The following is a 122,594-nucleotide window of genomic DNA, read 5'->3' as shown; positions in this document are numbered from 1 at the left end:
GTTCGTGGAGGCGTCGGACTAGTCGTCCTGGGAGCACGGCGTCGAAAGCCCCTTTTATATCGAGCGTAAGCATAGAGGTAACCAGGCCTCTTTGCTAGGCGCACTCGATGTCGTGGATGGCCGCTACGATGAGGTCGCTGTAAGAGCGAAGAGGGAGTGCTCCAAACTGTTGATCGTATAGAACACGATGTTTAACTGCGATCTAGGTAAGTCGTCTGGCGATGAGTCTCTCTAAGCCTTTTCCGAGGACGGCCAAGAGCGCAATTGGCCTATAGGAGCGCGGGAGTGTCTTATCTCTTTTTCCCGGTTTTGCTAGGATCACGAGAGTTGCTTCTTTAAAACAAGTAGGATGCCAACCCTTACGTATACACCCGCTATAAAGTGAGAGGACAATATCCTTAATAACTGGCCATGCTATTTTTAAAGTTGTCGTAGTGATTCCGTCGGTCCCAGGAGTCGTGTTTCCCGCGGTGAGAACCGAAGACCGTACCTCGTCCTTCGTAACCTGCGGGAAAGGAAGCGTAGCTTGCCTTTGTAGGACTGGGCTTTCTATTGGTATGTCCTCGGAGATTGCAGTGTTTCTAAGGAGGACGCGGGTAAATAAGTCGCGCTTCTCTTTTGGTTATGAGACAAGCGTGTCTTGGTTGTCTACATCTCGGAGTGGCGGGGTCTGAAAGGATCCTATGGCTTTATACCAACCGACCATTTCAAATATGTCTTTGCTTAAGGAGGCTGAGGAGATCTTATCTTTCCAAAAGGCATCCTTGGAGCGTTTAAACTCGTAGAGGAAGTCCTGTTTTAGAGCTTCGACCTCCTCTTCTTCCCATTGGCAGTTCACTCCGGCTGCGCGGAGTCTTGCTAACATCGCTCGCTTACTCGCATAGGCTCGGTGTTTACGTGTGCAGCTCTCGCTCCAGTATAGTCTCCCTGTACCTTTCCCGAGCGTGCGCTTTGTGGAAGCCGTAAGTGCTTTAATAAGACAGTCCGTAAGCTATTATGCTAGGAGATCTAAAGACTGTAGGTCTTGGATGTTGCTTACAGTGCGGCGTATGGGTTGTAAGTTACGTTTAATGATGCCGAGGAAAAGCTCCTCGTCCATCGTGTCGAGCCGAAACCTTCCCAGGGTCTGGCTGGGTGAATCGATCAGGGCCAAGGGGACCCGGGTAAGCAGAGATTCGTGGTCTAATGTCGTGTGTAGTGACGTTTCTATGCTGGTGGAAGCCCCATGGAGGTTGCTGGACGCCCAGCATAAATCTAGGGTGTTGCCGCCTTTGTGCGTGGGTTCACCTATAGGTGACATTAGGACAAGGCTGGCGGCTTCTGCCCATTCTACTAGGTTTTCAGCGTCCGGGGAACTCGTGGCCTCGGGCTACCACGTCCAATGGTGTAAGTTAAAATCCCCCGCAATCAGTACTCGATCCTCAGGTTTGGGTTGCCAGGCCGCTAGGATGTTCCTGAGAGCCTGGCCAGATCGCAGAGAGCCACGAGGGGCGTTGTATACGTTAATGACTATGAGGACCTCCTTCGTTCCTGAGAGGAGTCGTAAGAAGAGCAGGTCTGTAGATGGATCGGGTAGAGGCCGTATTTATACGCCTCGTACCCCAGTTCCTCTACGGAGGTAGGTAAGTACCCTAGGACGGTCTTCGGTCCAGTTATCTACTAGGGTGAAAGTCTCAAAACCTGGGTAGTATCTTATGAGCCTCCTCTCTTCCGAACGGATAGACGGTTCTTGTATTAGGAGTATATCGATCTGGGCTGCGTAAGCCAGGTTCAGTGCTGTTTCGTGGGCGGATGCCCGCCTGCCCACATTCGCTTGCATAATTTACAGGGTTTTAAAGGGCTATATTCTTCTTTTATATCTCATTCGTCGGGGTACAGTCCATCGCTTATTCTTCTTCACGGGAATATCGATACGACTACTGGGTCACATTTCTCCATAATCTTTCTCCCTCAGCTCGGATGGCCCGTAGCTGAGCCTTATCCCTCCTCTGGACTACCCCCTTCACCACTTTGGGTTGGATAGGGCAAGTCGCATCGAAGGCGGCGTGAGGCCCGTTACACGACGGGCATTTAAAGGGGCAGTCGCAGCCATCGTGACCCTCAGTGCCGCCGCAGGGTGCCCGGTGTTGATCAGTTGTGTGGGAAGGAGAGCTGCACTTGAGGCATCTCTTTCTTCTGGTGCACGTTCGTTCGTTGTGAAAACCGCCGCAGCGGAGACATTGAGGAGACCTCTTCTCCTTCGGGAACTGCAGGTTTACAAAAACGCTGGCCCCCATCAAACGGAGGCGTCTTGGTAGTTGCCTTACGGCTTCCGCCTTGAACCAGGCTGTCACCGTGCCTAGCCTTTCGACTTCGTCCTTCCTAGAGAAGTGTGCTTTTTCAGGCTTGAGTTTCGTCGAGACCTGGATCTCTTCAAGGAGCTCCTCGGTCGTGATTTCCAGCTCAGTGTTGGTTACCAGACAATACCTGGTGTAAGGGACGTTTACGATATAGGCTCGGATCCAGGTATCGCGTTACTCGATCGCTTACGCTTAGAGAAGGGCAGCGATCTGTTCTCTGTTCTCTAGCAGGACTTTTACACCTTCCATTGACGAAGGTAGGAGTGCTAATCCTGTCTTGACATGGTCGATCCCCTTGAGGGCTTCTCGGGCTTAGGGACTTAGCCTTTCCCAAACGAAGATGTATATGTCGTAGGCTTTCTCGTTCCGAAGCGGGCTTTCAGGCGATAGACGCGCGAAGACGCGTAGATCCTTTAAGGCCGCCCGGTTTGTAGCTTGTTTTGCGGCTTGTTTGGCTGGCGTTGGTTCATCCTGTCTTCTGGACAGTGGCTGGCTCGCCGCCGCCGCGTATGAACGGACTGGGGGCGGCTGGTTCTGGGTTGTGTGCGAGGGATGCCCCTGGGAACTCAGGTCAGTCTCGCTAGGCCCTGTGCCAATAGCGTGCATAGACCTTGCTAGACCACGTTGATGCCGGTTTGAACGCTGTTTCTCCTCCTGAAGCTCTCTCTCCAAGGATTCGATCTTCGTCAAACAGTCTTTCAAAAACTGTTCCCTCTCGGCGTCCCGACGCAGGAGGTCCTGGACCAGATTCGAAAGCTTATTGATCTCGTCTTTGAGCTCAGAGTTGTCCTGGTGGTTGACCTGCTCAACCACTCTGACCTTTGCAGTCGGCTTCCGGACTCGTCCCGACCGCCGAGATATACCGGCGTCCCCGTGAACCGTGATCGATGGCCCTACATCTAGGGAGACCGCCATGGTCGTGGTGTTCAGCTCGTATGGGCTGATGTTGAGAGATGATAGTGCAGTGGGCCGTAGCCCTCTATGACCTTAACAATTACTAACAGTGGGTACCTTTCGAGGTATGTGAACACGAACTATGGGAACAAATGCGTCACCCTACGGAACGGAAGAACTATGGAGCAAGTCACGTGATGATAAGATAAGGAAAGCCGTATGCCAAGAATACGGAGTCCGTCCCTTTGAGGTACGGACCCCGTATGTTCAGAATACGGAATCCGTACGGTAAACATACGGATAAAGGATATGTTCAGAATCAAGACTTGTATATAGGATGGACTCGAGCCGGACTCTAGGACAGACTTTCCATAGCTTCTTCAGCAATTAACTTCGTATCAGGATTAACATCCGCTTTCAGCTACTACCTTGACAAAACTACGATTGATCACCGAAGCCTTACCTACCCTTACGATTGACAGACATAGCTTCCCTGAAGCTATCCCCGACTACGATTACTGTTACCAGTTCCGCAGCCTCAACTTCTGCAAACTACCCCTACGACTAGCTGGCCGTAACACTATACTGGCTCGGCATTCACTTTAACCGTAAACTTATATTTAAGAGTTACGTAAGAAACCTCTCTGCAAAAGCATGCCAAGTAGTCAATGGACTACAGGGACTAGGGAACACTATCTGGGGCGCGCCTACGTACTTACTTCGTCGAGCGATCACCTCTTGTGTATTACCCACTCAGTACTATGCATCTGAAGTATGGTGGCCCGGTAAGAGCCGGATAAAGAATGGACGTACTATCTTAAACGGGGTTGGTAGTCTGCTACACCAACTGGACGCGACGCAAACCAAAGCCATCAGAGCGATGGTCCCCGTATACAGAACGACGCCTATACCGATCCTATAGCGCAAGGCGGCTCTACCCCCAGCAGAGGTGATACTGGACGCAAAGCTCCACACAACGTCCACCAGAATCCATCGTCTAGACGAGCGACACCCTCTCCGAACGAGACTCAGGGACAAATCAGGACCAGACTCACGGCTACGACGAATAGCAAGCCTCGTAAGCAAAAATACCGAATACATCGATCCGTTAGAACTCCCCCCTTAGGAGCAACTAGCGGATTAGCAGACAGCCCTCGCCAAGGTCGCCTACGATCCTAACAAGACTGAAGAGGAACAGGCCCTCTCCTTTGCAGGTAGGATAGCAACTTTCTCTAAGCGGGACATTATTATTTGGGAATTGATATACCGGCGTCGCAAATTGATACACCGGCGTCGCTGTTCGACCTTTTGATTGGCTCAAAAAAACAATACCTCCCCATAAAGGCGGTGAGGGTGACTGCACTAACATGGCTATTCCTGCCCTCTTCTCTAACCTAAGCTCTGATTTGAGATTTCTAAAAGTACGTATTATAGCCTACTTATACCCCAGGTTTGTAAATCTCAAATAGGGACTATATAACCCCTCGAAAGGCCTATTACCTAATTACCTTTTGCGACGTGGTTGCAAAGATTCATCGTCATTATAGACCATTTCCCACTGACTCCGTTTCCTCCGAACACTAGGCTACATCGGCCGTCCACTTGCATGATTCCCTGTTGTCCTCCCCTTACCAAGAACACTAGACTGGCTCCTTGTTTGTCGCTAGGATGAGCTTGATATCTGGCTTTGACTTGGCTAACTTGTCTCTTGTGTAAGCCCAGCTAGCGTCGACTTATTCTTACTCCCAGGTGGGCGGCCTCGCTTCTTACTACTTACGCCTTGGCTGCTATAGGTAGTGCGGGCTTGTCTGGCTGACTGGCCCTCTGCAGGTAAGGCTAGTTATGATAGGACAGGCTGCACTATGTTCTTTAGCCTACCGCGGAGGGATGCAGCAATCTTAGGGTCAAGGATCCGGCGGTATGGATCTGAGGAAGACGTCTCTCGAAGACGCCACCGAGGGTGTACCTCCCATTTACTGAAAGTAGCTGAATCTAACTTTTGGGAGTAGATCTTATGGTAGTATAGGATACCTAGCTTAATTGAAATAGTGCAGTCTGGACCATAGTCTCCAAGGGGGGCTGGGAATGGCCTCGTGCCAGACGGCATTACCTTCTTTGCCAGCCGGTAGTTATTGCTTCCCAATTAATGCAAGAAACTTCGAGGAAAGCATCGTTCGAAGTTCGCCTAGGTACTCAAAGCGAGTACCTATATACTCCCGGCCTATAAGCACTTCATCCTCAGCACAAGCTTGCCTGAAGCGTATCTCCTGGTCACCAATCATGTCCTGCATAACATCAACAAGTCGATATAGGTGACTAAGACCATTTAAGAGATAACTCTTAATGTTGTTATTACTTGACTCAGTGCCAGAGGTGACGCGAACACCAAAGTTCTGGTATTTTCGGATAGAGCAGCGGGCCCACTGTGCTCTTAAAGGTAGGTATGTTGTGTGGAGGTACTGGAGGATTGGGCGTTGGTCGTTAAACTCTTTACAGAGCTTGGTCCAGGCTTTCTCAAAAGCGTGCTCAGTCTCAGCAAAAACAATAAGCTTCCACATCATAAGGACCCCACGATACGTATGAGGGGGGGGCTCATCAACAGATGTGTTGATATAGGCCTCATCCTCATCACTTAGCGTGGCCATTGCTTGTATTGGTAGCTGATATCCCTCGTCATCAGACCCACTGCTGTTACTGCTACAGCTGCGGTCCTTAACCCACTTCTGCTTAGCCCTGAGCATAACGTTAGAATTGATGTGGTGGATGTAGAGTTGTTGCTGAACGTCTGGGAACTGCTCATTCAGTGCAGCCTTCATCTGCTTGTCGTAGTCTGTAATAATAACAGTGGGGTAACGGACTGAGTGTTGGTCCATGAGTTGGCGGATCCCTGCTGAGAGAAACTGGAAACCCTCTAGTCTCTCGTTGTCGATAAGGCCAAACGCAGCGTTGTAAACAGATCCAAGGCAGGTCTGCCCAGTAGCTTGGAAGAGAGGGAGCTTAAAGCGATTGGTGTTGTAGGTGTTGTCAAAGCTAATCACCTCAGGGAATCTCTTCCATATTTGGAGATAGTAGGGAAAGGTCCAGACAAGGCCAATAAGGCGGTTTGGCTCGGCTTCTACCTATTTTACCACGTATGGGATGTCTCGCTCATCAAACAGCTTGATTAATGCTGTAGTTGGCGAATATCCCGCTAGTTTCTCTTGGTTTATACGAGCCCTAGCGTTGTAGATATCTCGCTGGGTGAATGAGGACTCTGGGAACTGCTCCTGGATAACAGTACGTACATCGCGAGCCCGAATCCCAACTCGTCGGCTTGTAGTTTCAATGGCATCTTGAAGTGGTTGGGTAAGCCTGCGATGTGAAGGGTGTGTAGTAGCTTCAAGGCTAGGGCCATGATTATGCTGACTGTGCTGGGGGTCTAGGTGATAACGTAAGAGCCACTTGCCCTCCTCTTGAGCCTCGGTAATAACTTGCTATTTATAACCGTATTTACGAGACTTGCGCTATCGAATGCCAGCACCTTGTGTAGGCCTAGGCTCGCCAAACCGATCATATTAGAAGGTGTATCGAATGATTCGGCCTTGAGCTTTATGCCTATTCCGCTTTATAATGCCAAATCCATTAGCTCTTGCAAAGGTATTAACTTGGTCGAAGAGGGCATCATAGGTTTCCTCTGGATCGCCAGGAATCAGTGGGTTTGGGATTTCGGTTATAGGAGGAGAGGAGGATCGGTTGCTTAGAGTGTGGTAGGAGGCTGTAGTTCGGAAAGACGCTTCGCTTTGAGGGGAGGATTGCCGTGGGGGTGAATAGGGTAGTGGGTTGACTTGGGGACCCCATGTTTCTTGCCATTGACGGATATACTCTTGTTGTCGGAGGAGTGCCGTTGTTAGCTGTTGATTAGTCCTAATAACTTGTAGAACAAGCTGAGGAGCACTATTGAACTGCTCTGTTGTAGGATAGGAAGGTTGCTGGGACTGTTTGTTGGGAGGAGAGGGGCTATGCTCTGGAGAAAGTCGTAGGAGAGTAGTCCGCTGGGTTTTTATTATTCCTTTAGGGAAATGACGAGTAAGATATAGTATAGGCTCTATACTAGGGTAATCGTATACAAAAGGTCGCGTATCTTATAGTATATCGGCTAGGAGCTCGGTAATAAGGTCGCGCTACCCTTAAGGATCACCAACTCCATAGAATTGGCTAACGCTAGGGCGGCTGCTTTCTGAGGAGGGAGATGATGGTGGTTGGCCAGATGATAGTGGGAGGCCGTACTCAAACAATGGTCGCTCTCGTATAGGGGGAGGTTTATTAGTAGGGGTATTGCTTTGAGATTGGCCTTGTGGAACATCTCTAACTCCAGTTAGAGAAGCCATTGTAAGAAAATAGCATAAGTCAGACTTAGAGGCTTGATGATGTAACCTTAGAGGAAAGGGAGCAAAGGAACAAAAAGGGTTGAGATACTTTGTGGGTATCTGGCAGAATTTGATTGCACTAACAATATTTTTTTGAGCCAATCAAAAGGTCGAACAGCGACGCCGGTGTAAGGTCGACGCCGGTGTATCAATTTGCGACGCCGGTATATCAATTCCCTATTATTTATATTAACGGGTCCTAGATATCGGACGGTAGTAGCACCTCCGCCGGAGCAGGCTGGGTAGGGTACCAAGGTATGTAGCAGATCTTCCGTCGATCCGAACTGCTTAGCTCCTAAACTAAGGTATATAATGCGGAGGTATATACTGCGTATTACGGCCTAATAGAAGCTACCCAGGCTCTTACGGCTCGTATAGTAGATAACGTCCATATCTACCTTAATAACCTTATAATCGCGGCTGGACTATACTCCTAGAGCATAGGAAGTAGCCAGGCTAGATTTAGGGCCTTTAATAGGCTCTCTTCCTCCTGGACTCGGAGACAAAGAGAGAGCTGGACAACCCCCGGCAGGGTTTATGTTTGGTAGTGCCCTAGGCATACGGGAGTACCAGGAAATAAAGAAGCGGATGCTCTAGCCAAGGAAGCCTGCAAACTAATCCCAAAATCATAACCACAGCCCTTATTAGCATACCTAGAAAGGCAAGCTAAAGCAGCTACCTTCCAAGCCTTTGCCAGAAAATGGCTGTCCTAATGCCCTCGGTAATATGCCGACCTCGAGATAATTCTTTACCCTAAGCCGCCCGAACTCCGCCTCCCTCGGCACTTACTAGGAAGGCTATACGCAGCAAGATCCCATCATGGAGATTTTGCAGCATACTACGAGAGATTCCCTTATCAAGATACGTTACTTAACTGTAGCTATAGGAAACCCAAGATACTAGTCTATTTCTACTTGCGTGGACATAAGGCTATACCGCGCTACCTCCGACAACATATAGCTAAAGTAAGTATTAATTTCTTATTAGGTTCTGCTAAGGGAGCCTCTCTTCTATATGAATGGATAGAGGAGACTAATTTCTTTTCCGAAATTTGCCCGAGTTATTAAATAGGAACGTTAGGTAAAGACGGTAGCCTGTAATATAGTTTAGATTAGTATAGACCATGTCGGCATAGCGCCCGGCACGTCCTTTTGTTACCAGACGTTAAATACATCATCATCATATTTCAGAGCGAGCCTCGTACCTATTGTCTACTTTCAATGGATAACCGTTATCTATCACACATCTCGATGCCCACATTGTGGCCATACGACAGACCGACTTTCCGTAACCAGGTCCAGCTGATATCCAAAGGAGACTTGAGGATTGGCTGTTCCGCCACCGATGGAACCTCTTGTCTTGCAAAACCCACTCACAAGTCCCTTGGACGCGTCCAGGATTGGCGTTCTTGTGACCTTTGAAATCGCCGTACAGACTTTCGAGTAGGGCTCCTTCGATTTGGTCTTCATATCGGAATTGTATTTCCTTTAGGCTCTGAGAGATGTCTTCGAGAGCTAGGCGCGAGTTGTAAATTTCGACAAGCTGAGACTCCATGCTGTCTTGGGATACCTGAAGTTGAACTACCTCAAGGTAGGTCTGGCAACTCAGGTTCAAGTCATTGATGCTTTTTGTGTCGGCCTCCCAGCCATTCCATCCAACCAAGTTCTCCCAAGCACGGGCACGCTGCGGCGATGATAAATGACAGGTAGCGTGGGCGTAGTATCTGATGATCTGATGATGAAATTCAATGAATACGCCGTAAAATCCTTTCTTTTCATGGCTCCGGAATGGATAAACAGAGGTCTCTGAAATGTTCCAAAACACTAACATGCGGTTGGCTCGACATGCCCAACTCGCACCATCTTGGGCCCTGTTATACCCATGAAGCTTTATTCAAGAACTACGTAATGTCGGCGATCGCATTGACAACTTTCTGGCAATTATCTAGTCGAGTCATCCAGATCTGGCAGCTGTATTGACTTGAGGCTCTCAATATTTGAGCCAGAGAACAGGAGACTTAGAGAGCCGAGGTTGTTATCATCAATTGGATTTGTCGATGAGCTAGTGCAGGTTGGTCAGAAAGCTCTCTAAATTATGCCACCTGAGGTCGAAAATGAAAACTGCTGCTACATGGAATCGTTTTTTCTCTTTTAGCTCCGAGCTGTGGTCAAGTTGACGTGAAGTAAGTATGAAGTAGTAGAAGAGGCTATGAACTTTCTGGACCAAGTATCAGAAATAGACAGAGGCTATCGAATGGATGATTTTGCCGCGTAAGCTTCTGACGTCTTGGAGAGATTGAGCAAGCCTTTTTTGGAGAGTAAAGTGAGGTCGATGAGAGAAATATCGATGATTCTCAAAGGGTGATAGATAATTGGCGCAAAGCTTTATAGAGTACTGAAAGTAGTAGTAGGATTATTGAATAGGGACGACAGGGGTGTCATTGAAGCTTGAGTCGAAAAACTTTGATAGTAGGGAACTTGAATCATGCAGTGAATAGGTAAGTACTTAGGTTCCAGACTCTATGAGTGCTAATTAAATCCCATTCTCACCGCTCGATACAAAGACTGCATCTCAAGTCTAAGCAGCTACCAGTTTTAATAGTGCAACTTCTTGTTGACCACATTGATCAGAGGCTTGCCAGCATCTATCCGCTCCAAGTTGGCCTCCAGCACCCCCAGAACTCGCTCCCAGTACCCATCTGTTCTCCAGCTGACATGAGGTGTAATGAAAATGTTTGGCGCCTTCCACAGTGGGTGATCTTTCGGAAGCGGCTCTGGGTCCGTAACATCCAACGCAGCCGCCCGGATTTTACCACCCTCAAGAGCTTCAATGAGGGCGTCTGTCTGGATCAACGGACCTCTGGCGATATTTGAAACGAAAGTTTTGCGTTTTGACAGGATCTCGAATTGCTCTTTGCCGAGGAGTCCTTTACTTTCTTCGGTGAGAGGCAAACCGAGGACCAATAGGTCGAGGTCTTGACTCAAAAAGTTGTTAATGGCGTCTTTGGATGCACCGTGGAACCACTTGGCAGGCACCAGTCCGTCGGGATCTCCAGTGCCGGGAACGCAGTAGCTGTCGTCTTTGCGGGACTCGGGCGTTGCGCGCTCGCTTCTTGTGTATGCGTACACCTCCATTCCCATTGCTTGCGCAACTTTACCGCACTGGCGACCTATCGCCCCGTAACCCAAGACACCCCTGAAGTCGATTCAGTCTGGTTAGCAACAGCTTCCTCCCTTACATACCCACGAGTGTACTAATGTAGGCTGTGACTTACATGCGGAGTCCGACGGAATCCTCAAAGTCTACTTCCATCGGGCCTTCCCAGAACCCTTCCTTCATGTGGTTGTGATAGCGCTGGAAATGATGCTGGTGTGCGAGCCAAGAACCAATGACCCATTCTGCGATCTGCGGCCTACACTCTCTCATATCAATCGTCCGAGTCTTTCACAAGAAATTCGACTAGAGAGCAAGCACTCACGGGTGGCAGCCATTCGTAGTACAAAATGAAACATTAGGGTCCTTGTAGACATCGTGATCGAGCCACCTGTCTGCGCCTGCAGAGGTCAACTGCACAAAGCGCACTTTGGACAAGCGATGAGCTGCCGGTGGATTGAAGGCCATGAAAATCGTTACACCTTCCCAGACGTCATCCGGCAGTTCATCTGGAAGAAGAAAGCCGCCGCCGGGCCTCAAGTTTGACTCCCAGCAGACTTTGAGGCCGGGAAAGCGCTCAGAGATTCTGCTTGTCCATTTCGTGTCCTCCGGCGCTGAGAGGAATACCAAAACCTTGTCTCCTGCCAACGGGCTTTGACGGTTTCCAAGGTCGCCCATCTTGATGACTTTGTCTTTGTTGGGCGTAAAATGCCAAGAATTAGGGACAGGTGTACTGAAGTTATTCTCAAGTTTGGTCCGCGGCAAAGTGCTGCTAGTCTATCTCTTCAATTTAACAGTGAGTGCCCGCGGTAGAGGGTTTCCGATAACGAATTCGCGTGCTCCAATAGGTCGGGATTGGAAAATGACTGGGTATCAATTAGTAAATCCATCGTTTGTCAGACGTGGGTCCTCGGTGCTCCGCAGACGTCCCGAGACCGGGAAGTATCCGCGATACCGGCTGTTTATCAGCAGCGCAAGGAACCCGGGCCGGCATGATGTTGAACCTATTGACCTATCTGAGAGATAACCAGCGTACAGTCCGGCTGGGCTAGACTGATATGAACCGGATACCTTGCTCAGTTCCCGGTACAAATCACTCTTGCTTATAGCATGAACAGGTGCAAAGCTGGCCGCGGGGTAAAACACGAGTCAGGGTAACGCCCCACGAAGTTTGCCGGAGATCACTTCACTCCAACTAGAAGTCCAACTCTTAACATACTCAGGACTCTGCACAATGAATCGGTGAACAAGACACTCATTTACTACCTATGAGATCTAAGATGTAGTGGGTAAGCCCCAAGATAAAGCCACAGGCAGAGTGGTTATTTTCTCCGCACACCCCAGCTTTCTCGACTGTTGCGGGGTTGCGAGTCTAATATGCCTCAACCCCCGCTAGCCTCAACAACTGTGGAGTGAGCTCAGGCTTCTCTAGCGGTTCCGATCGTCTATCATCAACGGTTCCATCCGGCAGAGTTGGTTGGTTCGTTCTTGGAACAATGTTGTCATGAGGCCAATGAGTCGTGGCCAGCCACTTGCCGAACGCCTCCTTCTTCGCTTCAAGAACTTCATTCGTTGCGAAAGATGCGGGCGCATACGACACGTAAGTGATGGTCCGTATGGTGTCGCTCTTTGCCGTAGGCTCGGCCCCGAAGTGGATCAGTCGCGAGTCCCAGATGATCAAATCTCCCGGTTCCGCGACAACCTTGTGCTCACGATAGCCTTGCTTTATGAACCACGCAATCTGCTCAGGCGTGTAGTTGAAGAAGTCCTTCCGCGTCCACTCCGACTTGTCGGTATGCTCTTTGAAGAAAGACTCTGTAATCTTGTGCGTTCCCGGGTATACCGTCAGTCCGCCGTCCTCGGGTCCTGCCTTTGAGAGATTCACTATTCCCTGGACGCACTCTAAGCCCTGTCTGTATGGGCTCTGGTCGACATGCGGCCACTTCTTCCTCGGGGTGTGACCTTGTCGTCTTGGAAGTGTGACGTTGAGGGCATCGAATGAAACAATGAGGTCGCGGGTATTCCACACCCTTGCAAAGACGTCAATGACGCCTGGTTCCTGTCGTATATCCCACATGAACTTCTCGTGCACGACTCCGTAATGGTTTACTGTATTGATTCCGGAAATGAAAGGCAGGTTCTCAGGAGTCCATGTTGTAGGGTCGGCGAGATTTAAGTCTGGATTGTCGAAGGACTTAAGCCAAGCGAAAGCTTTCTGTTGATACTCGACAGCTTTATCGTGAGGTATTACCGAAGGGATGACCGCGAAACCGTTCTCGGTGAAGTGTCTGTACCAGTCTGGTCTCGCCATCTCAATTTTTGGTACTCTCGTAAGCAACGTATAAGTGATCTGAGAGTATTGGTCTCCCTTAGAAGAAGTCTAATTCTTCTTGTGGCAGAGTCTTCGTATATTGGCAGGTCCTTATCAAGGATTGGGTTGATGTCATCAAGCGTGGATCAATCAAAGAGGGGAATGGCTTATCTGCTATGGAAATCACGGAAGCCTTGCGAATAATGAGGTGCTCTCACAGCATCCACTCCCGGTCATTGGGGTTTGCCATGGCCGTATTATACCCGGGTACTACAGCGAAGTCGGCGGCACTCGGGTGACTGTAGAGCGGCCAGTGGGAAGCTCTCGAATTGAACAAGAAATCACCAGAATTACCATGTACATTACATTACCTATTAGGATCGGGGACTTCGGCATACAAAGTTCGCTGTTCCGAGCGGTTGATCTTTTGACTTGATGCACAACTATGGTCCTCTGTCACTCAAAATACGATGGACACAAAGGATTTAGAACTAATGAACTTGTGCTCAAGTCATCAGGTTTGGTTCGTCTGTTAAGCACTTTATCTGGACCGAGTTCATTAAAGCTTGCAGAAGGTGAGGTTTCTCTCTGAAGTCAAACGGAAACATCTTTCCCCAACTCTTCCTCTGAAAGATTTTCTGTTGGCTTCGCATCGATCGCTCGAACAGCGAAATAAGTCGGAATAAGGGCTAGACCCCATAAACCAAAGTTGACACTCGCGGCGGCAATGAGCTTTGACTGGTGTTAGCTTGTCGCTAAAGTATGTTTCCCAGAACAGTCTCATTCGTGACTCCCTTGGGGGACTAGGCGTACGTACTGGAGCATGTGTAGAGCTGATGCCTGACGCCACCGCACCTCCGGCGGCTTCAACGGCTCGAACCGTTGATGTAAATCGGATAATCTCGGCATTATCACGCGCCATGTAGCCGGCAATCCAATACCCGTAGTTATATGCCAATGCGCTACGACTAGTCAGTAATCATGATGAAGGAGTGCAGGTGAGAGGTGAGGTAAGTAGGACTCACAAGTTAACCTGCAAAAGGATATAAAGCGCCCATCCGCGGCCAAAACCACTGTCGACCCAGTCTAGCGCAGGAGCCTTCAACCCGTATTCTCGCTGGATGACGATTGCCCAGACCCACGTTCCCCCAAATAGGACCATGATACCGAAGTAAGCGAGCTTCGCACGCTGGTTGATTGTGAAACGCTTCCAATCCAAGAAGTTGCCGAAAATGAAGTTGGCGGTGATCTGAGCTAGTGCAGAGACTAGAGATGCCAAGGCACGGGAACGAACGGAGAAGTATAGGGAGAGGTAGGATCCCGCATATGACAGCAGAAATGTGACGTAAAAGAAAAAGGGGAAACTTTGCATCGATGCATTGTCAGCGTCTTGTGTCGAGAAAATGATATTGAGAGCCCTGGGCCTCCATCTGATCACTTACACCAGCAAGAAGTCCTTGCGAATCAGGATTTTGGCAACAGCTTTCAGTTCCGAGACTGTGGGAATCCGCTCAGCCTTTGCTACCTTTCTTCCGTCCTGCCGCTGGACCTTCTCGGGGGGAGATAGCAGCATTGCGACGAACGGACCGAGGCATTCTAGAAATAATTAGATACTGGCCACGATGCCGCAAAGAGGTGAGAAACTTACGCAAGGCCACAAAGACGATGTAGGTTCTATAATCTAGCTTTCCTGTCGTCTTCCCAGTAGCATCTAAAAGCGAGTTAACGAAATTGATCTTGGACAAAGAGTTGAGGTTCAACACTGACTGAATGCAAGATTGATGGCACCTCCAACGATAGATCCCCCCTAGGATTGAATTGTCAGCATCGTCGGCTACCTATGGTGCCTTGAATATGTCGAATTTAACAACCCACATTTCTGTACGCCAGCCAATAGGCTAGATATCTTCCTCGTTTCTGGTCTTCCGGATCTGCATGCAATTGTCAGGTACGCCCTAGCAGATCAGGAAGGTTTGGTGACACCTACAACTAATCATGATCGCGCCTTCTGCAGCCCAGAAAACTCCAGCAGTGATACCACAAGCGGCAGAGCCAACGTAGACAAACCACTCATTGCCGTAGCGGTTGTTTGTGTAAAGTGACGCTGAGTAAAGAGCACTACACCAGGTTGGTTTTCGTCTTTTTTGAATGTCAATCTGAAGGCGGGAGTTGACTTACTATCCCGTCGTACCAAAGATCAAGGCATTCTTGAGGCCGATCCTGTTAGCAACCACACTTCCCATGGAACATGTTAAAACCATCATGACCCCCAGGACAGCATTCGCAGACCTATGCAGCTCGGTCAGTCGACATAACAAGTGTTACATGTCTCGGCCAAAGACTTACATGACAAGGTAGGGAGTCTGTTGGCCACCTGCACCCGTTGACTGCATAGCATTGTATAGACCCGGGGCGAAGAATGCACAAAGGCCGATTACTGTGGCCTGGAAAAAGACAGTCCGGTACCATGTTCGTTTGCCGATGCCGTGTTCTCTGAAATCTGCAACCGTACTATCGTCAATTGCCGAGTGGGCTTCTAGTGGTTGGGCTTTTGGATCGGCCATGATGCAGATAATGACTTTGATCGCAGAAACGCATGCCCTTCAATTGAAAACACTCGGTAGATGTCAACTGCGAGACAACGGTTCATAGCTGGCTTCAAACGCTCCTCTGAAATCGACAGGTTTCACGACAATCCAGAATCGACGGGCAGCTTGAAGGCTACGTACTTTGTAAATCATGCAAATCAAGATAAAATATCTTCAACACCCTGGTACTGTTACCCCGATAGCGGTGGTTGATTGTGTCGCGATCCAAGTCATCATGGCGTGCTTGTTATGTCTCCACATTCGCTGAGTGCAGAGACAGGCGACGGATTCTCGGCTGACACAATGAGACTCTGATATCCTTGGCTTAGTTATGTCGCTGAAACTTCGAAAATGACACACAGAGTCCTTCAGACAAAGGAGGAGAAGGATACATAGGGGCTACAACAATATGTTGAAGCCGGCAGATATTTCATCTCCTCATGGTAATTTGGTAGTATTTGCTCACATGTTTTATCACACATCACACTCAACCAATAGTACGACTTAAGGGACCTTAAATAACTGTTCTTGACATGCGCCCCTCAGTCGCGAATTGTACAATACGATCCTGATGAAGTGCCAGGTGAAAGTACAGTTTCCCCAAGGAAAAGCTTCATTCGAAAGCTTGAGCCTCTTGATTTGTATACGTGCAGTTGCTAGCTCAACTTCTACTCCTGATGCAAGGCGGTGTTTGATGACTCCTTGGGCTTGGGGATCAGCATCCAACTGACACCTGTTCCTGCAATCAAAGCAATCAGAACAGGCTGCAGCACGCCGACACCAATGCGAGATGCAATGACGCCCGTAATGACGGGAAACAGGGATCCACCAATCTGCCCAATGACAAACACGAACGAGAGAGCTGTTGGTTGAACCTCTGGTGAGAAGAGTTTTGATCCAACAGATATGCCCTGGAGATTGTCAGACGCCTGGCTCCTGCACAAAGGCTCATGGCACGACTTACTGTTGCGAACAACGGACCAGAGAAGAACCCAAAGAAACTGATGGCGACTGAAGCGGCGATAATGTTGGGCACCCTTGTAGACATGGACATATTAGACCTATTGCAAGCCATAAGATTCATGAATTATTAACTCACAGCCAAAAGACCAACTGGAAGGCTATGCAGAGCACCACATAGAGCAGAATCATTCTCCTCTCTCCAAGGCGATAGGTAGGCTCGGCCAAAAGTAGGCGACCAAGCATAGCCCCTCCGTTGAAGCCTGCCGGGACATAGCCCATCGCGCCGAGATTACCGCCGCGAATCTCAACGAGGTATTCGACAATCCATCCACTTGCTGTGATGGTTGCGCCAAGTAGGAAAAAGAAGAAGATACTGACCATCCACAGAGACTTGGATCGCAAAGCAGTTTTCATTAGTTGAGATGCGCTCTTTTTCTCTTCGCCATCACCCTCTGCTTCTTGCCTAGTCGCATCAGTCTTTGTACGCCCGAATTTGATGGTATCTCGGAAGGCGTAACAAGTCAGGGCGAAGTTGAGAACACCAATGACTAGCGGGAAGATGTAGAACAGATACCATCGGGATGTCTCTCCAGCCGATGCAATTGGTGTCGCGACAAATGGAGCTACTAGACACCCTGCCATGTACAACGCATGGATGAAAGCAAGCCATCGATGGGCGGCCTTGGCACTGGCTACGTAGGCATTTGCACTTGCATCTTGGTACGCTTGTCCGAGGCATACAAGCCAAAATGTGACGGCGAAGAATGGGAACGGGGGTCGCCATGCCCGGAGCGCATGAGCCAGGATTTGGAAGAAGGCGCCAAAAGCGAGTAGTCCGCCGAGGTCAAATCTTTGACGGAGGTAGGTGTTTGTGAGAGCTGCGAGGAACCAGCCGAAGAAGTTTGCTCCGTAGCTTGAAACAGAGGTCAGTGTTAGAACCTGGGACTGAGAGAAGGAGCAAAGCTTCCGCTACGCACACAATGGATACGACTGCTGTAGTGATATTATAGTCGCGGATCATGTAGGGAAGAAGAGGACCGACACTGCCGTCATTGACTCCGGAGATGAAGAAGGCGAAGCCTGCTGCTATGAGCTTCGAGAGGGTACCATTGTCGAGTTTGTCGCTCTGTTCAGCCTCTGGAGAGTCGTCAGACCCTAGCACTTGTTCTCTGCGGGGTTGCTTGGGTGTCTCGGTAAGTTCGTAAGAGTCTGTCAACGAATGTTGCTGCTGAGTGATTGTAGCCATCATTCATGAGTCTTAGAACAAGCGCAAGATGGATCTCCTACAAGTCTTCAAAAGGGCCTTCGGATGAGGCGAGCCCATTCTTTTAAGGAGGACGGGTCGCGAGGCGAGGGACGGCTGATCAACGGCTCCACCCATGCAGTCAGGTTGGTTGTTGTGCCGGAAGAGGACAATGGCTAAACTCCGGAGGATCAAACCGAGACCGTGTCCTGGCACACTGTACGGGCCCCGAAAGGTGCCGGTCGATCTCTCCATAAAATGGCGGGGTGGACCGGAATTTCGGGCGCGCTTCCGCCCAATTATTCCGGACTGGCCCCGGCTCATCACGCAGGGCAATTTGGTGGTATCCTTCATTTCTGGCCGCTTACCATTCTCAACACTTAGGTAGCGCCTGGATCCTGAAAGGGTTGCGAGACTGAATTGCTTCTCCGGTTTCAAAGGCTATCTGCGCACAAACATTAGTTCAGGATACAAGCCGTTTACATACTGTAATTACATGAGTCTTGAGTTCTAAGAAGCATACTACAAATGCCACTGCTATTAACGCAATGATTTTCAGCGAGTATATATGAAAGAGCGCTGTTTTAAATGGCCCATCAAATTCTCTATCTCGAGTAAGCAGGCTTGTTGTCTTTGCAGATCATAAATCCCCGACTTGGCCCGTCTTAGTCTAGGATCACTCTTCTACGCGATTGACTATGACTACCAGCGGTAGATCCTCTGAAACCAACTAGAGACATGTTGAGTTTGTCCATTTTGAGTGTTGGGGACATCACGATGATAAGCTAGCGAAAACATCAATAAATACTATTTCCATAATCGAAACATGAGGGCTTTTCAACCTGAGTTCGACTAATTGGAACCTAAGGCAGTGCCTGAGGGTCTATGACCCTACCCAACGAACCTTGTGAAAGTTCAACCCCTTCTAAGAGCTCAATGTTTGAACGATCGCTTATGAATATTAGCTCTAAACCAACTGACCTTGAAATATCAGCATAGTGAAAGGTCACTTCAAGGTCGTGTTCAATATCCGTTCAAAAAAAAGTATGAGACATCACCGAGTACAGAAGCTGTTGATGGCAAGAACGTTATGTAGTTGCCTAGGTACGAAGTGAGTAGGCGTTGAAGCATCGCTGGGTGCCAAACGCCAGAAGTATGCTGTCCACCCTCTCGGCCCCGAACCTTTGATGATATATCCCGGCTTCTTCGGAAACTGTGCAAGGCAAGGCACATGGAGAAATGATTTGTATTTCGCAGAGTAAACCTTACGGCACCGGCAGTACCAGCCTAATGGGTAGCCCACCACTTCCAATGCACTGAGATAGCTAGAGCGAGTGTGACACCCACTCCGAACACACTCATCATTATGACCTGCATGATTGAGTCTACCACTGCTTGCTCAAGACTCTACTCGCAGTGTTTTAAATGAGCTAGGGCATCTTATTTTAAGAGAAAATGGCCCGCAAACACTAATACGGCGACAACCTTGAGAAAAATGCTACATGTGGTCTGATCAACTTTTACATGCCTTTTGCGGCGCTGTAGAACTGAGACCTGTTCCCAAGGCATTTTCATGGTGTAAGGTATTCATGCCGAAACCTTCGTTCGACGGCAAGTTGTTACTCCTACCTTGGGGAGCTGTCGTTCATGTACGATGCGACACAGTAACGGCGGTTGACACTCGGTCGTTCGTGAGATCAAGTAAAGGGGGAGGCGTTTCGCGGATTTCCCGATACAGGAAACGTCAAGTCATATGCAAAGAAGACAACCTTCGGCGCAGGAACGGTGCGTGTGCTGCCTTAGCGGGGTTGTTCCTGTTGTTCCTGAAATAGTACGGTTTCATGCGTCCTTGATCAGACGAGAAAGTCTAAACCTTTACCCTTCAAATCAGATGTAGAGGGATCCCCCACGTTGGAAATGCGCAATTGTACAACGGCCGAGATCTTGTTGTTGTGTTTAACGTTTTTTTTTATTGAATATAATCTCAACCAACGCGAGAGGAGCTCACACAATGGAACACCAAATAATCAATTCTTGCCTTCCGCACGTACACGAATTTGTGAATCTTCTGTCCCAGACAGCGACTGGAGGTTTTGAATGTATAGAAACGAGTGAAATAGTAGAATGGAAAAATTGTAGGCGGAATGTCGCCCAGTAGTACCCGTGAGTGAAAGTACAACAGGCAAGCGGCACAAGAGTTTGATCATAGATCACCAGCCGAAGTTGGCCATGGGGTTTCGCCGCTTAACGAAACTCGCTCGCCGGCGTCTGTCAAATGCCGCTCCAGCCGATTTCCCTGCGGCTGCTGCTCCCTCTCCCCCAGCAGCCGCCTCCTTTGCCTTCTTAGCCTCGGGATCGTCATCCTTTCCTTTGCCTTTGCCTTCAGGTCCCCCGGCGGCTTCCTCAGCAGGACCAGCGGCACCCTCGAGGCCGTTGTCCTTGGCCTTTTTCTTCGCCTCGGGGTCATCGTCTTTGCCCTTGCCCTTAGCCTTACCATCTGGACCTGCCGGCGCGGTTCCGTTGACGGCCGCCCCTGGAAGAAGTGCCGCCTTGCCCTTTGCCTTCTTATCCTTCTTGGCCTTTCCATCCGGTCCAACGGCTTCGGTGCCGTTGCCTGCGGCTCCAGGGATTGCTCCATTCAACTTCTTCGCATCCTTGCCCTTGTCCTTCTTTCCCTTCTTGCCGGGGGGTGCAGGTACTGTTCCATTGGCAACAGCCTGACCGGGCCCAGCAGCACCTGCTAGCTGTCCTTCAGCCTTCTTCTTGGCGTCATCCTTTGCCTTCTTAGCATCGTCCCTTGCTTTCTTTGCGGCGTCATTCTTGCCCTTGCCCTTCTTATCCTTCTTCTTCTTCTTGCCGGCAGGATCAGTTCCATTTGCTGCGGGAGGAGGAGGTGGAGCTTGAGCTGCGGGCACAGCAGGTTGAGCAGGAGGTGGCGGGGGAGGAGCGTTCGGGTCAGGAGCCGGTCCATCTTCGGGAGGAGGGGGAGGTGCCTCGCCATCCGGTGGCGGAGGAGGAGCATTGGGATCGGGAGCAGGACCTCCATCAGGAGGCGGCGGAGGAGGAGCGTTTGGGTCAGGAGCCGGTCCTCCATCAGGAGGAGGTGGTGGCGGCTCCGCATTCGGATCAGGTGGCGGCGGGGCTCCATCAGGAGGAGGCGGTGGAGGCGCGTTCGGATCCGGAGGAGCAGCATTTGGGTCAGGAGGTGGTGGTGGTGCCCCGTCAGGTGGTGGCGGCGGGGGAGCACCGTTCGCTGGAGGCGGCGGTGGAGGAGCAGCGTTCGGGTCAGGGGAAGGCGGAGGAGCGGCATTTGGATCGGGAGGCGGCGGTGGTGCACCATTCACGGGAGGAGGCGGTGGTGCTGCTCCATTTGCCGGGGGAGGGGGTGGAGGAGCTTGTCCCGCGGCTGGTGGTGGTGGTGCTGCCGGTTGAGCTTGAGGAGCTACATCCGGAGTTCCATCGCCTAGGAAGTAGAATCAGCTTCTGGTTCCCTTATGGTAAAAAGTCGATCGTGAAGACGAACCTTGTGCCTTGTTGTTACTGCCGAGGGCAGACAATACACTGTCAACATCCAACTTTTGTATGAAGTTTCTGAGATTTAGGCCTCGTGCCTTTACGGAGGCAACATTCAAAGCCCGCTTTGTATCTTCCGAGACTTCATTATTTCGCCGAGTATCGTAATTGGCCGTTACCGCCGCGTTGAACAGCAACGCTGCCACGGCGGCTTGGCGCCATGAGAGAGTGAAAGTCATCGAGACTTGATGTACTAAACGAACATAGAGACTAGGTAGTTGTCGTAAAGTGAGAACATCTGTGGCGTCAAGCCTAGCAGAAAAGGAGAAGGAAAGGAAAGGAAGTCCACGCAGTAGACTATAAAAAGAAAAAGAACGAGATGAAGAGAAACGATGAGGCGAACGAGGAGGTTGGGGGCAGAAGATCCGGACCGAGAGAGAAGAGATGAAATTCTCGGCCTAGATATAAAGTCGTTCGCCGAAGAGGTGTGGTTGCGTGATGCTCCACTAGGCTTAGTCGGCTGAATTTCCTCTTCTCCGGACAGCCGCCACGGTGATGGTTATCCGACCCAGACACGACCAGACACAACTAAGTCAAGTGCAGGGGCCTGTTTGAGGAGCGCGCTGAACAAAAGGATCGTGAGTTCCAGGATGACTGACCCCAGTGGGACCGAGTGTAAGATCTAGGCTCAGGGGGCAAGCTCGAGGGGGCAAGTGAAGGAGAGCAGCTCGCCACAGAACAGTTCGAAGCCACGCTCGAAAGTCTCTGACTTGAGGACAAGTGATAGAAACGGCGCTGTGACAGGCTTCGACAAGTCGGCAGGTCCAAAATTAGACCCAGAGTCGAGACGATCCGGACTCATGGATGGACTGCACAGTAGGTGCTCACAGACGATCTTCAACGCAGTATTACCCTTGAGAAAACACACGGACAACGCGAACAAGGCTCATAGACAAGCTTATTCATGTCAACGTTGCGGCGGCCCGCGGGCATGTGCGCTTGGGTCCCAGGAAGTCTTAGTGAAGTGCCTCAGAGCACTAGAAAAGTGCCACTTTCTCAAATCAGTCGTGCGGGGAGTTTGTCACTTGTGATGTCGACACACGAGAGATGTTAAGCAGGTGTAGGGGAGAAAAGTGTCCGCCGCCGTGGAGGGCAGGGCTATCCCGTGCGCAGCGGGTCAAGCAAGGCATGAGAACCACACCATTGCAAGGATGATCAATAATACCTCGTCTTGCTGGAAAGAAGAAGATGGATTGTCATGATTGACCGTGCAGTAGCAGCACTAGTGACAGATTCGGAATGGTGGGGGAGAGTTGCTCGAGGAAGAACCGTTTCAGCTACGGGGCCATCTCTACCCGGAATGCCTTCTTCGCTGAGAGCAAACTGTGGCCCTCGCGAGTGTCTGAGCGTGCTGTCACACCAAGTCGCAGATGTGTGCCAAGAGGGGTTGACATTGCACAGCAGTGAACCTGGGAGGAAAACTCAAATGCTATCAGATGACTATTTAAAAGTCGGCAAACCCGTTTCAGCATGTTTCCCTGGGAGCCTTTAGCGCCCTCACAGATCTAGGCATAACTTTGGAGGCTTTATCTTAAGACACTATCATAGCCGCCTAGCACACAGGTCGTCTCAGACTTGGAGGCCACGGGGCCACATGCCTGGAAAAGGAACTCTGTACAGCCGGAATACTCTGGAGTCAGGTTCGTGGGAGAGATGGACTGATTCATCCGCTTCGGTCATCTGAAAGATCAGTCTGTCAACGTAAAAATGCATGCAACCTCCAGCCTCCATTTTCCACTCCAAGGTTTTTGAATGACGAACGATAGACAGATGACGACTGCCACTTACCTCAGTGTCAATTGAGGCCCAGCCAACTGGTTACTTCCATCGACCTGCACACATGGAACATCCACGACCAAGCCGATGCTTGACATCTGCGAACGTGTTCTCGTCATCTCCAATTCCCAAGACTGAGCGACTCAGCGCGGATGCAAAGTGCCATTGACAAGGAAGCACAATCAGTCCCTACCACAAGCCCGTGCAACACCTCGCCTACAATCAAGTGATTCAATGTACTTATAAAGCCATGTGTCATTCTCGACTGCCCCTCAGCATTTTCTGTGACACTGTGATACAGTAACAACAGTATTGCTTCCCCGTAGCAACAATAGCACTTGGACCAAGCGGCAGATCGCCGTTAGATGTTTGCGATGCGCAGGGAGATTCACGCTATCCATGTCTGCGAGGTGCTCGTAGCCATAACCCTGGCTGTTTTTCAGACGCACGCTGTCGAGAGTTGCCACAGCCACATTTCATTTGATGACAAAAGTCCGCAACCCTCATATCTTCCATGTACTGTTCGGCGCAGTATTATGATTATACCAGCGTAGACAAAGTCATCTTCAGCACGGCAAAGCATGATAGTAAGGTCGTATCGAATGGAGACATCAGATGTGCACGAACAGCCGTTGACTAGATACCACCCTATTGAGGCCAGTAGCCAAGAAACGTCCAACATCAGGCGCCAAGAAGCGCACAGATGAGAGAATTTAACCATAGAGAGATGTAACCCGGCCCCATATCCATCGCATAATTAGTTTCAACTTGGATGGGTCGAATGTCCTTTCAACCCTCGGCCAATATGGCTTCTACCTCACATAGGTAGCTCGCGGCGAAACATGCCGACAGTAGCGACGCCCAACTATCAGCCATAGCGTGGTGTAAAAAGGCGCGTCACATTTTCATTCAGATCTTGATGCTTATACCTGACTTAACTACTGTGTGGCGGAGATCAGTCGATTAAGCATTCAGCCCAAGTAGCGGCCAGCCAACAAGACTCGGGCTCAGTTGAACATGATTTCTTTTTGTTCGGTGTAGTCAATTTGCTACTTTAGTCATGCATAATCGCCTGGATACTTTTTAAGAGTAAAACTACACATTTAAGTCACATTCGCTCGTCAAGCTTTCTCTCGTCTTTTTGTTTGTCTCGGAGAAATCATGTTTTTGAGTTGTGGCCGGCTCGCAGCACACTCGCAAAAGGCTGCCGATTGTATACTAGACAATACTATGTTGGGGGAGACAAGAAGGGCTCGCGACCTAATGTGGACGACAATTTAGAGAATAGAGATTGGTCCCGGATCTCTTCTGATCGGAACAAAGCCTAACGTGGCAACTAAAACCCAGTCGTTGGCAGAGGGCCATGTGAGGATGCCCTCTGCCAATTTTCATTCAGGCGCTTTTACGACCAAACCATATAGAAATTGAATCATGTTAATTACTCTCCGGTACGATACATTAGCCTGACAACCCGGAGCAACCTTCGTGTGCGACTCGGTGCTCAATAGATAAAGCACTTGGTTATCTTGTTACCGAGAAAACACGACGGTATCGGGAAACTCTTACTCGCAAGAGTCACAGCCTCAACAAATCGGCTGGTGTTGTCCTAAGACCAAAGGTGTTGCAGCAGAAGACGGAAGACGGTCTTGTTCTCCAGCTCATTGCAGCGTTAACCGTGCACTTGTCGCCAGTGTTAGTACTTGCAACGCCCTAGTCACTCCCACACGCGATACTCTATCGGGCTTGTGATGCCGGTATTGGTGAAACGTGCGAAACTCCAATTCTCTGTCTGTTGCCTCCACGAGGATCCGCCCTCGTAGCAGACCTCGTTCTCGCTATCCGAAGCATTACCTGAATGGAATGATGGAAATTATCCACTTTATGAAATTCTCTCTGTTACAATTTACAATGCCTTTTTTCCCGTTTGGAAATGCCCCGACGCTTGCAAAAATGACCAAGTTCTGTTGAATGAGAAAATTTGCTACCGCTCCAGTTTCTTGCAGATTCATCGCAATAGAGTTCCATTCTGCCCGATCACTCGCGGCCCTGAAGCTTAAAATAAATGCGGGCGAACACCATATGCTTGATTTTTGGTTTCACCTCTGCAGTGACACTGACAGGCTCACAGACGTCCGAACATCTGAAGTCAACTTACACGTAAACATCCTTGAGGCTCAATTCATGGGCATACCTGGCACAACTCCCGCCTCAAGCTGAAGGGGCAAAAAATCTCGCCATCATCCGCGGGAGGCCATTTGGGGTATGCCCTGCAAGAAACGGTCTGGCATAATCCGACACGTAACGTAAGGTGCCTTTTGACGTTGATGAAAAACCCTCCGTCCTCCGACTTTTCTCTCTGGAAGTCTCTTGCGAATCATGGTGTTGCCATTATGTCTGGCCCTTGTCCAAATCAAGGAACAAAAATCTGCAAAGTGTTTCCAGCCTCTTCCTCCTGTTTAAATGCATCTAACCCTTTTGATCGACACCATTGGCGCTAGTGTCGACTGATGTTGGGGACAGGCCCTGCGCCAAGAGAAAGGTCATCTTGTAGCTACAGATCGGCCCATTCCACAACACTAGCTTGTTGATAACCCTTCTCGTGTTCAAAACAACTCTTACATGGCGTGTGATGACTAACATCGACTAATTACTTGCCGGGGTCCCCCGCAATCTGCTGCTCCCCCGGATCCAGGGTGGCCCCGTAAGCCCGGTTCCCCGCAATCCGGATGGCCGCCAAATTAAGTCCAAGGCTGCTTCTGCATCGTCCAACCATCTTCGTCCCATTGTAACCTTCATCGTAATATTGCAAAGGACGCCTCGTGAGCCGCATCTGCAGCCGCAGTGGCAGCAAGAAACCATGGCAACACAACAGATAAGCTCGGGGACACCCATCCCTGTGGCCGATGATGCTGCATCTCGTCGCGCGAAGAAGAGGGAACTGGACCGACGTGCGCAGCAGGCTGCCCGGGAACGGAACAAGAATCGCATCGCTTACCTAGAAGCGACGATTCAGGCCATGAGCGAGCAGGAACAGAACGGAAAGATCGCCAGCTTGATGAACCAGCTGTCTGACATGACGAGACAAAGAGACACCCTGTCGAAAACACTATCCTCACTTGAGACAACAATACAAGTCCACCGTGAAGGCGAACGTGCCGATACTTTACAGGACCGAGCATTACAACCTGGGGTAAAGGGTTCCAATTGTCAGCCTTGGTCCAGCGCTTATGAGCGTTCAACCGCGTTCGACATTGACGTGGAAGATATGCCCTTGGATGTCTTCACCCCCAGCATTTCCGCCATGACTTGGGGAGTCCCGGTATTTGACGCAACCGGTCATACTCTTGCAACAGAGAAGGAACTGTCCAACAGAGTCCCCGCTCCATCTACCCTCACCCTGGCAGGGAACCCTAATCTGGAATGTCTATCCGACTCCCCTCCGCCTCGACGTCAAGGCGATGGTGTGATCGTACCGGAGCCAGACAGCGCCTGTGAGTGTTTGGGATCAAGGCAGGATCCTCAAAGTCCCGGACCATCTACGACAAGTCTATGGAGATCCGCAAACGAAGCTCTTGGCGCCAGCGAAATGCTGTCGAGGAGTGTACTGAATATGGAAGACGAGATGAGCGATGACATTCCGGTCCGCGTAATACTAGAGGGATGGGATGCCGTCGAAAGATCAGGGAAACTACCGCCTCTGTGGAGAAGGCTGCGCCATACCGATACCCTCCAGTTCAAGAACTGTCCGGATACCGAACGGCTGGCTATCCTGAGACTCATGCACCGCCTCCTCCGGTACCAAGCCGAGCCCACAGTCGAACAATGCGCCAAGTTACCAGCATGGTATCTGTCGTACAAAAACGAATCCGTAATTGCCGGCCAGCAATTACGCCTTATTTACCACAGTATCTCAGCAGGTAATCAACTGGATTCGGTCGGTAGCTATTGTGGGATTTGCACTGACAAATATCCAAAGACCGTCCCAATCACTACCTCATTCCTCCGCGATAGACTTCTTCGTCTGGTGAGTCTAGTCTTTCCCCAATGACAAGATTTCCATGTGAAGAAGACTTGTTTACCTTTGCCCCGCTTTATAAAATAGGCCAGGCGTTCGAGAGCGCTTTGTGTTTTCACAGCATCAGTACTGTTCAAACTTGTTCTGGGAGGTATTCGCAAGCAGCTTCCGAATCATGTGGCCTTTTGAGTTCCGCGATTGCTACCGGCGAAACATCGAGACAAGGCGATACTGCGTGGCCCCAGAGTTCGAGGACAGAATTCGCGATATCAACTCCTGGACCATGTCGTCAGACTTCTTCAACCACTTCCCAGAGATGTATGCCGACATCCCAAAGAGGTCTCCTTAATATCTCCGCTACGGCGGTTTTCGCAACAAACGAACGTGCACCAGAAGGAAGAGATACCTCAAGTACAGCTCTCCTTCCCACACAACTGATCAACACCGGGCACCCTACGGCGGCACTGAGGGTCACGATGGCTGCGACTGCCCCTTTAAATGCCCGTTGTGTAACGGGCCTCACGCCGCCTTCGATACGACTTGCCCTATCTAACCCAAAGTGGTGAAGGGGGTAGTCTAGAGGAGGGATAAGGCTCAGCTACGGGCCATCCGAGCTGAGGGAGAAAGATTATAGAGAAATACGACCCAGCAGTCGCATCGATATTCCCATAAAGAAGAATAAGCAATAAACTATACCCCGGCGAATAAAATACAAAAAAAGAATACAGCCCTCTAAAACCTTATAAATCATATAAGCGAATATAAGCAAGCGGGCATCCGCCCACGAAACAGCACTAAACCTAGCTTACGCAGCCCAGATCGATATACTCCTAATACAAGAACCGTCTATCCGTTCGGAGGAGAGGAGGCTTATAAGACACCACCCAGGTTTTAAGACTTTCACCCCAGTAGATAACTAGACCAAAGACCGTCCCAGGGTACTTACTTACCTCCGCAGAGGAACTAGGGTACAAGGCGTATAAACACGGCCTCTACCCGATCCATCCACAGACCTGCTCTTCTTACGACTCCTCTTAAGAACGAAGGAGGTCCTTATAGTTATTAACGTATATAACGCCCCTCGTAGCTCTCTACGATCTGGCCAGGCTCTCAGGAACATCCTAGCGGCCTAGCAACCCAAACCTGAGGATCGAGTACTGATTACGGGGGATTTTAACTTATACTATTGGACGTAGTAGCCCGAGGCCACGAGTTCCCCGGACGCTGAAAACCTAGTAGAATGGGCAGAAGCCGCCAGCCTTGTCCTAATGTCACCTATAGGTGAACCCACGCACAAAGGCGGCAACACCCTAGATTTATGCTGGGCGTCCAGCAACCTCCATGGGGCTTCTACTAGCATAGAAACGTCACTATACACGACATCAAACCACGAATCTCTGCTTACCCGGGTCCCCTTGGCCCTGATCGATTCACCCAGCCAGACCCCGGGAAGGTTTCGGCTCGACACGATGGACGAGGAGCTTTTCCTCAGCATCATCAAACGCAACTTATAACCTATACGCCGCACTACAAACAACATCCAAGACCCATAGTCTTTAGATCTCCTAGCACAACAGCTTACGGACTGTCTTATTAAAGCACTCACGGCTTCCACAAAGCGCACGCTCGGGAAAAGTATAGGGAGACCATACTAGAGCGAAAGCTGTATACGTAAACACCGAGCCTATACGAGTAAGCGAGCGATATTAGTAAGACTCCGCGTAGCCGGAATGAACTACTAATGGGAAGAAGAGGAGGTCGAAGCTCTAAAACAGGATTTCCTCTACGAGTTTAAACGCTCCAAGGATGCCTTTTGGAAAGATAAGATCTCCTTAGCCTCCTTAAGTAAAGATATATTTAAAATGGTCGGTTAGCATAAAGCCATAGGATCCTTTTAGACCACGCTACTCCGAGATGTAGATAACCAAGACACGCTTGTCTTATAACCAAAAGAGAAGCGCGACTTATTTACCCGCGTCCTCCTTAGAAACGCTGCAATCTCCGAGGACATACCAATAGAAAGCCCAGTATTATAAAGGAAAGGTATGCTTCCTTTCCCGCAGGTTACGAAGGACGAGGTACGGTCTTCGGTTCTCACCACGGGAAACACGACTCCTGGGACCGACGGAATCACTACGGCTACTTTAAAAATAGCATAGCTAGTTATCGAGGATATTATCCTCTCACTTTATAGCGGGTATATACGCGAGGGTTAGCATCCTATTTATTTTAAAAAAGTAACTCTCGTGATCCTAGCAAAACCGGGAAAAAGAGATAAGACACTCCCGCGCTCCTATAGGCCAATTACGCTCTTAGCCGTCCTCGGAAAAGGCTTAGAGAGACTTATCGCTAGACGACTTACCTAGATCGTAGTTAAATATTGTGTTCTATACGATCAATAGTTTGGAGCACTCCCTCTTCGCTCTTGCAGCGACCTCATCGCAACGGCCATCTACGATATCGAGTGCGCCTAGCAAAGAGGCCTAGTTACCTCTATACTTACGCTCGATATAAAAGGGGCTTTCGACGCCGTGCTTCTAGGACGACTGGTCCGATGCTTTTACAAATAAGGATGGCCGGAGAACCTCATATGCTAGGTCTTAAGTTTTGTTACCGGAAGGAGAGTAAGAATAAGGCTTGATAGGGAGGTAGGAGACGTCTTCGGTCTCGAATACGGACTACTATAAGGCTTATCCGTATCTCCTATTCTATTTATACTCTATATTAAACCTCTTTTTAAGCTAGGTATAGCTCGCCTAGGAAGGAAGCGATCTTGTTTTGGCTACGCCGATAACGTCGCTATCTTATTAAGCTCAATATCACTAGAGAATAACTATAATATCCTAACTAAGGAATAAAAAGAAACCTTAGGATAGGGCGCGACGGAAGGAATTACTTTTAACCTCGATAAGTCCGAACTAATCCACTTTACTAAGAAACGAAAAGATAAAAACCCATTAATTATAGTAGGTTTGCCGGATAGAAGGTATCATACAGTTCAGGCTATCAAAAAAGGCTCTTCTCTACGCTAGCTCGGCGTTTACTTCGACCGTAAACTCATATTCAAAAATTACGTAAAAAACCTCTCCGTAAAAACATACCAAGTAGTCAATAGTCTACGGGGACTAGGGAACACTATCTAGGGCGCACCTACGTACTTACTTCGTCAAGCGATCACCTCTTATATACTACCTATTTAGTACTATATATCTAAAGTATAGTAGCCCGGCAAGAGCCGGATAAAGAATAGACGTACTATCTCAAACGCGGTTAGTAATCTACTACACTAACTAGACGCAACGCAAACCAAAGCCATCAGAGCGATAGTCCCCATATACAGAACTACGCCTATACCGATCCTATAGTGCGAGGCGGCTCTACCCCCAGCAGAGGTGATACTAGACGCGAAGCTCCACACAACGTCCACTAGAATCCATCGTCTGGACGAGCGACACCCTCTCCAAACGAGACTCAGGGACAAATCAGGACTAAACTCACGGCTACGACGAATAACAAGCCTCATAAGCAAAAATACCGAATACATCGATCCGTTAGAACTCCCCCCTTGGGAGCAACTAGCGGACTGGTAGACAGCCCTCGCCAGGGTCGGCTACGAACCTAATAAAACCAAAGAAGAACAGGCCCTCTCCTTTTCAGGCAGGATAGCAACTTTCTCTAAGCAGGACATTATTATCTATATTAACGAGTCCTAGATATCGGACGGCAGTAGTACCTCCGCCGGAGCAGGCTGGGTAGGGTACCAAGCTATACGGCAGATCTTCCACGGATCCAAACTACTCGGCTCCTAAACTAAGGTATATAATGCGGAGGCATATACTACGTATCACGGCCTAATAGAAGCCACCCGGGCTCCTACGACTCGTATAGCAGATAACGTCCACATCTACCTCGACAACCTCGCAGTCGCGGCTAGACTATACTCTCAGAGCACAGGAAGCATCCAGGCTAGATTTAGGGCCTTCAATAGGCTCTCTTCCTCCTAGACTCGGAGACAAAGAGAGAGCTGGACAACCCCCGGCAGGGTTTATGTTTGGTGGTGCCCTGGGCACACGGGAGTACCAGGAAATGAAGAAGCGGATGCTCTAGCCAAGGAAGCCTGCAAACTAATCCCAAAATCACAACCACAGCCCTCATTAGCGCACCTAGAAATGCAAGATAAAGCAGCTACCTTCCAAGCCTTTGCCAGAAAATAGCTGTCCCAATGCCCTCGGTAATATGCCGACCTCGAGATAATTCTTCACCCCAAGCCGCCTAAACTCCGCCTCCCTCGGCACTTACTAAGAAGGCTATACGCAGCAAGATCCCATCATGGAGACTTTGCAGCATACCACGAGAGATTCGCTCATCAAGATGCGTTGCTCAACTGCAGCTGTGGGAAACCCAAGACACCAGTCCATTTCTACTTCTGCAAGCGTGGACGCAAGGCTACACCGCGCTACCTCCGCCAACGTATGGCTAAAGCAAGTATTGATTTCTTGTTAGGTTCTGCTAAGGGAGCCTCTCTTCTATGCGAATGGATAGAGGAGACCAATTTCTTTTCCGAAATTTGCCCGAGTCATTGAACAGGAACGTTAGGTGAAGACGGTAGCCTGTAACATAGTTTAGATTAGCATAGACCATATCGGCATAGCGCCCGGCACGTCCTTTTGTTACCAGACGTTAAATACATCATCATCATCATCATCATCATAATCCACCTCATGTTTGTGCCAATTGCTGCGTGTTATAACTTGTGGCAGTTACCAACATGACCAAAACCCCCCGAAGGATGGAGTAAACAACGCCCTTTGCTAAGCTAGGCCGTGTGGTTTGGGCACGAAAAACAGCTAAGCTTTCTCAGTTAGATTCATCCCACCGGATGCTGAATGGCGTCAGTGTATGCACAAACTTCCCCAGTTTTCTCCAATTCTACTCTTTCATACGTTTCTTTGATTCGTAGTTAGACCGAAATTCAAGATGGATTAACGTTTGATTCGCTATTACCCCTCAGCAGCGCAATGAGGTACTTACGCCGCTCAGTTCTGTGTGGGATTATCCGATGCTTCTCGTTTCACGTCTACGCTTTTAGCTGTCGTTTAACTCATGCATGCGAATCGCAAACGCGTCCTCGAGAATCCCATCAAGTTGCTATGCGGCTTCTTCATGGCTTGTGCCGGCCGTAAACGATAGAAACTGCCATACTTATTTTGAATCGCCACATCATGGAAACATCTTCTACGCGGCGGAAAGGTGGGATCCATTCCACTCGCTCAGCCTACTTTCAGGTCACGTTCCCAATCATACTCTAACATGCGACAGCATACGATCTTTGTTTTCAAAAGAAGATCAAATGTGACATGCTGAAGCCTGCATGTTCGAACTGTTTGCTGTACGAGTCAGAATGCCGAACGACAATCGTAAAGCGGAGGGCACTACGCTCCAAGGGAAGACCACGGCCACACCAGCAGAGCGAATCTGAAGAGTGAGTCGCGCCCATCATGATCATTTTTGGCAAACTTCCAACGTAAATTCAGTCCAGGAAAGGTCTCCGAATTAGAGAGTCGTCTGGCGAGCATAGAGAGGGTAGACAGCCACTTCAGAAGAAGCCAGCTGTACCAGCTCCGTACTTAGCAAAGCAAAGTGGGCAAAGCATTCATGTCTGAAGTGTCAACATGTCGCACCCGGCAAGTGCCCTGCAATAAAATAGACCTGAAGAAGCTTGTCAAGATTGATCAACCGCCAAGGAACCTTACCTACATTTGCCGGTATGCGTGCCTGATTCCATTGACCCGGCCATCGGGAGCACGCAGGCACTAGTGTCGATTAAATCCGATCAGAGACAAAATGGAGACAATCAAAAGGGCGGCCATATGGTTGGCATCCGGCATCACGGAGTTGTAACACATCGTAGAAATCCCTGTGTTTTCTCCGTGGAACGCCGTGGAGTACGCCGGGCCGGTGCCAAAGCCCGATCTGTGCTGCCTTTGTGGGGCTCCGTCGCCACTATGACACTACCCGGAGAGGCATTCGTCGCTAGCACTGTTCTTCTCGGACTCCAACGGTCCCGGTCGTAATTTGTCGCCCGACACGGCGCTCCGTGGAGTAGACACTTTTCGGCGATGTCTCATGGCGAAGATGTGGCGACCAAAGGCAACAAAGACGAAGCCATCGTCTCAGCATCAAATAATTACAGAATATTTCCAGCTATAAGAATGGGATACTCTCTCGTCGACTTCCATCATGCTTCTAAGAAGTTTGAACACACATAAGCCATCTCATACCAATCAGATCCATATCCTCAGCCCGACACCAACGTTACAAACAGCGAATCGAAATGTCTGCTCGTTACGCAAGTGAAGCTGTCAGCCCGGAGCCACTGGCTCAACCCTTGGCTTTCGCCTTCTCCAATAAGAAAGCCAAAAAATCGTTTCTTGAAGAGTGCAGTGGCTGAGAATCTGGCCACGTGGAGTGGAAGCTCAAGCGACCAATCCAAGAGGGGAGTTCCCACACCGGAACTTGTTGAGGTCTATCGCCGGTAAGTCACACTTTTCCCAGATTCCTTCCACCGCCCAAACTCATTCACAAGGCGGATGTTGTTCTGAGACTAACAAGTTGTACTGCAGTTGGGGTGAAGGTCCAAACAGCTTTGGTGTCATCGTCACTGGCAAGATTGATGTCGAGTTCGACTGCATGAGCAGCATTGGCGACATGATCATTACCCCCGAGTGCAAGCTTGAGGGGGAACGGTTCGAAGGGTTCAAGGCCGTGGCTGCGGCTGGCAAGGCTGATGGTAGTCTCATGCTGGGTCAAATCACCCACGCCGGGAGACAAGTTCAAAACAAGATCCAACCCAACCCGATTTCGGCTTCGGCAATCGGACTTGGTATGTAATATCTCATCCCACCATCGTTCAAATCACGATTAACCTGACAAACTTAAGAACCTAGAATGGGTATGGAATTTGGCAAGCCCCGTGAAGCGTCCAAGGAAGATATCAACCGCGTCATTGAAGGGTTTGCGCATGCAACCGAGTACCTTGAGAAGGCCGGCTTCGATGGAATTCAGCTCCACGCGGCACCACGTCGTCTCATCGCCCAATTTCGATCCCGTACCACGAACCAACGTACGGATGAGTACGGGGTCCAAACACTCGAGAACCGTACCCGTCTCATCGCCGACATTGGCAAGGCCATCCGCAAGCGCACATCTCCTGATTTTATCCTCGCAGCAAAGCTCAACAGCGTCGAATTCCAAGACGGCGGCGTCACCCCTGAAGATGCTCAGGAGCTTTGTGCATCTTTTTCGGACCTAGGCTTCGATTTCCTCGAGATCTCGGGAGGTACGTTCGAGGAGCCAGCCATGTCTTGGAAAAAGGAGTCCACTCGTAAGCGGGAGGGCTTCTTCCTAGAATTTGCCGAGACCGTCGTCGCGGGTCTGGGAGACCGGGACACACGCAAGACCAAGGCGTACATTGTGGGCGGTATGAGAACCGTCGGAGCAATGGTAAAGGCCCTTGATATTGTCGACGGCGTCGCCTTGGCTCGGCCCGCGGCTCAGGAGTTCCGCATCCCTTCTGATATCCTTGAGGGACGCACTACAGGAGTAATTCGTCCGGTCCAGATGGTGGAGGACGATTTCGGGCTTGGGGTCGCCGCAGCAGGTGCGCATATTCGACAAGTTAGCAAGGGACAGGAGCCTTTCGACTCGAGCAACCCTGTGGTGATCGGAACTTTCACCTCAGACATGCAAGCATGGTATCAAGATATGCTTGCCGATGGATACAAGCTTGAACATCACCGTGGGGTAGACTTCTCCGGAAAGGCGGTGCCGTACGGTAGTGATACGGTAGCCTAGACGATGAGTTCCAGCAGGTTGCATCGACTGGGGGCAGATGAATTCAAGGTTTCCTTTACAGTTTTACCCTTTTGTTTGTAATTCTCTACATAAACTTCCATAAAGGTCGGAGTTCATATCGCTACAAGTTTTGTGCATTAGACGTGCAGCACCCCATACAATATACTACGGAGCTACAACAGAAGAGCCTAGACCAGTCCAAATGGTACTTATCTGCATTTAAGCCATCATGATTCGTGAGCCAGACTCCCGGGTCTCTTCTCCCGAGTAAAGGGTTAACGTTAACCAACTCTTGGCTGGCGTTGATCTAGCGGTTGCCAAGGCGTGGTTGATGAGCGGAGGTTGAGCTACTGACACATGGTCGAAGAGTCTGCGACTCTGACTCTAGCGCCCTGACTCAGTGGCGTCATTCTCCCTGCAATCTCATGACAGATTTCCAGCGAATCATCGAATTGCTTATGAGACTTTGCGTCTTGCAAGGCACGTTCTAAGAGTCCGGATTAGGTGCTAGTTGTGCAGGACGAGACTAGGTCCCCTGCACTACCCCGGATTACCCCGCATCCAACCTATCTCTCGGAGTTGCTAGGCGTTGAGCGGAATGGAGGCTTGCTTTGAGGCTTGCTTCAGTCTGAATTAGGCCCATTGGTGTGTGATGGAAACAGATCACTATCGCATACTGATGGATACGTCTGTCTTGGCGATGACTCCTGTTGGAGACCCCTGCGAATACTTAAGAGAATGATCAGCGAGCCTTGCAGAATGGATTTTGGGTTTGATCTGTGGCAGGAGTTCGGTGTCTTGCTTCTTCTCCCTACGTATTAAACTCACGAGGCACAGGTCAACTAAGATGGAACAACGAACGGCTTCTAACGATCTTCCCCAAGGTGATGAGGAACTGGGCACCCGTGTCATTGACGAAAAGACCCACGATTCAACCCACGTAGAAGATGTAAAGGGACAAGATGTTGGGCAGATCTGCGGGCTCACCGAAGCTGAGCAGAATAAAATCATGTACGCCACCATGCCACGTTCATCATGTGCAACGGACAACTCTAACCAAGAAATCAGCCGTCGTATCGATATTCGTCTGCTTCCGATTTTAGGCATAATGTACTCGATCTCCCTCATCGACCGAACGAATCTCGGCCTTGCCTTAGTTGCGGGCATGCAAGAAGATCTAGGTCTGGCTGTGGGCAACAGATACACTGTTATTGTGATGGTGTTTTTTGTTGCATACATGTTCGTGCCTCTATTTTGATTCGATGGAAATTGACTTTGGCTAACGAGTTCAAAAAGTCTCTTCGAAATACCTAGCGTACGGCTTTGCTGTTTCTCCTCGATCTTGAATGCGACATGAGCTGACCGGTGCTGCAGAATCTCATGCTCCCAAAGGCCGGACCCGCCAATTGGCTCTCGTTTCTCGGTGTAGGCTTTGGCGTCGTCCTTATCGGCATGGGCTTTACTAAGAGCTGGGGTGCGATGGCAGTCTGTCGAGCTCTCTTGGGAATCCTGGAGGCAGGTTTTCTACCAGGTAGGGATACCTTCCGCTAGATCTTGATGCCTACATTCGGAGAATCTGACGTGGGAAATCTGACAGGATGCACCTATCTGATTACCTGCTGGTATACGCGCTTTGAAGTGGGCAAGAGGCTTTCCGGCTTCTGGATCCTCTCCGTCCTTGCCAGCGGCTTCTCTGCACTATTTGCATACGTTCTTACCCTTCTTCGCGGAAAGAGTGGATTAAATGGCTGGAGCTGTAAGTTGAGAGCTTGAGATAAGCCTGCTAAAAGCTGGAATCGTGGTGCTCATCAGATATAACAGGGATCTTCATCATCGAAGGCGCCATTACCGTGGTTGTCTGTGCTCTAGGCTGGTTTATCATCATCGACTTCCCAACCCAAGCCGGCAAGTTCCTGAAGCCGGCTGAGCAAGAGTTCATCATTGCCCGCATCAACCAAGATCGTGGTGATGCTGAAGAAGATCACATCAATCTGGCCAAGATTCTGCATCACCTCAAGGACTGGAGACTGTACTTTTGGGCATTCAATCTCATGGCTTCAACGCTTCCCGGATATGCTTACTCCTACTTCCTTCCGATTATTCTTCGCAACGGTATGGGCTTTAGCAGCACCCAGGCGCAACTTCTGTCCGCGCCTCCCTATGTCTTAGCAGCTATTGTGGCCTACATTTCCGGCTATCTCGGAGACAAGTACAAGATTCGAGGGCCAATCATTGCAGTGCATCAAGCTTTGACTGCAGTCGGGATGCTGATCACCGTTTACGGCAAGGCTGATGGTGCTCGCTACTTTGGAGCATTCCTTGGTCAGTTTTTCTGTACAGTTGGGGGCGATTGTGGACCATGACTAACTTCAACAACTCCTAGGCATCGGATTTCTTCAGTTCTGCGTCCCTGGGGTGCTCACCTTTCAAGCGAACAACATCACTTCGCACTCAAAGCGAGCTGTCTCAAGCGCCACATGTCTCATTGGAGGCGGCCTCGGGGGCATCATTGCAAGCACGGCTTTCATGTCGAAAGAGAGTCCCCATTATACCGTAAGTTACGGCTCTTCCAGGACCTGGCTGGTAAACCTTCTTCTCTGATTATGATTATCTAGATCGGCATCTGGACAACATTTGCCATCTCTATGGCTAGTATCACAATGATGATCATCATGGATATCTACTTGTGGCGCTGCAACAAAGCAGCAAAAGCAGGGCAACGCAGGAACGAGGGCATGGAAGGCTGGCTGTATACACTGTAATAGGATCAAGAATTCGCTTAGCCTAACTGTGGGTTCTTGGTAAACTTCTCTTCTGTATGATACAGCCTATTCTTGGGTCGTAGGTAGATCTCAACGCTGCCTGTCTGTTACCTCGGTAATACAAAGTGATTGTGTTCCTCCTTAGTCTTATGGTTCATTTCTCTTTGTTCGTAACTGTTCCCGAGTCATAAGAGTTGTCGCTATCCTTCTAGACTACATTAATCTTTGAACATTGTGTAACTATAGGTTCTTGTTCGTTCCTGTTGAGTCTTTGAGAGCATTTAACTGGCCTGTGCTGACTTACAGAGAGAGCCTGCTTGTCTGTTCAGTGTTTTACCATGCCATTGTGTTCCAGTGCTATTGAACTCAGTCAAAGTACTCAACTTATACCCTTTACATTATGCATATAAACAGGCGGCCCTCGTGGCTTCTTCGTGTCCAAGTCTCAACAGCTTTCCAAAATTCCAAACACTCTTGATTCCATTCACAACAAGCACGGTCTGAGTATCCTTCAGAAACCCGTCATAACTCAACCCACCCACAACTTTACAGCAAAACTTTTCCCCCGACAAAATGTGTCAAGAAACCGAGATCTTGATTGTCTGCTGCACCAAGAACTGCCTTTCTGAGAAGAACGGCATTCGCCTTCCGCTCCTGTGTCTCACACCCACGCCAGAGCCTCTGTATTACCTCTGCGAAAAGGCAAAGGCATTGGGATACCGCACAAACGGCAGTCTCCTCGGCCTTCCCCTCATGACTATGTACCCAGATGAGTGCCCCGATGTCGCCAACGCTGACAAGTTCCAGCTATGCCTTTGCCACGCCGTCTCGCGTGAGACCTCGCAACGCGCCGGCTTTCTCATTCAATGCAAGGAATGCTGTAACGCAGGCCATGCACAGAACCACACCCTTAGCGACCGTCCAGGTAACTTCCCTCAGTTCAATGCACGCCCACTGGCTTTTCCCACCGAGTCTTCCGCCGATTCTTCTACTGAGTTCCCCCCTAAGAATAAGTATTTTACGAGTGATTGGACCTGCTGTGCGGTCGGCGAGTGCAGCGATAATGAGCTGTGTGAATACCGCGTGGCTGCTCTCCTGTGTGGGATGTCGACGCAGTCTCGGGAGGCTGAGCAGGCCATCATTGACACGTGCAATCAAGAGACAGACGAGGGCTACGATGGAGACGTCAGCGATAACTCCACTTAGTGGCGGTTGGGATAGATTCGCTCGATAAAATAACCGAGACCTCGCTGGCTGTTTGGTCGAGAATGACATTGAATATTTTTGGGGAGCAGGCTTTAAAAAATGGGTGGTTTTCTGTTTAGACTAGATATTTCGTTGAGTGTTATGCATTTACAATTTCCACGTCCCACAAGAACCTATCTTTGTGTGCTTCTGAAAACTGAGGCCGTCGACAAAAGTAACGCCAAATTCTGTCTAACCGGGTCGCGAGATTGTTAGGTAGTCTTGATACTAAGGTACGGATTACAAGCACATAATTAGTAGACAACAGAACTTAGAACGAAAAAATAGTCAAAGATAATTACCAATCAATTCAATTCAACCCACTACCCGAAGCCGAAGCCAGCACGGACATGGCGCACGGGGTGGACTTGACGTGACAGCGAACTGACGTTGTAAACAGTGGACGCGCCGAGACTGCCGACGTCGTAATGAAGAGAGTCTTATCGACGTCAGAGCACATAGCGGTGGGTGTTACCCACTTGTCATGGGGGATCAGCAGCAGCGATGGGATGGCTAAGCTTTCAAGTTGGTTGGAGAAACGGCGAAGAAATGAAGTCATCGGTTACGGTCTACATGTGCTGTCCATTGCAGCATGTCTAAGATATTATCATCACGCGGGGCTTCTAGCACAATAAAATTCGGTTGCTGCTCATAATCCATGTCTTCCTCGGCTTCGCATTTTGGACGCATGGTTGTGCTTGTCGATGGTGTTTCCTGCGTCTAAAATAGAAAAGAAAAATTCGTTGGTGTGCAAAATTCATCGTTAAGGAAAAAGGGGCTCTGGGGTGACTCAAACAGCTGGGACCATCCTGTAGCAAAATCCTCCGCCGCATTGGCATCTCATGTTAGGAGGTTCATGCGCTGCCATCTGACAAGTTGAACGCACAGAAATGGCGTTCGTGCTGGCGCAAGGGAGCGGCCCGAAGAACTCATGCACAAAGGCAAAAGGGGCATGGCAAATAGCAAACCTTTGCGAGAGCCTTACTGGGGACAGCGGTCAAGTAAGACTTGGAGGGATTTCTTTCCCATTTGATGTTTCCTCCGCTCTTTCGAGTCCGAGGCTCCGTCGTCGTTCAACATTCCCCCCATTCTTTGCGCCCGGCTAACCCGGCCACGCCGTCGTCTCGCGCCGAAAGCCAGATGACAAGGTTTTGCAGCGCCTCCCGTGCCACCTAGGCACCTTAGAGCGCTGAGCTAGACTATCTTGGCAAACTGCCGGCAGCCCACCGTTGCAGCCATTGACACCGTAGCAAAGGTCCTGCAGGGTGAGATTGCCAGGCCACTTGAAAACCCCTCCAGCGGCTTCAACGTTCTTTGATCACGTTGGTTGCCTTGGGGCTTCACTCGTGACTCGACGAACATGGCCGGTGGTGTGCAGCGCAGGGTGCCAGAGAGCAGAATGCCCATGTTCAGCCAGCAACGAAAGCGCCGGACCACACGGCATGGTCCCATTGCCTGTGGAGTCGAGAACCGGGGCCCTTCGGTCACTTCGCCCTCAATGCGACGGCACCGAGCAGCCCAGCCCGCTGCTTACGGTGCTTAGCGAAGATGGTGCCTGGCATTGACCCTTTAAATTTGGGCTGGTTGTGGTGGATCGCGGCTAGCTGTGCCCGAGGGATGCGTTCATCGCCCTCGTCGGTCTACGGGTCAGTTGCTGATGATTGACAATTGCCTTGGTCTATGTTGGACTATTTGAAGTGGCTGATACCCCACACGCTGTTGCCTAGTCTCTCGCGAGGGCTTTCGCGATGGTGTCGTCTCGTTTACCCAGTTCTCGGCCCTCAAGATGAGGTTTTCAATCGCCAGCATCATCGCCCTAATTACCCCGCTGGCGCTCGCAGCTGACTCTCTCGAGTACAAGGCAACACCAGCAGGACAAGTTATCAAAGATGGTGTCAAACTCAGGATCCTTTCCGTGGGTGATTCCATTACTGTGGGATATCTGAGCAGCGATGGAAATGGCTACAGGCTCAAACTTGACGAGGACCTGTCTGGTATGTTCACTCACCGCACATGAGAAATTCAATCAAGCGCTCTGCCACAAACAGGCAGACAAAAAGGACCCATGTCTAACAACCATAACAGTCAACGAAGTTGTATTCGCCGGTACAGTCTACGGTGGAAATATGAGCGACGGATACTATGTAAGTCAACAGAACAGGTCCCAACCCAACGTTCCTCATTCTGACGAATTGCTTAGGCGGCTTGGTCTGGGAAAACAATTCAGTACATCGCCGACAACGTAGGCCCATCCCTGGTACAAAGACCCAACATCATCCTCCTCCACGCCGGCACCAACGACATGAACCCGAACCCGGCAATCTCCACCGAAGGCAACGACCCGGCAGCCGCCGCCGAGCGACTGGGCTCCCTCATCGACCAGATGATCACCGCGTGCCCCGACGCTACCATCCTAGTCGCCCAAATCGTCGACACCTGCAGCGCCGAACAGGAAACTGCGACGACAGAGTACCAAAAACTCATCCCGTCCATCGTCGAGCAGCGAAGAAACGCCAGCCACCACGTCCTGGCCGTGGACTTTGCGGCTTTGGGTACCGGCATTCTCAGAGATGATTGCATTCACCCGACGGATGATGGTTACCGTACTATGGGCGACTATTGGTACGACTTTATTGCGCAGATTCCCAAGGATTGGATCACTCAGCCGGTGGGCGATGACCCGGATCGGTCAAAGGATGAGGCTGCGCGGGCGAGTAAGAGTGTATCAAGCAGCAGCGCCGCCAGCTTCTCGTCGCAGAGCTGGATGATGCTTGTTATGATGCAGCTCATCATCACGGTAAATCTAATGTGTTAATGAATTAAAGTAATATGATAGTAATTAACGAGCGATTTGATTCAACCAATTCATGTACAAACCGAATCTTCGAAATAGGCTGTACTGCCATCTTCCTCGTATCAAAGATTAGTTTGCTGCATGTACACCAGCCTGTAGTACTTGATATGACTAGGCTCTAAAGAACGTGATGTATGTCACCTGCCCAAGTAGCACGATTTGCGTAAGAACTTGAACTTGATCATGCAAGAGGATCATCAAGAAAAGCCTGTGCGGGGCGGAACAGTCGAGAAATGTCACCTTCTGGCCACGTGCAGTGTCATGTATCTCAATATTTACAGTAACTATCGAACTAACACTGTTGATCTATATGAATTATCAATAAAAAGAAATAAAAAGAGAAATTTTCAGCCCAAGTGTCTTGATTCGTCTCTAATATTCTCACATCAGCCGCATTTGTGTATAGTCTTATTCCCAAATCCTACCATTCGCATGATGCATCCTCTCGGGGCGCTATGCCCTCGCGTGGCGACAAATGGTATCAGGGAATTTTCCATATACCCGAGTGAAAGGTCAAGCTCGGGAGGCTTATCCATGGTTCTAGAGATCACCACCGACAGACCCGATCATCTAGTTGCTCTCTGACCCTTCCTTGTCTCCGCAACTGCATTTAGCTTTGAAGAATATTAGGTGCATGTGCTTACGATTGGTTAGTGAATCTATCCAGCCTGGCATGGACCTTCATGGTGAGCCTGACCCCGCGATTTCACGGCTGTAGATGGCAATCCCGATGTCTAGTCATCCTTGCTTGATTGCCTCGGAGTGGACGAAACATCGCGATGAATGCGGGGTTGCTCACCGTGCCCTCACTGATGGTGGTGTACATGCTTCGCACGAGGAACCATAGACCCCTCACTTCGACAGCTTCATGATGTCCAACCATAATGGCCCCGCTGAATGTTATAAAACGAGGAAGAACCCCTGTGGTCTGCAAGCTGCCAATGCGCCTAGCTGTTGATTGAGACTTCTTATCGAAACTCCTGATCAAGAAATTCCATCTTATTGATACTACACACCGCTAGATGTCGAACAGAAAAGATCACGGGCTGAAGGATCACGGTCTGTCGGATGACGCCGTGGAAGCCGGCCATGACTTCATACACGATGCAGAGGTAGAGGAGGAGAGGGTAAGCCTCCCATTCGGGTTGGCAGGAAAGCTCTTTGGCTGAATGATCTTTAGAGACACAGCGGAGACCCAAACACGATGCCGTCGATGGCTTCGCAGCAGAAGAAAGGCGTAAATCTGGAAGGGATGCAGCCGAGCAACCCGATAGGACAGGACAAAGCTGGTAAAAAGGCGTGATCGCAATTGCTTCTCTGTTGAAATGTGCTCGTAAGGCAAGGAATTGCAGAAGACGTTTCCGTACAAACAAATTGTCGTTAGTACCATTTTAGGGTAACTAATGATACTTCTTTTAATAAAAAATACTGAGTGTTCATTAAGACAAATTCGAGTCCACGCATCTCACAGGAGCAACCCATGTGTCCAGAATCAGCGTAAATATGTCATCCCTCCGCCTTCGCAACACAGCATTGAACTGATTTTAGGTAGTTGAGCCTGAGAAGTGAGCTTTCAAGGACGTCCAATATCACTTCCGTCGATTCAGTGCTGTATTTCTCTGAGTTTGCACTGTTGCAACTTGACGCTTTTCAGGATCGGGCGGAGTGCTGCGTGGCTAAGACATGCTATCTCACAATCGGCGCCGTTGCGCCGCGTCTTGGGCCGACTTCGGACATTTATCATCAATCAGCCGTCAAGCCCACCGGCCCGGACCGGAGCTGCTCCAACAACTACCTCCAGATTCCGATCGAATCAGGCAGCATTAGTCTCACCTTCACCACGCACTCATCAACTTTCCACCAAATGGCGACTTCAGCGCAACACTTTGTCGTCCTCGGCGGCGGCGTCATCGGCCTCACCACGGCTCTGACCCTCAGGGCCGAGTTCCCGTCCGCAAAGATCACGATTCTGGCAAAGTACTTCCCCGGCGACTACAGCATCGACTACTGCTCGCCGTGGGCCGGGGGTAATTGGTGCTCCTCAGCCAACGACAATGGCCTCCTCGAGTCTTTCGACCGCGTCGCTTTTGAGCGTTTCAAGAAGATTGCAAGTAGTGCACCGGAAGCGGGGGTCAAGAGTTCGCCACTGCGGATGGTTTTCGACCAAAAGATCGAGGATGCAGGAATCCTTAGCGTAGGAACTGGCAAGCTGTGGTACGATGATTTGGTCGGGGGCACTGTGCCACTTAGCAAGGACGAGTTGCCTGATAAGGCTGTGTTTGGACTTGATGTGCCCAGCACGTTTGTGATCAACACTCAAATATACTTGCAGTGGTAAGTGACTCATCCACTCCTGCGTATCTCATGGCGCGCAAACTATCTGACTGTACTAGGCTTCTTGAACAATGCAGACAGAGCAAAGTCATTCTGAATCGTCGAGAAATTGGCCACATCAATCAGGCTCGCATCTCTTCAGATGTCACAACTGTCTTCAACTGCACCGGCTTAGGATCCTACTTCCTTGGTGGTGTGGAAGACAAGTCCATATATCCAACTCGTGGACAGATCATCTTAGTCGAGCAACCGATTCAGCCCCTCAAGAGGATGTACTTCCGTTCACCTCGAAGGGTAGACAACGACACCACCTATATCTTCCAGAGGCCTCTAGCTGGCGGCATTGTACTCGGCGGGTGTCGCCAAGACGGAAATTGGGACAAGGAGGTCGATCCCGAGTTGACAAAGACCATCCTCCAGCGTTGTTGCGCGCTGGCGCCTGAGCTCGGCAGGCCAGAAGACCTCAAGATCATCAAGCACGGTGTTGGACTGAGACCGAATCGCAAGGGCGGGCCGAGAATCGAGGCTGAGAAGACAGAAGAAGGGCTCGTTGTGCATAACTACGGAGCATCTGGGGCAGGCTACCAGGCATCTTGGTGAGTTGATACATAGATCTAGTCTGCAAGAACATCGCGTTGCTAACGTGGGCGTAGGGGGATGGCAGCACATGCGGTGAAACTCGCAAAATCGCAGCTAACAAGCGAGACGCCCTCATCGAAGCTCTAGGTCAAAGGAACACATTCTGAATCGTTGCGAATATGGCATTACCAAAGGATCCAGTTCATAACAGGAGTTCCCATTATTTATCATGGCATTAGATACTAATAGCTACTACTTCTAACTTGAAACCTCAAGGATTTTAAACACTGGGCCACTTGTAGTTCAACCATTTCTCGAGTGTGCCGTTCCATGAGCCGCTTCCCAGCTGCACATGGACCCAAGCATCAACGAAATGCTTCCATACAATATCCCTCGGGACCGCATATCCCAGCTCCTCAAAGTTGAACGGCACGTCAGGGTTGGCGATGCAAAGCTCGCCCTCGTGCAGCTTGACCTGTAACTCGACCTCGATCAGATCAGAGATCATGGCATCGGCAGTGCCGTCCAGAACAGCCTGGTAAACTGCATTATTATCCTCCACCATGACAATCTTCGCAGACTTGAGATTCGCCCTGTCGAATGCCTCGTTGGTTCCGCCTGGGTTGACAGCGACCTTTACGCCGGCCTGGTCAAGCGATGCGAGGTCGGTGTACTTGTCCGCGTCGGCGCAGCGGATGCAGTTCGTCTTACCGACTCTCTGGATCGCGGTAGAGAAGAAGGCAGTTCTAGCTCTGGCGAGAGTCAGACTGACACCGCCCATGGCAATGTCGAATTTGCCGGCGGACAAGTCGCTCGTGATGTTGGCCCATTTCGTCGCGACTAGGCGGGGAGGCTTGGGCAGGCCGAGGGCGTTGGACAGGGACTGTGCGACATCGATGTCGGCGCCGATGTATGTCGTGTTGATTGCCGTTGTGTTCGGCAGGGTCGTTTGGTTCGTGACAAGGTACGTGAACGGTTTGTAGTCCCCAGTTGTGCCGACGTTGATGTACCCGCGAGCAAGAATGGTGTCGAGGAGAGACGTGACATTCGCATATGACAGAAGTGGTGTTGTTTCGCCGAGTTGAGCTTGAGCGTACGCGCTCAACGTGGAAGCGCCGAGAAGGGCGGATGTCCAAATGTTCACCATTGCGACTGAAGATCAAACGGGCAGACAGATTCAATGCCGGGCGTGAGTGAACATGAGACGCAACAGCGAATAGCCACAAGTTTTATTGTCATCGTCCAGGGCCGATCCCGGGGCTCCGCAAGCTCATTTCAAATCCTTATCATCGGCTTTGAATGTAAATTGCGATAGTTAGCGATAGCGAGTAATTTACTAACTATTGGTCAATTGGACCTGTCAACTCACGCCAAGTCCTAGCTAGTCGAGTAGCTTGCGCAATTTGATTATGCTTGAGTAAGGTAAAGACTCGTGTAATATTCTGCCCTGCCTTTTAGACTCTTTACAGAGGAAGTAGTTCTGATGTCAAGCGGGGTTGGCATCGTGGGCCTGGGCTGGTCTTGATTGCGTCAACCCATCGGCATGTGGCAGATCCACCTGTCAACCAGGGCTTCCCACGTTGTCGGGTTTCCTCAATGTTACAAGTAGATTCCTTAGACGCGACCGCCTGCTGTCAGGATACCCGATATCCTAAGTTGAATTCCGTGAACTCTCACTCACTACAACCTCAGAACCTTTTTCAGACGAAGTTCAAAATGCCGACAGTACAGCCTCAAGAATTTCGTCTCTTCCCGCAGCTCCCTTTAGAGCTTCGCCGAGCCATCTGGGATGAGTGTCTACCTCGCGTCCGCGTTGTCGAGATAAACAAACCTCACAGAGCAGGGTATATTCACAGTAGATATATGCCGACAAATGATGGAAACGAGGAGTGCAGTCATCAGATGACGTACAGGCTCAACTCCATCCCTCCGGTCATTGCGGCCGTCTGTCGTGAATCCAGACAGGCTGCGGGGTTTTCAGTACCGCGAGATGATGAGTGGCGGACGAAGAATGATGCAATTACCAACGAAAAACCAGCAGTCTTGTGGTTTGATCGTGCTCCGAGCAGGAATATCATATTCCTTGACTGGGATCCAAGTTGTGGTCATTACTGGTCAGCTCGTTCTCCCTTGGGTCCATTCAGATACCTGTCTCCCGTTGCGGCTCACGCCCAAACGGTGTGCGTCACGGGAGAGGTTCTGCATACACTCTTCCCACCCTTAAGTGATCGGGAGAATTTCCGCACTCTTTGGGGTATCAAGTCTTTCTTGGTATGTCAGAAAATAGTCGCCATCCACGCGAAGATCGATGCTGCAACACAATCTGGACTCTGGGGGTTCAATGGTGAGGAGCGCATCGGTAAGACCGCCCCGACTCAGTTGGCTCTGTTTGTTGAAACTAACTCCGACAGTCTTGGTTCATGTGGAAAACCTAGAAAGAATAGAAGAGTATGCCTGTTTCAACAAGACCTTTGGCTCCGAAGAAGATGGCGAAACCAAAGGCTTCTTTCAAGGGCTTGTTGGGGACTCGACGCAGTGGTCAATGCAGCAAGAATTGCTTAATACCTGGAAAGCGCGGTTTCTGCTTGGACGATGGCATGATCAACAAGCCGAACTCGGCTTGCAAAAGGCAGAAGACTGGAGTGTGACGCCAGCTCCTGGGTTGTTCGGTGTTCTTGATAGCGGATTGGAGAACTGGAAGCTGAAAGAAGACAGTTCATGGGCAAAGGCGACGCTCCCAGCGGTACCACAAGTTCAGTGGGTGTACATGTTTCGCCTGTGCGTAGATGATTGCCACGTCAAGACGAAGTAGATACGTGTAGCATACCCTTTACTCTCTAGCTATCTTTCCTCTAATTTCTCCGGGTGCCTCATCATAACAACACGCTACGAGGTAATCGTCTTACCGTGTGCTCATTGGGTAAGGGATTTAAAGTATCAAGTGGCAGGATTTGAGGACTTCATGAGAGTAGAATGGCGGTTGCATCTTGGATGAACTGCTAGCGAAATGCAATGACGAGCTTAACGGCCAAGTGTTTGACATCTCTCGGGCCCTAAGCTGTTGCATTGAACGAAGCTTCGATGTGAAGCCTGACTTTTAAGTCTACGAGAACCTAGCGACTAAAGCAGAGAACGGGTTGGGTTCTGCTCGAGTCCTTGCATGAACACTGCAAAACTTGAACGAGTATGTCCGCGGAATGTAGTTGTCGTAGTCATGACAGCTCGGCAACTTGTCAAGTCACAACCAGGATGGACATTCCAGAGCCCTGCAGCTTAGTCAATACGACTTGTATGTTTGATTTGAATAGAGCTGGGATAGAACCTTTGCAATGTGTTTTCTGGTTTTTGAGACCCGTCTGACTAACGCTACAGGCGTCCTGCCTCGGTTGGAACCAACAGAGCCTAACCCCTGTCATCTCATGCACTTACTGGGACTGATTCTCTGTTGGTTTGTCTCTGAACGCGAAAGCTAGCCATTACCTTCCCAAAACTGCTTAAGTCCTGCATTTCGGGTGACCGCAAGCATGAATTTTATTCGTTCGCGGAGACGGAGGCGCTCGCCGAGAACATTGAGTGGATAGCCTTGAAGGAAGAATCGATGGAGCACCCAAACAGCTCACTTGAAGTGTCACTTGAAGTGAGGGGCAACTCTGTGCTCCACGTGGTCTTTATCTCTTTCTTTCTGCCTCAAACATCATCCAGATTCATGTTCACCATTTTATCCACAACATATCACATACCCCGGCCCGCACAATTGACAGAACTCATACGGAATGCAGGCTCCAAACGTCGCGGCCGTGGCAGACGCCACTCCTGCAAATGAGATTGCAGCAACTGTAGATGCTGATAACCATGTGAGTTGTATCGAGGCGTGCCTACTTGCGACAGTGATCCAAGATCCAGACGAGGACGATTGCAGGTATCAGCGTTCGCAGGAAGGACAAGCGTACTGACAGGAAATGCAGGACGAAGGCATTGACGCCGATGGAGACGAAAGCTCGCAGGCAGATACAGAGAGGTGATTTCCATTCCGGCGTTACACCTAGAATCTCGCATCCGATACTGAAGACTGACTGTACCAAATTTGATACAGTATCCGAACTACGTCTACGACATCCGTGAGCGAAAGCATCACTGACTATCGTCGCATCCATGGCCGGACTTTCTCCCAAAAGACGGACTACTGGGGTCCCAACGACGAGAAGCAGAATGAAGCGCTGGACCTTGCGTAAGCACAAACATTGCCTGCCAACTGCTCCCTCAGGGCAAATGCAAGAATTGAAATCATCATAACTGACGACGACAATGACTTTACTAAAAGTCACAATTGGGAGCTGCAATTCTTCGACGACAAACTGTTCTTGGCACCTCTTGGTGACAGTCCCCAAGTAAGTAAGCTCACTATGGTCAAACAAACAGGTCTTTGGTGTCTAAAAAGTCACATAGAAAGTGCTTGATCTTGGAACTGGAACTGGTATCTGGGCTATGTGAGTCTCCAGATTTCGATCCAGAGATGTAATGACTTTCTAATGCCCAGAACCTACATATAGTGATTTTGCCGACGAATTTCCGTCTGCACAAGTTACTGGTGTCGATATCTCGCCCATTCAGCCCGGCTGGGTCCCTCCGAACTGCAAGTTCCAAGTCGACGACATCGAGCAGCCGTGGACTTGGTCTGAGGACTTCGATTTCATCCATGTTAGCCATCTTGAGGCTAGTATCGCGGATTGGCCGGCCTTGTATAAACAAGCTTTCAACCATCTGATTCCCGGAGGCTATATCGAAATCAAAGAATTCGATATTACAACTCGGTCGCAACTCTACGGTGACGATATCCCTAAAGACCATGTTTTTAGCCGATGGGCACCGATCTTCTTTGAAGCAGCTGATAAACTCGGCAAGACGCTGACCCAGACCCATAACCGCGGCATTGCCAGAGCTCTCGAAGCAGAGGGATATGTCGATATCGTGGAGAAGAGATACTCCATCCCCATTGGTTCTTGGCCTAAGGATCCAAAACTGAAGGAGGTTGGCGAGTACAATTTGATGTACAACGATGAGTCTCTTGAGGGATTCGCACTATTCCTGCTCAAGGAAATCATGGGGTGGGAGTATGCCGAGATCATCGTCTTTGTTGCGGAGATGCGTAAGGCCCTCAAAGACCCAAAGCTTCAAGCGTACATTTACCTGTAAGTCAATTTCATCACCCTAATCTATATCTCCTATAGCTCAAATCAGACTAACCACGAGTTTCAGCCATGTTGTTTACGCACGCAAACCCGAGGAGCAGGAGGGAACTCAGGCTGAAAGTTGAAAGCCAAAAAGGACGGAGGATCACAAGTAGACAATCGACCCTGAATACAGTTGGAAAGTGCCGGCTCTTGTAGATCCTGACGGGTCAAGCTTTGGCCAGCATGGTGCGACAGAGAAGAATTGAAGTCGGGAAATAGAGCGCATAACAGCACACAACATGCAGAGAGAGATAGGTTATTCCAAAGCATTTTCAATGGAATAACATATACTGCGAAGTACTGAAAGTGTGATTGAAAAAGAACGGCGCATGCTTCGCAGCCGAATCAGGCTGGCAGCCTGTCAGTATGAGGGCTTCGCGGCGATTACGTCCCCATCACAAGCTCTAACTTGACTGTACTAGAAATCACTCGAGCGACCTCGGCAGTTGCACGGCTCATGAATCATCTACAGACTGATTTCGTACTGGAATCTATTCCCTGCTTATTGCTGACTTCCTCGATTCCGAAAGTGGCTAAACGGAGATCGGTGCCTCTTACATGCCCTAGTTGTAAATTAACTTGTAATACGACCCGGCGTGTCAAATATTGCCAATTTTCCCCAAGCAAAGAGAGAATGGTAACAGTCTTCCAAGCTTAAAACTTTGAATCAAATTCTAAACTGATTGAGTCTAACTAATCGCTCATGAGTTGATGCGGGTGACGTGGAAAATCTCAGCCCACGGGCGTTGTGCAGCACGAGTTGAGCAACCCAAACTCACGATACCCTCACATACGACCATAGCCATTGGAAAATTCGGGATCCCGTCCGCTCTCCCATAGACAAGCCAGTGAGGGGAGTCTTACCTATGGAGAGTCGTATTTCTGACTAAGCGCCGGTGAGACGGAGATGGCCCCACATTTCCTTCCCGTGTTGCCCGTACCGTTAGAGCGACATCTCCGTTTCTGGCCTCCGGCCCGGTCGCTATTACGCGCCGCAAAGGCAGAGCCCGGGTGTGGCCATAGACGACGGCGGTTATTGCGGTCAAAATTTAAATCTGGGATTCAAATTCCCTATCATCCCTCCCTCCCTCACTCGCACTCCTCCGTCCCTCACACTCATTCCCGGCGTTCCCTTCGTCCTCCCACTCGCTATTTCGCAGACTTCTTGTTCCTACCACGATGGATTTTCACTCAATCCCCGGCCGACCAGTCCCTGGCGACTTACGTTCACAACAAGAAAGAGCTGCGAGGGATTTCGCTCTTTTCTCTGAGGAAGCTTTGCCCGACCGCGCTAGCGTTGCATCTAAAACAGCAGATCAACGTGAAAGAGTGTGGGCAAAATGGGAACTGTGAGAAAGCTTCACCCTATAATCAACACGGGTTTACTAACGCCATTTCCGTACGCACAGGTGGGCAAAGAACGTTGTGAACATCGACCCCAACCAGACTTGGCTTGACTTTTGCCTCCATTGCAACACAGCCACTACCTACATACGCATGTTTCTGAAAGCCTACGTCGAGAACTCGTATGAACTCCGCGTTTGTCTGGGCCCAGAAGAGAACGAATGGGTGCGCATGGTCAGTACGGGAGTTGCGCTCATGGATGTATGGAAGAGTCTTGTGGGGTCCGCCGATATGAAAGTGCTTCAGAAAAAAAGGCAGGAGGAGCCACACAACCAAGCGCAGTGGAAGTTAGTCTTCCACGAAGGTAGAGGACAAACCAGCAATCCGGCCTACAAGGTATCCCTGGTCAGTACATGCCCACTTCATGAATGCCGGCTATCTCTGATCTAGCGTTACAGTGGTTGAGAGAAAAGCTTGTTGACATCATGCATCTCAAGCGGGAGCAAACATTCGAGAAGGTGCCTGCCACTGCCGAAGACATAACACTTTACCTAGATGTCCTGTGGAGGCGTGGAATGGACGTCAGATGTTCTCCGAAGACGAGGATCGCTTTTCATGCCGTTTTGCTTCTCTCTAGCATCGGAGGCTTTCGGCCCGGCACACTCATGCAGATGCCTTTTAGCCAGGTCCAGCTAGCCGTCGTCCGTGACCCGCTAGACAAAAGCAGAACTCAACTATTTGCAACATTCACCATCTATCAGAATAAGCAAGCGAGCAAGAAAATCAGACGAAAGCAAGATGACGTGTAAGTATCCATCACCTGATTCATCATGCTCGGTTCCCCGGCTAATTCTCGTTTTAGAGTGAAGATATCGATCACGGTAATTCCATGGCCTCTCTTGTGTATCGTCAGTCAAGTCATCGTAGTGGCTCTTGAGAAAAACGCCTTGGAGACACCTTTCAGCTCGATGGACGAGATTCTCTGTCGCCCTATACTGGAAGATGTGGACTATATCCCTTTGCGTTGGAAAAAGGATATGGAAAACCAGACGCTATTTGAAATAACGTACCCGGCCTTTTATGATTTGTGGTACCAGGTACTCCTTGTAGCTGGAGTTCGCGAACCTCCACGGCCATATTCGATGAGAGTAGGTGCAGGTGGCAGGCTACATAGTAAGTTCGCTCTACTACATCAACCAACCGTCTCTCACAGATTCACAGAGTGCCTTGAGCCTCACTTGAGCAACTTCATCCTTTCGCATACCTCGGCCGTGTTTCAAGGAAGCTATCAACCGGTCCATGTAGCCGAGAATCTTCCTCGGGTAGCCTTTGCAAGGGTCCTCCACCTCGAACATCACGAAAGATTGTACGCTCTTCTGGCAAATTCGAGCCTTCATCGAGACGAAAACGCCCCAATTTACCCTAAAAAGGAAGACATCAAATCATGGGAACAGCGAAGTGATCTTCGAAAACTGAGGATCGAGTACGAGACTCTACGAAGAAGAACTGCCGCCGACCGTCCAGAAACCAAACGTGTAGCAGCCCAGATCCAGTCCATGCGCGACAAACTGGAGGAGCTCACCATTGATCGAGACAGAAAGGCTTATTTTGAAAGAGTCGACACACTGCGAGCCTCCGGAATGCCGATACCGGGAGAACTAAGTCAGAGTTCTGAATCACATCGACGGCGCTTCCATGAGGCAAGCTCGCAAGGAGCTGCTGCGATCGGCAAGTTCCTGTGCCAGAAAACTCCTCACAAGGGGAGAACTGCTGACTTCGTTCGAATGGGACTTGCATATCTTAGCAAGCTTCCTGCGTCAGCTCAGACAATAGCTGACAGGTGTCTTACTGCAAGCCCCGAGGCTCGATTGAACGTGCGGTCTCCGCCAGTCCCAGTCGAACGGCCTCTTAGCGATGCAGGAGAAAATGAGCAGACGCACAGCTGCATGTTTGGATGTGGCACATACAAGAGCCGTCCAAACTTGACCAGGCACACGCTGAATGTCCACATAGCAAAGGGACAGTTCGAACAGCCTTTTGAATGTCCCGAATGTGCTCGCTCTGGTCGATCGTCTGAACCCATTAATACACCCTCGGCATGGAGTCATCACATCGCGAAGGATCACGGAGTCTCGAATGCGCCATACCTGCCTACTTACCTTTCACCTATTAGACGGCATACTCCAAAGCGACGAGAAAAGGCTGAGAGGTTGGCATGTTTGCTTTGCGGCTTGGCCGTATGCGTTGGTAACAGCTACTCACGGCACACGAATCGAGCCCACAAACACGCTGGGCTTTTCAATAAGACTTTCTCATGCATTATTTGTCAACAGAATGAAGGCAGGCAATTCACTGTTGATGGTTTTGAGTCTTGGACAAAGCATGCTTGGGATTGTCACGGACGAGACAGCCAGACAGGGTTGAAGCGGCCATACTAGCGGGCAGCAGAACCGTCGGTTGACCAGAGCGAGAAGATAGAATGGATACATTAGGCTCTGAATAGAAGATGCTTTCCAAGACCAAACCTTCCCAGTTAGCTCGTGAATTCCCTAAGGCGGCGACCTTATTCAAGCTCTTTCTTTTTACGTACCTCAAGAATAGCATCAAAACAAGTTATTATTAGTGATAATTTGATTTAGTGCACAGGGGCTGATAGCTCACCACTAGCGGCTTCGACACGAATGAACAGGATGATCAATACTACATGGCCACGCTGGACTCGACATATCTCAAGAACTGCCTTCGACGGAGTCTTCTGATTTAAAGCGCTCAGAACACAGAAAGCTCCGAGAAACGGCGAATTCCGATGACCGAGGAACTACGCTTAAACTTTGTGATTGAAACTATAACGTGACCAGCTGTTTACATACTCATTCCTCGAGATCTCCTGCGGTGTAGCGCTCATCGTCGCCTTGGGTCCACATATTGGCCATTCGTCTCTCTCTTCATGTTGCTTGTCGGAAATGGGCAGTTCCGCGCGGATCCCCACAGGAAGCTCCGAAGGCAGCTCTACTGCTTGGGGCAGCTCAATGGCTTCAGGCAGCTCAATGGCTTCAGGCAGCTCAATGGCTTCAGGCAGCTCTGTCATTACAGGTAAATCTGCGTAATGTCAGGACTAAGCAGGCATACATCTCAACGTGGCATAACATACTTGAGGTAGCGGACTTCAGTTTTGATCTTCTTCTCATGCGCATTGTGAGAAAAGTAATCCCAGCGATCGCGGGGAGTCCAATCCCGACGATCAATCCTATCCACCGAAGCGAAAATTCTTCGCCATCATCTCCCATACTCGAAGTGCCAGCGGTGGCCAGAGGTACCGCAGGGGTTAGGGTCGTTGTTGTTGCTGTAGTTAGATCAGGTAAAAAAAAGGTCGTCGAACTAATAATGAGCGACGTCGTTATAGTACTCGACAATAGAGTAGTTGGGTTCGTTGATGATGATGTACTGATGTCTGGACAACTGGGTAGCGCACAAGGATCGGCCGAGCAACACCCGCGGAAATTATTGTGGCTGCAGACATAGAAGGCAGATCCATCAGCACAGCTTGTCTGGCGACGCAAAGCATACATGATGAATCGCAAGCAGGATGAGGGTCGACAGGCAAGATTTTCGCGAAGGCGAGCGGTTGAGCTTAATATACCGGATCTCGTTGTACCTAAGTAAGAGATAGCTTGCGGGTTAAATTGGGTCACTGTCCCTGTTTCTCGTGTGCTATCTTGGCGAGCGGCTACAATGAAGCTAGATCGGATACGGACTGTTCAGCGACTTGCCGGGCGCTTCGGGCCTGTATCAACGGGGGTGGCCGAAAAAGCGGCGCCTCCGACGCTAGAAGAAGCATTCGGCATACCTTAAGCGCTTTCGAAAACTCCGTGTCATTGACCCACTAAATCGGAACCGTAGTAGAAGGAAGTGGGGCCGCTCTTCGCCGCTCAGCCTGGGCAAGTAACAGGGGGTAAGCAAAGCGTCGACCACCCACTGTTTGTTTGTCTGCCTGGCCAGGTCTTTCATTTTCCTTAGCCACTCTGCTGGCACTCACCAACCGCCTTTCTCAGCTATGACCGTAAATGTTTATTTCGCTTCACTAGGAGGGGACCGACTTCAAAGAACAGCTGGCCTCTTACCTAAATGCCCAAGGCCTTTACTCATACAGCCGCAATACCCCCCAGGCTCACAAGACCTCATAGCCCTAGAGCGCAAGGAGGATGCAGCTAAAGCCTTCCAAGCCTGGCTCAAGACCGTACCAGACAACCATACAATCGTCTACTCGGACGGCTCTAAAGCCGCTGATGGGGCCACTGGGTTCGGCTTTGTCATCTACCGCAAGAACAGACGTATAGCCCAGGGCTGCGGCCGCCTCGGCTTAGCAGAGGTGTTTGACGATGAGGCGGAAGGGGCGAGGTCAGGGCTCCGGCGGGCCCTCCATACCTCTCAGGGCCAGCCGATACACATCTGCATCGATAATACCAGTGTCATCCAGGGAATCCGTGGCAAGGTCCCAGACTCCTCACAAGCTGCCTTCTTAGAGATCCAGGAGGCAGCTAGGATATACGGTATACGAACCCATTGGTCTCCGGGGCACCAAGATATAAAAGGAAATGAAGAAGCAGACAGCCTAGCTAAGGAGGGAACAACTCTGCCAGGCCCTAGGGGCCAACTAGCTACTCTGTCAGGTATCAAGTGGCTTGCTAAAGAGCGGCCAAGACGCCAATATAGACGATGGTGGAAACAAGAGGCAACCCCCCGCTATACCCAACTAGGGCTCAAGGCCACCCTTGCTTGCCCTCCTGAACTTGGCCTCCCTAGGGCTGCCCTTCATCACCTCCTTGCGGCGCGGTCAGGCCACGGGGACTTTGAACAGTATCACCAACGCTTTAACCACACAGAAGCACTGCTCACCTGCTCCTGTGGAGAGGTTAAGGAGGCAGACCATCTAGTCTACTGCCGAAAGACCCTACTGAGGAGGCAACAGTGGCCCACCCTCTACCCCTACAGCCGCCAGGAGCCCGTAGGACCTATAGGGTCCCTCGATCGCTACTTCAAGGGGCTAATCACTGACTCTGAAGGCTTTCAGGCCTTCCTCTGCGTGACAGACTTCTTCCAGAAGATCTGCCCGCGGTACTAGGAGATAGGCCATAACCTATCCTCCAAACGACAAACTACCTCTATTAGGAAACCAGATGGTTATAACGGAACTAGGGCACCAGTGGGAACTAGGGATGGATAGAACACATAGTAGCTCACGAGCAAGACTTGGAGGACGTCAGGATACGGCATGTACTATATAGTATATAGCTGGAGCCTGCGACCCTCCACGCCACATACCCTTCGGGAGGTCTGCCGCAAGGGCGGCTGCGCCCTTGCCGCCATGGCGTTAAATATAAAACAAAGAAACAAACAATGTAGACAGATGTGTTGCGCTTCTTCTGAAGCGTTTCGACGAGTTCACCGAAAGCGGACAGACGTTCGATCTGAAGAAGCGGATGTAGTATTATGCCTTCGATGTGATAGCGAGATCACGGTTAGATTGGCTTTGGCTTACTTGCCCGATTACGTCAATTTTGTGATTTTCGTAATAGTCAGGCAGACGAGTTGGCTTCTTGGAATCTGGCGGATTAGATATCGACGGTATCGTGCGAGGTCTGCAAGACACCAATACCTTATCAACACTTTCAGGCGTCAGCGCCGCCTTTCTACCAATACTTTTTATCCTCTACGGTAACCCTTCTCGTGGTATTGTAAGCCTTGCGCGAAGACTTCAGTCAAAAAGCCATAAAATTAGTATCAAGGAAAAAGATGGCGGAGAGACCATCTAAGCAAAAACGTAAATGTCTTTGGCACGAACGCCACGGACTTCGTACCGAAGCGGCTGGGTTATTGACACACCTCCTTGGAGAGGTTGACGGCCATGGAGCAGTATTACTTGCTCTTTGGGGCGGACGCGAGGACCTGCCTAGGGAAGCATACATCAAGCCTGGAGATAATGAAATTGATGCCGGAGCTGGTCAGAGAATATTAATTCAAATTTGTCAGTGGGGAATTGAAAACCGTCAATAGGTGGTTTGTCAACCCCCAGAAAGTGCTCTTCCGTGCCAGACGGAGAGGAAATAGGGCCTAGCTTTGAACAGCATGTCAATTGTGTCCTGCACAATGTGTAAAGGGAAGTTGAAGAAGTCTTCGTCATGACGAGCGGTAGGTTGCTAAACAATAGGACCTAGTTTCAAACAGCTAGGCGTGGCGTTCAACCACTTCAACGTTGTGACTCTTTGTGACTGAAAAATGATGCTCAATGAATGAGGATCTCACGAAACCTGTAACTTGATAGCTTTGAAGGAAATCCTTTATAATTCAAGCTAACTGCTTGGCCGATATGCAACACTAAGCTACGTCGAATCGTGAATGACAACGGGCCAAGGCTCATTGTGTGGGACTGTGGATACCTGAGGCAGTGGCTGGTGCCCCAGGCACCAGCTGCCCGATCCACCTCCTGGTTGATCCAGCCCACCGCAGCCACCTTTCACCCTCTTGACCACATCACCAACCAACCAACAATACCAGTTGTATTGCCTGATTGCTTGCCTTGTTGATCCAGATGAGCAGTGTGTACTGCCCACAAAGTCTGTCCTTGAGCCCGGCTCAAGTCTATCCTATATATAAGTCCTAATCCTGAACATATCCTTTGTCCGTATGTTTTCCTAACGGGTTCCGTATCCTGAAAGGACGGGCTCCGTATCCTTGGCGTATGGGTTTCTTTATTTTATTATTACGTAACTTGTTCTATAGTTCTTTTATTCCGTGGGGTGACGTATGTGTTCCCGTGACTTGTGCATATGGTGTGCCGTAGCTGCCGCAAGCCTGCGGGGCAGGCACTGGTCTTGGTCATGCATGTTGGGTCGTAACATTAACTCCCTAGGATGTGCTGATTATCCCCGTAACATCAGGGCGGATCTATATTCTGAAGGAGTGTAATGCACAAGGTAAATTGTTTTTGCTCCGACCATAACAGTGGTTTTGTTAACTGTGAAACATTAATAACTCCCATTTCGCTTGACGTATTTTCGACATTATCCCAAACTTTGAAATAAATCAACCCCAACCCCCTCAGCGATCGAAAGATTGGACCCATAGTTGGCGGTTGGCTTCTATTATGACGGAGATAATCATGGAACATTCCGCATCTGAGTTATTGACATCACAAATGCCTGTCCTGTTCCGACCTTCAAAAGATTGTGAACGAAGTCGATAAGGGGTGAATAATGACTTCTCCAAAGGTTTGAGACGCTCCAACCTGTGAATACTCCCTTGTGTCAACGATGGTAACAATATTCAAGGAGCGTAGAGGAGAAAATCTCGATTAATCTATGCTCATTGGTAATGTCAAAAAGGGAGGAATCGGTGTTCTAGAACAGAGTGAGGTTACTATTCCCCTTGAATATCTGCCTAACTTTCAAGTTAGTATGATGAGGTTCGCGAGTCTCCTACTTTGCTTGATGGAGGAGCTGAATACACAATCACCTTACTGAGAGGGAAGATGAAAACAGCAAGGTAAGGTTTGAATCTGTTGGAATAGGCCTACATTAGGCAGCAGGAGGTTGCTGCCGCGGTCCGTTCCAGCCACGGTGGTCCGTGTGGCTTAGCCACACGAGGGTATACCCCAGACTTCCTGCCGCCGCTCGCACCTGGTTAGACTTCCACTCAACAACAAGAACAACAAGCAATATCACCACTACAGTCGGTGATCGTTGCTACCCACGATACTCGAGTATTTCCTTTTCCACCTGTGAATCCAACAATAAGGATGCGATACTCATCTTAGCCATCATGGAATGGCGGCTCTTCCCTTAAGACAACCATGTTCTCGCGCATCATCCCCGTCTCCAGCCGTTGCTCCGCCCTCAAATGCCGTCTATTTGCCTTAACACGATAATCTTCATACGCTTCCCGCCCCATGGTGGCGAACAAGTACCGAGGATGCACGCCAATTGCCTGCGCGCTCTTCTGCCCAACGCCAAAAGACATGATTGCAAAGGCAGCAATTTTGTCGGTCTGCACGTTACGGTTTGGTATCGTTACGAAGTTGATATCACGTGGCCCATGATGTACATTGTCGGCGTCGGTGTTGCCCGGGATGAGGCCGCTTCCGAGAATCTGGATACAACTGTTAAGCATCCAGGATAATGCTGGGCCTTTGGGGTGGCCTAGCAAATGCTTCTGGAATACGCCACACAGAACATTACCCGCCGTTCGGTCCAAATCTTGGAGCTGGCGCTGAAAAATGTCAATCTCGTTGCGATCATCCGCCTTCGATGATGTGCCGTGGAATGATACCACAGCGATGTCATCCACATCCAGGCCCCAGACAGCTAATGAGCCATGGATCGGGGCAATAGAAGTCGAATCATGCCAGAAACCGTTGCCAAGACTGAAACGGGCGTCGGCCTCCATGCGTAAGAAGTAGTGTTCGATGACGGCCGCATCGACTCGGTTTCCCGCCGCTTCCGTATCGGCAAGCCCCTTGTTACGAGACGCCGCAATCTGAGCAAGTCGATGATTCAGCAGATTTTTCCGCACAGAGAGCGAAAGAGAAGCTGCAGACCGCCCAGTAGGCAACAGATGCACCTCGTGAGCGTTGCTGAGGACACCTTTGCCGGGCGTCGCGACTGGCCGCGTAGCTTTGTCGCTCGTCATGCCGGTGAATGCGACGATGGCGTAGATTGGGACGCCTATCTCAATGGCCAATCTAGCGGACATAACAACCTGTATGCCGGCGCCCTGCGACTCGACAAAACCTTTACTCGTCGATGCCGTCGGCCTCGTCATATCCTTAGGTGTCGGAAGCCGTGCGGCGTCTGCCCTGGAGTCGTTGATCGCTTCAATGTTGGCAAGCTTGTAGACTTCGTCCTCTTCCATGTTATCTGATGCCCCGACTAGACAGACTTTTGCTTTTCTCGTCACGATGAGGTCAAAAGCTGTGTCTAATGACTCTAAGCCGGTCGCAAATGCGCTGACGGGCGTTCTTGTAGGGCCCGCAGACGATATGAGCAGCATGTTCACCCATGTCGCGACGGTGTCGGCGAAGGTCTGCAGCACATCTCGTTGTACCGAATCATCTTTGAATATGCTTTTGTGCACCTTGTTGAGATAAGTCGCGCCGCTGATACCTGTGCCGGTGCAATTGCCGACTTGAGACACGTGCAAATATTGGTACAGCTCATATGGATCGGTTATGCCCGACGAGAGAAATGCTTCAGCGGTGCAGACCAGGGCAAACAGCGTGATGCGGTCGACCTGCGAGACAACTTCCTCCGATAGTCCGTAACGCCGCGGATTCCAACCCGTTGGAAGCTGTCCCGTGACGTTGGTTCCGAAGTTGAGAGCCTTTGGGATCATCAGCAGTGCCCCCTTTCTCAATCGGACTTCAAAGTGACCATTTTCGAGCGGCTTGACGTCGACCTTATCGCCGTGCTGCTGTTTGAACTCAACGGCGTCATCCTTGGAAACCTCAAACGGCGATAAGTCCTCTTCGATGATAACTTCTTGCAACATCTGCTCCGCTTTCGGACTGTGCCCGTTCCAGAGGGCCGGCTTGACGACGCGTATACCGCTGTGTTCGAGGATGTGCTTTTCGTAACGAGACTTGACCTCGCTATCCCACACGGGTTGACCAGAAGCCACGTCGATCCAACCGCAATGCCCTTGGGTGGTAGCACTAGGAGATGCATCGGATTCAGTAGGAGAGCCGGCAGAGACTGTGTTGGAGTGCTTGATAAGGCCCATGATCCAGGCCATCTCGATGCATCCCTCAAGGGAAAACTGCCCATATGCTTCCATCTCCCAACGCGTGCGGCAGTTTCCGTGAGGGCCCAGCTCTCCGAAACCAGTTATGACGACCACGCGATCGGGGTCGATCATGCCGTGCAGTTTGCTGTCTACGTCGCGGACGGTGTCCTCGTAGTCCGTGAGCTTTGGAAACCCGACTTTCAGCAATGCTCGCATGCTTTCGGGTTGTGGTAAGTCTGCCAGCGGAAGCGTGCCCGTATCGAAAGCCTCCAACTCGTCCTCGATCCGGACTGCTCGCACAATGTCGCTCTTTTCTCGTATTGTTGCCTGAGCCTGATCGACAAAGGCCTTGAGGCCGTCAACGCAGCCTAGGTGCCCATTAAAGTCGGCGAAGACTGGCTCATCCTCGTACAAACAAGCCACATTTGGATTCAATAGCAGAATGATATTGAAAGCCATCTCCCGGGTTGAGAATGTGCGCACACCGAGATCCGCCTCGACGCTCTCAGTGACTGTGTTGTCACCTCCCATTAGCGAGGTCAACCTCACCCAGCCGACAGAGCAGCCACAAATCGACAAGGCCTCTGACCAGTTCTCAGAGTACCATTTGTCGAGCAGGCTTTCGAGACCTAGTTTCGACTCGGCGTAGAGACCGTCGCCGCCAAAGATGCCGTGGTTGGGTGAGAGTGGTAGAACGACTTGGACAGGGCGGCCGCATCCGCCTGTACCGGTGATGTTGTGTTTGTATCGTTTGATGGTACCGAGGAGATGTATGGTGTTCTTCAGTATGCGCCTGTGATCTAGTCCGCTTCTAGAGTCGATGCCGTCAATTTTGCGGCCTTCCTCGCCGATGCCGGCAAAGGGGAGGACGCAATCAAGATCCCAACCCAGACCACCGGATTCCGATGACAGATATATCCACGCGATGAGCGATTCGATGTCGCGTATGCTTGCTAGGTTACAGGCGACTAGGGTCAGGCTTGAACCACGGCTTCCGTACTCGGCGTAAAGCCCCTGGAGGTAGCTCGTGGTCTCAGCTGAGCAGCTCTCTGTCGTGACGGCAACCTTGGCCCCTGCAGATAAGAGAGCGCAAAGTACCTCGGAACCGATGGATTCGCGCCTAATTCCGGTGAGAAGAACGTGTTTGTCTTCAAGGGAGATCCCACCCGAGATCGCTTCGCGTGCCTCATCGAAGAACATTTTTGTCAGGCCGCTGTCGTAAATCCACTCTCTTTTGCAACGAGACTTGAGGTGGAGCCAGGGTGTAGGTGTTCCAGCCGTGCGCTGCGGTCGGGACATCTCGTCGAGATACGTCGACGGAGAAACCGAACCCTCACGAGGGATGTCTTGGACTCGAACGATGCCATCTATGTCAATGACTGTGGAAGGTCTCGTCGGTGCGAAATCCGGCTGAAATCGGGGAGGGACCTTCCAGGCCGCGAGACAAGTTTCCAACAACTCTTCAAGAAATGTCACAGCAAGTAGGTTGGAGTTTGTATTTCTTCGCTCTCTCTCGAGGAGGAAGTTGAAGACTTCAACTGAACCAGGCCTAGACTTGTTCGCGATACTCATCGTGATGCGGGCAAGCTCTGCAGCGTCTTGTGACCCGAGGACCCCGGTCCGGATGTTGTAATACGTCTGGAGAAGATCGACAAGAGCCCAGTTCCATGCGGAGTCGTACGTCCAAGTCTTTTCCCTTGTGAATATAGGCTCAATCCCAGAGACATATGCCACACCATGCTCTGCGATCCAACCGTCGACTTGGGACTGAAGTCGACCTACGTAGCTCTGTAGCTTGCTGGCCTTATCCTCTTCCGAGTCCAGTTGGAGCGTCCGGGCACAGAGTTCCAAGAGGTTGCGGTAAAATATCTTTTGCTCTGCCGGAAAATTTAAGCCCGCATGTTCGTTTGTGTTAGGTTGTTGCCGGGTTGACACGGGCGATACTGCAATATTCGAGTCGCGGTCTTTGGTGTACTTTTCAAAAACGCCATCCAGGAATCGCTTCGCCGAGATCTCGTCATCGATGGGGGCTTTCGGTGCCTCTAGAACAGCCCAAAGCAGAAGAGCATCCTGGTGACCCTGGCGCAAACCCCATTGCCGTTCTAAATATCCCCTTGTATTTTCAGATGAGAATCCAGCAGGCATCTTCGCCGCCATGACCTCGGAAATAACAGCACTGGAAACATTACCGAAATATCCTGGGAAGCCCGCTGCTTGTATGTCCGCTGCCAGCTGTTCCAGCGGCATCTCTTCTGCGCGATCGGGTATCATGTTGAATTCGGAAGATAAGTCGTCCAAAATCTCACTCTGTAGCGTAGATTGCCCTAGTGGAATATCAAATGAGTTCTGGCCGATGTTTTGAGTTTGAGAATGAAGGGGTCTTGCACGTTGCATCTTTTGGAATGGGGATAAACCCACCTTTGACCATCTCCGTAATTGTGTTTGATCCAGGCAGATTGAAGGCTGGCTTGTTAAGCCTGTGAAGTATCAGGAACTCCAAAACCTGGCGAGCTGTGATCACGGGATCGCCTGTCGTCTCTGAAGCAGGTTGGCATGCAACGATGATGGGAGGCACTGTTACTGGTGCCCTATCCGTCTCCGACGCAGCCAACTTTGCCAAGCCCTTTCCCGGCATCCCTGCTGAATTGTTGAACGCAGCTTCTACGTGGTGATATATCTCGCAGCTATCCGACTTGCAGGACAAGATCTTTCTGTTGATGGACATGGCTGCATCATAGTCCTTGTAGCGGTTGGAGGCCAAAGTCTGATTCGCCATTGTAGTGAGTGTGTTTGACGGCCCAATCTCGATCAGCCTCTCCACAACATGATCATCGAATAAGGTGGCATGCGTGTCGGTCCTAAGAAATTTTGTGCCTCAGTCAGGATCATAATTCGTGGTGTGATTAACAGGGTTGCTGCGGTCTAGTCTGTCGTGACCTACCATTTCACGGGAGATGCAAACTGATGGCTATAGCAAAGGCTCACTTAGCGACATTTCAGTTGTCTGTGAACGAAACATTTTAATTAGCCGTTGAAACGAAAATACTCACGCTAGAAGTTCAACTACCATGTGGTAGCTGATGTCATGTTCGTCCATTGGCTCAGTTATGAATCGAAGCTGTCCAGACTTTGGGGACAGCTAGTGGAATAGAATGGGTTAAGATCAGCAATGACAAGTCCTAAAGGAGTGGAAATTCAGCCTGTAGCTGCAGAGCAGAGAAATAAGCCAGATCTTGTGCATGCGGGGTGGAGGCGAGGTAGATGGGTTCGGTGGACGTGTGAGAGAACAGAGAGGAAACCACGGGGAATAAATAAGAGAAATTTCGATGGAAGAATCGCATCACCGCCCTACTAGATAACGGTTTTCACCACAGGCTCGCCCGATTTGATTGTACACCGGCAGCTCTAAAGAGTTGAAGAGAGGCGTCCGGAGTGACTGGAAAAGGACTGGGATGCAGCATGTCGCTTGCAAGCCCAGTCGGCTTGGTCAGCTCTATCGAGCTTCTGCGATGTGAACCACCACATCCGATTCCAAGGGAACCAGGTCACAGAAACCCATGCGACGCAAGAGAATCTATTGGTCTAATCGCCTGGCCACATGGTATTTCTGGTTTAGCGCAAGCCTGCATAGCATGATTTTTCACGGTTTACCTACAGTCAGCCGCTGCCCCGTGCAGACAAAGACATCCGATTGTTTACGTGGTTTGGCCGTTGTATGCAACATTGGTTTCAACAGTACTTTGGCCGAGCGGGTGGGCACACAGAGGAGGAAAAGCCAAACATCACGAGATGCCGCACATAAGCCTCAACTTATGGACGCTACGTTCGTTTCAACAAATGCTGTAGCGAAAGAGACTCAGAGAGCAGGTTTTATCCTTGTATTGTTGAGGAGAATTGGTCATCATTCGGACAATAGACCCCGTGGATACATGTCCACAAGTACGAGCGGACCAGACATAGCTTCGTTATCTCCATTTGCTCGCACTCTCCAATTCGAAAAGTTGGACTAAGGTACCTTGGGCAAAATCAGATGTTGAATTCAGCTATAAGAGCGAGGTAGTATTACAAGCTACGACGGGACAAAAAACTTTTAAATAGCGACACGCCTCTCTCAAAAAGCTATGCCACCATTTCATGATCTAAGTCTTTTGCCCCATTATCAAAAATCCATCAAGTCACTTTGAAGCAGCTACATGGAGGAAACATCAAGATGGTGGCCTTGCAAAATGCATCATCCGCGTTCGCGCCCTCTGGGTTGGGTTTGATGGAATCTCATGTCAACAACATCATTGTAGCCACAGATCTACCCCCAAATATCGACCAAGAAGCGATGGAAACAGCCCTCCTCTAGCGGCTGCAACATCCACCTCTCCATCCATCACCAAAATGCGCAACATCACACCTTCCCGGGCAGTCTACCCCTCCCCAACACCCTTCTCCGGTCACCTCATCCCTGATACCTCGTTCCCGCCGCCGCTGGTGTACATAGATACGGCATTGGGCTCCGTCGTAGCGCTGTACGTCGTCGGGCCCCAGCTAGCGGGCCACCCTAACATCTTGCACGGCGGTGCGTCAGCCGCCCTTGTGGACGAGATCATGGGTTGTACAGCCGTCGAACGTTTGCCCGCTCGCAAGGTCGCTGTGACGGCTACGCTGGAGCTCACGTACAAAGCCCCTGTCTTCTTGGGATCCGATGGAGGCTGGGGCTTGGTGGCTGTCTGCGCGCGCGTGCAGAGCGCTGCGGGACGGATGGCTCAAGTGGTTGGATCTGTCGAGAATATCAAGACGGGACAGAAGCTAACGTACCTGCATAGCGAGCGACGCATCATAGCGAGCGACGCACTCTCTCAAACCTTTCTACCTTATGTATAAGTTAACTTAGCCACAACGTACGAAATCAATTAAAACTATATATCACCCTCTTCCTCATTACTATCCCAAACCACTTCACAGGTTCGTGCGTTATGTCCAGGCTTCCCGCAATTACCACATCGTCGCGCGCGTGGTTCAGCACCTTCCGTACGACCCTCCTTCTGAGGGTTATTCTCTCCTCCAGCATTAACACCACCCTTCTCTACTTGTAGTGCCTCTGCTTCAGCACTATTAAGTGACCCTCCAAGACGTAGCCGGGTCTTTTTTGCCCTCCGGCGCTTACTTAGTACCTCTATCCCCGTACGAAGCTTACGGTTCTCAGCCTCAATAATAGCAAGCCTATGGGCTAACTTGCTAATACCTCTGGCCTGGAAGTCAATTACTTCGTACATTGCTGTTGGTGAGCTACCTTGATGTGCTTGGATCTTCCTTTTAAGGGAGGTAGCACTTCGTACGCCCTCTAGTGCTGTAATTGGTGTCCTTGGGTCCCAGGAGCCTTGGCTGCTTGGCCGTGAGTTTGATGGTGTTGGCGTCTTTGGCTTGAAATCCAAGCGAGAAATAACCACTTCAGGGTTAAAAGGTACAAGGCCTGCCTGCCTAAAACCAGCTCGTACGTTATTTTCGCCCATGGAAGTAAAGAATGCTGCTTTAAAGGCAGGAAAGAAGTCATCCTTTGTACTATGGGAAATCTGTATCCGCATCATCTTCTCGATTTCCTTGCCGTACGAGTACTTTAACGGGCTAAAGCACCCAACATCAAGAGGCTGAAGCTCGTGTGATGAATGGGGAGGCATACAAAGAGCAATAATGTTTTGTTCCTTGCAGTATTCGTCAAAGTCAGTCGATTTATGGCTATTATGGCCATCAAGGATCAAGAGGCGATAAGAGCCCTTCGTACGAGTCCTTGTACACTGATTAAAGTGCTTTAGCCAATCTAGGCCAATATCATTTGTCGTCCATCCATTTTCGCTTGGATGGATACGCCATGTGGCTGGAAATTGGCCATTACTATACCACGAGAGGAGGTGATATTTGCCCTTTACGATGACGTACGGAGGCAGCGCCCAGCCATCCGCACATACACCCTGAATGACAGAAACCCATTCTCGATTGCCAGGCTGTTTCGTACGAGGCCTTCCCTTACGGTCAGAAGTCGTAACAACCTTTGCGTGCGATAGCATTCCCATCAGGAAACCAGTCTCGTCAAAATTATAGATATCGTTATCCTGTATCCCATACTTTGCAATTGTGTTTCGCACAAGTGCAAACCAGCCTTGTATAATCGTAGGATCCTCAGCTAAGGCCCTCTGATAGTCGATTCGACGTTGAAACCGCATTTTCAATTCAGGGACGCGTCGTACGAAGTTCTCTGCCCATCGCGGTCCAGTACGCGTCCCATCGCGTGCGTTTAGGAGTTGGTCGGCCATTTCTCGTACGTCTTCTTGTCGCGGAGGGAACCCTCGATCGATTAGGTCAATAACTCGTTCAAGAATCACCTCCTCTTCTGTTATAGTCATCTTCATCGAATTTGGTCGTGTTTCACCTCGTGCGACGCGTCCAGCGCGTCGGTGGCGGAGGGTTGATTCAGGGACCTCATAGATAGAGGCAGCTCTTCGTATAGACATTTTCGGGTCTTTTTCAATAGCTTGGAGGGCAAGGGTAATTCGACTTTCAATTGAGGAGGATTGCATGTTCGTACGTGGAGAAAAGGTGACCTAAAGATGAAGAGGGTAGAATTGGGAGGACGTGCGTCGCTCGCTATGATGCGTCGCTCGCTATGCAGGTACGTTAGTAGAAGCACGCGGAACTTTTGTAGAGCCCATGGGGACATGGAAATGCGGACTCATCTGATGTTAAGTGTCGGGCAGCGTGGATTGGGGCACTGCCCGAGGTAGAATCACTAGTCATCACACACTTACAACATACTGTAAAGACTTAACAAATGCTCACAACGAACAACACTCAGTAAAATCACATAACGTTCAGCGCAGTGCCGCGTCAGTAGTCAAATGCGAAGTTCGGTGGTACGACAAAGCTGTGTGATGCATTCAACTTGTCAATATCTGTTGGTATCCCTATCACAGGGAAGTTGGTTCGAACCACTAGGCTCTGTGGGTGACGAAGGGTCAATTGATGTATATTGACTGATTCTGCGTAATGTGTAAAAGGGAGATTCCAACTGTAGGTTGGGTGGGCAGTCGAGGTCTACTAGAGGGCCGAGGGGGGCCCTTGTTTTGCCCCTGACTCGCAGTCGAATTGGACTTCCAATCCGACAATATCCAAGGCCTCACCTCACATCGCTAAAGCCAGCTAGATAACGATCATGGAAGTTTATCTACAGAGAAGCTCGTAGTGCCAATTGCTTCAGGGCTTGCCCCGCGTTTCTTTTCTATCGGCAATAGACACTCGATCTTGAATAGTATTCCCATGGTTCGCGCGCTAGCTGCTTGGTGTACCTACGTAAACCAAAGTACTTTGATGTTACGTATGCATACGATCAAATAACTGCGAAAATCAGAGCTCAAAGTGTAACTTGAAAGCCAACCTACGAGATATGACCAGGTAATCTACAGACAACTTCTTTGCTAAACTGAACCAAAAAACAACAGGAATCTCATAGATACATGACTGTGGCCGAAATTGCAACCCATGTTAAACTACCGTTAGAGGCCTTAGGAACAGCGCCCACCCCAAGGCAAGTAAAGTTGCCAAGTTCAATCAATCAATCAATCAATTATGAAGCCATCGCCAGTCAATCAAGTCAATTATGAGCCTCAAACTTGATTGATTGCCTTGGGGTGGGCGCTGCTTGGGAAACTGAGCGATCTTGAATAAAAAGTCTCCAAACCACCAACCCCTTTCTTGAAAAAACCGCCCCTATCGAGATGGCCAAAGTACTACGCACATCTTCTTGTTTCTTTCCATTTGATATTGGCGATTTCTAGTTGTGGAACGATTCGTAGAGAGTTCGGAACAAAGAAGCCCGACCAAGAAGCTCCGCGGGGCAACCTTCCTCGACGATGACTCCCTTGTCTAGGATCACGATCTTGTCAAAGTCAAGAACGGTATCGAGGCGGTGAGATACCGAGATGATGGTTGCATCCGCAAATCGTTCCCGGATGACATTCATCATTTGCTTCTCAGTGTCGACGTCAACACTAACATGGAGGGTCAGCCACAAGTCTTCCTAGAACTAAACAATCACTGTGCACGTATTGGCCTCAGTGGACAAGCCAGACATACCTGCTAGTAGCTTCATCCATGACCACAATCTTTGACGGGCGGAGGATACCTCTCGCCAAGCAGAACACCTGTTTCTGTCCGTGCGAGAATAAGTCATCGGTGAAGTCTGCATCGAGTCCACCCTTCTCCTCAATCAAACCCCAGAGGCCAACGGCGCGGAGGGCCTCGGTGATGGTCTCATCTAAGGTTGTGCCTTCGGGGTCGCAGTTAAGGCGTATACTACCGCTGAAAAAGGGAGGCTCTTGAGGAAGCGCGTTCAATCGTTGACGCAGAACTTCGCGTGGCATTGTCGCGATGTCAACGCCGTCAATGATGATCTGACCCTCGCTGCAGTCGATGAGGTGGAGGAGAGTAAGGAGCAGAGAACTCTTGCCGCTGCAAAGAGGGTGATCAGCCAAGTGTCACCAAGATGCCACGAATGTGATCGATGAAAACAAACATACCTTCCGCTTCGTCCACAAATGCCAACTTTCTGACCAGGCAGAACTGTGAGAGAAACCTTTGAGAGAACGTTGTCCATTCCCTCGCCATACGAAGCAGTCACATTGTGGAGGCTAATCGCTCCACTCCCGGGCCAAGACTCCGGTGGCGTCTGCGGCTCCTCGGCCTGGCTCTCACCGGGCGTCTGCTCAGCGAAAGTCTTCACACGCGCGACGGCACCGATTGAAGTCTCGAGAAGGGTCCATGTGGTGATGGCCGCTTTCATGGCGCTACTAAGACCCATGATGTTGTACAAGGCGACACCAGCAAATCCTGCGCCCACACGACCGCGCAGAGCGACTGCGACAGAGATGAGAACGATGGCGAGAGCGGCAACAGTGAGGTCAAGAACGAGGGTGAGCCAGCGCTGGATGCCGTAGAGGAGATACATTGGTCTCTGCGAGATGTCCAGGCGGTCTCGCATAAGGGTCGTCAGGTCCTTTTGCCAGCCAAATGCACGGATTGTAGAGAGTCCGCTCAGAGTCTCAAGGAATTGGGAGCTGACGTACGTTATTACGCGATCCTTCTAAATGACGATCTCCTTGGCTTGGAATGGCACTTACTACATGGGGGCCTTAGCGTCTAGCTCTAGGAAACGGAGCTGACGTGATGTCCGCAGGTAGAATCTTTGGATTATCCAGAGGACACCGCCAAGGAACGGGAAAACTGCAATGAGCTGGTAAGATGCAGGAATGATCATGAGAGCCTGTGCGATGCAAATGAGTCCGTCTGGATGAAAGTTAGTATCGACTTTCAACCATGTTTGTCAAGTCATAAAAGGACTCACTGGCAGCAACATTAAGAAGAGCAATCGGCAACTCAGCGTCGATCAACTGAATGTCCTGGCTGAATCTGAACAGGGGGTCAGTCTCGAAAGTCCACCAAAAGTCATGTACATGCCTACCTGTTGACGATGGAGCCAGTATTTGTTGTGGCGAAGAAGGACAAAGGTGCACTTGGCTTTGTTAGCAACAGTAGGTGGTACTACAAGAGTCAATGATGACTTGCCGGAGGGCCTTCTCGAGAAGAATCCAATGAAGTGTGATACCAGAAGTAACGGCCATACCAAGTACCACGTGCCTTAAGCAAATATGTTAGTAACAGATTTCGAGGCGAAAACAATAGTAAGTAGAACCTACCGGCAGACCGCCGCCAGCGCCACCAGTGAGAGAACTTGAAGCACGGTATAGACTCCCATGTACTTGCCGGTCTCATGATTGGGATGTAGGTCATTTGCTTCACCCCACCATGAAAGCCAAATTTCTACCAATCACTTGGTCAGTAAAGCTCGCGTTTGAGGTGGGAACGGGGTTGGTTAAGTAGGAACGCACCAGGGAACTTTGTTAGGAAAGCCCAGATAATCTGCAGGATGAGGAAAACGATGACGCTGCGAAGACCAGTTGCTTGAAAGTAGTACTTGTAAATTGAACGATCACCCAAGCGTTGAGTCTCCTCGTCAACACTACTATCGGTGGCCGTATCTTTCTGCTGAGGCTGGAATGCAGATTTGCCGTTATCCTGTGCTGCATCGCGCTGGATCGCATCTTCCTTGGTAATGAGACCTAACTTGCTGATGTAGCCAGGCTGCTTGTTGAGCTCTTCAAATGTTCCACGAGAAGCGATGGTGCCGGTTTGGTCGAGGGTGACGATGTAGTCTGCTTGAGGAAGAGTGTGTACTACAAGATTATCAGGACAGGGAGAGGAAAGGGGTGGCGAGATGAATTACATACCAGCGTGGGTGACAAACAGCGCGGTGACATTGCGCTGTCTCAAGAGGCCAGATATTCCGAAGAGGTTGTTGAAGACGCGAGTTTGTGTCTCAAAGTCGAGACCACTGAAGACGTCGTCAAAGAGAATACAATCCCGTCGGGAATAGACAGCGCGGGCAATAGCCTAAAGAGCACGTGGATTAGAAAAGGGGTTATCAAAGAAATAACGGCAAAGTGATCAATGCTTACTACGCGCTGCTTCTGGCCACCACTGAGGGTAATGCCCTTGCTACCTACCATGACCTGGTCGCCATCTGGGAACGTCACAATGTCCTCCTCCAAGGCACAAGCTCGGATAACGGTACTGTACCAAGAAGCCTCGAAGTGAGAGAAGCCAGTGACATTGCGACGGAGGGTCTCGTTTGTTAGCCAGGGAATCTGGTCACAGAAGGCGATGCTGTCAGAAGATCGGCCAATGGTCCCCTCTGCAACAAGAGTTTCACCCAAGATAGCCTTGAGGAGGGTTGATTTTCCAGAGGCCACAGGCCCGACGATCATCGTGAGCTTTCCAAGGGGAATATCCAGCGTGAGGTCAGCCAAAGCGGGGTCCGCGTCTGCCTTCCATCCGAATTTGGCATTGCGAATCTCAAAGGCATTTCCGTTGGCTAGAGGATCCAGAATGGAAGTCACTATGGCTGTGGGCTGCTTTTCGGACTCCTGGCAAACCGAGGAGCCGCTCTGAGATTCACTGACGGAGGACGTGCTGTCGAGTTTGCCGGAAGTGCTACGGACTTCTGACTTGGCAGACGTCTCTGGGGACAGAAGAAAGGATTGGATGCGACCGAAGCAGGCGATAGAGGCAAAGATGTTTGGAAGGTGGGCGAACAGCTCGTTCAGCGGCTGAGTGACGAGTGTGAGAAGGGCTAGTGACGTGAAGATTCGGTTCGAGTCTAGGGTGGTATGGTCCTTTTGTGCGATGGCCGTGTATGCGCCGAAGGTTACGACTGGGGAGATAGCGCCAGGCGAGTATGCTGTGATGAGTCAGTGATGCCGGCCTTTCTTTCCTTTTCGCGTCGTCATAAACCTTACATAGTGTGACAATGATGAGCAGCATGGTTCTGAACTTGGCTGCAGACGCAATTTCCTTGAGGCGAAGGTCCTGGATGATCTGGAACATCTTGTCGGTAAATCCGGACAGTTTGACGCCTTTGGTAGATCCCAAAACAGAAGAAGTGACCGCTACAAAACAGGTCAAACATTAGCAAACTCGGATGAGTAGCGAGCTACTACGTAGATCGCATGACCAGAATTTCAGAAGGTGTTGGTCTTACCAACTCTCTTTTGGATAGCCGCCATCCAGGATGCCTGGAAAGCCCCAGCGGAACCCGAAAGGACTCCCGCACCAACTGCACAAACTGGACAAAAAGTCAATAAATGGACCATCCAGTATTGTTGGAATCATCGCTTACGCAAGAATAGTCCAAGCGGGACCATAAACACTACTCCAAGCTGTCTGTACAGCAAGGCGAGAGCTACGGCCATCTGGAGAAGAGTCGACCAACTCTCGTGGATCTTGGACATGCCATTGACAATTCTCTCGACGTCAGTGCTCATCAAGGTGACCGCAGCAGCTTCCTCAGCGCCTGTGATGCTCATGGAGGTTGTTTTCTCGTAGATCAAGAGCACGAGACAGCCACGCATCATGGTCGCATAGCGAAAGACGAGGTGTTGACAACCGGCAGTTACAATCTACAACTCATAATAAGTCAAATCATACCCTACAAAGTTGATGAAAATTTTTCAGAAGTTCCACTCACCGCAATGCAGATGTACACCAAGCCATAGGCCCCGATCAGTCCATATCCAATGTTTCTTTGGCCCTCTGAATGGTCAACTGGGCTCGCGAGATAGGCCATGATGGTGCTGATCATGAATGGTTGTGCCAGCTGGAGTCCAACAAGGATCATGTAAACAGGAACAGGCATCAGAATGGGCCACTTCAGAGCCGAGAAGATGGCTTCAAGTAAGGCATGGTTTCCCTGCTTAGTTGCTGCCAAGTTGAACCAGGTATGTTAGTAGCGGCAAGGATACGGCACGATTACGGAATTCACTCACAGTTCTTCCACTTCTGTCCAAGGCGGTTCCAAAGAGAATCGGAAAGCAGTTGTCTATCAATGGCGGGGAGCTTGGCAATTGATAGCGGAGAAGAGTAGCCCTTGTAAAGCAGACTATTGAGCCAGTGGAAACCAATACGATTGAACAGACCAGCGGTTTCTTCAGAGCTGCACTCGCCCGAATCGTCAATGATCCATCGTCTCTTGCTAGCTTCCTCCTGGACAAGAAGCGCAAACTTCAGAGCAAAAGCTGCGGTTGAGAGTGATACTAGTGGGGTCCCCACCGATTTCACCCAAAGGGTCCGCAGGTGGACAGCATCGAAGATGGTAGACAAGGCCAAAAACGCGCTCAATAACAATGACGGGCTGAGTGATCGTGAGTGCTCTGTATAAGATAGAGCAGCCACGAAGATGCTGTCAAGGGTGGTTAAGGCGGCGGCGGCAATGGCTGCTGTTCTGTTTAACGTGAGATCTGTGTTGCACGCCCAAAGTGCGGTGAGAGCGACAGAGATGGCAGTAAGAGCTAGGATCGGAGCCTGGAGGGTTTTCGCTGTTAGTAAGCTGTAATTGAATAAATTTCAAACAGGCTGTCAATGGAAGCTAGATTTACCAGTTTAAACAGGCGAAAGGCATTGCCTGCAACCTTGTGCTGTTCCGAAAAGCGAGAGAGAATCCTCCAGGCCGCCGAGATGATGAAAATTGAAGATGGGAGAATCGACAAAATCGTGTCCTCAAACAGGAGCGTGAAGTCAAATTTACGAACGCAAGAGTTCACCACCGGGCCAAATGCGAAATCACCAGGGTCGCCTGGCGATGCACAAGTCGCCATGGTGGCCATTGAAGGGAGATCTCTCAAGAAGCAATGTAGGTGTTGAAACGAGGCGACAAAGTTGAGAAATTCTACTTGGTCACGATGACTTCGAGGTCGACCAAGCTGATCTGTCCAAGTGCGGCGGTAAAGGAGATTCAAGACGCAAGTGGAGCACTGTACTGTCTAATAGTTTGTCCTTGGCTTATTGATGTACAAAACCACAACAGCCACTTGGCTCTTCACACGAGCAGAAAGAAATGACGAGAAGGTGCCATTGTTATGAGTAGTGAATACAAACTGGAAGACATCGCTTTGGTAGCTGTTAACGGCACCAATTGGTCTTGCTTGCTTGGTGATAAGGCGACGGAATTGTTTGCACGTTCAGCTATATAGAATGGGTGGTCTCGGCTGCAACATCCCTGTTCCCTGCATGAAATGGCGTGGTTGAGGGACCAAACGAGTTTAGACGCAGGGAGATGTGTTACAAGGGCGGATGCACAGGACAAGCAGGCTAAGCAGCTACCAAAGCTGGACTGGCGTCGAAAAAGGCTTGATGTGACCCTAACCTGCATTCATCCGAACTGGTGTGAGCAGGGGTGTTAGGACTTCTTCACTGAGCTCTGTTGGTTGGACGGCGTGAAATTGGACGAACCAACAAGCCAGACTTGCCTCGTTGTCACCTCACCCCCTGGCCACCATGCTGACCCAGTGACCTTGACTTTCCCCCAGCTTCTCATCTTAAAGGCCAACAGACGAGTCTAGAACTCTGGGTTGTATCGATCAGGGTCCAACAGGCTTCTAAAAGTGCATATGCTGTTAATTCTGCGATGCACTAAAGTAAGGAACTTATGTTGCTGGATAGAAAGCGAACCCCTGCTTATCTTTGCCGATATGCGCCGCAGAATCACGAGTAACAGCAACAAGCTGATTGGTGGTCTATACGGCCGTTGCAAGCCCGAACAGCTTAAATGGTGTGGTAAAGGGTGCGTGTCCGTCCCATTTCGTACAAAAGAATGAGGTCTAGTTCAAACCTCATGAAGTCTCAATTCCGTCCTGCCGAAATGGTGCAAGGCACAATCCAGGCCATGAAAATGTGCCTTCCTCAATGCGTAATTAAGTAAGTAGCAATGCCGGCCCCCAAGCCTACCTGAAGTACATTGGCACGATATCCACATGTACAGAGATCCCGACATTTGGTGTTTTTAGGCCATGATGGTAAGTGACAGCAGGGCTGTGCCGCAGCAAGCCCCCTCTCGTAGAGCTGAATTATGAAGTGGTGTTTGCCCGTTGGTTCTACACATTCTGGAGAGGCCAACGTACTTTGCCATCAGAACTGTCCCAACACCCAAACTGGATTTCTGATCTGTTGGTTCAAGAAGCAGTGGATCCCAAGACGTGAACTCTGAAAACCAATTCTGTTAAGGTGTCAGGATATCCGCATTGACACGCATCTTACCATTCTACACGGCGAAAGTCTCGATTCCTCTCTCAGCTATTGATCCTACAAACTTCCAGCTTGAAAATATGAGCTCTGACCTCCCTCCTCCTCCCTCATACGACGACGCCGTCTCCGCCGTCGCCCGCCAGCCGCCCTTTCCGCGTCCAGACTCCGTTGCGGTCCATCACATCATCGTCGGAACCGGCGCCACCTCTCTCTCCCTCCCGTTTCCCGACCCTGCTGAGGTTTGGAAGAGTCGCGACATCTCCGTCCAGGACTGGGCCGCCTTCGCCTCCAACATTACCGCGGCACTCGACGCCAACACCGTGGACGACAAAAAGCAGGCGACAAACATGGAGGAATACAAGGAAAAGCGCTTGATGGAAATTGTCGAGGGTTGGAATCGTGGTTTCTTTGAGCAGCGCGGCCTCAGAGTTGTCCTCAACGGACAAGATGATGCTGCTCCCACTGCAGACTCCTCTGCTGACGGCTCACGGTTCAGTTTTGGCCCTAAGAAGTTTGGGGTTCAGATTGGAGGGGGTATTTTTGGCGTGGATCTATCTAAGAAGCCTGTTTCGGAGAAGTAGACGGCAATTTTCGCCATCAAGTTCGAAGTAAACCGACTTGATGTGCAGAGAAAAAGGAAAATTGTCGCTTGAAATTTTGAACACAATGGAGCGCAACACTGTTGGAATTGGTATCAAATGTGTTTCGCAGCATTCATGTTCTCTTCTGCCATTCTACTATCGACAAATTTCTGTCACGGACAATGAATTGAAGTTTTCTGAACACGAAGCAACTCAGTAAAGGCCTAGAATGTCGAGGGAAAATCAGAAGAAACTGCGGAAATACCAGACGTTGCGCACTTTCGTCAGGAATATGTAAGCTCGAGGTTTGGCACATTCTCAGCCTATGCTGGCTTTGAAGCTCTCCGCTTTCTCGAGGCAAGGGATCAGAACAGGTTTTGGATCAAATGAGCACTAACATATTTAGATACTTATGAAATCTTCTGGCAGAGTCGGGTAAGAGTCAGTCAGGTAGTACACGTACCTTATGCTTCGCCGGCCGTCTCCCAGATCATTCAATTCTCTAACACCTATACCCGTATCGCTCATCATCAGCTATGAAGAATTAGACACGATAAGGACTAGTAAGGCCTGTTGCACCTTGCACCAAACTGAGCAAGCATCCCGATTTGACTTGGATTACCTTCTAGTAATTGAAAGTATCACCGGTGACACAGGCTCTAGTTAGAGTTGTTCACAGCTATACTAGGCTTTATTTGTTAAATTGCAAAGCTGAAGAAGAAAGACTAAACTAAACTAAAGAGCGCAGGATCTGTCCGTAGACTTATAGGCTATGGGCAGATCTTCTGGAATATTCCGTTGAACAGGTGGAGTTCTGCGAGTAAGATAGAACCCCCCTTCTCGGATGTTGTAGAAACTTCCATAAATGAAGGCATAGCCTTGAAGTGGGGCGTAGCCCGTGACAACCGGGCCCCGAAGTCGGAAACGAGGAAAGCTTCATTAAACATCCGCTATTACACAATATGGCCCGATCCACCACCCATTCCCTCCGTTGTAGGGGAACCGACTTCCATATCCGTAAAACGGAGAAGCTTGCCGTCTCCAACCAAATGAACCATATTAAGTGGTTCTCACAGCTCCCGGCCGCGAACCCCATGTCGCGTCATCAGGCGCAAGGGGCTTTAGCATCCGTCATAGCATCCGCAGTAGCAAACCCCTACGTCAGCCCCACCAAGAGCCCCTCCCCCGAACGCATCCACATCACGCATGATTTGGTTGTAAAGAGGACATGGAGTAGGCCGAGAGTGAGGTTAAATGCCTAATCCTCCAAGTTATTTTGGACCTAGACTGAGATTTCATTCGGGTAACCCAATAGGGACTCAGTGCGAGAAGCGGAAGGATCTCGGCTATTCCACGTAAGCGAGAGAGATCATAACGACCGACGCCCAGTCGTTCAATCGAACCCGGTCTTCATACTACGAACTTTATATCGGATGCCTGCCAAATCCCGCTTTTCATCTGCCTTCAGTTCGTCCAGGCGTCTTGTTAACCTAGCGTCTCTTTAACGCATTCCTTGTACAGAGAGACCGTTCCGGCTTAAGCAATATGCCTCCGGCTCGTGCCAGGCCGAAGGCGTCCACTAGCATCTGTCTCCAACAAACAAGTGCCGCCCGTTCGAAAACTCCGCCGGATGCCAAAACAAGAAAGATTAGCCGAGCCAGTATCCGTTACATCAAATTCTTTCAGCCCCTCTGGCTATGCTAACATGCCGCCTCAGGCATACTTGATATCCTGATGTTATAGCTTCCGCTTTAATGGCGTGTTAGCAAAATCGGCATGACTCGTGCGTTGGCAACTAGAAAGTATCCTCAACTATCAAGTCAAACACGCTCCGGCTCCCTGGCAGAGTCTTTCTTCTGTACCAAAACGACTGTTTCTTTTTAAGGCCATCGTAAACGACCTGATCACCAAGCGCCAAGGGCAGTCTTTCTCCACTGTTGGGATCCACGACATAGCATCCGTTCAATTAGCTGGAAAGCTTCGAGTGGTCCCCATGCCTTGTCAAAAATGTCGATAGTTTCAATGCTCCCTTTTACGAAGAGGACCTTATCTTCGATGAGCAGGTTCCCGCTAGCCTTTTACTCCATCGATCTACCACAGAAAGCTCGCCTAGCCATCATCATGTTCCTCATATGCAGCGTCGACCAGCCGTCCGCTGTATTGGCTCTTCAACCCGGTCTCTATGCCCGTTTGGCTAGCTCTCACCACAGATCGGAGCATCGATCGAATGTGTCGAAGAGCTTCCTGACCCTGGTTTGAACTTGGTCGACACGAAGTCACTTCCACTATACCGGAAGATCGTGTTGAATGTAGCAAGACTGCAGTTTGTGCGTCCGCGTGAGGTCCAAAGTTCCAGTTCGGAGCCTTCAGCAAACCCCACCAGAACATTGCATCAGGCTGCCTGGACATTCCGAACATGGATCTTTTCGTCTAGGATATTGCCGTCAATGATTGAGAAGTCTCAATAATAGCCGCTTAGTTCTCCTTGGTTTGCTGAAAAATTTCCATCCCAAATCGCGTCTCACATCAGTCCACTGGCTAGTTCCATTCACACTCATCAATATCTTCGTCAAATCCCACTTGAACGTTTCACGCAGACAGTCTTACACAAACAAACCTGTAGACTATCATCTTACTACACGTAACCGACAAAATGAACCCCAGCCGTACCCAGATGATCGCCTTTTGGCAGACTTACGTTGCCAGTCTCGAGCCTTGCACCCTCAATCTCGCTGGCGGTTTTCGATCTGTCGACAACCAGCATCGCACCATGGACATTCCTGTCCATGAAGACGGTCTGGCGAAAATCCAGCAGTTCTGCACCGAAATTGACGTGCCCTTGGCCGCTGCTCTGAAGGCAGCCTGGGCTATGGCTCTCCACGCCTACGCCAACACTGACGGCGTGCTCTTTGAAGTCGTTGAAGGCTCTCTGGGAGCTGACGAGGTTTCGGGAGAGCACGCGACCATATGTGCCCCCCGGGAATCTCTTGTCCGTTTCCAATTCGGGAATAATACGACTTGTGCACAAGTCGTCAGCGACATGGACGCTGATCAGTCTAGCAGCGGCGATTTCAAGATGGTGAACATCGCCCAGGCTTGGGGGGCTGCACATGGAATCACTGGCTCCTTATATAACACCAAACTGGCACTGTGGGATCATGGTGATCAGGTGTCATCCAACGTCGTTCTTCCGTCAGAGGTAAACGACAACAATCAGGTACGCTGTCATGTTCATGTCTTTTTGGCGAACGCTCACAGCGCGCATGTGAAATGCCGTGAAAGTCTAATTGGGCGATTTTTCTCACAAATTTGATAGATTGCTTGTACAATCCACTTAGGCATTCGGAGGCACTCTATCAGCCTACATGTAGAGTACGAAACATCCCTTGTGTCCGACTGGGAGGCCGGCCATATCGCTACGACCTTCAACCACATGGTCAATCTCATCACATCGCAATACACAACACCAATCCCATCGTTGGACGTTGTTCCGGCATCTCACCTAGAAGAACTCGAGCGCTGGAACCATGGAAATCCGCAAGCAATTCAAAGCTGTGTACACAAAGTTTTTGAATCCCGCGTCAACTCTCAACCCGACGCTATCGCCGTGGCTACGCGGCAAGGAGACCTCACATTTCGCCAACTTGACGACTTGGCGAATAGCCTGTCACATCGCCTCGTGAATCTTGGCGTCGGCCCAGATATTTTTGTTCCTGTTCTCTTTGAAAAAAGCGTCTGGGCCCTAGTATCTTGGTGGGCTATCTTGAAGGCTGGCGGCGCCTTTGTACCCATGGATGTTGGCCATCCTGACCAGAGACTTCACGACATCATCTCAACATGTCAGGCAAGCCTTGTTTTGACATCATCCTCTAGTTCGAGTCGAGTTTCAACATTGGACATTCAAACTCTTGTTGTCGACCAAGACCTCATGGACACATTGCCTAAGAAGACGTCACCACCAAGGACATTAGTTGCTCCCCACCACGCCGCCCTCGTCATCTTCACCTCTGGAACCACAGGCAAGCCAAAGGGCATCGTCCTCGAGCACAACGCTGTTTGTACGGCATCCGCTGCACAGGCTGTGGCCTTCAACATGGGACCGGGCGATCGTGTGTTGCAATTTGCCTCATATACCTTTGACATTGCCCTCTCCGACATGTGCACGAACCTGATGGCCGGGGGGTGCGTGTGCATCCCGTCAGATCAAGAGCGCATGAGCAACCTTTCCGGATTCATCGCTGACATGGGCGTCAACTATGCCAACTTGACGACGACAGTCGCCGGCCTCTTAGATCCGACGTTAGTGCCTAGCCTGAAAACCCTGGTGCTTGCGGGCGAAGCAATCACAAAGGAAGCTATGACGACCTGGTCCGGCGTTCTCAAATTGTACAACGGCTATGGTCCCGCAGAATGTTCTTTGTGTACTGCTTACGGGCCCATGTGCATGGATGATGAGCCTGCCAACATCGGTCTCGGTCTCGAGACCATCTGCTGGGTTGTCGATCCGAACGACCATAATCGCCTCAAGCCTCTTGGAGCCGTGGGCGAATTGCTCATTGAAACTCCTCTCATGGCGCGAGGTTATCTGAATGATCCGGAGAAGACGCAAGCTGGATTCATCTATGATCCTCATTGGGCCTCCGATCGGTCCGGTCGCCAACGACGTATGTACAAGTCTGGTGATTTAGTCCGGTATAGCGAAGACGGTACCCTGATCTACTTGGGTCGCAAAGATCACCAAGTTAAGATCAATGGTCAACGCGTCGAGTTGTCCGATATCGAATTCCATGTCCTGGCAAATCTGAGCAAGGCCAGTCAAGTCGCTGTTGATTTGGTTCAGTTCGGATCCGATGCTCGCAAGACCCTCGTTGCCTTCGTCTGCGTCGAGCAGGAGAGCCATTCGGCAGAGAGCTCATTCGGCGAAATCTTCCTGCCTATATCAGAAGACCTTCGTCCCAAGCTTCTGGCTCTGGAGGAGAGGCTCTCAAGTCGCTTACCCGGGTACATGATACCATCGATGTACATGCCGGTTTTTAGTCTGCCAATAACGATCGCTGGCAAATTGGACAAGCGGACAATCCGCGCCCATATCGCCCGACTCTCAAGCGCACAAATTGACAGCTATTCTCTCGTTGACTCTATATCTGCTGAGAACAGTGAGTCAATGTCTACGACTCAGTCAATGCTCTCCGGACACTGGTTGAATATTCTTTGTCTGTCACAAGCGAAAGCCATCCGCCCAGAAGACAGCTTCTTCCGGCTTGGTGGCGACTCTTTGACTGCGATGAAGCTTTCAATCTCTTTGAGAAAAGACAAAGTGTCACTCAGTGTTGCTGACATCTTTCGGGGGCCGACTCTGGCTCAGATGGCTGCTCTAATGACTCGTGTCACTGACGCGGAGGACGAGACTACCTTGGCTCTGGCTGAGCCCTTTTCCCTGATTGACAAACACCACCAGACCTCAGTTCTACAGAATGCTGCTGAGCAGTGCTCTGTACCTGTCGAGTCTATCACAGACATCTTCCCTTGCACGCCCCTGCAAGAGGGTTTGATGCTCTTGTCGGACAAGGAACCTGGCTCTTACATGGCTAGGAACGTTTTCCAACTCGGTCCTGAGGTCGACATCCAACGTTTCAAGGATGCATGGGAGGAGGCCGTCCAAACCACACAGATCCTCCGAACCACGATTGTTCACAACGATGAAATAGGATCTTTACAGGTTGTCATTGATGGGACTACCTCCTGGGAGGACAGCGAGCTCAGCCTCGACGTCTACCTTGTCGAGGACAAACCCGCCAACATGACCTATGGAGACTCATTGAGTCGTCACGCAATCGTTGGGAACGGCCGGGAGAGGTACTTCGTTTGGACGGCGCATCACTGTGTCTTTGATGGCTGGTGCATTCCCATGCTCACCGAGAAACTCGCCAACCTCTACGACGGCACGCCAGTTTCTCTATCTATGCCATTCAAATCGTTTATCCGTCACCTCCAGGATCTCGACAAGGGGATCGCAAGCCAATTCTGGAGTCAGCAGTTGGATCAATCGAGACCAGGCTACTTTCCGAAGCCAGTCACACACGAAACTGCCAAGGATTCCATCGTCGAGAGCGTTGCGACTCATGCCATCAGCTTTTCACCGACAGCGTCCGACATCACTCCGTCTACTATTCTCCGGGCGGCATGGGCGCTGGTTGTCGGGAAGAACTCTGATCAAGACGACTTCACCTTTGGCGCGACCGTCACGGGTCGTAACGCGTCCCTCGATGGGATTGACACGATGATGGGACCGACAATCACAACTGTACCAATCAGAGTCCGTATCGACAGGGAGCGAAGCGTGTCCGATTTCCTGGCGGCACTGCAATCTTCCTCGACCGAAATGATCCCTTTTGAGCATTTTGGCTTGCAGAACATCAGTGCCATCAACAGTGACGCCAAGTCCGGCTGTGGCTTTCAAAATGTCCTCGTTATCCAGCCTCAGTCAGAAGAGGCCACAGTTTCGTCCGGCCTCGACATTCAATTTACGAACAAGGGTGGCATGAACGGCCACACCTACCCCCTCCTAGTCGAGTGCACCCTGGGAAGTGACCGCGTTGAGATAATCGCGAGATATAATCCCGCGTGCCTCACGACCGACTACATGGCGCGCGTGCTGCACCAGTTCGAGCATGTGATCGACCAAATTACCACTAACCCGGAACGCAAACTAGGAGACGTTGATTTCTTCAGCCCTTGCGATATACAGCAGCTCTCTAGATGGAACTTTAGAGCACCAACTACTGTGGAAGCCTGTATACACGAACTCGTCAGGCTTCAGGCTATGCAGCAGCCAGACAGGCAGGCAATCTGTTCGTGGGACGACAATCTTACCTACGCAGAACTTGAAGATCGTTCCACTAGACTAAGCCTCTACCTTGTGTCGCTGGGGGTATCGAGTGGAGAGATTGTGCCTCTGTGCTTTGAGAAATCTGCCTGGACCATTGTGTCCATGATTGCCGTTCTCAAAGCTGGAGCAGCTTTCGTCGCCCTGGACCACTCCCACCCCATTGACAGACTTAACGGTATTGTACGAGACACAAACGCGAAAGTCTTGCTAACATCTGGGTCTCTAGAGAATTTACTAGATACTACTGACAAACTTGTAGTTCCAGTAAGCGGGGACTTTGTCGAGACATTGCCTCCGTCGTCCGATAACGCGTTGCCTTTGCCGACGGTCAACCCTTTTGATGCAGCCTACCTCATCTTCACCTCTGGCTCCACCGGCAAACCGAAGGGAACCATCCTCGAGCACAAGGCCTTCTGCTCCAGCTCGCTTGCCCACGGGAAAGCTCAGTTGACAAATTCATCTTCCCGTGTCCTCCAGTTCTCGTCGTACGCCTTCGATGCCTCCCTCGTTGAAATTCTCACCACCCTCATCCACGGCGCTTGCGTCTGCGTGCTAAGCGAGGAAGAGCGCATGGGCGACATCGTCAGCGCAATGAACAGAATAGAGGTCAACTGGGCCGTGCTGACCCCATCCTTCATCAACCAGATTTCACCGCAGCAAGTACCCCAGCTTAGGACCCTCGTCCTGGCCGGCGAGGCCATGTCTCGGAAAGACATCGAGCGATGGGGTGCCGCGGTGGAGTTGGTGAACGGGTACGGGCCCTGCGAGTGTGCCGTCGTCTCCGTGGTCAACTCGCATGTTACGGTGAACACGGATCCGAAAAACATTGGGTTCCCTACTGGCAACCGCTGCTGGGTGGTAGATGCTGCGGACCATACACGACTCGCACCCATCGGTTCGGTTGGCGAGCTTGCTATCGAGGGTCCGACTTTGGCTCGTGGCTACTTGAATGATCCGGGGAAGACGGCACTGGCGTTCGTGGAGCGCCCGCGGTGGCCTATCATCGGCCTGGAGACAGATATTTGCCGCATGTACAAGACGTAAGTTGTTATTATCTCGGAACATTTTCTGAGAGAAAAAGCAATACTGATCATGCAACCGCAGAGGCGATCTTGTTTGCTACAATCCCGATGGATCCCTCAACTTCGTTGGCCGGAAGGACACCCAGATCAAGATCCGCGGCCAGCGAATCGAGCTCGGCGAGATCGAGCAGACCCTGGCCTCCTGCCCCGATCTCCAGCACGTATTTGTGACTGTGCCAAAATCAGGCAAGCTCCAGGATCGCCTCGCAGCCGTCATCACCGCCAGAGCTGGTGACACTTCGGGAGGGCCACTAGAAGGCCCCCCGTCCCTAGCGTCCCAGCTTCCGAGGAACACCATCGCCAAGATCATTTCAGATACCCATCACAGGCTTACTAACGCCCTTCCAATCTTCATGATACCGACAGCCTGGGCTCTTGTCGCAGCAATGCCGATGAACAAGTCCGAGAAGACTGACCGCAAGTGCCTGAACCAGTGGCTGGTTGATCTCGAAGACGAGGTCTACAATACCATTATGGACGCAACCTCCGGTTCAGATGAGGACACTCAAGCGACCACCACAGCCGAGCAGACGATTCAGCGTATCGTCAGTCGTGTCCTGGGCCTTTCCATTGAGAAGACAAAGATGTCCTGGTCGTTTGTAGCAATGGGTGGGGATTCCATCACTGCTATGCAGGTCAAGTCAGCGTCCAGGATAGAAGGCTTGTCTTTCACGGTTCAGGACATCATTCGAAGCAAGTCTCTGATTCAGCTCGCCTTCTGTGCCCGGGAGATCGCGGGCCATGAAGGCAAGCCTCCAACGTACGTCGAGCAGACCGAGAAGATATTTGATCTTTCGCCTATCCAACAGCTGTACTTCGAGCAAGCTTTTGTCGAAGGCTCGTGGTTCAACCAAAGCATGGCTGTCAAGATTTCCAAGCATGTTGATGCCTCGGTGCTATCTGCTGCAGTTGTAGCTTTGGTCCGTCAGCACTCGATGTTACGCGCTCGCTTCTCCCTTGGACATGAAGGCCGCTGGGTGCAGAGGATCACTGAGGATATCGACACTTCGTATGTGATTCGGCACTTCACAGTCGACGAGGAAGCCGCGATGGACGACATCTCGACAAGCAGCCAGCTAGAGATTGACCCTGAACAAGGTCCCTTGCTCATCGTTGACGCGTTCAAGGTTGACGACAACAGGCAATACTTGTTCCTCACCGCAAGTCATCTGGTGGTCGACCTTGTCTCCTGGAGAATCCTCCTCGATCACCTGCAAACTCTGCTCGTCAACAGCGACGCGTCAAAATTTGTCGCGACGCCGTTCCAGCAGTGGTGTGAATTGCAAGCCCAGCATGCACAGGAGAAACTATCGCCATCTTCTATCGGCTGCTTCGCAACAAACAACTCTGAAGCGGAGTTGGAATTCTGGGGCCTCGAGGGAAAATCAAACACCTACGCCGACACCTCGACGGTCAGCTTTGTCCTAGACAGCGCAAAGACCAGCAAAGTTGTCAGCGGGGTTCACCAGTCTCTTCGCACCGACTTCGTCGACCTGGCTGTCGCTGCGCTGATGCAATCTTTCATCCAAGCATTCGGGACGCATAGATCGCCAACAGTCTTCCTCGAAGGACACGGCCGCGAGACGTGGGACGAGGCGGTCGATAACTCGTCTACCGTCGGTTGGTTCACCACAATGTACCCTTTGCAAGCTACCTGTGTTGATGTCATCGACACTGTCATCTCCGTCAAAGATGCGCGCCGCGCTGTGTCCAACAATGGCTGGTCCTATTTCGCAAGCCGATTCTTGAATGACGATGGCATAGAGGCTTTCGGTCAGAGCGGTCCCGTCGATGTGATTTTCAACTATGCCGGACAGTATCAGCAGCTTGAGGAAGATGGCGCCCTGCTGCAACTCGACACTAAAAACTTTGCCAGAGCCACGCTGAACGATATCTCAACCTCTATTCGACGTTTCGCGGTATTCGAGGTCAACGCCGAGGTACACCATGGTGTCGCCAATTTCTCCATTGTTTACAACAAGCATATCAACAATGCTGGCTTGGTTGACAAATGGTGTCATAACTTCCAGAACACTCTTACGGAGACTGCGTCACGATTAGAGGCTATGGATCCGAGGTACACGGCGTCCGACTTCCCTCTGCTCTCGCTATCATCTACAACACTCGATGAGTTGCTCTCTCGGAAGCTACCCAGCTTGGGGCTTGGCCAGCAGGATATTGAAGACATGTATCCCTGCTCTCCAATGCAACAAGGCCTTCTAGTGAGCCAGGCTAAGCAGGCTGGCAGCTACGATGTTCAGTTCTACTGGGAGATTGTCGGTTCAGTCAGCTGCGACCACCTCATTGACTCTTGGCAACTGGTTGTAGATCGACATCCAATTCTTCGAACCATCTTCCTCGAGAGCTCTCGTGATGATGGCTTGTTCGACCAGATCGTCCTCAGGCCTCGCTCTGTTTCTTGCCCGACAAACATCATGGACAGCGGGAAGGACACTACGTCTTCACGATTCTTTGCTGCGGTCATCGATCTGCCCGTAGAAAGCAGCGGCAAACCACGACACTGTTTGTCGATTCTGCAAACCGGGGACTCGACGTTCTGCAGACTTGACATCAGCCACGCCTTAATCGACGGCGGTTCGACAGCGTCTTTGGAGCACGACTACGCTCTTGCATGCAACGGATACCTGGGAACCCTCAACCCCCCGCTTCCCGTGTACAAAGATTTTATTGAGTTGATCTCCACGCGACCGATGGCAGACAGCCTCGCATACTGGACTAACTACCTTCGCGACGCCGAGCCTAGTCTCCTGCCACCCCTTCTCGATAACAACAACGACTCAAGGGAGACACCGGAAGTGCGCTACATCGACGTTGAGCTGAGAGATACCGCACGATTGATCAACGAGTTTTGTGCCAACGAGGGGTTCACTGCCTCTAACTTGTTCCAGGCTGCGTGGGCCATTATGTTGCGGACCTTTGGCGCTTCGGAGACGACTTGCTTTGGGTATCTCGCTTCTGGGCGCGATTTACCGATTTCTGGGATTCAAGATGCCATCGGGCCGTTTATGAACATGCTCATCTGCAAGCTGGTCATCTCTAACGAAGCTACGGTCGACAGCATCTTGGGGGCGGTTCAGGATGATCTTTTGAGTAGCTTGCCTCATCAGATGTGCTCCATGGCGGAAATCCAGCACTCGTTGAATCTGTCCGAGGGGTCACTATTCAACACTGTCATGTCGTTCCAGAGGTTGGACAAGACTGAATCCAGGGACGACGCAGGCAACATTCGCATTGTCAACCGCGGAGGAAAAGATGTTTCCGAGGTATGAGGTCGAATACTTATGAATGCTTGGTTGTCTTGCTTGCTGACCAAACGCTTTTGAACAGTTCGACATCACAGTCAACGTTGGTCACTCCCAGGACGGCTTCGAGGTCTCCTTGGGATACTGGACAAACTTCATGTCAGACGGATTCGCAACCCACGTCGCAGCCACCTTTTCCCACATCTTGGCTGAAATTGTGCGCATTCCTGGCCAGAAAGTCAGCGACATTAACTTGATGAGCCAAAGTAGCCTCAGCACCATCAAGGACTGGAACAACTGGACACCCGACAGCTTCGATGAAACCATACAAGACATTTTCGAAGCCCACGCTGCATCCCACCCTCAGCGACCAGCTCTTTGCAGTATGGATGGAAACCTCACGTACGGCGAGCTCAAGCAGCTTTCGGATACCCTGGCGCATCACCTTATCAGGATAGGTCTTGAGCCGGATACCTTCGTCCCCATTAGTTCAGAAAAGTCCATCTGGGCTATTGTTGGTATGATGGCCATTCTGAAAGCCGGAGCAGCTTTCGTTCCTCTCCCGCCCTCCGATCCACCGGCGAGAAAGGTGCAGATCCTGGGACAGATCAATGCAGCCATCATTCTTCTTTCGGAAGCAGAGACTACGACATGGCTACCAAGAGACGGTCTCAAAGCAGTATCGGTCGGTCTCAACTCCATCGCCCAACTTCCATCACCTCCTGCCAGCCTGGCCGACAACCCTCCCTCGGCCAGCGCCGCCTACGCTCTCTTCACCTCCGGCAGCACCGGCGTACCAAAAGGTGTAGTCATTGAGCACGAATCTCTCGTTGCCAGTTTACACGGCCAAGGCAAGGTATATGGCATGTCCCCTGAGACACGATCCCTCCAGTTCGCATCATACACCTTTGACGCATGCATCATCGAGATCTTCGGCCCTCTCTACCATGGCGGCTGTGTCTGCGTCCCGAGCGACTCGTCTCGTCTAGACGACATCGTCAACTTGGTACAGACCTTGAAGCCGAATTGGACGTTCCTTACGCCTTCGTTCCTGCGGCTGCTCGACCCGAGTCAGGTTCCAAGTCTCACAACTGTCGTGGTCGGAGGCGAGGCGCCCGATCGTCAGGGCTTGCAGATCTGGCAGCCTGTGCTGAAGCAGCACATGAACGGATACGGGCCGACAGAGACATGCATTATCTGCGTTATCAATCGCTTCGACTCCCCGACTACCAACCCGGCTTGTATCGGAAAGGGTGTTACGGCCAGGACCTGGGTCGTTGATCCTGAAGATCACCACCGTCTGATGCCGGTTGGTTCGATCGGAGAACTACTCGTGCAAGGCCCAATTTTGGCTAGGGAGTATCTAGGAGACGCCGCAAAGACATCCGCTGCCTTTGTTGAGTCTTGTGCTTGGCTAGATGCGAAGCCATCTTCCCCCGTCTGGGAGCAACGCTTCTACAAGACTGGCGATCTCGTCCGATACAACCTCGACGGCAGTCTCAACTATCTCGGCCGGAAAGACGCTCAGGTCAAGGTCCGAGGTCAGCGTCTCGAGCTTGGTGAGATCGAATCTCATGCAAAGTCGTTATGGGGCGAAGGTCTGGTCGTCGCAGACGCGGTGAAGCTCGGGGCCAGAGGAGACACTCAGGTCCTAGCATTGTTCATTACCGCCGAATGCTGCTTTGATAAGGGACAGAACATACCGACAAGTCTCGATGAAACCTTCAAGCAAAGGCTCAGAGTTCTCGATGAAGGATTGAGAGGCCGACTGCCTGGCTACATGGTTCCGTCCATCTACATTCCGACCCCGGAGATCCCACTCAGCGTTGCCGGTAAGACGGACAAGCGCAAACTCCGGGCGTGCGCGCACGACATTACGGAGGAGCAGATTCTCTTGTTCACCCTCGCCACCCAGAATAAGCGCAGCCCGGCTACCGCCATGGAACAGACGTTGCAGCAGCTTTGGGCTGAGCTACTTGGATGCCCCCACTCGTCAATTGGCTGTGATGATAGCTTCTTCCGTCTTGGAGGCGATTCCATCTTGGCTATCAAGCTTGTGGCATCGGCTCGGAAGGCCGGCGTGTTCCTCAATTTCCCCATGATATTCAACGCGCCCATACTCTCCGACTTAGCGAAACAGGCTTATGTCTTGAGCGATGGACTGGCTGAGAACGATGTCGAGAAAACTGAAACACACCTGGGTTCAGTGCCTTTCTCGCTCGTCGATCACGATCCCAACGTCGTCCGAAAGGTCATCTCGGAGCTTCTCGGTGTTTCTTTAGAGAGCATTGAAGACGCATATCCAGTCACGGCACTCCAGGAAGGATTGATGCTGCTCACCACCAAAGAGCCTGGCGCGTACGTCAGCAGGCAAGTCTATCAGCTAAGCCAATCCATCGACCTGGACCGCTTCCGCCGGGCCTGGGAGACTTTTGTTCAGTCGACGACCATCCTCCGTACCCGCATCGCCAGTCTTGATCTTCTTGGTACACTTCAGGTTGTGGTCAATGATGGCGCCGGCTGGAAGACCGGCACAGATCTCGACCAGTACTTGGATGCTGACGAACATCTGCCTATGGCGTTTGGCGATCCCCTGTGTCGCCTTGGTCTCGTCCATGATGAGGTTTCGGGAAGCAACTACCTTGTTCTCACTATCCACCACTCATTATACGATGCATGGAGTCTGGAGTTGGTCCTCAAGGCCGTCGAATCCATTTACGCCAGGCAAGTTGCCCCAACAGCGACAACGCCTTTCAAGGATTTCATTGCCGGTCTAAAGCAGTCCGACGCCGACGCCTCGAGGGACTTCTGGCTATCTCAGCTCAATGGTATCTCTTGCTCCCCTTTCCCTCAGCTTCCGAGCACAGGATATCAGCCGAAGCTAGACGGGACCATTTCCAAGTCAATATCCCTAGCAGGATTGGCCAACAAGGACGTCACTGTTGCGACTTTTCTAAGGTCAGCCTTAGCCGTCTCCATAGCCAAATTCACCGGAGAAGAAGAAGCAATCTTTGGCGAAGTCTTGGCGGGAAGAAATTCCTCAGGCGGCGATGTCTCACTTGTCCTGGGCCCAACGATTACTACCGTGCCGGTGAGGATCAAGATTGAGCAAGAACAGAGCATCACCAGTTTCCTTACCTCTGTCCAGAGGCAGGGGACCGCAACGGGTCCCCATGAGCAGTTCGGGTTGCAAAATATCAGCCGTCTGGGTCCCGAAGCCGCAGCCGCCTGTCGTTTCCAGACGCTTGTCGCAATCCAACCCGCCGAGCAGGCCGCTCTGATGGACCCCGGGATTATGACGCTGCATCAAGTCAGAGAGGATACTTCCGAGAACCTTGGAGCGTATAGCCTTATGCTTGAATGCAAGCTTGGCTCCGAGTCAGCTGTGATCAAGGCGAGGTACGACGGCAGTCTGGTCACGGAGACTCAGCTGCAGGGCCTTCTCGACCAAGTGGAACACATACTCGGTAAACTCTCCGTCGACGACTCTGCGCAAGATTTGGCTAGCCTTCACTCGCTGAATGCTCTCTCCCTTGAGAAACTCATGCATTGGAATTCTCTAGCTCCGATGGAGAGTTCCGGAACATGTCTTCACCACTTATTCGAAGACATGGCGATGAAGCAACCCCTTCGTCCGGCCATCCGCGGCTGGGACGCTGACTTCACATACAAAGAGCTCGACGAATCTGCTAGGGATCTCTCGAGGAAGCTGGTGTCGATGGGTGTTGGCCCTCAAACCCTGGTACCTCTGGCGTTTGAGAAGTCATCCTGGGCAGTAGTCTCGATGCTCGCTGTTCTGAAGGCCGGCGGAGCCTTCGTCCCCTTGGACGTCAACTGCCCTCTTAGCCGCAAGTCAGACATCTTAGATCAGACTGGCGCAACCATCGTGCTTTCTTCCGCGGGGGACGTGGACAAGTGGAATTCCTTCACGAACGTTCACGTCTTGGCTGTCGACCAGGATGCCACAATAGGATACACTGGCGCAGAGATCCTTTCCGACGACGACAGTGCCGCCGTTAACGCGGCCGAACCGGTCCCCAGCGACACCGCCTACCTCATCTTCACGTCCGGCAGCACAGGCAGACCCAAGGGCGTCGTCATTGAACACTCGATGGCCAGCTCCGGGGCATCCGGTCATGGATCCGTTCTCAAATTCGGCCCCGACACGCGCGCGTTGCAATTCTCCTCTTACGCCTTTGACGCCTCCATCATGGAGATATTTGCTACGCTGACATACGGGGGCTGCGTATGCGTTCCTTCCGACGGCGATCGCACCCCTGACATCGTCGCCATTATGGAGCAGATGCGAGTCAACTGGGCGCTTTTCACTCCGTCGTTCCTCAAGACGATTAGCCCAGGCGATGTGCCACACCTCAAGACCCTCGTTGTGGGAGGCGAGTCGTGCACTGACGAGTGTGTGGAGACCTGGGCGCCCAAGGTCGAGATGATCCAAGCTTACGGCCCCGCAGAAGCCACCGTCATCAGCGCCGCCATGACCATCGACCCCGGCTCAACAACAACATATAGTAGGGCGTCCAACATTGGATATCCTGTAGCTTGTCGCCTATGGGTCACTGATCCACATAATCATGATGTGTTATCAGCCACAGGGGCGATTGGCGAGCTCGTCATCCAAGGCCCCATCGTCGCCCGCGGCTATATTGGCGAGCCGGAGAAGACACGGGAAGCCTTCATCGATTCTCCGAATTGGTTGAGTGGTCTCTACAAGGGCGAGAGCGCGAGGATCTACAAAACCGGCGACCTCGTACGCCATAATCCCGATGGTTCCATCTGCTTTGTCGGACGTAAGGACCGTCAGGTCAAGGTCCGTGGTCAGCGGGTTGAGTTGGGGGAAATTGAGCACGTATTATCAACATGTGCCGGCTCACGACACAGCATGATTCTTTTCCCCAAGGCAGGAGAGTGCAAGGGAAAGCTGGTTGCAGTGATATCAGCTTCTCTCGTCGCTTCAACAAGCAACTCTCCAGAGGCGATACAACTTGCGAGTCTGACCAACGTATCCATCAACACTCGGGACTTGACAACGATGCAGAACCAGATTACGGAGCAGTTGCCGTCTTACATGATCCCCGAAGTCTGGGCAATGGTGGCAGATGTACCCCTCACGCCCTCGATGAAAATCGATCGTCGTATCGTCACTCAATGGATCGAAGGCCTGAACAGGGAGACCTACACACGAATCCTCAAGCAAGCCAAGACAGGAAAAGAAGATGGCGCGGCCAAGACCCCGGTTGAAGTATCGCTACAGAAGGTCTGGTCTCAAGTCCTTAACCTGCCCATCGAGATCGTTGGCACCCAAAACTCCTTCCTCTCACTTGGCGGGGACTCAATTACTGCAATGCAGGTCGTCACAAAGAGCAGAGCAGAAGGCATCTCGGTCAACATGCAGAACGTTCTCCGCAGTCGCACCCTTACCCAGCTCGCAGCCGGCGCCAAAGGGGCTTCGGTCGCGCCTCTTGTCGCCGCTATGATCGAGGACACGATGGAGCCTTTTGCCTTGTCGCCAATCCAATCTCTCTACTTTTCGCACATTGCATCTCAGGGAACCCATCATTTCAACCAGAGCTTTTTGTTGCGACTTGAGAATAGGACTTCCCCCAAGGAGTTGCGAAGAGCGGCCGATGCCATCGTGTCTCGGCACGCCATGCTTCGCTCGCGGTTCCAGCGACAGGCAAACGAGGCTTGGACTCAGCGGATTGAGACTGAGAATGAGACCTCCTACCGATTCCAGTTCTACGAAGTGGCATCCAAGGATGATATGGCAGCCATTGCCCGGGATACAACCACGGCTCTGTCAGTCGACGGTCCTGTCTTCGCTGCGGATGTGTTCCACACTGAGAACAGCGACTACATATTCCTTGTGGCCCACCACCTTGTCATCGACCTTGTTTCTTGGAGAGTTATCCTTGCAAACCTGGAAGAGTTCCTGTCTGAGGGATCCATTGCATCGGCCGAATCCATCTCATTTCGAGGTTGGACCAATCTACAGGATAGCTTTGCACGCGAGTCTGACGACATGTTGCCTCAAAAAGCACTTCCTTTTACCGTTCCCCAAGTTGACTACAAGTACTGGGGTATGGAAGAAAAGGCGAACACCTACGGCGATGTCACAAGCATTGGCTTCATGCTAGACGAGGCCACGACAACCTCTCTACTGGGCCCCTGTCACGACGCTCTTCGCACAGAGCCCATTGACGTCTTCTTGTCTTCGATCATGCACTCCTTCCGGCGGATCTTCAACGACCGCCATACTCCAGCCATCTTCAACGAGGGTCATGGAAGAGAGTCTTGGGATCCTGTTATCGACATTACCGAGACCGTTGGCTGGTTTACGACGATATATCCCATCTACGCCGACGTGTCTACGGATAATGTTGTAGACACCGTCCGACTCATCAAGGGTGTCCGCCGGTCTATACCACGGAATGGCTGGCCTTATTTTGCATCACGTTTCCTCAACGACAAAGGGCGCCAAGCATTTGGTCAACACAACCGCGTTGAGATGATGTTCAACTACGCGGGCTTGTACCAGCAGCTCGAGCGACAAGACACAATGCTCCACCGCGAAGTCTGGGACGACGCCGACGACGTTCCCGAGATTAGCGACCAGATTAAACGCCTCTCGCTCTTTGAAATCGGTGCCAGCATTGAGAACGGTCGGGCCAGGATGACCTTTGTCTTCAATCGTAACATGCGACATATCGACAAGATCAAAGACTGGGTCAAGGAGTGCGAGGTGGTGCTTCGCGATTCTATTCACGGCATTGAGAGGATGGAGCCTGAGTTCACGCAAACTGATGTTCCGCTTCTCGATCTTACCTTGGAAGAACTCCGAACTTTCAACCAGGAGACCGTGCCACCCATTGGATCATTCGCCGACATTGAAGACGCGTACCCCTTGTCGCCGATGCAGCACGGCATCGTCATGAGCCAAGCCAAAAATGCCACCAACTACAAGTGTCACTTCTCGTGGAAGGTTACCGCGTCGCGTAACAACGGCATTGTCGACTCAGGGCGTCTGGAGGCTGCCTGGAGACAGGTCGTCGGACGTCACTCCACGCTGAGAACCGTCTTTGTCAAGTCTGCAAGCATCAAGCGACTTACTGACCAAATCGTTTTGAGCAACTATCTTCCCTCTGTTGCACAGATTCTCGTCGACGATGAAGTCGAGGCTTTCGAATGCTGCGAGAAGGAAACTGGAGAGACCGCAGATTCGCTACACCAGCTAACAATCTGCACCACCAAAGACCAGAAGGCTTTCATCAGACTTGACATCGATCACGGACTCATCGACGGAGGATCCCTTGGTCCACTTCTTAGTGACTTTGTCAAAGCTTACGACGGCGCTATTCTCGAGGGCACAGGGGCCCAGTACAGAGATTACGTCGAATACATCCAGAGAAGGCCCATGGAAGATTCCATCTTGCACTGGAAGCAATACCTATCAGGTGCCGAGCCGTGCAGTCTGCCGAACCTGTCAGACATTGGCGTCTCTGAGAATAGCCTAGTGACCCTCGAAGTCGACTTTCAAATCCCCGCAAAGTCCATCATCGACTTCTGCACCGCCCACGAAGTCACAATTTCCAACTTCTTCCAGGTCGCATGGGCCCTGCTCCTCCGTACCTACACTGGCACCGAGGATATCCTCTTCGGCTACCTCACCTCGGGCCGCGAGACGCCTGTGGATGGCATTGAAGACGCCATCGGTCTCTTTGCCAACATGATGGTGTGCCGCTTCCGCGTCCAGGGCGAGGCCCCCTTACTCGAACTGCTTCAAGAAGCCCAGCGGGGTTTCCTCCACAACTTGGATCACCAGCATTGCTCTCTTGCGCATGTGCAGCATGCTCTAGGTATGGCTGGACAGTCTCTGTTCAATACGGGTATCTCATTCCAGAGACTCCCGTCCACGTCGGATCAGGGATCTACAAGCCTCAACTTCGAACACCTCAGCGGGCAAGACTCAACAGAGGTAAGCCACGCCCCCCAAGCCCCATTCTCCTGCTCTTACATATGGCTGACGCTCTCGACAGTACGATCTAATTGTCAACGTGGCCGCCAACAACGACACTTTGGGCGCAGCTCTCTCCTTCTGGACCGCGCAGGTCTCGGAAAGCAATGGAGCACACATTGCGTCCTGTTTCACGCAGATTGTCTCCAAGATCGTGGCCGATTTTTCCGGAACTGTTGCAGCCCTAGATCCTCTGAGTTCCCACGACATCAACACGATCTATGATACCCTCGCGCTGGAGCCAATCGCCGACGATGCGTGCGTCCACGAGCTCTTCACGCTGGTAGCTTCTAGGCAGCCCAGCAAGATTGCCATTGACTCTTGGGATGGATCAATATCCTATGACAGTCTGGATCACAAGTCGAGTCAGTTGGCGGCATACCTGCGACTTGTCGGCGTCGGGCCCGAAGACATAGTCCCGATCTGCTTTGAAAAGTCAATTTGGGCGATCGTTGCCATGCTGGCTGTCATGAAAGCCGGGGCTGCCTGGACTCCCATCGATCCCTCTCATCCGAGACCGAGACACGAGGAGATTCTTGGCCAGGTTGATGCCCGCTATGTGTTGACTTCCGCAAACCGCAGCGACCTCTGGGATGAGTTCTCAGATGTACGCGCCATCGTTGTCGAAACTGCAACTTTCTCAAGCTTGCCTACATCTACAGATTCTACTGCACTCATCAACAGCCCGTCGAGGCTCCGCAACGCTGCGTACGTCCTTTTTACCTCGGGGTCAACGGGAACGCCCAAGGGTGTCATCATCGAAAATGCCTCCTTCACAACCAGCATCCTTGAGCAAGGTCGTGTTCTGCAGATGAACTGTGACACACGCACACTCCAGTTCACCTCGTACACTTTTGATCCCAGTCTCGTTGAGATCTTCTCCACCTTGCTGTGTGGCGGCTGCGTCTGTACCCCCACCGAGTCCGCTCGCATGGGCGACATCACGAACATTATCAACGACATGAAGATCACATGGACATCACTGACGCCCTCTTTCCTACGTACCATCAATCCGGACGCCGTACCGACCCTTAAGTCTGTCATTGTTGGCGGCGAAAGAATGTCATCCGATGTCTTCGAGTCCTGGCGACAAGGCGATAGACAGCTCATACAAGTATATGGACCTACCGAAGCAACCATCACTTGTATGGCGAGCTTCGTGCCCACCTCGGGACCGGCACACCCCGCAAACATCGGAAGGGCCCTGGCATCTCGGGCCTGGGTTGTCGACGCCGTCGATCACAACAAGCTTCTCCCTATAGGAGCCGTCGGTGAGCTCCTAATCGAGGGGCCAATACTGGCACGTGGCTACCTAGGTGATGTCGACAAGACCTCTTCCGTCTTCATTGAGAACCCGGTCTGGACCGAGAAACACTTTTCGCATCTTGAACCCACTGGAGCCAACCCGCGACGGTTCTACAAGACTGGCGATCTTGTTCGTCTCAGTCCCAGTGGTGAAGTTCTGTTCCTGGGGAGGAAGGGAACTCAGGTCAAGATTCGAGGTCAGAGAGTTGAACTTGGTGAGATCGAGGCCTCTGCCAAGATCCATCTCGCCAGTTCCCACGTCGTTGTCGAGGTCGTCGCTCATCCCATCAACAACAATGAAGCACTTGCAATCTTCATACTGCATAGCGACGAGAATGACACCGACTTGGCAGTCTCGACTTCGGATCACATCATTACCCATGTCACAGACAACATGAGAGGCAAACTGGTCGAGTTGGAGCAACACCTCTCGCAGTCCCTGCCATCATACATGGTCCCGTCACTCTTTGTCCCTGTCGCTTGCTTCCCAATGACCGTCTCCGGCAAGACAGATCGCAAACGCCTTCGAGAGATGCCAATGTCGGAAAACCACCTCCTGCTCGCCTTACGTAACGGCGGTGTCGTCCAACAGAGACCCCTCGCCGGGACGGAGCTACTCCTCCGCACTCTCTGGACCCAGGCCCTCAACATCCCTCAGGAGCGAATCTTCGCCGACGACAATTTCTTCCGTCTTGGTGGTGATTCCATCAACGCTATCAAACTAGTCGGCGCTGCGAGAGAAGCTGGCTTCGCGCTCGAGGTCTTCCACATCTTCCAGAACCCGACGCTGGCCGAGATGGCGGCTGTACTTGTGGGCATCGAACGTGCTACCAAGCAAGAGCTATTACCATTCTCCATGGTTGATGATGAGTCTTCCCTCGTACAGGATGCCGTCTCAGAATGCGGAGTTGATGCAGACAACATTGAAGATATCTTCCCCGCCACGCCGCTGCAGGAGGGCATGATGGCTTTGTCCGCCCGACAATCAGGAGCCTACTTCCTCCAGATGGTCTTCAGGGTGCCGGATACGGTGGACTCGGAGCGACTCATCGACGTCTGGAACAGGATTACCGCCGCCACGGATATATTGCGAACACGAATAATATTGTCGCGCTCAAAAACCTACCAAGTGGTGACTAGGAATTCGGCCGACTGGACCCGCGGTACCAACCTCTCGAGCTATCTCAATGCCGACAGCGCCAACCCGCCAGGGTACGGCTGGCGACTCTGCCGGTTTGCTCTGATTGGGAAGTCACTGACCGACCGTTACTTTGTCATGAGTGTGCATCACGCGCTGTATGACGGATGGTCGATGGGGCTGCTCTTTGCCCAAGTCAGCGCAGCATACCACGGCAAACCCCTTGCATTGCAGACTCCATACAAGTCCTTCATTCACTACCTTCATCAAGGCACCATAACGGCCGATGCATCAAAGAAGTTCTGGGAGACTTCCGTTGCGGGCATTTCATGCCCGACCTTCCCTCAACTTCCTTCAGCCACCTATCAGCCTCTGGCAAGCTCAACAGCTCATCACACAACGTCCATTGGAGGAGCAGACGCAAGGAGTCCCGCCGTCGTCATATCTACTTCAATTCGTGCCGCATGGGCTAAGGTGGTTTCCAAGTATACCTACTCGGATGAGGCAGTCTTTGGCGTCACCTTGTCCGGAAGAGACGCCCCAGTCGATGGAATATCCGGCATTGTCGGGCCGACCATTACAACAGTTCCCTTCCGCGTCAAGATGGGGTCGGGCTCAACTGTTGGTGAATACCTGGAATCAGTGCAGAAGCATTCGGACGATATGTCGCAACACATCCACTTTGGCATCCAGAATATCAAAAAGTTAGGTCATGACGGGACCTCGAGCTGCGCGTTCCAGACCCTTCTCGTCATCCAATTTGATCAGCAGATCGAAAAGGAGTTTGAGGAGCTGCTGGAGCCCATGGAGGCCGACAACTCCAAATTTGAAACTTTCGCCTTGACGATTGAGTTCCGAGTTACTGACAACAGCGTTGCGGCTGAAGCTCGATTCGATCCCGAAGTCATCAAGCCTGAGCAGATGCAGAGAATGCTCCAACAGTTTGGACATGTTCTCATGCAGCTGGTACAGTCTGACGCGGCGCAGTCGATCAAGGAAATTGGCCTCCTGAGCCCGGAGGATTGTAAGAAACTGACATCCTGGCACCGCGAACCAGAGACTTGGCCGAGCATCCCATCCTCCATGCATGACGCTTTCCAGCAACAGGCCATCTTCGCCCCCTCGGCTCCTGCGATCAGTTCGTGGGATGGCGACTTCACCTACGAGGAACTTGACAACTTCTCATCGATCCTGGCTACGCAGCTTCGCCACCTGGGTGTTGGCTCCGATACCATTGTCCCTGTGTGCTTTGAAAAGTCTGCTTGGGCTATCGTCTCCATGATGGGTATTCTGAAGGCAGATGCTGCTTTTGTGCCTCTCGACGCCGCCCATCCCCGCGCTCGCCTTCTTGAGATCATTAGGCAAGTCGGCGCTCAATTGATTCTCACGGCTGAAGATGTAAGTCACCCTCTAGCAATCACAAATGATTCTCTCCTAACAAGATTTGATAGTTGCTGTCGAAATGGGACTTTGAGGATGCCATTGTCTTGAAGTTCCTGACCGTGAATCGTGCTACCATCGACGCGATGGCTTCTGCCGATCTAGAAGACTCGATTGTGCCAGCCACGCCCTCTTTGGCCAAGGCATACATCCTCTTCACTTCCGGATCGACCGGCAAACCAAAGGGCGTCATCATGGAACACGGTGCCCTCCTCTCATCTCTCTCGACGAACGGCAAGGTTATGAAAATGTCCCGCCAAACCCGCACCATCCAATTCGCCTCGTACACATTTGACGCCTGTATCATGGAGATCTTTGGCGCCCTATACTATGGCGGCTGCATTTGTGTACCTTCCGAAAATGCTAAAATGGGTAACCTCGCGCAGACAATGACCGACCTCCGCGCCAACTGGGCTTTCTTCACCCCCTCCTTTGTCAGGCTTCTCAAGCCCAAGGACGTGCCGACGCTCGAGACGCTGGTCCTGGGAGGCGAAGCCGTCACGCAAGAAGCTCTGAGCACGTGGGCAGGCCACGTCTCGCTCTTTGGCGGCTACGGGCCAACTGAAACCTGCATCTTCTGCTGCGTGGAAGAGCTGACGCCGACGACGGATCCAACGAGTCTCGGTGTCTCCGTCAGCGAGCGTCTCTGGGTCGCTGACGCCGCTGACCACGACCAGCTCGTTCCCATCGGGGCGATTGGCGAGCTCTTGGTCCAAGGTCCTACGCTCTCGAGCGGTTACCTCAAGAACCCGGACAAGACTGCCGAGGTCTTTATCGAGAACCCGGTTTGGCTTGCTTCTTTCTCTAGCGACCTGCTGCCGCGCATGTACAAGACTGGTGACCTTGTTCGGTATACCACTGGAGGCAAGTTGCAGTACCTGGGACGTAAGGACACCCAAGTCAAGGTTCGCGGTCAGCGCATCGAGCTAGGTGAGATCGAGCATCAGGCGACGTCTCTCGCCGGCGGCATCAACGTTGTCGCCGACGTTGTGAAGCATCCCAACCGCTCCACCGCCCCCAGCGTTGCGCTCTTCTTGGTCCTAGATCCAGAATCCCAGTCCGAGGCCATATTGACGCCGCCATCAGAAGAGTTTCAATCACAACTGAAGAGGCTCCAAGCTGCCCTCTCAGAGGTTCTTCCTTCTTACATGGTTCCGACGCTATTCATCCCAATCACCCGGATGCCTTTCACAACAGCTGGAAAGACGGATCGATTGAGCTTGCGCCGCTTGACCGCTGAGGTTACGGAAGAACAATTCCGCTTGTATTCTCTCGGAGATGAATCGGCCAAGCTTGCAACGTCAACTCCTTTGGAAGCGACACTGGCTCGTCTTTGGGCTGTCGTTCTCAAGACCAACGTCGCCAGCATAGGTGCGGACGATAGCTTCTTCAGGATTGGCGGTGACTCCATTCTGGCAATCGAGCTGTCGTCGCTGGCGAGAGCTGAACGACTTTCCGTGGAAGTCTCGACCGTGTTCCAACATCCAGTTCTCAGCGAACTTGCACTCCACGTGGAACGCATCGATGGAGATCTGGCGTCGCTTCCATCCGAAATCGAGCCGTTTTCTCTCACTGATGGATCTCATGCCGTCATTGAGCAAGCAGCAAACGCATGTGGCGTTGATAAACACCACATCGAGGATTTCTACCCCTGCACTGCTCTCCAAGAAGGACTCATGGCACTTTCGATCAAGACTCCAGGATCCTACGTTCTTCACAACAGCTTTGCATTGCCAGAAGACATTGACCTCCATCGTCTAGAAGCAGCTTGGAGAGCGGCGCACGAACAAATGCCCATTCTGAGAACGAGGATCTTCCAGACTGAAGAAGAGGGAGTCTTGCAGGTTGTCATCGCTGACGGATTCCACTGGACCACAGTCGTAGACGAAGATGTTTCTGACTTTGTCATCCAGGACCGTCAGCGATCTGTCCGGTATGGAGATACTCTTTGTCGCCTGACGGTCTTGCGCCATCCCGACGGGCACAAGTCCCTCATCTGGAATATTCACCACGCACTTTACGACGGATGGTGTCTACCTCTGATTCTAGCAAACGTGGAAGCGCATTACCAGGGTCTCGAGTCACCGACGCCAACACCGTTCAACCACTTCATCAAATACCTGACGACTACTGACACGGAGGCATCTGAAACTTTCTGGGCATCGACGCTTGATGGATTCGCCGGCCCCTCGTTCCCTGCGCTGCCCAATGCTACATACAGCCCCAAAGCAGATGACATCGTTGACCGCCAAATCGAGTTCCAGCATAGTCGTCTGCAAAGCGACATCACCGACTCAACCTTCATCCGTGCCGCATTGGGTATCGTTATTGCCCGGCATACAAATTTTCGCGAGTCGGCCTTTGGCATCACGCTGACAGGTCGTAATGCGCCCATTTCAGGCATACTCACTTTGCCTGGTCCGACCATCACAACTACACCGTTCAAAGCTGCCTGGGAGCAAGACACTAACGTCTCTGCTTTCCTTCAGTCGGTCCAGAGCCAAGCCACCGACATGATTCCCTACGAGCAGCTCGGTCTCCAACGCATTCGCCGCCTGACTCCCTACTCCCGAGCAGCATGCGACTTCCAGACATTGCTTGTGATTCAACCCGTGAATCAAGAGGTACGGGTCTCTGGTGGCAGCATGATGGGTACAATGAGCGTTTTGACAGACTCTAAGGAGTTCCAGACCTACGGGTTGACAATCGAATGCATGCTCGGGAGCGAGGGGATGATTATGCACGCCCAATACGACTCGGCAATGCTGAGTCGCACAGAGGTCCAGCGATTGATGGAGCAGATTGACCAAGTCATCAACCAGCTACAGACACAGGTACTTACGGACCAACTTGTTGAAGACATCGCCATCATTACGCCCGGCGAGGTGGATCAACTAGTCCGGTGGAACGGTCCCATGCCCGCCGCCGTCGACCACTGCCTACACCAGACTTTCGCCGCGCGGGCAAAGATTCAGCCGCTTGCCCCGGCAGTCAATGGGTTCGACGGGAACTTTACGTATGCCGAGCTAGACCACCTCTCCAGCGTTCTTGCACACCGACTCCAACTCAAGGGCGTTGGAAGTGGTCAATTTGTCCCATTCTGCTTCCGCAAGTCGTCGTGGATGCCCGTGGCCGCCATGGCCATCCTGAAAGCCGGCGCCGCGTGCGTGGCAATCGACCCAACTCACCCCATCGGCCGTCTGCAGACCATCATCGGAGAAGTTAAAGCGACAATAGTCCTGACTTCCGCCGGAGAAAAGGATATCTTCCGCGGCATCTTTGAAGACGACATGATTGTCACGCCGGAACTTCTCTCCGCCGACATGGCAAACCAGCCCACACCAACCCTCAGTCCCGTGAACCCAGAAGACCCAGCTTTTGTTGTCTTTACCTCTGGCTCAACCGGGAAACCAAAGGGCATCGTCCTCTCACATCGCTCCATCAGCACCAGCTCCGCCGCCCACGGCCAGGCCCTCGGTATCGGCCCAGCTTCCCGTGTCCTCCAATTCTCCGCCTACACCTTTGACATTAGTGTCCAGGACGTCTTCACAACCCTCGCCCGCGGCGGCTGTGTCTGCGTCATTTCTGACTCGGACAGGGTCAACAACCTCCCCGGCGCCATCAATGCTCTCAGCGTCAACTTCGCCGGCCTCACACCCACCGTCGCTTCGATGCTCTCCCCGGGTGACGTGCCTACGCTGCGAACTCTCGCGCTCGCGGGCGAGGCCTTGACCAAGTCCAACATTGAGACGTGGCACGCAGATGTCGATCTGCATAATTGCTATGGTCCTGCTGAGACTACAATCTACTGCTCTAGCAACGGCCCTCTGCAAGGCAGCGACACCCCTGGCACCATTGGTCGACCCTTGGCGAGCCGACTTTGGGTGGTCGAGGCAGACAATCACAACAAACTCGTACCGATCGGTTGTGCCGGAGAACTGCTCGTGGAAGGTCCTCAGGTCGGAAAGGGATACTTGAACGAGCCCGAAAAGACTGCCACGGCATTCATCGAGAATCCTGCCTGGGCAGAGCCCGAGGATGGCTCTGCACGCCGAATGTACAAGACCGGCGACATTGTCTTCCAAAACATGGACGGAACGTTCGTGTTCGTCAGTCGCAAGGACAACCAGGTCAAGATTCGCGGTCAGCGTGTGGAAATTGACGAGATCGTTTCCGTTTTGCTCAACGAGTCCGGCATTGAGCACGCCGCCGTTGTCATCCCCAAGACTGGTCTTTGCAACAAGTCTCTCGTGGCAATGGTTTGCCCCTCACCGTCCATGGCCGTCGAATCGGAAACAGACATTATGGGGATGCCGCAAGATTTTGACGCTGCTAGAACCCTGGTCTCACAGCTGCGCAAGCGGGCATCGGACAGCCTCCCTTCGTACATGGTTCCAGAGGCTTGGCTCGTTGTGAATGACATGCCCAAGACGACATCTATGAAGGTCGACCGCAAGCGCATCAGCCAGTTTATGGAAGAGGTGGACGAGGAAACATACCGCAAGATGATGGATCTTGCTGTCGACGACTTGTCTGAATTCCGCCCGCCCGTCACTTCGATGGAAATCGCCCTCCATCATATCCTCCAGAAAGTGCTCAACACGACATCCGACCTCATCGACATGAGTCGGTCCTTCTTAGCAACCGGCGGTGATTCCATAACAGCAATGCAGACCGTCTCCAACGCCCGAGGCCGCGGCCTCATCCTCAGAGTGGAAGATATCATCCTTGCAAAGGACCTCTCCGAGCTAGCTCTCACAATGACTGAGATTCTGCCACAAGACGGCATCATCGACTCCCAAGAGCGCCCAAACGCATCGTTCCTGCTCTCCCCGACGCAGGAGCTCTTCTTCCGCAGCACACTGAAAGACGACATCCGCTTCAACGAAAACGTCCTCCGTCTGGGCATAGACGTAGCCGAAAGCGACCTCCGCGACGCCCTGGACGCCCTTGTTCGCCAGCAACCTATGCTCCGCGCTCGCTTCGACCACGAGAGCGACCCGCGCACGCAGCGTGTCACGATAAACGTCGAGGGATCATACCGCTACAGCATCCACTCCATCTCCTCGCCCGCTGAGATGGAGGCCATAATCACGACGACGCGCTCCTTTTTGAGTTCTTCTCTCGGCCCGCTGTTTGCCGCAGATCTCATCGACATTGGCAACGACGGCCGCTACGTCTTCATGACTGCCCACTTTCTCGTCATGGACTCCTCCTCGTGGTCCATCGTCCTGGACGAGATTGAACACTTTTTGCAATTCAAACGTCTCAGGAACCAGGATGCGCCGCTGCCCTACGAGCATTGGTGCCGTTCGCTATCGATCGAGCAACAGAATCTCCAAGACGTGAGACCAACTGGCGATCTATCCTATTGGGGCGTTTGTGAGAATCAGGATGTTTTTGACCCGCAACTTCACACCGGGTTCTCCGTGGACGCCGAATGTACGGAAGTCCTCCGGTCCATTAGCAAAAAGATGCCGGGAGTCGATCCAACTGTCATCCTCCTGACGGCCATCACCTACGCCTTCCGCACGACCTTCACCGACCGCGCTCCCCCTTCCATCTGGCTTCACATCGACGCTCGAAACGACGCGGACGTGCTGCAGGACTTCTCCAACACGGTCGGCTACTTCACCGACTGGTGTAACCTCGATATCGTCCTCGCCGGCGCAGGTGACGCGATCGACGCGCTCGCCTCTACCAAGCAAGCGCGCCTGGAGCAGAGAAGTCGCACGGTGAATCGGGGCTTCGCGAGCCAGTTGCCTTTCGAGATTACATTTACATGCGATGATGTACGGACTATGAGTCATCGTGGGCAAGCCCACGGCATCTTGCAAAAGGTCCCGGACACTCAGTTGTCGACGGTCAAACTCGCGGAGAGCGCTCGCCGGCCAGGCCTCATCAACATCTCCGCAACAATGAGCGAGAACGATCGAGCTAAACTGGACTTTGCGTTCCCTGACAGTATGTCGCGCACCAGCAAGTTCAACGACTGGGTATCCGCGACCGAAGCCGCTCTTTCACAGCTCATCGATCATTTAGAGAATCTGCAGCCGCAGGTGGGCTTGGACCAGGGCTACCCCGTTTGCCACGACCACAGCGCACAGCAGATGATCTCTACCGGCTCCAGCAGCCCAATCGATGTGGAAGACATTTACCCATGCTCGCCCCTTCAGCAAGACATGCTCCTGTCAGAAGAAAAGCAGAGAGGATACTACAACGCTCACTTCATCTTCAAGATTGACGATTCCGAAAGTGCCCCTATCGACACAACCAAGCTCGAACACGCCTGGCACCAAATCGTCGATCGCCACCTCATTCTCCGCACAGTCTTCTTCAAGGACTCTTCCCGCGGTGACCTCTTCACCCAGGCCGTCTTGAAAACCATACCCTCCACCGCGTCCACAATCACCATCCCTCAAGGCAAGGACGCCAAAGACCATTTGGCATCGCTCCCACGCGTCGACGCACGAGGCTTCCGCCCCTCGCACAAGTTAACCCTCTGTGTCACAGACGACGGCAAGACTTTGGCATCTCTCCAGATCAATCATACCATCATGGATGGTCCCACGATATCAACCATCATCGCCGACCTTTCGCGCGCATACCACGGCCATGGTCCCTCAAGTCCAGTCCCCCTCTACAAGGACTTCATCTCCCACGTCCAACACAGCCCCCTCACCCTCTCCCTCAAATACTGGCGCAACTACCTCACCAACGCCCCCAACTCGGTCACTTCATCGCCTTTCACAAACCTCAAGTGCGCTCCACGCTCCGGCCAACCACAAACCGTCTCCATCCCCATCACACAGATCGCGGACCTCGAGATCCTCGCCAGAAGCGCAAAAACCACCCTTGCCTCTGTCTTCCGCGCCGCCTGGGCTCTGCTCCTGCACCGGTACACCGGCACCAACGTCGTGGTCTTTGGCTATGTCACCGCCGGCCGGCAGGTCCCCGTCGCGGGCGCGGATCACATGGCCGGTCCGCTGCTGAACATGCTCCCCTGCCGGACCAGCCTCGACGCGGCCTCTGCCTCTGCGGTACCGGATCTCTTGCGAGACGTGCACGAGGATTACATGGATAGCATGGCCCACGGGCTCGTCTCCCCCGGGCAAATCGGTCGCTCGCTCGCTCGCGCGCCGCCGTTGTTCAATACCCTGTTGAACTTTAGGAGACATGGAACTTCTGCGAAGGAGGCTGTCGAGGCTGTCGGTTCGACTGCTGCGCCTGATCTTTCTTATAAGATGGTTTACTCTCGTGACCCTATGGAGGTAAGTACCAGAAATCCCCTTTCGTGACGAGCGATCAATCAGTCTTTGGAAACAAACCGAAAGCTAACTTTGTTTACAGTTTGATATTGTTGTCGCTATTGATGACAAGGGTGGGGAGACGGTGGCTTCCATCAGCTACTGGGATCAGAGCATGACGAGGGCGGATGCTGAGAGGGTGGCGGAGGATTACCATCTCTCCCTGTCGCGAATTGTTTTTTCCGTGGGGATTTCTTCATTGGCATAGTAGATTGATATAAATTTTCTTAGTGTGTGTGTGTGTGGTTTCAGTTTTCTAGGATACTCTAATAACATATGAACGCTTCAACCTACCGTGGCACTGGCGACCCTTATTTCCCCTTGGGGAAAGTGACATGCTTGTAGATGCAAGGACCTGGAATACGGACTTCGAATGATTACAGGTGATGCAGCGACTGAATGCAAATCAAGAACATACCTTCATCGAGAACACACCGACTGACATCTAGGTGAGATAAGAGCAGAATACCTCATGTTTTACACTCCAGACATACAAGTCCAAAAGACCACCAAAAAGGCAAAAGAGGTCACCCCCACCGGTCCCCGGTGGCGAAGGGGGGCTACATCTCTTGGTGCACCTGCCGGGACTCGAACACGGGACCTCTCAAAGCCTTCACCGAGTAGGCTTGTGGACTTGAACCACTCCACCAACCAGCCAGTTTTGACCTGACCCCCGGGGGACGCCTGCTGGCTGGTGTCAGGAATGGAGTTGAGGGAGTATATGAAGGCTTCTTGTGCTTTCAGATGGAAGGCAAAAGGGTCACGTGTAGAAGAGACGGTCGATGGGGACTCGGGAGGGAAGGTACGGCAGGTGCTGTCAGGATCGTACCTTCCGTACCTTATGATGAAGCCGGAAGTGAATTAGTCATCTGGCAGACTTCATGTCGTGACAGCGGTTACATCCTTTCTTTCGCATAGGGGAAAGAAGAGAATGGGGTTCATGTCGATATAGACGGCAGCCACAGTGACATGGGAGGTCCCGCTTGATGGCCTGGAAAGTGGCTATCCCACTCAGAACGGCAGTTATCTTTTTCCATTACTCCGCCAGAGTCGAGGCTAGTATTGCAATTATTCTATTGCCAATGGCATGACAACCTTTGTCATCCTGAACAAGATGTTGGATGCGATATTGGGAGCGAGGGGTCTTCATGAAAACTGTTCAGTCAAAAGCACCCGTCATCACCATATGCAAAGAGAGAAACATCGCGCCTCGTATATCCCAATCGGGACCGATCCCCGCCTCAACCGTAAGCTGCATCGACCATGCCGTTGCAACGGTTACACCCGCCAAGGCACCGGTAAGCTTATCGGGATGTAGATCGGCTTTGGGAACTCTTTCCAATGCGGGGAGATGTCTAAGCGAGACAGGGGTCCTTGATCTAGAGAGACGTTGTTGACGGTTTCTACCTCAATGTGGAGCACTGGAGAACGAGAAGCAAAGACGAAGGGGAGGAGGAGAAGTAGTTAAGACACAGACTCCCAGGTCTAGAGGCTTGAGATGAATCAAAAGGATTCCTCGCCTCTACCCTCCAAAGCATTTTCCCAAACATACTCTCCCCACCGCAAACATCATGATCCTTTCCACAATCACAACTCTAACAACCCTCCTCCTTCTCCTCAAAACCACCGCCCAACCCGCCCAAAACGGAACCTACGCCTACATCATAATCGGCTCCGGCCCAGGCGGCGGCCCTCTAGCATGCAACCTCGCCCGCGCAGGCCACCCAACCCTCCTCCTCGAAGCAGGCGACGACGAACGCGACATCCGATCAGTCATCGCAAACGGCGGGTACTTCATCACGCCCACCAACAGCTGGTCCTTCTTTGTGCGCCATCACCCGGACGAAGAGGTCGAGCTGCGGAATAACCACCTCACGTGGCGGCTGCCCTCCCAGAATGGAGCTTGTATTGGACCATACTGGGTCGGGAACGCGGCGAGGGCGCCTGAGGGGGCGGAGTTGTTGGGGGTGTGGTATCCGCGCGGTGCGACGGTGGGAGGGTCGAGTGTTACGAATGCGATGGCGACGTGATTGCCGAATGATGCGCATTTGGATTTTGTGCAGAATGTTACGGGGGATGCTTCGTGGAAGTGAGTCTTTTGCTACACTGTCATGTGTGAAGGCATGTTGAAATTGTCTGGGCTGGCAAGCTGACCTGAGTATGGGAAAGCCACAAGAACATTTGGCGAATCTTTGAGAGGATCGAGAAGAACAATTATCTGCCAGAAGGCACGCCAGGTCACGGATTCAACGGCTACTTTAACACGAATCTCGGCAATGGGTCGCAGTATCTCAACAACCCTGGTTTGATGGACATTCTCAAGTCACACTTGCGGTCCATTGGGAAAGATCCAGAGAAGGTCATCGAGATGGTGGGCAGTGACGGGAACTTCCTCAGCGAGGATAGAGACACGACGGGGGGCATATGGGGGCTGTCGTTCCATGCGACGGACAAATGGGAGCGGTACAGCTCTCGCACATACATCTACGAGACCCTAGCGGCCAAGAACGCAGATGGCTCTCCCAAGTGGCCGCTGACTTTGTCGACGAATTCTCTGTCAACGAAGGTCCTGTTTGAAGAGACAGATGGCGAAAAGCCTAGGGCCGTGGGAGTTGAGTATTTGGCAGGCAATTCCACCTACGGCGCCGACGTGCGACACAATGCGTCGACGACAGGCGAGACGCGGCGAGCAATGGCATCTGGCGAAGTGATCGTCGCAGGCGGTGCCTTCAACTGGCCTCAACTACTACAGCTTAGCGGCATCGAGGTCGTGGCAGACTTGCCGGGCGTGGGGCGAAACCTTCAAGATAACCAAGAGTTTCCGGTCGTGGGACACGCCCAGCTCAACCTGACAGCTACTCCGAACCCCAACGAGCCGATCTGCGCAAAGGGAAGCCCCGGAGACCCATGCGAAGAGCTGTGGCGGCAGGGAAAGGGCCCGTACATGCGGCCTGGATACAACTCGAACGCGTTACTTCTCAAGTCCAACTTTTCGCTGACAGGAGAACGAGATGTCTTCGTGTTCAGCTGGCCGAGGGCATTCCGCGGATTCTGGCCTGAGGTGCAGCAGCCGGAGCTTCTCGATCCTCCGAAAGCCATTGGCTTCTCGACCGTTAAGATGCACCCGCAGAACACGGCCGAATACATCAAGATCAAGTCTGCAGACCCGACGGAACCACCGCAGATCAACTTTGAGCTCTACAAGGAAGGCGCCGAGACGGACTTAGAAGCGATAGCTGAGGTGGTGGCGTGGGGCCGACGGAGCATGCGCGACGTTCAAGGTCCGTGGGGTCCGGTAGAACCAGCTGAACCTCCATGCTCGCGGATCGAAAGTGACGGCAGGTGCGGTGACGCGGACCCGGAGTCGGACAAGAATTGGATCCGGGAGCAGACTTTTGGACATCGTCCTACAGGGACGTGCAAGATGAGCACGGCGGGTGATGGCATGGCGGCAGTGAATTCTGAGTTTCGGGTGTTTGGTGTGGACGGGCTGAGGGTCGTCGACGTGAGCGTGTTCCCGCGGACTCCCGGAGCGTTTCCTGCCGTGGTGACCTTTATCATTAGCCAGAAGGCGTCGGATGTGATGCTGGAAGGTGTAGCAACATCGAAGCCGTGAAGGATGATGGTGGTAGGTCGAGGTAGATAGATGAGACGACGTTACGCGGGGTGCTAACTTTTAGAGAGTTCAAAGTTCTTCCATGCATGCAAGCAAGGTGAAGTGCGAAATGCCAGCCACGAGCCACGTCGCCCTGGCGTCGCGTCGCAACACAACTGGATGGGAGTGTCGCAGTGTATCCTCACTATTGTCGCGTCGTATCCGTAACGGAGATCGTCATCTGGTCTTTTTTCCGTTGGGGAATCTATGTGGCTCGGGATGGGATGAAGGGAGCATTCAGGTCAGGGTCGTCTGATGTTCTGGAGCCTTCCAGTAGGTGGGATAATTTGCACAGCCACAGCCACCCCAGCCCATGGCACGAGCTCCTCTTATCCGCAGGCGATGACGTTTGGGAACAAGCCACGTGATGATAAGAGATAAGAGATAAGGATAAGGATATGTTGGATATGAGTTATCCAAGCGATTTGGATAACCAGGATATGAGTTATCCAACATATCCAAACAAGGACACTGTCCAGCACAAGGGACATGTTCAGAATCAGGACTTGTATATAGGATGGACTTGAGCCGGACTCTAGGACAGACTTCCCATAGCTTCTTCAGCAATTAACTTCGTATCAGATCTTATGATCGCTTTCAGCTATCTTCCCTGAGAATCTCTTTGACAAGACTACGATTGATCACCGAAGCCTTACCTACCTTACGACTTACAGATATAGCTTCCCTGAAGCTATTCCCGCCTACGATACTGTTACCAGTTCCGCAGCCTCAACTTCTGCAAACATACCTCACTACGACTAGCTGGCCGTAACATAAGATTTATATATAATAACTATAGACTTAAGCCGGGCTTAAAAATAAACTTCATATAACTAAGTTAACGTAGCTCTTTGGTAATTAACTTTATGTTAGATTTTTGTTGGTATCACAGGCGTGATACATTTCCTCATGAGGGTGTATCTTCGGCAACAATCACGTCGATATCCGTGATAATTGCTGTTGTTCTTGTTGTTCCTTCTTCCTATTTACATTGTGGGCAGGGGCCGGTCGAAGTAGGTGGTGACGGCCTGGGTGGTTGCCCCACCTTAACCGGCTGTGATGACTAAGCCAGTTGTCCCACTTCGCCCAGGGCAGGCGCCAGCCAGCCCACGATACCTGCCCATTGCTCCTTATCAGCCTTGCTGTTCCGACAATAACTAATATAATTCTATATAATTCGACAGCTAGCAAGCTAGCTTGCCGCCTCCATTTTACGTGGACGTGAGCCTCTAATCGCCGGATGCAGTAAGTCCTAACGACTGCCGCGGAACTAATTGACTCCGTGACAATGAATGCGAGGGCAGATGAAACGATATATCCGGGATCTATTATTTAATTCCCGTGAGCGCAAGCTACAAAGTCCAAAGGATGCTCGAGTCGGCATGAAGCATCCCGTACGCTCACTGGGCGCGCATGCATGATCCAGGTTACGTTGGTCACTGTCACGGGCCAGAGCCCGGTTGAGATCTCCGGCTCTGCCGGAGCTACCATTCTGCCGCAGTACACCGCCGAGTCCGGGCATATCATGCCATAGCTGTATGACGGAAACTATATGTACCCACAACTACCTAAATGCAGTAGAGGGATCTCTCTTTTGTATATGGCGCAACGGTACAATTCCGAATTCTGTCACTGTACGCGAACCCCTGTAATTCCTCCTTTTCCCCCTCAGCTTAGAATAGTCAATCGACGGCACCTCTACGTTGAACAAGCCTAGGGGCCAGCCCCTTACAGTCACCAAGGCTGTACTGTCACTCGAGTACTCGAGTGACAGTTCGCTGACGATAGAATGTACTGAGGCTGTTTCCAGAGACAAGGCCTGCGAGCATGAACAAAATGAAGCGCATAGCTGCGTCAGACAAGTACGGGCTGTGAGCCCCCGAAGATCATAGACTCGTCTTAACTTTAATCACATCAATACTTTTAGCAGCTCCCGGCCATGCCAGCATAAGGCTACGACATATACAACGTATTAGTTCGTATGATTGTAAATACATTGCAAAAACTGTGTTGTCTCGTTCCGATCAATCACGTTATGTTTATCACACTTCCGGTCCTCCTCAGCTGATCGACTGGTCTCGCTCTCAAAATTCTTTTCCCAAGTATCAACTCTCTAATAGCGGTAACAACACCTTCGAACCAGTCAACTGGTAAACCTGTTCAACGTCTTCTTTCGAGATCCCAAATACCCGTCCCGTCACATTTGGAACCCAGTGACCAATCAGCTTCTCCGGCTTCACTGACTGCTTGCTCAAAGTATCTGTCAAAAACTCACGATACGCGTCAACGTCACGGCGCAAAAGTGACGAATGAAACAGGGCATCACCGCCCTTTAACGGCTTAGCAAACTGCGTCTGCCGGAGCTCCAAGGGGCCACTGTTCTGGCCTTCATACGCAACGAGCTTGGAAGCACACGTCTCAACAGCAGCCTCCACGTCCCATGACGCCGCGGCCTCTAGAACGTCGATGAACAGCGCCAACGCACGTTTAGTTCCCGAGCAGACGAACTGTACGTTGACAACGTCGTAGCTGACGATTTCAAGGAACTCACTCGTGCGAGAGCTAACGCTCTGGACGACAGCGTGCAGGTCATCCTCGGTGAAGCCTCCTTCTGACCGCACCTTGGACGGGTTGACAGCGACCATGGCATACGGCAACTGCCTCTCAGCGTCATGGTGCATCGAAGGCTGCATAAGGAGTCCGCGGTACCACGTAATGGCCGCAAGCTCCTCGGTGGACATGGCGTCGCCCATTGTCGACAGCGCGGCATACTCGCCCAGGGAATGGCCCGCGAAGAGGGGACCGTTGCCGTTGTCGCTATCCAAGGGGGTGGGAACTAGCTCGTGCGCGGCCAGGTCCGCAAACCGCGCCTTGGAAGACACAGCCAGGGCGGGCTGCGCGAACTCGCTCGCGAAGATGAGGCCATCTGGGTGACGGAAGGTGTAAGATTTGGTCGTCTTGCTGATTCCAGCAAAGAGTTTATGTGCGGTACCGTCTGGGCTCTTGAGTGCCATGTCGATGTATTTTTGGCGCAGGATGCGGCCCCGGCGGCCGTGGAAGTAAACTGTCAGTTCTTTGGGGTTCTCGCGGACAATGGCGCTCAGCAGGAAACCTTCAGGGGGTGGTGTGATGATCAGCATTGATATTATGGAGAAAGAGAAGCAATGGCAAACAATGGACTTCAGTCCCGAGGAAACTTACCAAAATTCGACTCGAAATATTGGTCGGCTTTGTCCCATACCTCTCTCGCACTGGGGCTGGATTCGAAAAGATCCATCCCCATACTTACCTCCTGCGAACCCTGCCCTGTGAACACGTATGCGGTGCGTGGCTCCTCTATCTCTGCCTCCGCTGTGAGGACGACGTCGTCAGTCCCGGCGAGGACTGCCTCAAGCTCAATCACCTTGCGGCCCGATAACATGGCGACATGACGCAGCTTCACGGCGATGCTGTTCCCTGGTGACACCGTGCCGACGAAGGAAACCTGATAAGCATGAGTTCTCCCTTTGCCCCCGTACCAGCGGTTGAGGGCCGCGTGTACTGTCGCGCTTATCCACATGGCCGGAACGATGGTCCCGGAGAGGCCACAGTACGCCGCGAAGCTCTCTGAAACATGGATCGGGTTGAATTCGCCTGACATGCGGGCGTACGCTTCTGGGATGGGTGTAAAAGGGAGAATAACTGGTTCGCTGTTGAGTTGCATGGGGTTCTCTAGTGCAACCGAGGCTCCTAAGATCCTGCCTTTTCTCTGCAGATAGCTTTGGATGGGTGAGCTTTGCGAGCCGGCTGACAGCGAGTCAACGGCTCCGATTGTTTGTTCCCCGTCCTTGGTGACAGCGTGTAAGGCTCCGAACGTATGGATTGAGCTGACGGTGTTTTCATCTTTGAAATGTGTCAAAGTCTCCAAGTGAAAGTTCACCTTGAGACCGTCGAAGAGTGTGAGATTGACGCTCTGATCGAGGGTAATGAAACTCCTGGAGGAGAGGACGGCCGCATCTGTAGCATTTCTGAGGTGAACCTGGGTGGTCGGTAGAGCACAGGTCTCGAATGTCCTATGATGATCTTGGAACTTGCCACGAATCAAGAACCGGGATAAGACTTCTATCATCGGCGATTCCTTGCGTGTGATGATACATCTGATACTCACAATCTTTCCCTTGGGTTGGTTACGGATGGAGACAATAGAAGATTGACTCGCAACGGTATCTCCCTCTCGTAATACGGAGCCAAGAGACTTGAACCTATTTGAGAGGTGCACCAGTCTAGAAAGGTCGCCGTCAACGATGCCCGAACACATTGGTTGGACGATAGCCTTCCAACCGAGAATGATTGCAAAATCCAAAGGCACAGTCCAGATACCGCTCTTGCTCACTGGTGCCGCTATGCCTCCCGAAATAGCCACAAACTCCTGGATCATCCCGCGGGTAATTGTCGTGTCATCGCCAGTGAAAGTGATGGCTGCAATCTCTTCAGGGCTCGATTCCCCGTTCGCTGCCGGCATCGCCCCATGGCCAATCCAGGTTCGCCAAAAGAATGCTCTGATAGAATCGCTCTTTCCCTCCTGGCATTCTCGAATAGGGGCGTACCCTGTCTCGGGGTGGTATTGGAACCTCAGGTTCAGACAGGCGGGACGTCCCGTGACTGTCTTCCGGTTGATTATGCCAACCAGAATGATCCGAGATGATGGGGACTCGAGGCCGATCTCGGCAACGAGTTCGTTCTGTTTGTCAAGAATCGAGATTTTGGTGCGTTCGGATGAATTTGGCAAAGACAACTTGAACTTGAAGCCTGATACCGGCTTCAATAGATGTCTCATGGCGTTCGGTAGGAAGCGGTGGTTGCCCGAGACCACTGACTCGGTATTCAAGAGAGCATAGCGCCATGACCGCTCTGTGCCTGCAAGAAATCGACACCAGACGTCTGTCGTAGGTGGCTCGATGTCTGGGTACGGAAGAATATGGTATGTGATGCCCTTGGGATCTCTGGTTGACACGACACCAGGTGGGATCTGTACCGGAGGCAGCTCGGCGGCACCGCCGAATGATTCAATGACTGGAATCGCATCGGCATTGCTCCCGTAATCAGCTTTGAGAATTCCATCAATCATGCCAAAGTTGATACCGCAAAGCATCTCACAGATGGGTCGATTGATGGTCTCCGAAGTGGAAAATGCCGCGGCCACTGGTCCTTGGGGAATGAGAGTACGTTCAACGTCACCATCGACCAGCGCCTCGGAATCCTCGAATTGCCAGAACGAGTCTTTCTTGCAGTATGTTTCGAAATTGTCGTCCAGAACCGGGATGAAAGGAACCGGTTTCTGCCCTGCCTGGAGACATAGACTGAGAAAATGCTCTACATCTTCGACAGAGAGCAAGCGTCGACCTGCTCCAGGGCAGAGCTCTGACAGCTTGGAAAGGTATTCATGCGGTCGATTCGCCAGTGTATGATATTCATTCAGATCCGACACTCGCTGGCTCCCAGAACCTACATGTAGGAATCGGGACACGAGGCGACGGCAAAAGTCAGACACAAGAGCCAGATATGACAGGTCTACCCAGCGATGACATCCTCCTTTACTCGGGCGATAGAGTAGCTGGAGTAAGCGCGATGTGACTTCCAAGTATGTCATGTCGCCAAGATCGACAGGTCTGCCTTCGCTCAATCCAAACCAAACTTTTTGAAAATCGCGATTCAACCTGTCGATGATGTAGTTCTTCTTGCTCACCAGAACGACTAGCCGCTGACCACGAGGCTTGCTGAAGATGTCTCGGTCGAGCTCGGCCCAGAACTGGGCCCCGCGGGTAGCGACAACATGGATAGGCTGGCCCATCTCGGAAGTGACCCTCAGAATCGAGCCGGCACCGCTGCGTGAGCTCATCGTACCCTCCCACTGATGATTCTGGACACCACGCGCCGCTGCTATAGCGGTCTTGGCCTTTCGGGATGTGTGGGCTTCCCGAGCAACCATCATGCTGCTGCCGTAGAGGATACCATCGAAGGGCATGGGAGCATGGCCAAAGGTTTCGCTCCATGATCCGTCAAGATACGGTAGCGTGTCGATGCCGCTGGGATCTCCAAAGCCGCTCCCAGCTACGAGAATGACATTAGCCAACGCGCGGATCCTGCTGTACGTCCGCAGGATAGGGTCGTGGAAGTCCTCGCACGAGTGGCCACCGTCACCACGACTACCTGTCCACTGCAAGATAACAGGAAAGCCCGGATTTGCCTTCGCGATGTTGAGTACAGCCTCGATGGCCTCCTCGGAATTCGGCTTGAATGATACGTGCCGGATCCCAAGACCTATGAACTCCGCCACGATCTCCGTCTCAGGAACGCCAGCCCCGATCGAGACGCCATCAATGTTGATGCTCTCGAGCCGCAGGCGTCGAATTGTACGGATCTGCCAGGCGAGAGACCTCGGGTTCAGGGGGAGTAGATTGACGGTGATACCGCGCCCAGGAGGACATTCGTCGGCTAGCTTTCGCAGCGCTGCGTCCATGATGGCTTCGTCGTGGTAGCCACCGCCGGCGAACTCGATATGAAATCCGGCTCTCATTGCCGATGAAACGAAATCAACGTGCATAGTTGTGGGCGTCATCCCGCCAATAATGATGGGTGGGAGGCCGAGGAGTCGGCTGAGACGGGTGTTGACGAACGTCTCCTGTACCGAGTTCTTGACCAGCTTCGGTTGATATGAAGCTGCCCAGTTAGGGTTGTAGGTGATTAGGCTACCGCAGTCGAAGATTTCCATCAAGCAACCGATCTCAGGATCGTTAGACGTGAGCGAGCCAGCACTGAGAATTCGTACGCCACGCCCCTGCTTATTTCTAGCAGTCAAGCCGCCGATGCCACTACTCCCAGCGGGACCGAAGTCAATGATATGAGTGCAGCCTGGAAACGCGGTGCTCTTTTCCCATTCAACCCGTTGGGAGCAAACCATGCGTACCAAAGCGGGAATCAGATTCTGGGCTTCCTGACTCCTCCATCTAACATCAAGTCCGTCGGAGGTGTCATAGACGGGTATAAAAAGGTTGGCCGGGTGCATCACCACACCCTCAAGATCGGAGGAGATCTTTTCGACGACGGCATCAAGATGGCTACTATGCAAAGGTGCGCAAATGGAGAGGAACTGGCAAGAAAACTGCTTCTTCCTCTTGGAGAATGGAGTTCGCACCTCGTCATCCCCTGAGACGGCCCTGAGAGGCCTCAGTTTTTTGTTCAGGGCATAAAGAGTCGAGGGAGGTCCCGCAAAGACAAAGTCATCTCGGCCATTTGCGAATGCCATCTGGACACGAGCATGGCTTGGGAGATAGGAGTTGAGCTCCGCGACAATATCCTGTAGTTGGTTATGGCCTAGGCCACAGATACTGAGCATGGGAGACGGATGTCCCTCATCATGAGCGAGTGAGTCGTAGATAGCCTTGGGATTAACTGTCTCTGTCGAAAAGACCTCCTGGGTCCTTAAGCCAATGTAGTAAAGGACTTGAAGTGCACCCAAAGCGTTGCTATGAAACGACTCCCACGAGTCCGAAGATGCAATAGCAGCCGCAGTAATTATGCTATGGCTGTGACCTGATATCCCACGGAAGTTCGCGATAAGTTGTCCCGGGGTCAATCCGAGAGTGCGACAGATGACGGCAACGCGTGACAGCTGGATAAGGCCGATGAGCGGAAAGCTGACACTCGGCGTCGTCATATCTGCCGGAGCGGTATCTGGATGGTGGAGCCACTCCAAAATGCTGATTGTCGGACGATGTGGAAGCATCTCATCATCTCCCGCCGGTGCTTTTGATAGCTTACTGAGGAGTTTCGTTGACGCGTTGAACAGGTTGTACAAGAAGCCATCGTACGTGTCATTGAGCTGCTTCAGCTCCTTAAAGTACTTATTTGTGATTCCCTGCCCACCTAGAACCGCAAACAAGCCAACGGATCCATCGGCTGCCGCTTTGAGCACAGCAGACGTCGTCGGTCGTTGAATTAGGCGTGGAATTGCTTCCTTTGCGGCGTAAAATGTGCGTAGCAGCGCTAGCTTCGCCGTTTCGTTGAGCTGGAGACCGCAGACGAGCGTGTGTACATTTTGAGAGCCGATGCACTCGAACTCAAAGTAGTCTAGGAGGGAGCGGGCGACGGGCTCTGCGGATCTGCCGACACCGAGACAGAACTCGAGGAACTGGGCAACGAGCTCGATAACGGTGAGCTGACTAGAAGAGGACTCTAGGGTCTCTACTTCCCCCAGTGTCTCAAGATACTGATCTCGAAGGACACTGGCTTCGCCATATGCACTAATGGGTATTGGGACGGACACCCGAGAGGTTTTGTGGCATATCTGAAGTGGCAGAAACATATCCTCTTCCCCAGCAAAGCCGGAGCAGGAGGACTTGTTGCTTGGGGTAACAAAGTCGATGCCGTTTTCAGAGACGCAGGTCGCTGGGGTACTGAGGTCAGGGCTGGTTGGGGATGAGAAGAAGTCGCTGTGGCCCGAGACGGAAGAGGGTGTTGACGGGTGTGTGGTGCTCTCTAGGGAGTGGAAGCGGGTCAGGTTGAGCGCCGCCATGGGGAGGGTATGTACTGGGGCTGAGAAGGCCATTATTGCTATAATGACATGGAGCTTGGGGTATGATTCCACGAAAGGACAGTGTCTAAGCAAGAAGCGAGTTATGGAAGTTGAATGCAGCAGAGGTGTATTGTGGGAGCTGTGGTGGACCCTGATCTGCGTCGAAGAAAAGAGACATGAAGCCGTTACATCTTCAGGATTTGGTGCAAGACCACATGTATCTATGTCGAAAGTAGGCCAAAGGGGTGAGCGAAAGGCCGCATTACTTATCACCCGAGAGCATAGGACAAATAATGGACGTTATGGTCATGTATACAACTTTTGAGTGATATACTATGGTTGGTGAAGATCGAAAGGCAGCTATAAAGAAAGCGTGTTTTGATAAGAAGCGCATGACCAGATCAATTCGTCAAGACTGGAAACGACGAAGCGAGTTTAACACACTTGCTGCGCCGGAGGGCATTTCCGACGGGTAGGTACTCAAATGCCATGGTAAGGTTCATGGCCACTTGCAACTCGGACACAACGTGATTGGTGGAGCATTCCCGATGGAGTGAATGCAATAAAAACCCCAGGTCCCCTTGCTCACTGCCCATTCTTCTCTTGAACGCCCGCAAGCAAAAGAGGTTGCCTGGAGCTCATGACCCTTGCACCAGTAACAAGCTATTGCAAAGACATGCTCTTGCAGGGTCTAGAACATAGTGCGGGGCTATCCGCTTTGTCGGGAGATTCTAGTCCACATATCGCCCATGTTTACAACCTTCTTGTTCATTGGAGGGTGCGGGTGGCAGCCGGAAGCCAAGGTACGGGCAGCGGATCGAGGCACCCAACAGGTAGCCCAAAGGCCCTGAAGTATTTGTCGAATGAGGGACTCCGACTGTGCGTGACTAGCGAGTAGCCGCCTTGCGGCGTCTTGCGGCCCGAAGCAAGCCTTCGTTGGCGAGGCGGTGCGCGCTTTCGTCCTGTACGAAGGCTTCACTCCATCCGCGAAGGGACCGATGAGATGGGGAGTGGGAGGGGGGGTCTGAGCAATGGACAGGGCCAGAAGACGCCAACAACCCCCATATCCCAAATTCGAAATCCCATCGGTTCCCAACAGTAGAGGGCAAGACTATCCTTTATAACGAAGGCGCATCTTGCGAAGGGGCAAGACCGAAGTCTGGTATTCGCTATGCCGGCAGCTAACGTTTCATTCTTGTCCGTACAAACAGAGAAGAGACTGGAACGAAGGATTCTAACGTGATCCAGCACGATTGATCAACGCCTCGGGAGCCGGCCTAACCCGCTACTTCCGAGGTACTGGACTCATGCCACCGGATCGCTCGGTCACCCCCAACCGAAGCGAAATGCTTGCCAGAATGTCGGTGGGCTTGCTGTGCCTCTCATTATGCTGTAGACGGTGCAGGTAGCCTGCAACCCTCAGCAGTTGCGAGGAGGGTGAGACTGAAATGGCAGGTCAGTGTTGATTCATTTCGAGTCGGTTGCGGACGTTGATTGCTTGTAGGCACTTGGATAGGTACAGACCATGCCGAGACAAGGTAAGATAAGGCATTTCTGAGCTATTGCAACTTGCAGCTTTCGCTGGCCTGCTTTGACACGAGGGTTACGTGATTCTGTCTCCATCAACACAGCTAGGGGAGACAGCAAAATTGCCCGCGCGTGGGTAAGAATAGTCACACACGGAGGCCGTATCCGTTGGAGGGACCATGTATTCTTTTCGGGATAGTTGTTCGAGTCTTGATCAAAGGCAGCGAATATTTCATATCCCCAGGGTCCTGCCAAAAACAATGATGATGATCGTCCTTATCCCAACCCTTTCTGGATCACGATCATCGATCGGCTCTGCACTCACCGTCATCTCCACTCCCATAATGTCTAACATCGCATTTGAAGATTTACTTCTTTGCTCCACCTCGAAAGATCGTCAACAGTTCAGCCCTACTCTCCATTTTTCGCGTGCCCAGGTTTTCTCCAAGAAAGCCAAGAGCCTAGTCGACCTTATTACACACCAATACTGGTGGCACCGCCCAGGCCGTGCCTGTAGCACTAGTAACAACTTCAACCCACACGAAATACACCCGCCTCTTGACGCTTGGAGCATCGCGATCACCTCAAGTCCTAGTTACACCACGACGCCATCCACAAGTGGTGGAGAAACGTGTAATTTTGGGCTGCTGGAAAACAAGCGCCAGCAATTTGAAGGAACTTCATCAGTTCTTTTGCAAATTTTTTATCATCACGACAAGGAAGAAGACATATGCAATGGGCAGGAAGGACAGTTCCTCGTCGGGAGAAGCCAAACGGCGTCGAGCCATCACCAACGCACAGAGGCGAGCCCTTCGCGTCTGGTTCTACGACCAGTCTCAGGGTCCCAAGACACAGGCCGACGCTTCGGTGTGGTGGCACGAGGCCTATGGCTACTACCTCAACTCGAGCACCGTCAGCGAGATCCTCAGCTACAAGTACGACTTTCTCGAAGCGGACCCCTACGCCGCGGGCATGGGCGGACCTGCTGACGACGACGAGAGGAAGCGGGAACGGTCGGCCAAGTGGGAGGAGCTCGAAGAGGAGCTCATCAAGTGGATGCTCTGCTACGAGTCCATTGCCGGCGAGGGCAGCGTTACCAACAGCATGCTGTGCCAGCGCGGTGCCGAGCTGTGGTACACCCTCCCCTGCTACCAGGGACTACCGGTACCAAAGTGGAGCGAGGGGTGGAGGACCCGGTTCAAGGCGCGGTATAAGCTACGCCGGTACAAGATGCTCACTGAGATGGCGAATACATTTTCGTCCGACGATTACTCGTCTGGCGCGTCGTCCTCAGCGGGTTCAGCTTATGGTTCCATCTCGTATGGCTAATGCTGGATTAGGGGGGCTTTTGAGCCGACATTGAGAATCGTTTGGCTTGAAGACTGTTGGAATAGGCCTACATTAGGCAGCAGGAGGTTGCTGCCACGGTCCGTTCCAGCCACGGTGGTCCGTGTGGCTCAGCCACACGAGGGTATACCCCAGACTTCCTGCCGCCGCTGGCACCTAGTTAGACTTCCACTAAACAACAAGAACAACAAGCAATATCACCACCACAGTCGGTGATCGTTGCTACCCACGATACTCGAGTATTTCCTTTTCCACCTGTGAATCCAACAAAGACACTTGTCGGGTTGGGAGTTTAGCGTTTGCTTTGGAGAAGGAGATTGCAAGGTTACCTTTTTTTCCCTGCATTCGGTTGAGTTCATCCGGTGATTGCATGCACCTGCCAGAACCTGCATGCCGATTTTGTCTCCAGCCTGATGAGAGTGGTTGGTTGTTTTTCGAATGCTGGTTGTTTTGGATGCTCCGAGGTAGCCAAAGTTGTTAGATAATCGATGTCTATTAGATGCAATACACCTGGGGTTCATTGATCAAAGAGTGATTGTTGTGCTTGATTGAGGGATTCTTCC

The 122,594-nt window shown here is 51.5% G+C and overlaps 26 protein-coding genes across 26 annotated transcripts; 16 read left to right on the top strand and 10 right to left on the bottom strand.

Annotated features, from left to right (window-relative positions):
* Positions 1-10,233: 10,233 nt before the first annotated feature.
* BDP81DRAFT_454717 (D-isomer specific 2-hydroxyacid dehydrogenase) lies at positions 10,234-11,470 on the bottom strand (the record flags this gene model as incomplete). The annotated part of the gene is made up of 3 exons (XM_060592978.1): positions 10,234-10,834; positions 10,914-11,051; positions 11,118-11,470. 3 exons carry the CDS (start codon positions 11,468-11,470, stop codon positions 10,234-10,236), a joined length of 1,092 nt encoding a protein of 363 aa, XP_060439323.1.
* Positions 11,471-12,032: 562 nt separating this feature from the next.
* BDP81DRAFT_440032 (phytanoyl-CoA dioxygenase) lies at positions 12,033-13,259 on the bottom strand. The gene has a single exon (XM_060591465.1). The coding sequence runs from the start codon at positions 13,101-13,103 to the stop codon at positions 12,165-12,167; it is 939 nt and encodes a 312-aa protein (XP_060439322.1). The 5' UTR covers positions 13,104-13,259; the 3' UTR covers positions 12,033-12,164.
* A 316-nt stretch (positions 13,260-13,575) lies between these two features.
* BDP81DRAFT_384985 (major facilitator superfamily domain-containing protein) lies at positions 13,576-15,667 on the bottom strand (the record flags this gene model as incomplete). Its single annotated transcript, XM_060586966.1, has 10 exons — positions 13,576-13,835; positions 13,921-14,065; positions 14,129-14,467; positions 14,546-14,699; positions 14,752-14,814; positions 14,871-14,910; positions 14,979-15,034; positions 15,091-15,221; positions 15,282-15,392; positions 15,450-15,667. 10 exons carry the CDS (start codon positions 15,665-15,667, stop codon positions 13,698-13,700), a joined length of 1,395 nt encoding a protein of 464 aa, XP_060439321.1. The 3' UTR covers positions 13,576-13,697.
* A 1,119-nt stretch (positions 15,668-16,786) lies between these two features.
* BDP81DRAFT_332510 (glucose and galactose transporter) lies at positions 16,787-17,900 on the bottom strand (the record flags this gene model as incomplete). The annotated part of the gene is made up of 2 exons (XM_060585599.1): positions 16,787-17,567; positions 17,632-17,900. The coding sequence occupies 2 exons, from the start codon at positions 17,898-17,900 to the stop codon at positions 16,787-16,789; spliced, it is 1,050 nt and encodes a 349-aa protein (XP_060439320.1).
* Positions 17,901-20,047: 2,147 nt separating this feature from the next.
* On the bottom strand, positions 20,048-21,732 carry BDP81DRAFT_505728 (uncharacterized protein). The gene is made up of 2 exons (XM_060595647.1): positions 21,421-21,732; positions 20,048-21,360 (listed from the first exon to the last, which is right to left on the bottom strand). Exons 1-2 carry the CDS (start codon positions 21,647-21,649, stop codon positions 20,108-20,110), a joined length of 1,482 nt encoding a protein of 493 aa, XP_060439319.1. The 5' UTR covers positions 21,650-21,732; the 3' UTR covers positions 20,048-20,107.
* A 4,329-nt stretch (positions 21,733-26,061) lies between these two features.
* Positions 26,062-27,699, top strand: BDP81DRAFT_384977 (uncharacterized protein). Its single transcript, XM_060586965.1, has 3 exons — positions 26,062-27,098; positions 27,223-27,270; positions 27,349-27,699. The coding sequence occupies exons 1-3, from the start codon at positions 26,104-26,106 to the stop codon at positions 27,608-27,610; spliced, it is 1,305 nt and encodes a 434-aa protein (XP_060439318.1). The 5' UTR covers positions 26,062-26,103; the 3' UTR covers positions 27,611-27,699.
* A 4,683-nt stretch (positions 27,700-32,382) lies between these two features.
* BDP81DRAFT_440025 (uncharacterized protein) lies at positions 32,383-33,177 on the top strand. The gene is made up of 3 exons (XM_060591464.1): positions 32,383-32,511; positions 32,581-32,743; positions 32,796-33,177. The coding sequence occupies exons 1-3, from the start codon at positions 32,484-32,486 to the stop codon at positions 32,890-32,892; spliced, it is 288 nt and encodes a 95-aa protein (XP_060439317.1). The 5' UTR covers positions 32,383-32,483; the 3' UTR covers positions 32,893-33,177.
* A 418-nt stretch (positions 33,178-33,595) lies between these two features.
* BDP81DRAFT_465520 (uncharacterized protein) lies at positions 33,596-35,115 on the top strand (the record flags this gene model as incomplete). Its single annotated transcript, XM_060594287.1, has 4 exons — positions 33,596-33,622; positions 33,678-33,796; positions 33,885-34,144; positions 34,202-35,115. 4 exons carry the CDS (start codon positions 33,596-33,598, stop codon positions 35,113-35,115), a joined length of 1,320 nt encoding a protein of 439 aa, XP_060439316.1.
* Positions 35,116-35,900: 785 nt separating this feature from the next.
* BDP81DRAFT_440022 (major facilitator superfamily domain-containing protein) lies at positions 35,901-38,021 on the top strand. The gene is made up of 8 exons (XM_060591463.1): positions 35,901-36,126; positions 36,184-36,354; positions 36,412-36,430; positions 36,490-36,646; positions 36,713-36,871; positions 36,937-37,437; positions 37,499-37,668; positions 37,731-38,021. The coding sequence occupies exons 1-8, from the start codon at positions 35,963-35,965 to the stop codon at positions 37,875-37,877; spliced, it is 1,488 nt and encodes a 495-aa protein (XP_060439315.1). The 5' UTR covers positions 35,901-35,962; the 3' UTR covers positions 37,878-38,021.
* Positions 38,022-38,450: 429 nt separating this feature from the next.
* BDP81DRAFT_454709 (uncharacterized protein) lies at positions 38,451-39,083 on the top strand (the record flags this gene model as incomplete). Its single annotated transcript, XM_060592977.1, has 1 exon — positions 38,451-39,083. The coding sequence occupies one exon, from the start codon at positions 38,451-38,453 to the stop codon at positions 39,081-39,083; it is 633 nt and encodes a 210-aa protein (XP_060439314.1).
* A 1,652-nt stretch (positions 39,084-40,735) lies between these two features.
* Positions 40,736-42,070, top strand: BDP81DRAFT_359564 (GDSL-like Lipase/Acylhydrolase). The gene is made up of 3 exons (XM_060586382.1): positions 40,736-41,116; positions 41,208-41,266; positions 41,323-42,070. Exons 1-3 carry the CDS (start codon positions 40,909-40,911, stop codon positions 41,935-41,937), a joined length of 882 nt encoding a protein of 293 aa, XP_060439313.1. The 5' UTR covers positions 40,736-40,908; the 3' UTR covers positions 41,938-42,070.
* A 913-nt stretch (positions 42,071-42,983) lies between these two features.
* BDP81DRAFT_485044 (uncharacterized protein) lies at positions 42,984-43,279 on the top strand (the record flags this gene model as incomplete). Its single annotated transcript, XM_060595135.1, has 2 exons — positions 42,984-43,103; positions 43,157-43,279. Exons 1-2 carry the CDS (start codon positions 42,999-43,001, stop codon positions 43,277-43,279), a joined length of 228 nt encoding a protein of 75 aa, XP_060439312.1. The 5' UTR covers positions 42,984-42,998.
* A 525-nt stretch (positions 43,280-43,804) lies between these two features.
* Positions 43,805-45,180, top strand: BDP81DRAFT_440019 (FAD dependent oxidoreductase). Its single transcript, XM_060591462.1, has 3 exons — positions 43,805-44,310; positions 44,370-44,906; positions 44,964-45,180. The coding sequence occupies exons 1-3, from the start codon at positions 43,841-43,843 to the stop codon at positions 45,034-45,036; spliced, it is 1,080 nt and encodes a 359-aa protein (XP_060439311.1). The 5' UTR covers positions 43,805-43,840; the 3' UTR covers positions 45,037-45,180.
* Positions 45,170-46,392, bottom strand: BDP81DRAFT_465515 (bacterial extracellular solute-binding protein, family 3; the record flags this gene model as incomplete). The annotated part of the gene is made up of 2 exons (XM_060594286.1): positions 45,170-45,975; positions 46,350-46,392. The coding sequence occupies 2 exons, from the start codon at positions 46,390-46,392 to the stop codon at positions 45,170-45,172; spliced, it is 849 nt and encodes a 282-aa protein (XP_060439310.1).
* A 213-nt stretch (positions 46,393-46,605) lies between these two features.
* BDP81DRAFT_399625 (uncharacterized protein) lies at positions 46,606-47,701 on the top strand (the record flags this gene model as incomplete). The annotated part of the gene is made up of 2 exons (XM_060588596.1): positions 46,606-47,248; positions 47,301-47,701. The coding sequence occupies 2 exons, from the start codon at positions 46,606-46,608 to the stop codon at positions 47,699-47,701; spliced, it is 1,044 nt and encodes a 347-aa protein (XP_060439309.1).
* A 961-nt stretch (positions 47,702-48,662) lies between these two features.
* On the top strand, positions 48,663-50,203 carry BDP81DRAFT_454704 (S-adenosyl-L-methionine-dependent methyltransferase; the record flags this gene model as incomplete). Its single annotated transcript, XM_060592976.1, has 7 exons — positions 48,663-48,743; positions 48,855-48,907; positions 48,983-49,117; positions 49,154-49,277; positions 49,336-49,376; positions 49,440-50,078; positions 50,146-50,203. 7 exons carry the CDS (start codon positions 48,663-48,665, stop codon positions 50,201-50,203), a joined length of 1,131 nt encoding a protein of 376 aa, XP_060439308.1.
* Positions 50,204-51,344: 1,141 nt separating this feature from the next.
* Positions 51,345-53,884, top strand: BDP81DRAFT_279256 (uncharacterized protein; the record flags this gene model as incomplete). The annotated part of the gene is made up of 5 exons (XM_060582991.1): positions 51,345-51,469; positions 51,530-51,869; positions 52,064-52,150; positions 52,334-52,637; positions 52,866-53,884. Coding segments are annotated over 5 exons (1,875 nt in total), but the record flags the coding sequence as incomplete, so codon positions are not given.
* Positions 53,885-54,193: 309 nt separating this feature from the next.
* On the bottom strand, positions 54,194-55,033 carry BDP81DRAFT_454702 (uncharacterized protein; the record flags this gene model as incomplete). Its single annotated transcript, XM_060592975.1, has 4 exons — positions 54,194-54,293; positions 54,335-54,563; positions 54,616-54,807; positions 54,937-55,033. 4 exons carry the CDS (start codon positions 55,031-55,033, stop codon positions 54,194-54,196), a joined length of 618 nt encoding a protein of 205 aa, XP_060439306.1.
* A 4,222-nt stretch (positions 55,034-59,255) lies between these two features.
* BDP81DRAFT_475835 (uncharacterized protein) lies at positions 59,256-64,338 on the bottom strand (the record flags this gene model as incomplete). The annotated part of the gene is made up of 4 exons (XM_060594753.1): positions 59,256-63,565; positions 63,660-64,099; positions 64,183-64,209; positions 64,292-64,338. The coding sequence occupies 4 exons, from the start codon at positions 64,336-64,338 to the stop codon at positions 59,274-59,276; spliced, it is 4,806 nt and encodes a 1,601-aa protein (XP_060439305.1). The 3' UTR covers positions 59,256-59,273.
* A 1,289-nt stretch (positions 64,339-65,627) lies between these two features.
* BDP81DRAFT_399621 (HotDog domain-containing protein) lies at positions 65,628-66,113 on the top strand (the record flags this gene model as incomplete). The annotated part of the gene is made up of 1 exon (XM_060588595.1): positions 65,628-66,113. The coding sequence occupies one exon, from the start codon at positions 65,628-65,630 to the stop codon at positions 66,111-66,113; it is 486 nt and encodes a 161-aa protein (XP_060439304.1).
* A 2,723-nt stretch (positions 66,114-68,836) lies between these two features.
* Positions 68,837-74,781, bottom strand: BDP81DRAFT_137756 (ABC multidrug transporter). Its single transcript, XM_060581803.1, has 17 exons — positions 74,270-74,781; positions 73,661-74,195; positions 73,363-73,595; positions 73,015-73,294; positions 72,877-72,960; positions 72,635-72,784; positions 71,795-72,576; positions 71,567-71,729; positions 71,168-71,512; positions 70,976-71,099; positions 70,845-70,916; positions 70,741-70,791; positions 70,624-70,688; positions 70,400-70,565; positions 69,800-70,336; positions 69,357-69,731; positions 68,837-69,271 (listed from the first exon to the last, which is right to left on the bottom strand). Exons 1-17 carry the CDS (start codon positions 74,495-74,497, stop codon positions 69,055-69,057), a joined length of 4,407 nt encoding a protein of 1,468 aa, XP_060439303.1. The 5' UTR covers positions 74,498-74,781; the 3' UTR covers positions 68,837-69,054.
* A 997-nt stretch (positions 74,782-75,778) lies between these two features.
* BDP81DRAFT_440000 (uncharacterized protein) lies at positions 75,779-76,981 on the top strand. The gene is made up of 2 exons (XM_060591461.1): positions 75,779-76,692; positions 76,959-76,981. Exon 1 carries the CDS (start codon positions 75,995-75,997, stop codon positions 76,493-76,495), a length of 501 nt encoding a protein of 166 aa, XP_060439302.1. The 5' UTR covers positions 75,779-75,994; the 3' UTR covers positions 76,496-76,692; positions 76,959-76,981.
* Positions 76,982-79,148: 2,167 nt separating this feature from the next.
* On the top strand, positions 79,149-107,156 carry BDP81DRAFT_454698 (uncharacterized protein; the record flags this gene model as incomplete). Its single annotated transcript, XM_060592974.1, has 8 exons — positions 79,149-79,712; positions 79,812-83,559; positions 83,644-84,424; positions 84,489-87,750; positions 87,815-95,719; positions 95,781-99,599; positions 99,653-106,912; positions 106,992-107,156. 8 exons carry the CDS (start codon positions 79,149-79,151, stop codon positions 107,154-107,156), a joined length of 27,504 nt encoding a protein of 9,167 aa, XP_060439301.1.
* Positions 107,157-108,519: 1,363 nt separating this feature from the next.
* BDP81DRAFT_454697 (GMC oxidoreductase) lies at positions 108,520-110,564 on the top strand (the record flags this gene model as incomplete). Its single annotated transcript, XM_060592973.1, has 3 exons — positions 108,520-108,939; positions 109,012-109,037; positions 109,118-110,564. 3 exons carry the CDS (start codon positions 108,520-108,522, stop codon positions 110,562-110,564), a joined length of 1,893 nt encoding a protein of 630 aa, XP_060439300.1.
* Positions 110,565-112,708: 2,144 nt separating this feature from the next.
* BDP81DRAFT_384948 (acyl transferase domain-containing protein) lies at positions 112,709-118,947 on the bottom strand (the record flags this gene model as incomplete). The annotated part of the gene is made up of 2 exons (XM_060586964.1): positions 112,709-113,715; positions 113,805-118,947. The coding sequence occupies 2 exons, from the start codon at positions 118,945-118,947 to the stop codon at positions 112,709-112,711; spliced, it is 6,150 nt and encodes a 2,049-aa protein (XP_060439299.1).
* Positions 118,948-120,921: 1,974 nt separating this feature from the next.
* Positions 120,922-122,013, top strand: BDP81DRAFT_505618 (uncharacterized protein). The gene has a single exon (XM_060595646.1). It carries the CDS (start codon positions 120,945-120,947, stop codon positions 121,671-121,673), a length of 729 nt encoding a protein of 242 aa, XP_060439298.1. The 5' UTR covers positions 120,922-120,944; the 3' UTR covers positions 121,674-122,013.
* The last annotated feature ends 581 nt before the right edge of the window (positions 122,014-122,594 follow it).

Source organism: Colletotrichum phormii, assembly GCF_030913505.1.
Source record: "Colletotrichum phormii strain CBS 102054 chromosome Unknown BDP81scaffold_30, whole genome shotgun sequence".
Classification (NCBI taxonomy): domain Eukaryota; kingdom Fungi; phylum Ascomycota; class Sordariomycetes; order Glomerellales; family Glomerellaceae; genus Colletotrichum; species Colletotrichum phormii.
Note: the sequence above shows the minus strand (reverse complement) of the source record. Positions and strands in the feature narration are given on the sequence as shown.

Coding starts and splice junctions, on each gene's coding strand:
- BDP81DRAFT_440032 (XM_060591465.1), bottom strand. CDS start 13,103: ATGGCGAGACCAGACTGGTACAGACACTTCACCGAGAACGGTTTCGCG.
- BDP81DRAFT_505728 (XM_060595647.1), bottom strand. CDS start 21,649: ATGACTTTCACTCTCTCATGGCGCCAAGCCGCCGTGGCAGCGTTGCTG. Junction 21,361..21,420: donor CAGTAACAACAAGGCACAAG/GTTCGTCTTCAC, acceptor TCTACTTCCTAG/GCGATGGAACTCCGGATGTA.
- BDP81DRAFT_384977 (XM_060586965.1), top strand. CDS start 26,104: ATGGCAACACAACAGATAAGCTCGGGGACACCCATCCCTGTGGCCGAT. Junction 27,099..27,222: donor TTACCAGCATGGTATCTGTC/GTACAAAAACGA, acceptor AAATATCCAAAG/ACCGTCCCAATCACTACCTC. Junction 27,271..27,348: donor GCGATAGACTTCTTCGTCTG/GTGAGTCTAGTC, acceptor TTTATAAAATAG/GCCAGGCGTTCGAGAGCGCT.
- BDP81DRAFT_440025 (XM_060591464.1), top strand. CDS start 32,484: ATGGAAACATCTTCTACGCGGCGGAAAG. Junction 32,512..32,580: donor ATCTTCTACGCGGCGGAAAG/GTGGGATCCATT, acceptor AACATGCGACAG/CATACGATCTTTGTTTTCAA. Junction 32,744..32,795: donor CAGCAGAGCGAATCTGAAGA/GTGAGTCGCGCC, acceptor ACGTAAATTCAG/TCCAGGAAAGGTCTCCGAAT.
- BDP81DRAFT_440022 (XM_060591463.1), top strand. CDS start 35,963: ATGGAACAACGAACGGCTTCTAACGATCTTCCCCAAGGTGATGAGGAA. Junction 36,872..36,936: donor TGGATTAAATGGCTGGAGCT/GTAAGTTGAGAG, acceptor CAGATATAACAG/GGATCTTCATCATCGAAGGC. Junction 37,669..37,730: donor AAGAGAGTCCCCATTATACC/GTAAGTTACGGC, acceptor ATGATTATCTAG/ATCGGCATCTGGACAACATT.
- BDP81DRAFT_359564 (XM_060586382.1), top strand. CDS start 40,909: ATGAGGTTTTCAATCGCCAGCATCATCGCCCTAATTACCCCGCTGGCG. Junction 41,117..41,207: donor ACTTGACGAGGACCTGTCTG/GTATGTTCACTC, acceptor CAACCATAACAG/TCAACGAAGTTGTATTCGCC. Junction 41,267..41,322: donor ATATGAGCGACGGATACTAT/GTAAGTCAACAG, acceptor CGAATTGCTTAG/GCGGCTTGGTCTGGGAAAAC.
- BDP81DRAFT_440019 (XM_060591462.1), top strand. CDS start 43,841: ATGGCGACTTCAGCGCAACACTTTGTCGTCCTCGGCGGCGGCGTCATC. Junction 44,311..44,369: donor ACTCAAATATACTTGCAGTG/GTAAGTGACTCA, acceptor TGACTGTACTAG/GCTTCTTGAACAATGCAGAC. Junction 44,907..44,963: donor GCAGGCTACCAGGCATCTTG/GTGAGTTGATAC, acceptor ACGTGGGCGTAG/GGGGATGGCAGCACATGCGG.
- BDP81DRAFT_137756 (XM_060581803.1), bottom strand. CDS start 74,497: ATGGCCACCATGGCGACTTGTGCATCGCCAGGCGACCCTGGTGATTTC. Junction 72,785..72,876: donor GGCTATCCAAAAGAGAGTTG/GTAAGACCAACA, acceptor CCTGTTTTGTAG/CGGTCACTTCTTCTGTTTTG. Junction 70,792..70,844: donor CTTCTCGAGAAGGCCCTCCG/GCAAGTCATCAT, acceptor AACAAAGCCAAG/TGCACCTTTGTCCTTCTTCG.
- BDP81DRAFT_440000 (XM_060591461.1), top strand. CDS start 75,995: ATGAGCTCTGACCTCCCTCCTCCTCCCTCATACGACGACGCCGTCTCC.
- BDP81DRAFT_505618 (XM_060595646.1), top strand. CDS start 120,945: ATGATGATGATCGTCCTTATCCCAACCCTTTCTGGATCACGATCATCG.